At 48.1% G+C, this 144,179-nt stretch overlaps 1 protein-coding gene across 1 annotated transcript; it reads right to left on the minus strand.

Annotated features, from left to right (window-relative positions):
- Nucleotides 1-19,718: 19,718 nt before the first annotated feature.
- WNT11 (Wnt family member 11) lies at nt 19,719-99,059 on the minus strand. The gene is made up of 6 exons (XM_053313073.1): nt 98,498-99,059; nt 80,423-80,614; nt 53,407-53,642; nt 51,378-51,655; nt 44,863-45,155; nt 19,719-24,337 (listed from the first exon to the last, which is right to left on the minus strand). Exons 2-6 carry the CDS (start codon nt 80,497-80,499, stop codon nt 24,163-24,165), a joined length of 1,059 nt encoding a protein of 352 aa, XP_053169048.1. The 5' UTR covers nt 80,500-80,614; nt 98,498-99,059; the 3' UTR covers nt 19,719-24,162.
- Between the last annotated feature and the right edge of the window lie 45,120 nt (nt 99,060-144,179).

A 144,179-nucleotide genomic window follows, 5' to 3' on the forward strand; every position in this document is an offset into this window, starting at 1 on the left:
CGGACGAGGCGTAGTGACCTCTGCCCCCAGTGCCAGTGCCTTCAGCAGGAAGAAAGGGTTAAAAGAAAGGATCCAGGTTATGTTTACAGTTTTAAAATTAAGTACTTTAACCCCCAGAAGGAATCAGATTGTATCCCGCCTGGAAAGGAAACCTGCAACAGCAATGCAGGATTTCAAAGAAGTTGGATAATCCTATTTACCCCCAATACCATTTGCAGAGATATTGAGAGAAGTGAGAACTTGGTCTGTTATGAATATAGGAGAGACGGTGAGGCAGTTCAAATGATCAAAAACTGGATAAGACAAGCTTAGCATCCTACCCTGCTTCAGGAGCTGTATGGCCTCCCAACTTTCAATTGTGTGTGACCAAGCAACGAAGTGCAGAGAGTGACTGTCTATGAGAGAGGAGCTGGTAGGACAGCTTTACCCCCTGCCTTGTTAAAATGCTGGGCATAAGAGCTGAGTAGGACGGCACCACCCTACCCAGTGTTTTTGTTGCAGATGATTACTCTCCCCTCCTCCTACCTCATTGTTTGCTCACACATGAGCAAAATTCTGGGTGCATTTGCACGTAACGCAGAACCAGAGTTGAAGGGGCCGGAGGTTACCATACGATTATGACCAGATGCAGTCCTGGCCCCCAGAACCCCAGAGTTCTGGATCCGTTAGGAGAGCAGCCCAAGAGTCCGCTCTCCAAACTGTCATTTTTATACCTCCCAGAGACATAGGTTTTGGGCGGTATAAAAATATGTTAATAAAATAACATAAAATAAATTGTATCCTCAGGTTGTAGTGATGTTTTGCCACTCAGTCTGCATTACATGCACATCTCTGACAGCTTTTTAAAAGTATCTAATGATGCATTTATTCACCGAAGCTTTTAAATTAGAAGTGTGGTTTTAAATTGTTCTAAATGTCCCATTGCATGCAACACAAAACCGGAGTTGAAGGGGCCAGAGGTTGCCAAACTTGTACATCTGAATACTGAACATTCCACTGAAACTCCAGTTTCGCATGGAGAGCAGCCTGAGGTTTGGCTCTCCAAACTCCAGTATGAACCTTCGGGTTGTAGTGAGTTTTGCCACTCCAACCCGAGATTAGCCACAGCCTGCATTATGTGCGAATGCAGGCTTGGCTGTCTGGAAGCAGAGTTGAGGGAGGAAACTCCTCCCTCTCTCCAGCTATGATTGGCTGTGCGGGCTGTCCTTCATGCAAGAAGGACACCCACACTGCCAATTCCCACTCCTCTCTGCAGTCTCCCTGACTGCAGAGAGCCTGCTCTCTGTTATGTCCTAATTCAGACAAGAGAGCATTGGAGGGAGGGGGCAGAACCGATGGCCCATTGGACCTGTGGTTCCATTTTATGTGCAAATGTGGTCAATGTTTTAATTTATGTTTTAATTTGTTTTATGCTGTTGTAAACCACCCAGAGATACAAGTTTGGGGCGGTGTACAAATACAATCAATCAATCAATCAAAATAAATAAATAAACAAACAATAATAATAATATTTATTTATTTATTTATTTATTTATTTGATGTTTATACCGCCCTTCCAAAATGGCTCAGGTGGTTTACAATTAAAACAAACCACTAAAACAGTGAAGAGCTAAAACAAATTTAAAAACAATATAACAATTAACAATTTAAAAACATTTTAAAACAACAATTAAACAATTACAGTGATTAAAATCCCAAAATCGGGTTTTTAATTTTAAAATAAACCAGATATTAAAAACCCCCCAAATTTAGGAAGCTGAGAAAGCTTGGGTGAAAAGATGGGTTTTCAGGTGTTTTTTGAAAATTGCCAGAGATGGGGAGACCCAAGGTTGGGAATCTCTCGACTAGAGCCGACTTCATCACCTGTATCTACCAAATGTTCATACAAGCATATGAGATTGCACTTGAAAATAACCAAGCGTCTTGTGGCACCTTATTGCAGCATGAGCTTGGTGGTGGGGCTGTTGGTCCATCTGATGAGCCCCATTCTCATGTGGAGGATCATTGCATGGGAGCTTCTAGCTGCCAATGACACATCGCTGGAAAATCTCCACCTGTTGCTTTAGGGTGCCGTTCACCAGCAGCCTCTTCTGCAGTGGGTTCCAAAATAGGGTGTTCTAAGAAAACTGATCATAACATTAGAAATAAATAAATAGAGGTTTAACAGAACATGAAAGCCCATAACTGAGCTGCCTGTTCACAAAGAGCAAGTACAGATGTAAATTCATAATTCATGTGTCTACACTTGCTGTTTTTATTGCACCTCTCCCCCGCTTGTGCTCTAGGGTTAGGGCAGGAGGCGTTATCCTAGTCCAGGGTCGTACAATGCCCCAACTGTGGTTGGACTACAAATCCCACCATCCCCAACCACAGAGCCCAATAGTCAGGGCTGATGGTAACTGCGGTCCACCACCACCCTCAGGAGGGCCCTGTGAATCTAGTCCAGATTCTCAACGTTGGGTCCCCAGATGTTTTTGGACTTCAATTCCCATAATCCCCAACCAAAGGCCACTGGGGCTAGGGATTATGGGAATTGAAGTCCAGTAACATCTGAGGACCCAATGTTGAGAATCCCTGGTCTACACTGACTGCCAGCAGCTGGAATGCACTGGTGTCTTCCAGATGGCCATGGAATGCATTGAATTTTCAGATGTCCAATGGCCATTCGAATGGCCATTTGGAAGGTACCAGAGCATTTCTGTGGCCATTCCCTGTCATTCATTCTAGTATATTCTCTAAAGTCTCCATGATGCTGGACGTCTTCTAACAGAGCCCCCTCCCCCCTCCCAATATTGCATCTTTCTAAATAACGGAGGTGGCCACTGGGATGGGGGTGGTCATGGGGTATGGTTATTAGGGTAGGTGTGGCTATGGCAGCTGTCAGGGAGAGTGCCTGCACTTCTGAATGTGCGACTACATCACTGTGCAATGCTTCCTCAAGAGGATCAAGATGGCAAGAGATTGAGCAGCTTTGAGCATCTGCTCAGCGACGTGTCCTTCTTGAATGGTGCCTCTGTGTTTGTTGCACTAGTACAGCATTAGCCTGGATTTCAACCAGGGTTCCCAGAACTCTGCTGGAAGAACCAGCATAATTTACTACATTTTCCAATAGGCTTTCAGGGAACAGGAGGGGAGAGTTCTATATGCTGAGAGTGGCTATCACTTTCGTCTCTGCTGTTCCTATTCCGCCCATTTGATTTTCTAGATGAAACAAGAACAGTCAGAATTAAGCGGTCGAAAATGGTGGCTGGCATATTAGGGTTTTTTAAAAGGCCCATCAGGGGGTCTTGCGGGCCTTCCCAGCATGCTTTGTGCTGCCAATAGACTGGAAAACCTCGTTACATCAGCAACTGCCCTCTTTTTGGCCATGAAGGGGCAGGAGGCAGGCCCAGACTTGCTGAAGCAGCTGCAAGTACAGGACCATAGAGTGTGCTTTGCAGAGTGGTACATTCTTAGTTGTCAGCCCCTGTAGCCACAGCTCTCTATTATCTTCAGGCCTGCTGCTGATAGAAAAGGTGAGTGGACCCACACAACCAGAGAAGTAATGTGGGAGAGCTCTCTCCTCCTCTTGCCTTGGTTAAGAACAGGGTACAAAATCTGGGCCACCCTACTTTGAGCAACCCGGGTTGGAAGGATTTTCATGAGTTCACACAACCATGCAAACCTGAGTGCAATGCCTCCTACCCTGATGTGGATGGTTGTGTGAACAGGCCTATTGTGTGATGTCCCATCTGCCTTTTAATAAAACATGCATGGAGTTATATAAGAACATAAGAAGCTGCCTTATATGGAGTCAGACCATATGGAGTCAGACCATCTAGATCAATTACACTAATCAGTAACACAGACTGGCAGCAGTTTTTCAGGGTTTCAGCCAGGGTTGTTTCCCAGCCCGGCCTTGATATGCTGTCAGGGCTGAACCAAGACTTTCAGCATACAAAGCAGATGCTCTACCGCTGAGCTATGACCTTGCACCAGAGAGCTCTTGTATCAAACGCAAGAACTGTACAAACATAATTGTTCAATGGATGGCCATTGGAAATAATGGCCATCTATTGCACAACTGCATTTCTTTTCCTTGCGCAATTGCATGCACATTTCATTAAAAGGCAGATGGATGTCAGCTGGAGTTTGCACAGTAGAGGCCAATTTATATAGTGTGCATCACGTGCTGGCTTGCTTTGAAAAATCTAGGATGCTCTCACTTGAGGGAAGAGCCTCCTTTTTCATCCAACTTCCCCACAGGCAAGAGAGCTTTTCACCTCATTATCTTAGGCTCAGAGGTTATGAGCATTACAGCTCCAACATTTCACCTCACCTTCTCCCACCTGCGACCGTGGATCTATGGGGGTTGCGTACCTACAGCCAGACATAGGTTCGAGCTGATGAAGTGCAGATTCTTCCAGCTGATAGCTTCTTTAATGAGCAACCTCTTAACATAAACCAGTACACACACACACACCACACATGGCGTGCCTCTTTCAAAAGTCTGCAGAGGTTAAGGGGGGGTGATAAGTATTTGTCCAGACTGCTGGATTCTCAGGTGTGCATCCCTAGCCAGGAATGTGGCACAGCTGCTGCTTCCAGGATTTCATGACCAACATGTTGTCTGTCGACATCAAAACAGCTTCTGGAAACAGGTGATGGGCCACAATTGTGCATTGTTATGAGTACAGCTACAGATACAATCTTCCTCTGTCCCACCCCTGGGATATCCATACAACACCATTCATCTCTGAGCCAAAAAAACACGATCAGTGTGGCTCTGGTGAATGCATACAGAGCACATGGGGAGCAGAACGTATCAGACTCTGAGGCCTTTGGGGGACAGGGAACCATCTTTTTCTTAGTCTTTTCTTATGTAAACTGCTTTGAGAACCTTTCCGTTGAAAAGCAGTATTCATTATTTATTTTGTTTGTTTGTCATGTTTTTATACCGCCTGATATGTACATCTCTAGGCGGGGTACAAAGTTTAAAACAATATAAAAAGACACTGATTAAAATCCACAAAACACGATAAAAACAATCACATAAAACAATTATTAAAACTAATTCTAATTAAAAACCTGCGAGGAAAGGTGAGTTCTGAGGGTCGTCCAAATATATGAAAAGCAGAGGCTGCTCATGATAATCCAGACTGAGGAATGCTTCTGTTCCATTTTTGTCCTGTTTCCCAGTTCTAAGCGGCAAAGCAGCTCCCTTACCTGTCCCATATTGTTTAAGGCTTTAAAGACAAACATAAGCACTTTACAGTGAACCTAGAAGCAAAGGTAACCCCCCTTTTCATCCATGCCTAGTTCTTTTTTAAATCCCCCCAATAATAATGTCATCATTATTAGAAATTTTTATATATATATATATATATATATATATATATATATATATATATATATATATATATATATTCTGTTTTCTTTTGTCTCTTGTTTGTATTTCTGATGAAACAATAAAAATATAAATTTTTAAAAGAAATAATATACCAATCAATCTGCAAATCTTAGCAAAATTCCACATTCAGCAAGGAGAGTCGAATATTCACTAAACTTTTTTTTTAAAAGGAGTTTTGATCAGAGATATTTTGAATATCCCTAGTTTAAATTATGGCTCCACGTGGTATGTAAGCACATGCATTGCCCTCTGGCCTTCTTTTATTGACTCGTACATGTAATTTAAACTAGGGATGTACAAAATATATCTGCAAAATTTACAGGTCGCATCCAATGCCTGGCACGTCATCTCTTCCTTTGGCCCGGTGACCCTGCTGAATGCAATTCCCTGCACCACTCTCCCAATGAATGCACAAATCTCAGCCCCATCATTTCTGCTGTTTTGACTTGGTCATGAGCAATGTTACATCTTTTTCCAATATTTTTCCAAGCAAGGCCTTTGTTCCCAGAGCCAGCCCATAATATTGCAAACGTTCGTCTTCAGCGCTTGCCAGGTATGTCTTTATTAGTTTTGCTGTATGAGCGCCGGATCATGGTTTGGATTATTATCCAATCAATTCTTGGACAATAAGACATTTCCATACACTAGCAAGTGTTTCCATTTTTATTTTTATTTTATTTTTTTAACGTTGAAAATTCTTCGTTCCGATAATTAACAAAAAACCTGCTATTACTTTTTGGCTTGCAAATGTCATCTCCCTGGTGAAAGCATGCCCTTAGCATCTGGTTTCAGATCTTCCAAACCAAAATTCAATAACTTTTTGGTTACCTTTGACAATATTTTACTGCCGTTTCCTTCAACACCCGTCAATATTTGCATAATAAGGATGACCTTGTGCTGGATCCCAGACTTTGCCTCTTGGAACCAAGCCCCAGACTTGACGGGAAAACCTTCCTCAGCACCAACCGCAAGAACAAAGAATTCCCTAGTGCAAGGACTTTCCTTCTGGTAGCAGCTTGGTTGGATTGTGTCTTGACCGCCCCATTCTTTCATCAAAGTACTTAGGCTTTTGCTGAAGGTTAAGATTGTGTTGGACAACTGGAAGGAAGCCCTCAAGGGGGATAATGAAAAAGACTGCTGGATTTCTGATTAAGCGAAACCCCAGCTGTATGGACTTGGACAGGGCCAGGAGACGCAAAGCAGAAGAAAGTATGACACGTAGCTGAGAATCTCAGCTAGGCTTGCTAGATCCCATGAGGATCAGAACCAGAGATTTAGGGCTGGAGGCTGGGCATGAAAAGGTGGGGCTTCATAGGCCAGGGCAGAACCAGGTGGGATGGGGTGAGCCCTATTAAGAATCATGCCCTATTAAGTTTAAAGGGCTTAGGCAGGAAACTCTCTCGGCCCTACTTGGAGATGTCATGGAGTGAACCTGGGACCTTCTGCATGCAAAGCAGATGCTCTTCTTCTGAGCTAACTCAGCAGGGGTGATTGCAAGGTGGGTGGGGACAGGAGGAGGTTTCAGTGACCTTCCCTTCTGCTACGGTAGAAGTGCTCTGTGCCACACAGAAATATCTCCCTGAGGGTTGCACAGCCCTCAGGGACATATTTTTGAGTAGCACAGAGCACTTCCAGGTCACTGAATTCCCACCTCTGTGTGAACACTGGCGCTGCATAAATTAGGAACTCATCAGAAGCACTGTCTCTTTTAAAAAAACAATGGTGCTTCCTTAGTGCATGTTGGCCAACAACAGGAATTCAAAAACAGAAGCATGGTGGATTGTTAATACTTTGTTGCTACCCCAGAGACAAGATCAGGTAACTTGGAGTCACAGAATCCAAGAAAATTTGGATGGAGAGAATGTTGCAAGCCTCTCTACCCTGTATTCATGTGACTTCTTTTCTCAGTCTTTCCCTCAGTGATGATCAGATGTCATGCCTCCGAATGCAATGAGGTGATGGAGAGGTGCATAATGAACCCTTCAAGATGGTTTGGAGGCTTCAGATGGTCCAGAATGCTGCTGCAAGGATGCTCGTGGGTTCAAGTTGCTTCATCAGTGTTACACCCATCCTGCTGGAGCTTCACTGGTTACCATTCGGCTTCTGGGCTAGATTCAAAGTGCTGGTTTTGACCTTTAAAGTCCTATTCAGCTTCAGACCAGGGTATTTGTCGGACTGTGTTCACCTACATGAACCTGCCAGGGCTCTCTGTTCGGCATTTCAAGCCCTGCTCATGGCCTTGCTGCTAACAGAGATCTGGTTGGCGGGGACTGCTGACAGGGCCCTTTCAGCTGTGGCCCCTCAGTTTTGGAACACCCTCCTGGAAGAGCTTTGCCAGGCTCCCTCCCTCTGTTTTTTTTTTTTAATTAAAAAAAACAACAATTAAAAACAATCTTTTTAAAGAGGCTTTTTAATGTTTCATCCGCTGCATATATCTGGTCCGCTGCATATATCTGGTATGTTTTTTAGTTCTTAGTTTTTAGCTTTTTACCTGTAACTTTTAATTTGAAACTTTTAAAATGTGTAACTTTTAAAATTTAAATTTAAATTTTAAAATTAAAAATTAACAATAAACTTGTTTAATTTTATGATTTTTTTATTGTTTTAAATTGCATCTAATTTATTAATATTGTGAGCCATCCCGAGCAGTAGTGTACTGGAGGGGTGGGGTATAAATATTCTTCTAAAATAAAGTAAATGATTTCAGTGAGGCTCTGTCTGGCTGCAAAACTGGTTGGGTATGTGGAGCAACCATCGAAAACGGGGTAGGCCTGTCCTCAGCATCCTGGAGGTTGGTTTCCCAGCCATTAGGCCAACAGACGAACAAAGGCTTGCTAGGGATCTGTTTGCCATTGTTCAGTTCTGGCACTCAACAGCCTTCAGGTCATAAAACCTCTTCCTAGCCGCAGAGACAGCTGTTAAAAAAAAAAGTATGCCTGTTGAGATTGACTGTTGTGTCTGGTGGAGATGCCCGTGGCATCTTTGTGAATGTGCAGCAGATTCGGTCCTAAGGTGAATGGAAATGAAACCGTAAGCAAGAAATCACCGAAACTGGCTGCATGTTGGAAATGAAGGGGCAGGAATCCCCAAACCATGTGCCAGGAGAGGACCGCTAGCATGCGGTCAGAAGGAAATTAATGAAGGCATTAAAGGCTGCAGGCAGCTCAAGGCAGCGACCCACAGAGCAGGCTGCCTGCTAGGGGTGTGCTCAGACTTTTTTTCATGGTTCGGTCTGAATTCAGACCAAATTCAACCATACTGCGGGTTCGTGAACCTGTTTGGTTTGACCGTACCAGCTTGAACCGGTTTGGTGGTTCAGCGATGAGAGGGGAGAGAGGGGTGCTGGGGACGGTGAGAGGTATCTTTCGAAGTAAATGAGAAGGTCCTTGCTGGTACCTGGAAGCTGCCTGCTGCAGCCGTGCTCTCCCCCTCAGCCTGCGTGGTGGTGTGGCTCTGGCACTCACTGGCCTCCGCGCATGCGCAGAGGCTAGTGAGTGCCAGAGCCAAAGGCGCTCTTACCCCCGGAGTTTGGGGTACGTCCAGGGCCTCCACACCCCCTCCCCCGAATCCTCTTTAGTCTGTCCTGGGTGGTGAGATCACCTGGCTGAGAATGATGATGCTTAATTTGCGGGGGGGGGGAGGGTGGGGGTGGGTGGGCTCCAAAGGCCTTTAGGTCCGGGCTCCAAAATCACCTTAGTGAACCTCTGGCAGGAGCTGCACTGCTCCGCTGCTGTGCGTGCTGATGGAGATAGTGCCGCTGCTGCAGACAGATTCCAGGTAATGGTAAGGACCTTCTCATTTACTTTGAAAAGATGCCCCTCACCATCCCCCAGCACCGCCCTCACCCCTTTCACTCATTTGTTGCCAAATGACCGCATCAGTTCACTTAGGACCAGGTTCAGTTCGGTTCAATTGCAGATGGGGCCCCCTTCCTGAAGGGCAGTTCGGTTCAGGATCGAACCACTCGAACGAGCCTGATTCGCAGCAGACCAGTTTGCTGCTAACCGTCCATGCACACCCGTATTGCCTGCTGTGTTTCTGGGTGGTTTCCTTTTCTGTACTTGCCAAGGAGCCTCCAATAGGCTGGGGCGGCCCTTATATGAGGTGAGAGGTGGTGGTCTGTCGCCTCAGGTGGCAGATTATTGGGGTGCTAGGAGGGCAACTAGAGTCCCAACCACCATTGGATTCGGATGTTGCAGGGGAGCGATGGCAGGAGAGGGGGCATGCCTTCTTCTCCTGCTTGGTGGCTTCCTGGATTCATCTGGTGGGCCACTGTGGGAAACAGAGTACTGGACTAGCTAGGCCTCAGGCTTTATCCAACAGGGCTGTTCATATGTTCTTACAGATCAGCTTTTTAGGCCCCATATGACCTTTGCAAGCTTTGCAAGGAGCACTTCTCCTCACAAAGAGGAAAACTGGTCTTGTGGTAGCAAGCATGAATTGTCCCCTTTGCTAAGCAGGGTTCACCCTAGTTGCAATTGAATGGGAGACTCCTGGTGAGCACTGTAAGATATTCCCCTTGGGGATGGGGCCACTCTGGGAAGAGCACCTGCATGCTTGCATACAGAAGGTTCCACGTTCTGTCCCTAGGCATCTTCAAGATAAGGCTGGAAGAGAATCCTGCCTGAAACCTTGGAAAAGCCGCTGCTAATCTGTGTAGATAATCCTGAGCTAGATGGACCAATAGTCTGACTCAGTATAAGGCAGCTTCCTATCTTCCTATGTTGTCTCCTGAAGACATGCCTTCTCTCCTTAAGGCCACCTCCAGCCTCAGAGGCAAGATGCCTCTGAATACTAGTTGCAGGGGAGTAACAGCAGGAGAGAGGGATTGCCCTCAACTCCTGCCTGTAGGCTTCCAGCAGCATCTGGTGGGCCACTGTGCGAAACAGGATGCTGGACTAGATGGGCCTCCTTGGGCCTGATCCAGCAGGGCTGTTCTTACGTTCTCCTGCTGTTGCTCCCCTGCAACTGATATTTGGAGGCATCCTGCCTCTGAACCTGGAGGTAGCTTACAGCCATCCACACAAGTAGCCATTGAAAGACTTGTCCTTGCTGAACTTGTCTAATCCCCTTTTCAACCAATCTAAGATGCTTGCTATCATCACATTTCACTGGTGGTAGCGAATTCCATTGGTTCGTTCTGCACTGTGTGAAGATGTACTTCCTTCTCCATGTTCCAGATTTCTTGGCAACCATGTTCATGGGATGACCCCTGGTTCTAGAGTTCCAAGAGAGCGAGGAAAATCTCCTCTCTCTCTCTCTCTCTCTCTCTCTCTCTCTCTCTCTCTCTCTCTCCATTTTTAAAAAAACATTCTTTCAACAATTAACTGCCCTGACATCCGTGGCACTTCTCCGGTTCCTAACAAGAGAAGTCTTTCCTTTTGCATAAGGCCAAGCACTAAGTAAATCACTTGGGACAATAGCAGAGCGATAAGCAGAAATGGTGACATGAATTTATTGGGCTGAGTTTCTCTGGGTCCAAGGAGATAACATGGCTGAGCATCTCCCACTGAGCCTGACAGGACACCAGGTTCAAATCTGCAGTTACATTAAGCAGATGCAGCCCATTAAGGAGAGGAACCTGCCTATGTACTTACTCCTGTCAGGACAAATCCTACTCTAAAACGCCGGTCCTTTAAGCAAGAGCCGTGAGAAGATGTTTGCTCTTTAGCTCTATTACTCTAATCTATTCTCCTGTCAGTCCCAGCGACGCAGAGATGATAAATATGGGATCTCTCTGGCCCGATTGCTGGCGTGTTTCCTATCACAGGCCAGAGAGCTGAGTAGTCCTGCTCATAAAAGCCACCTGCTTCCAAATGTCATCACAAGTGGAGCTGTGCAATCAGCCGGAGCAGGCGGTGGGGCTCTTGATGGACCATACCACTTCAGGGGACAGCTGGGAAGATGCTCTCCATAAAAATACACCCTGCACGTAGAAAACTAGCATGTCATCGGGACATAGGAAGCTGCCTTATACTGAGTCAGACCTTTAGTCCATCTCGCTCAGTATTGTCTACACAGACTGGCAGCGGCTTCTCCAAGGCTGCAGGCAGGAATCCCTTTCAGCCCTATCTTGGACATGCTGCCAAGGAGGGAACCTGGAACCTACTGCATGCAAGCAGGCAGGTGCACTTCCCGGAGCAGCCCCACCCCCTAAGGGGAATATCTTACAGGGCTCACATATGTAGTCTGCCACTCAAATGCAAACCAGGACAGACCCTGCTTAGCAAAGGGGACAATTCATGCTTGCTACTACAAGACCAGCTCTCCAATGTTACAGGCAGGAGTCTCTCCCAGTCCTATCTGGAGATGCCAGGGATCGGGATGTGGAAACAGGTTTGATGTCGAACGTGTTTGACATCGAACTGAACACCCTCCCCACCCCGCCACCTCCAACAACTCCCCCAGATGGGGTAAGTAAAAAAATAAAACTAAAAATATCCCCCCCCCCAAATGGTCAGGGGGTGTTCAGTCAGGGGTTGGACCGTAAAAGACAGAATATCTGCCAAACAAACAAACAAAAACCACCTTCCCTGTGAAGCCTTGCACACACCCAAAGGAGATTCTAATACTCTATGTGCCATAGCCTGGCTGCGTGTTCAGACGGAGGAAAGACTGGTTTCTGGGGTGGACCTTTAAACCTGGGATCAGTCCAGCATTGTGCCAAATTTCATTCATTCATTCATTCATTCATCATATTTTTATACCGCCTGATATGTACATCTCTAGGTGGATTACAAAATTTAAAATATTTAAAAGTTACAAATTAAAATGCATGACGATAAAAACATTAGAATAAAATAGATATTAAAACAAGTTTTTAAGGTATTAAAATTAATTCTAATTAAAAGCCTGCAAAAATGGGAGAGTCTTGAGGTTCTCCCTGAAAACAAACAGAACAGGTGATGCTCTTATTTCAGTAGGGCACATATTCCAAAGCCCTGGGGATGCAAATGCAAATCTGTCAACCTGGGGAATCATGGGAGAGGGGAGCCTCGATTTCCAGCAACCCCAGGAGAATGTGCTCGCCATTTCAGAGCACAAGCAAGGGTGCACATGTCCACAAGGGCGGACAGGCTGGCAGGGGGCACACTTTGATAGCTACTTGACCCACAGTCGCCAAGACAGGGAGAGCAGTCACGGGACTGCCTGTGCTTTCCTCCATAGAGCAACTTGGCTCAATTTAGAGCTCCCAAGGCCTGTCACTCTCATGAGAGAGCGGTCCATGAGAGAAGGGGTTGTTTTATCGCCGCACATTATAGCGATGACTAATCTGCGTTCCTGCCTTGTTCCCCACAGATTGTTCTTATGGGTTGTGAGGGGCATCCCCATGGCCTGGCACTTTCTGGAGCAAGTGCAGTCTGGCCCATGTTGGCGGTCTGCCCCATGTTCTCAGTAGTGGTCACTCTCCTTTGCTTATGTTGCCACCTGGAGTGTTTGTGCTTGTGAACAGACATCAGTGTTGCTTCCTTCTCGGGGAGCAAAGCACTTAGTGCACGTCCAGTCATCCTGTCTGCTTTCCCTCCTGCTAGCCAGGTGCGGGGAGCAAGGGACAGAGTGGGAAGAGGGATTGCCCATGTGTGACTGTGCCGCTTGACAGGATGATAAGCTAGGGATGCAACACGGTGGTGTCCCTGTTGCCAGAAAACTCCATAGCCATGAAGGTGACAGGAAGGCGAGGCTGGTGCTTGGAGAGGCAGCCAGTGAGAAGTGGCACAGGTATGGATCGTGCACAATCCCAGGTGTGTCTGCACTGCTGCCACTATGATTACATTTAAAAATTGGCAAAAAATTATGGTTATGGCGGTGTCCAGGTTCGGACGTGACGCTTTTACAGTCAAACCGGTGGTCTCAGCAGCGAACCTTTGTGCAAACCAAAGGTTCAAATAGGAGTCTGGAGAAGCAAATCAGAGTTTGCTCTCAGCCCATAACCACGGTTTCACAAAATAGGGAGTACTGGAGTTCCAACCTCTGCCCCTTTTAATTCCAGTTTCACGTTACGTCCAAACCTGGCCAAAATGCATTCCATATTTTAGCAAGAATGTTAAACTAAATCAAGCAGGCTCAAAAGGATTCAAATGGTGTAAATACTGAAGAGGATGGATGACTTTAGAGATGACAAAGGGTGTGTGTCAAGAGATAAAGAAATGAGCAAGAGATTAATGCATTTTTTTTCTCTTGTTTTGGCTGTCAGGAAACTGAAGATCTGTCAGATTATCCCGTGGGAAGTGTTGGAGACTCCACTGCTTGACTATATTGGAGTCAAATCACATTGACTTGAGCCAGAGGTTCCCAACCTGATGTACCTTAAGTAGTCTTGTTTGACTACAAATCCCATCATCCACTGTCGCAATGGAAACTGCGTCACTGGGTGATGGGATTTGTAGTCCAATAAAATCTGGGGGTAGCTTGAGCAGTGAGGGAAATCTACGAGATGGAGAATCTCTACCGTGTCAGAACTGTGGTCCCTCCAGCTCAGGATATGCTTACTGGAAGCGGCTCTCCAAGGTTCCAGGCAGGAGTCTTTCACAGCCATACCTGGAGATGCTGCCAGGGATTAAACCTGGGTCCTTCTGCATGCAAAACAGTGACTCTTCCACTGAGCCATGGTCCCATCCCTTAAGGGGCATATCTTACAGCGCTCACATGTAGTCACATGTGCAGTTTTCCAGCCGAGTGATGTTGGAATGCTGACACTACAAAGACCCACAGTGTTGCGAGCAATTTATGAGGAGGGGTTGCTAGCACCGTGGGGGAGCACAAGCTTTGCCTGCAGAAGGGTCCAGGCTCTATGATTTATCATTCATTGCCTTCCAAGCAACTGTTTCAGGCCTGGCTCCTCCTCTATGTTTTGAAACATTCTTCATGTCTGCATATGGACCTAGAAGTACAAAGATCAGCATATGTAGGCCTAATCTGCGTAGCAAAGAAGATGTTTTTTCCAGCTGGCCCTCTCCAGCCCCAGCACAGCATCCCTCCAGTGTCTGTGGCTGGAGTCTATCTTATGTTTCTTTTTTGGATTGTGACTCCCTTTGGGGACAGGGAGCCATCTTTAGTTGTGTCCCCCCCACCCCCTGTGTAAACCGCTTTGAGAACTTTTGTTTAAATATTTGTAGTAGGAGGAGTAGGAGAAGGAGTAGTAATAGGGCTGGGTGAAGCTCTTGCCTGAAACCTTGGAGAGCTGCTGCCAGTCGGTGTAGACAATGCTGAGCTAGATGGACCAAGGGTCTGACTCAGTATACAGCTGCTTTCTTCTGAACTTCTGTTAGTGTCATGGGTTGCTGACTCTACTTTTTAAAAGAAAGCAAGGAAATGGTGGACGACCAGCAGCAAGGTGGATGGACTTGATTATAGCAGCAATGAAGGCACCACTGAGAGACCTCAAAAATCAAGTTGAAGACAGATTATCCTGGAGGGAATCTATCTATGGGGTCACTAAGAGTTGACACCGACTTGACGGCACTTAACCAAGCAAGCAAGGGCCACTTAACTGATCCTTTTAAAAGGAAATGTGGCACCTTTGCGGGGCAACAACAAGAGGGCTTGAAAGCAGCTGCTCTTGCTCCTGTTCCTGCTGCTGCTGCTACTACAAATATATACCGCTTTTCAACAAAAGTTTATTTATTCATAAATATCATTCATTCATAGATATTATTAATTAATTAAAACAATCCTGCTGCTAAGTAAAAATGGACCCTTGCAAAGAGACTAGAGAGCATCCTCAGCAACAAGGCTCCTCTCAGGTCATAGGAAGTGGCTCAATACTGAGTCAGACCGTTGGTCCATTTTTCTCAGTATCGGCTTCACTGACTGGCAGTGACTCTCCAAAGTTTCCCTCCCAGCCCTACCGGGAGAGGCAGCCAGGGACTGAACCAGGGCCCTTTGTAGGCAGAGCAGATGCTCTACGGCTGAGCAGTGGCCCCATCCCTTAAAGGTTAGGGACAGAGGGAACTGCCTTTTGCTGAGTCAGACCCCTGGTCCATCTGACTCAGAACTGTCTGCACTGACTGGCAGTGGCTCACCAAGGTTTCAGACCAGAGTCTTTCCCAGCGATTCTTGGGGATGTCGCAGATTGAACCTGGGATCTTCTGCATGTAAAACAGATGCTGTACCCAGTGCACCTGCACAGTTGGAATAGAGCATTGTCACCACCACCATGGGGGGAGGCTGGGGAGGCCTCCTTGTCCCACCCCCCACCCCTGGCAGCTAGAATTATTGAAAAAATTGGCAGTTTGGCCTCACGGCGGGGCAGCAGCGGCAGGTGTGGGGTGTCAGCAGGAGGGCCCCCCTGGGGCCGTTGGAGGACTCCCCCGGACCTTGGAAGCCATGGGCCTGGGCCCCAAGGTACTATGAGCGCCTCTGGCTGTACCACTGAGGTAGGGTCCTGTCCCCCACCTTGTCCTGTTGTCCACAACTCCTTGAAAACCTGCCGCCTCATCTACAACTATGCCTTATCTTGATTGCATTTTCTGTCCAGGGCGACCAAGCTCCAAACAGTCCTGAATGCAAGAGAGGAGAAGGCGGTTTCCTTCTCTTTCACAAATGAGCCACATCCATTCACACAGCAAGGTGCTTTTAGTGGGTCTGCCTTCAGGGGTCTGTTTTCTAACAGGAAACAAGGCCAATTCCCCAGGGGCCCGTTTATCACTTTCCTGACAAAGCCATTGTTAATTGCATTCAGATTGCCGTTTCCCCCTCTCCAGCCTTCCTTTCCTCCACCACCACCACCCGCTTCCCCATGCAGAGCTTCACATGAAACCCCATCCTTTCCCTTGTCTGCTGCAAGGCGATTAAAGCCCCTTCTTCCTTTGGCCAATGCAAAAAACCAGTGGGGCAGCTGGGAGTTTCCCCTGGCAAATGCCATGCTTGCGAGTGAGACAAGACCTCCAAATGACATGAGAAGCAGGCTTGGAGAGATGCCACAGCAGGACATGCGAGACGGAAGAGGGTACGAAGCAGAAGGTGATGGATTAAAGTCAGACGTGGGTTTGAGTCTTATGTGATCGATGTCTCTCAATGAAACTTCAGCGTGGTGGGGATCCATGCCACAGCAGGGACATTTGCACACAAGCACCACAGGCGGCCCTACCATTTCATGGGGCGAGGTGGGCCACCTTCCTCTAGGATTTCTCTAGATGCAGAACTCGGCTCCTTCAGTCTTTTGTGGTATGATTTGGTTCCAGACCACATCATTATTTGATCCGAGCTGCCCTCCAAAGGCTCTACCAGAGAGAAGGCCAACTGGCAGCCATCAGGCCAAATCCGACACCCAGAGCAATTCTATCTGGCCCTAGTGGCTCTATCAAATGGCGATGGAGTTGTGGTAGACATTTTGCCCACCGTTTTCATTTGGAAGTCAAAGAAAGTTGTTTTCAGAGCTTGCAAGCGACCGCCCGCTCTCCATGCCAGATTTAGGCACAAGATAAGTAAGCTACAGCTTAGGACCTCACATTCTGATGGTCCTCTGAATACCAAAAAATAACTGAATTTCAAGTTTTATATAATTAGTTAAAAAATAACAGAGAAAAGGGGAAAAAAGACTCTAGAACAGACATTATCATTCTGATAAGACAAAAATATACTTGTTTAGATACCACCCTGAGCCATTTTGGAAGGGCGGTGTACAAATAAAATAAAATAAATAAATAAACAGACACACAGTTCTTTATCATATTGAGTTTATATATCTGTGCAGATATAACTCTTATGTTATTTAGAAATTGTATTAGACCAAGGCCCAGTTTAGACCAACCCCGTTACCAGGGGCAGAGCCACCATTGCGCGAATGGGTTCAAAGAACCCGGGCCGCAGCCAATCATGGGCCGCGCCTCAGGGCCCCAACAAGCCCCCCGTATCTGACATCAGACGTGGGGGGCATTATTTCGCTCCCAAACTGGGCCATACAGCCCCATTTGAGAATGAAATTGGCCTGCGCTGCATTGGAGAGACTCTCGCTGCCTTCAAAGGCAGGGAGAGCCGCTCCTAGCCTCGTTGCCAATGCAGTGGGGCTGATCTCCCTCCCAAACGGAGCTGCATCCTTTAAAGGCAGGGAGAATTGCAGTGCAGTGCAGGCCAATCTGCCTTCCAAATGGAGCCGCACAGCCAGTTTGGGAGGGAGACCATGCCCTCGAGTCTGGCATCTGGCGTCCGGCGTGGGGGTGTGGTGAGCAGTGCCCCTCTGTCTGACATCAGATGTGGGGGGCGGGGCCAGGGTGCCCCAGCGGCCGAACACGGGCCGCCTCCAGCCTCGCTCCACACCTGCCCATTACAAGCAGCATTTGCCTCTTTCGACAAATGCTGCTCTAACCATGAGCATCACAATGAGGGGAGGGGAGTGACGCACCAAAGAAGAGGGTTGCCATATTCTGGCTTTCCAAATCCAGGTGCCTAATTTGCATATTATATAAACTGGCTTAAAAATAATTTTTGAGCAAAATAGTGACTGCACGTTTTGCTCCACAACTCTGCTTCTACGATGGATAGAGCTTAGCTTTCTTTTTCTTTTTTCTTTTTTTAAAAAAATGCAAATCTGGGCGAGTCTGGGTGAGATGCTTAAAATCCAGGAGAAACCCAGAATTTGGGGGGGCATGACAACTCTGCCAAAGAAGAACTTCCAATCTGTTTTGTGATGCTACGGGCCTTTGAAGATTGCCATAGCTTAGTTTATAATCCAGCCCTGCCCATTCTTAGTGATGTCTTCCTTGCTGTTTCTATATAAATCACTGCACCACACTTGCCAGTTTTGATTTTTGGGTAGCAACCAGAAATGCAGGTGAGGTATACTTTTTTTCACCTCCTGAGACAAGTATGTTTGAATCTTCATACTTTCCAGAATCTGTTCAGCGCTTTTGTTTACAGCTTATTCCACATTCCTTAGTAGGACTGCAACCTTTAATTAGTTAATCATTTAATCAGTTTAAAAATTAATCCACCCCCAAAGTACCCCCAATTAATCAGGCCACACACTATTTTTTAAAATGTTAATAGTTTTATAGCTCTTTCCCTCATAAACACAAAGTAATCCTAACTTGGTTTAACTAAGACTTTATTCAGAAACAACGCCATTTTTCTCCTTCCCTTTCCCCTCCCTTTTCCTATCTGGCCGCATCCCCAACAATCTCTACAGGATCCCCACTGGGACAAACTTCTCAACAACAAAACTTAAAAAACAGAATACAACATGGATGTCAGGCACCATCCTGCAAGAGGCTTTCCCTTCACTCACACCCAAGTGAGAATGCCTCTTCATGCGTACACACCATTTGAAAACAAAGTATATATATTCCCTTCAAAACTTCAGATGCAATTTTATACCCATTTAATCAATCAATCAATTGATTAAAATGCATCTGATTATCTGGTTTCTTTGATCAGGGGACAGAACTCCTTCCCAGGTTAGTCTCATGAATGATCCCATTGAAGCAAGGATTTCTCAGAGAATGGGACAATAGGGGTGTGCAGAACCGGTTCGAGCTCGAGCCAACATGGTCCCCAGAAACGGGGGTGGGGGGCCTGTCAGAGTTCAAACCAAACTGGGCCTGGTTCAACCGGTTTGAGTTCTCTGCTTGTAAAGGGGAATCCAGTAAGGATCCCCCTTTACAAGCAAGGGGGAGGGGATTCCCTATCTAAAAGGGGGTTTAGAGGCAGGCAAGAGGGCACATTTCCCTTTGTGGCAGCAGCAGTGGCAGCAGCAGCTCCTCTTGGACACACCGTGGGACTGCAGGCAGCCCAGTTCCAGCCTCCAGGCGTGCCCAGAGGTCATTTACGTCACCATGTAAATTGCAAACCGGTTCGCAGAAATGAACCAGTTCGTGGACCGACTGAATTCGAACCGAACTGTCTCTGCAAGTCCCGTGCATATCCCTATGGGACGATGTCACAATGCTACATAGCCAATCAGATTTAGTTTCCTGGTGACATCACTGAGTGTATCAGCATATAGTGTAATGATTCTGTGATTATCTCACCAAAAAATGCTGGAAAATCATGGAAAAAGAGAAAGCATTTGTTGGCTCTGCTGAAAATGCTTGTGAGAGACAGTGGATAGTTCCAGCTCAGCTTTAGTTTTGAATCTAAGTGGATTTGCTCCCTTACTTTATTTTTATGTCTGGTCATCCATAAAAGAATCACTTGGGCAGCAAAATGCCCCCGTGTCCCCCAGAAAATTCTCTGGGAAATTGAATAGTCCCCCACCCCAATTTCTACCCTGCAGTTTCATGGAAAACATCATCCTTTAGATACAATGGCATTTAGAAAGTGTAAGTTTGGGAGCCTGATCTTACCGAAAGAAAATGGAGGCACAGATGAACAACCATTTAAATAACGTTGGTTTGGATCCATGTGTAATTCTAGCCTTTATTTCATACCATCGTTAAGTTTGCTTATAATATAATATATATTTATATATTTATATAAAGTAGAATAGAGGGAAGGAAAAGCGTGATATATACTTTATAAATATTTATGTATGTTCCGCATACAAAACAAAATATGTACATCCACAACAGATAGTGGTTCTATGCTGGCATTCTAACGGGAGCATGCACCTCATTACAAACCTTCGGTACAATCTGCCTAAAACGGGCAATGTTCCGTGTTGTCTGGAATTCACACAATCCCCTCCATGGGTCCCTGGCTCTTTGGGCACAGAGAACCTATGGGCAGGTTCTCACAATCTGTGCAATACTAGTTTAACCAGAGATTCCCAAAGTGTGCATGTTCCCAGAAGCATGGCGCGAGAACCTGGAAATCACCAGGAAACTCATATTCACATTGCAGGAAACTGCAATGCAGCTAAGATCATCAAGCTAAGTTCAGATCTTGATTGATGATCTTAGATTCATTGTAATTTCCCGTGGTGCAAATCTACGTTTCCCCAAAATTTCCAGGTCCTAATGTCATGCTCTGTGGGAGCACACATGCCTCGGGAATTGCAGATTCCCATTAAATGGACATCATGTGGGTCATGAGAACCGGCACTGTCATGTATTTCTTGCCCACACCCCATATAGTGCTTCTGTGGATTTGAACAACTAGTTACTGAAATTTTCTAGATATTCCACATCCCATTTGGTATCTATGTTTGAGATCAAGCCGCCCCATAAAACTATAGACAAGTCGCTTTCTGACTCCACTGCAATGTGTAGTTTGATAGGGCCAGGACAGACACTCTTTTCTCTTGAGAAAATTTAGCAGTCATGGGATAAGGGGACAGGTTCACGGATTGGTAGCTAATTGAAGGACAGGAAATAGAGGGTAGGTATAAATGGACAGTTATCTAAATGGAGGGGAGTAAGAAGTGGGGTCCCCCAGGGATCTGTACTGAGACTGTGCTTTTTAATGTATTCATGAATGATCTAGAAGTTGGGGTAAGCAGCAAAGTAGCCAAATTTACAGATGACACCAAACTATTTTAGGTAGTGCAATCCACATCAGATTGCGAGGAGCTCCAAAAGGATCTCTCTAAACTGGGGGAGTGTGCGACAAAATGGCAAAAGGGGTTCAATGTTAGCAAGTGTAAAGTGATACACATTAGGGCAAAAAACTTCACATATATGCTGATGGGATCTGAGCTGTCAGTGACTGTCTAGGAGAGAGATCTTGGGCTCGTGGTGGACAATTCATTGAAAGTGTGCGACAGCTGTGAAAAAGGCCAATTCCATGCTTTTCTTGGAATCATTTGGAAAGGGATTGAAAAGAAAACTGGTATTATCATAATGCTCTTATACAATTCTATGGTTCAGCCACATTTGGATTACTGAGCACAGTTCTGGTCACCATGCCTCAAAAAGGACATTATATAACTGGAGAAGGTGCAGAATTGGGCAACCAAGATGATCAGGGGCTTAGAGCACCTTCCTTATGCGGTAAGGCGACAACACTTTTTAGTTAATTTAAAAATAAAAAAGACAACTGAGGGGAGACATGTTAGAAGTGTATAAAATTATGCATGGTGTGGAATGTGTTTAGAGAGATATTTTTCTCCCTCTCGCATAACACTAGAAGTAGGGCTCATCCCATGAAACTGAAGGCCAAAAAATTTAGGACCAACAAAAGGAAGTACTTTTTCATGCAACTCATAATTAACCTATGGAATTATCTGCCACAAGATGTGGTGACAGCCACCATCCTGGATGGCTTTAAGAAGGGCTTAAATAAATTAATGGAGGACAGTCTATCAGTGGCTACTAGTCTGAGGGAATAGGCCACCTCCAGCCTCAGAGGCAAGATGCCTCTGAATACCAGTTGCAGAGGAGCAACAGCAGGAGCGTGGGCATGCCCTCACTTCTTGCCTGTGGGCTTCCCAGAGGCATCTGGTGGGCCACTATGGGAAACAGGATGCTGGACTTGATGGTCCTTGGGCCTGATCCAGCTGGGCTCCTCTCATGTTCTTATTTATTTATTTATTACATTTATAAACCTCCACGTTCATGTCACAGGGAACAGATGCAGTTAAAGCTAGGCTTTGCAGGGAGTGGCTGAGCCTTAGGAGCATATGCTCTCCCCACTCATGCCCATGTGAGCGTTCACTTCTGTTCTAGCTTAAAACGAACCAAGATTAGTCATGACATCTGAACCAACTGATCCCAGAATCCTGGTGGTAGCTTACTTGCTTCAAATAAACTGAGATATGTACCCACAGATTTAAGTAAGTTACAAATCTTTATTTATTTGGAGAAAGTAGGCTAGAAGAAACTGAGAGTGGTTGGTTCAGATGTCACAACTAATCTTGGTTTATTTTAACCAAGATCAGAAGTGGATGCCGCCCACACAGGCACAGGAAGAAGGAACGTGTGTGACATCTGAATCAGCCCAAAGAGAGAGGGAGGAGCAATCCTTCCCGATCAAGACTCAGTGCAATACAGGAAATCTCTAATTTAAGGCAATTTCTTTGTGTTCTTGTGTGAGGCACCACATATGGGACCCATGGGGCTTTTTGGTTTCTCCTTTTCCACTTTGAACGGCTTGCTTCCTGGGAGGCGAATAGATCACCCTTTTCATGTTACGTTTTGGAGTGCTCTAAATGATGGGACCTTAAGTTCAGGATCATGATTGTGTGTGAGTCCTCATACTCCCGGGCCAGTGAGACCAGCCATTCCTTGAATTCTCTTTGTCAACTGGACAGGCCCACTGAAATGAATGCCCCCAAGACATGATGCTACAAGGGGATACCACACTGCAGCCTTTGCAGACTGGATTGCAAGAGAAGGCTGCATATTTTGAACACGGGAAGCGGCCTTATCCTGAATCGGACCCGGGGCCCATCTAACTCAGCGTTGTGAGCAGGGGGTCCCCGATGGCTTTCCCAGCCTTACCTGGAGAGAAGGGAAGGGCAGCATGAAAAGCAGGTCCTCTGGCACTGAGCTATGGACACTCCTGTTGCCCATCGGAAGCTGCCTTATGCGGAGTCAGTTACCCTTGGTCCATCTAGCTCAGGATTGTCTGCACTGACTCACAGCATCTCTCCGGGGTCTCTGCACTTCCTTATTGGATCAGTTTCGAACCCTTGCATGGGGCAGGCCCTGAGCTGCAACACAGCCCTCAGTACCAACCCCACGGCACAGATTACAGACGTTGGGAAAGGAGACGGGAGTCTCATTTGTCCCAGGGCTCTTCATTCTCCTGTCTTTAAAGCTGGAGAGAGACACACACAGGAATAGGGACCAGCAGCAGCTGGTGCTCTTTAGGCCAAACCCAGCTCCTGGTGTGGTGAGGCCTGGCCCCCCTCAACTGCCGAGCCAGAGGGGTGCGGAGGCAGCTGCAGCGAGGGGACTGGGCGGCAGGGCCATGTTGGGGAACTGGGATGGGGGCTCTGACCCTCCCCTCCCCACCCCACATGGCTTCACTAAATGTCCATCTGGCAAAAACAGCTGGCAGCCCAAGGCACTGGGATAAATCCTAGAGGAGCAGAAGGGCCCCATTGTTTTGTATGGTGCAAAGACTACGGGCATCTCCCTTCCTTTCTTGCCAGCTACACACAGAGCTGCACCGAGGCAATGGGGGAGCCTGGACCTAAAGCCCCTTGGAGGCCCCCCGCTGCCCTGCAAATGAAGCACCATCAGGCTTGGCTGGGCGGCCACACCACCCTGCACAGACTAAGGAGGATTTGGGGGCCCCTAGGGGCTGTGGAGGCCCTGGTCATTGCCCCCAAAGTCCAGGGCTAAGAACACCTCTGGCTACACATGCACCCATTTAAAAAATAAATGTTCTGTTCAGGTGGGAGTGGGGGACAGGGAGCAACAAGAATTGAAACCACTGATGAAAAAAACGGTTTCCTTTGTCAGGGACTGAACGTCCTTCTCTCTGGGAGGTTGTGTTCATCACATTACAAAACAGAGACCAATGCTTTCCTGTATGATTAGCCTGCTTCCCGACTCCCCCCACCGCAAAAGTGCCCCAATCCCTGGCACACCGAAGGCACTCAGTCGCCAGGGGTCGCCAAAACTGAATGCTGGCCAGCAACCCTAAGAACTGATGTCGTTTGGTTTCTGCAGCGGAGATCCCATCCAAGAGGAAGTGTGGGGTTGTTGTTTTTTAAAAAAAACCCTTGCTTTTTTCAAGACGTGGGGGAGCACCTTCCACTTGTTACCGGCAGATTTAAAAATGTCATCCTTGAAATGCGATTGTTGCTTTCTGCCTAGGTCGGCTTTGCAGGCAGATGTGGTCTGGTGGTCGGAGAGCTTTCCTCCAGTCCGAAGAGCGCTCGGGAGAAGGTGGCGGGGACTTCTCCGCTCACGGGCCCAGCGAGGAGGGGCGCCACGGGGAAGGGGCTCTCACTTGCACACGTATCTCTCGACAGTCCGCTCGCACTTTTTGCAGGTGACGTAGCAGCACCAGTGGTACTTGCAGTGGCACCTCTCCACCACTTTGTCCATGTAGGGGTTGTAGCCGCGGCCACAGCACATGAGGTCGCAGCTGTCGCTGCCGTTGGAGGTTTTGTTGCATTGTCTGGAAGAAAGGAAAACCTGCATGAGTGGTGGGTCTAGGACCGGGGGGCTGACTGCCAGGCGGTCTGTTCACACGTCACACGGCGTGGTTAAATCGTGTTAAATCCCTGCCCTTTGTACACACCGCCCGACGCTACTACCAATTGGATGGTTCAGCAGAGGCGTAACTATAGGGGGGGCAGGGGGGGCACATGCCCCGGGCGCCACCCTGGTTGGTCACATGGGGGCGCCAAAAAGTGCCCCCGCCGATCCCCTGGCTTTCCCATTTTGGGGTTTTTTTAAAGTGCAGCAGTCGAGTGAGCAGTCCAACCGCTCCGGTCCGCGTAGTGCCCCCTCCTCTGGTCCTGGCGCCACACCCCGCCCCCCCATTGCTCAGCTCTGGCGTGCGGGCGCCTAAAGTTTGTCGACTCAAACAATCTTCGTCATCACAGCATGAGCAGGAACAGCAAGTGCTCCGCACTGCCAGTCCCCGCCCCGCCACCAGTCGCGCATGTGTGGTGCTGGTGTCTGACTCCTCCTCCCAACTCGCCGCCTGAAGCACGTGCGTCGGCGACGAGGCAGGGAGTCGGACTCAGAGTCGGAGCAGCGATGGGAGTGTTTCTGCTGCTGAGGCCACTGAGCACAAGCACTAGGGGGAGTTAATGGCCGGCCGCTGCCGCATAACACAAGCAAAAGCACCAGGACAAGGTGTGTGTGATGACTGATGTGTGAATTTGGTCGGGCGGGGCGGGCTTGGCATTGCACCTGGCTGGCCCTTATACTTCTATTACTAGATGGCCAATTGATTTCCATGTTTTTTTACGGGGTGGTGGTGAGGGCATAGATGGCTCGGTGGTAGTAGGGCACCTGCTTTACATGCAGATCATGCCAGGTCCCAGGTCCACTTCCTCCTCCCCACCTGAAGCCCGAGGCTGGTGTGGACAACTACGGAGATAGATGGAGCAAACGGCTGCGCCTGACTGGGTATAAAGCGGCTCTCTAGGGTCCCTTTAAAACCGGAAGAGGAATTTGATGAGGCCGCTGGGCTGAACAGAGTGTTTTCACCTCCTCCCACCATCGAGGAGGGCGGTCTTAATACATTTCTGCCCGCCCTCATCACCCACCAAGTAGTGGCCCCCAGACTGCGCAGCACTAGACCGACCGAGAAGAAGTTCTCTCACACGGCCATGGCAGCAGCCCCGCGCTTCCTGCCTCTCTTGGGGCTAAGAAGCCTTTGCTGGCGCCCCGGTGGACTTGGAAGGGGGAGCGTGCCTAGAAAATTCAGTGCGGCGGCACCTCCCCGGCGGCTGGAGCTGCGGGGCATCTACCCACCCCTGGCCACTCCCTCCACCTCGCAAGGCGAAGTGGATTACATCCGGTTGGAAGAGAACATGAGCCTTTACGCCGGGCTTCCCTTCCGAGGTAGGGGCCGCAGCAGAAGGGACGCGGTGGCAGTGGGCTCCATCTAGGGTTCACATTCATCAGGCAGCTTGTCTCCCCTGACCTTTTGAGTTTTTCCCTGTCGCGGCGGTGGGGGGGGGGGGCGCGGTGGGGGGGCACAATTTCAGTGCTTGCCCCGGGCGCCGTTTTCCCTAGTTACGCCTCTGTGGTTCAGTGAGGTCCTCGGATCGGCCCCGCTGGGGTCGGACACGGCCCTGGCGGAGCACCGAGAAGACGGTTGAACTTGACTATCTAGAGCAGGCCTGCTCAATTTTGGCCCTCCTGCAGATGTTGGCCTACAACTCCCATAATCCCTGGCTATTGGCTACAGTGGCTGGGAATTATGGGAGTTGTAGTCCAAAAACAGCTGGGGGGGCCTAGGTTGAGCAGGCCTGATCTAGAGGAAGTAAAGGTCGTGGTTAAATCTTGGTTCTACCCAACGCCTTGGGGCCATTAAAAGGAGGAGCGCTGTTCTTGTGGCAGCAAGCCTGAATTGTCCCTGTGGCTAACCAGGGTCCACCCTGGTTTGCATTTGAATGGGGAACCACATTAATCTTTTGTTATTTAAAATATCTCTATACCGCCCAAAACTTGCGTCTCTGGGCTGTTTACAACTAAAATCATTTAAAACATTAAATCAATTAACAATTAAAATCTTTTAAGCTATGTAAGATATGCGCTGTAAGATAATTCCTCTCAGGGGGTGGGGATGCTCTGGGAAGAGCACCTGCATGCAGAGGTGGGTCCAGGGGGGTGCCAGGGTGCTCTGGCACCTGTGGTGAATTGACTGGAATAAGGGGGTTTGGCCCACACATCTCCTTTCTCCCGTCCCCCTGCCATGCCGCACAGCTCCTTCTGTTCGCCTCCCTCTCTAGGCATGCTGAAGTGCCACAGCTTATGGGCTTATAGGTTCCAAGTTCCCTCCCTGGCATCTCCAGATAGGGTTGAAAGAGACTCCTGTCAGCAACCTTGGGAGAAGCTGCTCCCAGTCTGTGCAGACCAGGGATTCTCAACATTGGGTCCCCGGTTGTTATTGGACTACAGCTCCCATAATCCCCAGCACCAGTCACGTTTGGTTGGGGATTATGGGAGTTGAAGTCCAATAACTTCTGGGGACCCAACGTTGAGAATCCCTGGTGTAGACAACACTGAGCTAGATGGACCAAGGGTCTGACTTGGTATATGGCAGCTTCCTATGTTGCTATATTCGCACACGGTAACCCCCACCCCAGTGTCATGGGTGGCCCTGGCATTTGCCATTTTTTCCAGTTATGCAGCCCCAACCAGCACTGGGAGGATTGTGGAGCCCCAGCTCCACAGTTGGGAGGGGCTGGCATGGGCCCTCCTTCTAGTCTCACTGTCGGGTCGGATCCGGTCAGTTCAGCACCCAAGGTTTTGGGCCGTGCACAGGCCTGGTTTTCAGACTGGTTGGGCAATACGGCTAATCTCCTCAAGATTTTTGGCTCACTTTTAACTTGTGCTGCTCTGAGCTGTTTTCATTTAAATTGTCATTTCATCCACCATTTCTAATGATTGTATTGTACCCTAACCCTTGAGAAGAAGTAAACATGGAAAAGTGGGATTTATACTCACTCAGTCACCTGATCAGAACCGTGGTGCACTCCAAGCTCAACCGCAGCCATCTGCTAGCCCTTCCCAACCCACGTGAGGCCACAGATTTCCCTCTAGGAACATAGGAGGCTGCCTTATACCAAGTCAGACCCTTGGCCCATCTTGCTTACTATTGTCTACACTGACTGGCAGCAGCTCTCCACGGTTTCAGGTGGGAGTCTCTCCAACAACAACAAATATTTATATACCACTTTTTCAACAAAAGTTTACATAGAAAAATAATAAATAAAAACAAGATGGATCCCTGTCCCTAAACGGTGCACCATCAGCAGCAACAGTCACTGGAGGTACTGTGCTAGGGGTGGTTAGGCTCCAACGCTACCTGGAGATGCCAGGAAGGACCTTCTCTGCATACAAAGCATTTGCTCTGCCACTAAGCTTTGGCCTCATCTCCTAAGCGGAATATTTTATAGCAAAGTTCACATGGAGTCACCCATCCAAATGCAAACCTAGGGGACCCTGCTTAGCAAAGGGGACTATTTTTCTTCTTCGCCATGAGCCCCACCAACTGCTAAGATCAACTGGAGAGGTTCGCCTGCGGCTGCCGCCAAATCATCTGGCGGCTACTCGGGAATGGGCCTCCTCTGTTGCAGCCCCTGGACTTTGGAATGCGCTCCCTGTTGAAATAAGAGCCTCCCCATCTCTGGCAACTTTTTAAAAGGTGCTGAAGACACATTTATTCACCCAGGCTTTTAATTCGATTTATAGTTTTAAATAATTTTAATACTGGGCTTTAAATCTTTTTAACCTTTTAAATGATTTTAGTTGTTAACTGATCTAATGTTTTCAGTGATTTTAATTGTAAAATGCCCAGAGACGCAGGTTTTGGGCAGCATATAAATATTTTAAATAAATAAAAATGAATGAATATTGATGCTCGTTACAGCAAGACCAGCTCTCCTCTTTTAGGCAGTGGTTCAGATAGCAGCCTGGGACTGCAGTGGAAGCCGGCAGACACCATCACAGGGTTCCTGCATTAGGTTCCGCGGTGCCGAGGATCATTTCTTTGAAGAACGGCTTGGATGATTCTTCCAAAAGTGCTTGGATGTTGATTGCTTTGGACATCACAATAATTTAAGAACAGATCATGTTGGGGGGGAGGGGGAGGGGGAGGAGGGAGGAGGAGGGAGGAGGGAGGGGGAGGAGGAGGGGGGAGGAGGGAGAAAGGGGGAGGAGGAAGGGGAGGGAGGAAGAGGGGGAGGAGGAGGGAGGGAAGGGGAGGAGGGGGGGGAGGAGGGAGGGGGAGGAGGGGCAGGAGCGCTGGACCCTACCATGGACCACTCCATTAGTGAATGGAAATGCATCCAAAAAGATTTATATGGAATGCCTCATGAGGTAATGCTTTATGAGAAGTTATGGGATTAATGAAGTGCTGAGATTGTGTTCCCGTTCTGTCCTTGTATTTATTTCTGACTCAGCTTGGCCTCCTGTTTGTTATTTCAGAGCTGAGTTCCTCCCCAGGTTCGACGGTTTCTTCTCCCCTCGCTCTTAAGCCTCGCCTCTCATCACCCACTTTTTCTTGTATGCATGTGTGGCGGGGAGCGGGGCCATGCGCGTAAATATTTACAGACCCCTGGAAGGCTCACTGAGGCATTCTTTGCGAAGGCACCATCGCCAGGAGCCAAAAGCCACGACTTGCGGCCACATGCTGTGTGTTTGTCTAGCGTTGGACCAAAGGCGTTGTTATATACACACCCTGGCAAGCCAGGATGGCCTGTAAGGAGGAAATCTCAGCGCAAGCCCTCCCACACGAATTAGTCAGGAAGATAAATCTCTGGAGCAAAGGTTCATAGGCCTAAATAGGTAGATGGAGCCGGGATGGGAAATGGGTGAAGAACCTTCCTAAGAAACTCCTTAGGAACCCATGTCTCTGTGGACGGCCCATCCTTGAGAGGAGAAAAGGCAGCTGCCTCAGGTGGCAGATTATTGGGGTGGCAAGATGCCCCCCACCGCCCGACCACCTCTGCCATCAGAAGCTGCTAATGCTAGAAAGAAATAACCTTGCCAGCCCGGCCCTTTCATGAGGCAAATTAAGGCAGTTGTCTCAGGTGGTAGGTTTTGGGGGGTGCCAGACGGGTGGCAGGATAAACCCTGCAATTGCCATTGGAGCAGCTCTTTGGGGCTGATCTGACCCTCAAAAACTTTGCAAGGAGTGCCTCTCCTCAGACTCCTTATGAACACAGGAAGCTGCCACATACTGAGGCAGGCCACTGGTCCATCTAGCTCAGTATTGTCTACCCAGAATGGCAGCAGCTTCCCCAAGGTTGCAGGCAGGAGTCTTTCTCAGCCCTGTCTTGGAAATGCTGCCAGGAGGGAACTTGGAACCTTCTGCATGCAGGTGCTCTTCCCAGAGCGGCCCCATCCCTATCCTACAGTGCTCACATATAGTCCCCCGTTCAAATATTCTGAGGCTTGTTTCCTACTACCCAATGGTGGGTGCAGCCCACCCCCAGCCATGAGCGCCCCCTTACTCCAGAATTTTCTAACAGAAAAGAAGGAAGACCTGTGGACGGGGAAATGAGAATGGACTTTCAAAAAGAGTCAGACAAGGAATATCACAAGGGAGGAAGGCAGTGTTCCCTCTAACAGGAATTCCCAGATGCTGTGGACTACAACTCCCATAATCACCAGCCAAAGGCCATTGCAGCTGGGGATGCTGGGAGTTGTAGTGGCCAACATCTGGGAATCCCTGTTAGAGGGAACACGGAAGGGAAAGGTGGCACCAGAAAAAAAGATAAAGATGTAGAGGTAGTAAGAAAAACAGAGCTGGTTTCCAAAGAACCTAAGATAGTCCCAGAAGGTTCGGATATACTTTTTACGTAAGCTTATGAGATTGAAAGGAATCAGTGGTTCACATCCTATGCAGTAAGCTGCTGGTCCAAGCGGCAGGCATGCTTGCTGCTTCCATGGTGCTTCAAACCCAGCTGCCAGGGCTTGAGAAGTTGAGGAGGCGCTGTGCCTGCTAAAGCTTTTGTCCTCACACTCCTGCTACGGCTCCCATTGGGAATAATGCCTTTGCAAGCCACATTGGCAGGGTTTGAAGTTCCGCAGAAGCTGTCAGCACTCCCGTGGCTTAGGCAGGTGGCTTGCGGCATGGCATGTCAGTCAGTAGGACAGCCAGTGTGGTGTAGTGGTTAGAGTGCTGAAGTAGAACTAGGGAGACCCGAGCAAGTCCCCGTTCAGCCATAAAACTCACTGGGTGACTCTGGGCCAGTCACTTACCTCTCAGCCTAACCTACCTCACAGGGTTGTTGTGAGGAGAAACATAACCATGGACACCACTCCGGGCTCCTTGGATGCAGAGTGGGGTATACATGTAAAAAAGATAAGTATTTATCTTTCTTTTGGGTTCCTTTTTTCTCCTCTATTTCTTTAGGAACAGCCTACTTCCTTAGAAAGCTCCATAGGTACCACTGCCCAAAAATGTTGTTTCCACAGCAGATTTTTTTTAAAAAAATTTTGCACTGCAAAGGAAGAGGAAGAGGAGGAGGAGGCAGCAGGGGAGAAGAGGTCCATTTTGTCCCAGGGCCCAATCCAATCTAGCTACACTCCTGCCTTCCCCACTTTCAGAAACTACATCCTTATCTGGTATCATTTACCCCATATTAGATAGCAATGGTGAGTTTTCCAGGAAGAAACTGCTGGGAACGACAGCACTGAACGTCCTTGTTCAAAAGATAATGTTAAATTGGTTTTTCCTTTCAAGGAAATTCCATCCCAGAAACTGAAAAGAAACCATTCCCCCCCTGGGTCAACAGGCGTTCATTATTGACAGTCATAAATCTACAAAGCTGTTTCATGAATCAATGCCTGTCAGGACTGAGTTTCCTCTCCAGATCGTTTTTCTCTAGCTTAACAAGACTGCGGCAGAGGGGAAACGTAAGATGGGAGACATCGATCGATTTGCTAGCACTGGCCCATCGCAAACGCAATTCTCAAGGTACAGGCGATCCATTCTGTGCAATGGAAACCACCAGCTTTCCTCTCGGCCTCGTACAATTTGGATATTCACAGATCTGGGAGGATTTCAGTAAGCCCCAAGAGGGCCGGGCCTTTTTGCATGGACTCCAGCCCCAGCGTTAGAATCTGAGTGCTCCCCAAAGCTTGGGTGTGTTTAGATTTCAGGACTTTATCTCAGGCCCTCTTCCAGTTCCAACATTTTTCATTTAAAAAAGAAAAGTTGAAAGAAAGCATAAATGAAGCTAGGTTCGCTTTCCAACATGCCCCCAGGATCACTGAGAATGAGTCCCCAGTTTCTCCCAAAATGTTTCCATCAGGCCCATGCCTGCATTGGGGGGGAAAGCTTTTGCAAAGCACTCTTTCAGTCACTTGATTTCCCAGGAATTCACACTTAAGGGCAGCAATGGAGGAGGAGGAGGAGGAGGAGGCTAATTGGAGAATTACGTTAGGCCAAAGTGGAGAAGGCCTCTGGGGTCAACCGATCCACCCACCTGCTAGTGCAAAATTGCTCCCTGCAGCCTATGAGGCAACTTTCCTTCCATCAGAGGCAATCCAACCCTCCCAGAATTCTCCTTTTTGTCCTTTTAAGTGACCAAATCTTTTCATCTGTTCACAGGATGCTGAGGGCTCGCTCTTCCACATTCACCTCTCTCCTGACTCCTCCCATGTCCATCTTCCTTCCTTCACCTCATTCCCACAGCCATCTTCTTTAGGACCCCTTTCCAAGCCTGGGAACCTAGCTGCGTTGCCCTAATGCATTCATTCATCAGACCTCTTGGCTTCCTAAGGCACATGAGTCGGCCTTATGCCGAGTCAGCCGTTGGCTCATTTAGCCCAGAACTGTCTGCTCTTGAGCAGTGGTCCCAATCCTTACGGTTTCCGGCAGAGGTCTCTCCCGCGTCCTGAGGCCTTTTACACGGAGAACTGAACCCGGGACATTCTGCGTACACAACATGGGCTCTAATGCCGAACTGCGGGACTTCCCTTCCTGTTATTTTGGGGGCCTTCAGAGGTGGCCTGAAGGCACCAAATTCCTTGCCCCGCGAACCTGGTGGGGACCAAATCCCTTTCCAAACTGATCTTTGGAGGCTCTGAAAGTGATGCAGGTGGCAGGGATGGTGTCAGAGTACCCTATGGAAAGGGCTCTGCTCCTTGCTGTCCCTAGTGCAGCACCTCTGGAGTTTCCAAGCCTTCTGCTGGCCCTGCCCAGTGAGGCCTGTTATTGGCTCCACTGGAGGCAGGAAGAAAATAAGGGGCTTCCTGACTGAAGCTCCCCCTGCCTCAGTATCAAGGTTCTCCTGATTTGGTGAAGTTGTCTTGGTAGCTCTCCTGTCTGATTGGTTTGACCCTTGGCTTGTTTTTGGACTCCCAATTGCCTGCCTGATCCTCTGGTTCCTGATTACCTACCTGGCTTGATCCTTGGCTTGTTCTTGACTCCTGGCTCCTGTCCAGCCCTCTTGCTACTGGTGACTCCTCGGCTTTGACCCTCAGCATATTCTGGCTCCTATCTGACCTTCTTATTCCTGGCGTCTTCTTGACTCCCACCCTTGGCATGTTCCTGACTCCTGGCTCCCACCTGCCCACCTGGTTTTACTCCTGGCAAGCTCCTGAATCTACAAGCCCCAAGTTTGACTTGTCTCCTTAGCTAAGCAGGGTCCACCCTGGTTGCCTATGAATGGGAGACTAGAAGTGTGAGCCCTGTAAGATATTCCCTTCAGGGGGTGGAGCTGCTCTGGGAAGAGCAGAAAGTTTCAAGTTCCCTCCCTGGCAGCATCTCCAAGATAGGGCTGAGAGAGATTCCTGCCTGCAACCTTGGAGAAGCCGCTGCCAGTCTGTGAAGACAATACTGAGCGAGATGGACCAATGGTCTGACTCAATATATGGCAACTTCCTATGTTCCTATGACCCAGTTGGATGTTCTCCTACACAAGCCCCATTAAAAGGAATAAAAGCTGTGAAATAGCACAGTCGTTCTCACCTGGACTTCTTGATAATATGCTATTATTATTTTTTATGTACAGGGAGGAGCTTTGGGGGAATATTCAAGTATGTGATCCTCCTCCTGCATTCTAAAATGGTGCTGTCTAGGAGGAATGAGCCTTGAGATTCTTCTGAATATGAAACTTCTCCATTAGATCATCACAGAGATCATTATAAATCCAAAATGGCAAATATTTCAACATGTTTCTCAATAGCCATCTCTGTATAAGCACTGCAAGGCCCCAGGGACAGCCCTTTCAGGAAGTGAGGTGATGCAGTTACCCAAGGTGGCAGATTATTGAGGCACCAGAAAGGTGGTGAGATGCCCCCTGCTGCTGCCCCCACCATTTCGAGACACTCCACAGGCCTGATCTGACCCTTGCAAACTCTGAAAGGAGCACCTCTCCTCTTTGTGAAGCTTTCAAGAATCACAAAGAGAGAAGTGCAGGCTGCCAGCAACCTCCCTCCCTATTATCAGGCAGCTGAGCCATGGGCAGCAGTCCCTAGGGGGCACAAATCCAAACTTGGAGGTGGCCTATAGCCCTCCAACTAGTAGCCGTTGATAGACCTCTCCTCCATGAAGTTATCCAAACCCCTCTTAAAGCTGTCCAGGTTTTAAGCTACCAGTGCTGCATTTTCACTGGTAAGTGGATGGTCATTCCAGAGGCCGTGGATACCCCTGGCCCCATTTCCACTCATGAGCAGGGAGAACTTTGGGTCTACTTGTAAATGTATTTGGCAGACAGATCATCAGTCCTTCCCATCTGTGTTACAAGCCTGAACCTCTCTTGACAATATGGCCCACATTAGGCATTGCTGACCAATCCATCCCTGTATCCTGAATATGTTTCCGAGGGATTCTGCTGAAAGCAAAATAAACTTTTTCAGATCAAAACTTCATTTTTTTTAAAAAAAGAAGACTTTCCCTAAAAGGTAGTGACAGCAAATCAGGAATGATGTACATTCTGAAGTTTCACAACTGTACAACATGTAATTGGATGCATGTGTATATGCTAGGGTTCGTCTTCTTCTCTCTGTCTAGAGTTTGCAGGCTACCAACATCCATCTTCCCAAGTATTTTCCCATTATGGAAGGAGACAGAAATGTACAGAGAGGAAGAGACCTGCTTCACACAGCGGGTTGTGAGCAGTTTTTAGGATGATAATGTTGGAAGGGTCTTTGGAGATCATCTAGTCCAACCCCCTGCACTCAGAGCAGGAATCTGCTACAGCATCCCTGACAGATCCCTGTCCAGCCTCTCTGAAAAGTCTAGAGAGCCAACCAGAGCACAAAGCAGATGGTTCCACTGTTGAACTGCTCTTACATTTAGGAAATTCTTCCTAATGGCCACATTAGCACATAACATGAAACCGCAGTTAAATAGGGCAGAGGTTGGAACTCAGTTTCGTCTGAATGTGTGCAACCATGGTTTCACAGCAAAAGCGACCTTCAGTTTGCCATGCCAAACTCCAATTTGAACCTTTGGTTTGTAGTGAGTTTTGCCACCTCAACTTGAGGTTTTTTTTGGTGGCAGCAATACGTCCAAACAGACACCACCGTAACCACGGTTTCGTGCTGTTTCTGGAACTGTAATCAAAGAGAGGGCGGTGCAGACCCACCCGGGGTCACACCTGCTCCATGCCTGTGGTGCTTCTTGCTGGCCACCTCTCCGAGAACCTGCCCCACCCACTGTCTGCGGTCTAAGAAAGCAGCTGCCCAGCTACAAGGAAGCCACCACATCCCAACCCAAGCCTGTGGAACAGGAAAGCCACATGGGGGCACACCCCACTCTGTCTCTTATTCCCCCCTCCTGGCAATCAGGAGCGAAAGGGAATGGAATGGCAAGATGGCCACTATGTCCTTTTCTTTCTGAAAATGAAGTGACAAAGAGGAATGATGAAGTGAAACAAGCATGTGCACTCAAGGTGACAACATAACCAGGGCAACCCCATTAGAGTGCAGGGACAGCAACATATTGCAGGACAGCCATACCCGGGGTGGGGTTTAAAGGGCAGTCCCAACCAGGAATTCTTGAATGGCTTTGCTCTTTCTTTTTTTCTTTCTTTTTCTTTTTGGCACAATGGTGGTGTGGAAGGGGGCCCCAGCCCCTTCGCCTTGGGGGAATATGTAAGGTTCCTAGGCTTATTTATGAGAAGGGCCAGGCAGCAGGCTCAGCATCCACCCCCCATGAAACGGGCAATTTGATATATGTGATGATGACAAATGCTGTTCCTGAGCGGATGCAAGTGTAAGGCCATGGGGATACCCCTTCAGAACTCATGAGAAGAACTGTCTGTGGGGACAGTGCTGTCAGGCTAAATCGCTAATAATGTGCGACAACATCCCTTTTTCCATGGACTGCTCTCTCATGAGAGTTTTAGGCCTTGGAGAAACACATACAGATGTCGCCCATCCATACAAGCAAGCCAAAGGGAGGGATACCCTGGAAACAGCTCTCCCTGTCTTGGTGACTGCCACAAAGAAGCTGTCAAAGTGTGCCCTAGGCCAACCCGTACACCCAATTGAACATGTCCATCTTTATTTTTACACAGAATGGCAACCAGGTCTGAACCGGGGAAATTTGAACGTAAGTAAAGATCTATCCCTGGTCCCAGTGTTTCCCTAGTATGCCCACCCGGCTATGCCCGGACACATGGAATGTCAAAATCTCCTTTGGGTGTGTGAAAGGCTTCCCTGGATAGGAGGGGGCCACTGTGCAAAAGTTCTATCATGAACCAGAGCAAACGGTGGCCCCACGCAAGCAAAGGCCCCCCTTTTTTGATAACTCAACTCATGAGCATGGAGTCTGATGGAAGACCAAAGCTTGACAAGCCTAAGGTCCTCTCCAGTGGACTGGCCCTCTCATGCTAGACCCCTGGCAGTAAGCTGCCTGGGGGAGGGGGAGTGTGGTTTGGTCTCCGTGGACTGCTTTGTTGGGGTGAGCCATCACAAGAGCATCCTTGGTCGCAGCAGGCCGGGCCCCAGGATTCTTTGCTTCCTTCATATATTTCATTTATTTATTTACAATATTTCTATACCGCCCAAAACTTGTGTATCCTAGGAGGGGATACACACACACACACACACACACACACACACACACACACACACACACACTCCTAGGAAGTCATTGTGCTCCCTTCCCTTTCCTGAGTAACAGCATAGCAGTGCCCCTTGGCATTTGCCCCCACCAGAAATTGTGCTTCTGCAAGATTGTTTTATTGCAGGGCTCTTACAAGGGTAGCGGTGCAATCACCGTCAGAAGAAGGGCTTGAATGGCATGACATTTCAAGGGATTTAAATGGCCTTTCCCTGCCGAGGGTGGGCAGACCTTTCCTAAAAGACACGATTGCACTCAGCATGCCCGCTTTAAGATAATGGCCAATGGCTGCCACCCTGGAGACACGCTGACGCCTTGCCCACCGTTGGTGACACAAGCACTACTTAGCTTGCTGGGATGAGACCTCGGCAGACCAGGAAGAGGGAGGGGCTTCCCTGCCCTGAAAATGGAGGTTGCCGGACTGTGGTTGGACCAATGTCTGTGATGCGACTCAAGGTTTGAAAAATTAACCACCGGTTCAGCAACCTCCGGTTTCACGTTATGTGCGAATGTGGCCACTCAATCAAAATTCAGAGTTGACAATGACCACAGATTTCATCAAAGTTACAGGTTAGAGCCAAACTGCACGGTACATTGGAGAAGCATGACTGTAACACCCTATGTTAATTGTCCTTATGACTATCCTCATATAAAAGCAGCCACAGGGGGCTTGAGTTGGTTCAGGGCTATGACACAACAGGGTGGGTCAGGTCCTTTGGCTGTGTGCTGATATCCTGACCCAAAATGGCCCTCCTCCAAAACTGTAGATAGCTGCAGAGGGGGGAATATTGTGCCCATGTCTTTCCCATTTGGTGATTGATAGGTAGGGGGGAGCTATTTGCACTGGGGCTGCAGTTTGGACCCCATGGGGGAGGTTGGACTCTCTCCCTCCCCATGCTGTGGCCTCGTTCCAGATATGGGGGGCTGCGGCCGCCTACTTTTACGAGAACAAAATGATGCTGGAGAATTCCAAAAACGTGTTGTTTGGCCTTTACACAGAGAAAGTTCAAGCAGCGGATGAGGTGAGAAACCTGGCTGGGCCACACCACCCTGGTTTGCACAAGGAGGCCCACATGGTCAAGCACTGCTTCTGGGAGGGCTTTTTTTTTTTTTTTTTTTTTGGCTAAACATTTTACTTAGGACTTTGTATAGGCCAAGCATGTGTCTGCTGCTGCTATCGACCCACCCAGCAAGGGATTCCTCAGGGCTCCACTTCCGTGTGGACGGCAAAGTGGAGGGGGCAGGGAAGAATGGAGGAGTAAACAGTATCTGATCCTGGACTGTGAAGTAGGCTGCACCCAAGAGCAGGTTCCTCAAAAAGAAATTGGGATAAACTTTGAGCGCGGTGTGGATGATTCATTCCAAATCAACGCAAGGCTATTTTAAGCCTGTGCCCAAGTCATAAATCCATAAATAACACCCGTTAATCCATTAATGGCCATAAAGGGGGGTGTTGAAAGTCGGAAGATGGAGGAGGAGGGGGATGGCTCATGTTCTGGATGAATCGCAGTTCTGATGCCGCTTATTTGCCGATCCCTGGAGAGCTGTTTGCAGACAGCTTGAAAGGAAAGACCTCTTTTGATTCTGCCAGCCAAAACTGAGCCTGAGTGGGAAAACATGGAGGCATCAGTGTGTGAGTGTGTGTCTGTGTGTCTGTGTGTGTGTGTAGGAAGCACACCCAGACACAACTTGGAATCGCCTCAAGAGCTTTGGGCCAAACAGGTCCATTTTAAAAGCAACGGCAAGCTCTTCTGAAAACGGGAGTTTAAATGGCATAACATATTAACGACACCTCAGGGGTTCATCATGCTATTTGGAAACTTTCCATATGAACATTACACTTTTTATGTGTGGGAAGTGTGAATGAGATTTTATATGCATTCCCACACATGCAAACACCATATATGTCTCCTCCTGTTCCTGGATAAAAGGGTAAAAAAAAAATTGCCTCTCATATGAAGCTGACAGTCAGGTCATTGGTTCAGTTAACCCAGAATGAGGCATTCCATGTGCTCCCTGCAAAAGCAGGTAAACAAGGTGGTTTACAGTAAGGCTGTAATTGGGAAGGTTGGAAATGGTCCAATTTGGGCCATTTATAGAAGGGCATCTGACATGAACTGAACTCAACCTAATTCCGTTCGGAGTTCTCCAACACCATTCGGGGAATTTTGAAGCATTTTAGAGATCCAAATGGTGGGGAAAGTCCACTCTTCTTTCCCCCCAATCACAGCTGTGGGGCGGGGTGGGGGCACCTGGCATCTATCTGCCTGCCTGCTCATGCATTTATTTCTTAAATTTAAAGAAGTTTTTAGACAGTTATTTTACTCACAATTAAAAAAAACAAAGCTGGAGATTCGTTGATGTTACTTCACTTCTCCTGAGATTCTCGGATGTGACACAATTCTTGGGGAGTACAATTTCAGGGTTACTTTAAACAATTCATTTTAAAACCATGGACATTCAGATTCATTTGTAATTAAATACAGAGTCCAGCCAACCTTATCGACTTCTGTGCCAACTGTCAGACCTCTCTTTCTAGCAGTTTTCTTTATGGTTATAGACTTTCCTGATATATTTCGATGGGGATCTTTGCCGATTAAAAAAAACCCAGACTCCAAACCCGATACCGACATTCTGAAGGGTCCAAAGGACCCAAAACCAACATCTGTGGTTTGGGATCGGATTGGACCTGACCTGAGCCAAAATGTGTGATTGTGCACAGCCCTAGATTACAGCAGGTTATTCATTCATTCATTCATTCATTCATTCGATTCCTATACCGCCCTTCCAAATATGGCTCAGGGCGGTTTACACAGAGAAATAATAAATAAATAAGATGGATCCCTGTCCCCAAAAGGCTCACAATCTAAAAAAAGCAATATCAGATAGACACCAGCAACAGTCACTGGAGGTAATATGCTGGAGGTGGATAGGGTCGGTTACTTTTGACAAGGATTTCTGATGCTTGGTTGTTCAATAGTTTTAGAGTTTTTGTCTGTATTTCAAATTGTTTTAATTGTGTTCATGTTTTAATTGTGGTTGTGTTTTTAGATTGTGAACTGCCCAGGGCCTTACATATCAGTTAGGATAAAAATGTGTTAAATAGATAAAATAAATAAATAAACCACCTAAAGGCTGTTTCTTTTTGAAATTAGGTTGCAGGTGCATGCAAGAAGAATGTTTCTGTTTTATTTATCCGCTCGCTCATCATTACAAACTTGCTTCATTTAGTTATTTATCCAGCAAAAATAATAGGCTAGTTCTCACAATAATATATTCCCCATCTTTGGGAGCTGTGTGTGCATGCCCTATTTTTGGCTGCTTATTCAGCAAAAACAGGAGGCAGCAAAAATCTGGCTGCTTATCAGCAGAAAACAGGCAGGAGGAGGGAGAAGTGATTGTATGGGAGGCAAGAGCAGGCTCCAATGGGGTTCCAAACCATTTCAAACCAATGGGGTTTCGAACCGTTTCAAACCGGTTTGAACCAGTTCGAACCTCCAAAAGTGGATGGGGTGGTAGCTGCTACCACCCCACCCACTTTTGGAGGTTCAAACTGGTTCAAACCAGTTTAAACCGGTTTGAATCAACTCCCTCCGCCCATTTGGTTCGAATTCAAACCTGCAGCTCAAACCTGATGGCTGGTTTGGTTCGAATTCGAACCAGACCGGTTCAAATTCGAACAGGTTCAAATTCAAACCAGTTTGCACATCCCTAATATACTGCACAGGATCGTGCCCTCTGAGCCTGCAACTCCTCCCCCCGCCTAGATTTTTGCTGACAGATGACCAAAAATCAGCAAAAAAAATTTTGCTGACAGATGACCAAAAATCAGCAAATTTTTGCTGACAGCTCCCAAAGCTGGGGCGGGAGAGGCTTCTCCAACCAGTTTACCAGCATGAGAACTGCCTTAGCATTTGCTGCAACATAAAATTGTTAGACTGTGAGCCCCTTGGCGACAGGGAGCCATTTTATGTATGTATTTATTTATATCAGTGTAAACCGCTTTGGGAACTTTTGCTGAAAAGCAGTATATAAATATCGATCATATTTGTACATAAATATTTGTCGTAAAAACAGTGGGCCAGGTGCATTTCAGGACCTGATTCATTACTGGAGCGGTGGCTGACACGTTGCGCAAGGCAATGCCAGCATTTCTGAGCTGTCAGGGCTTCCGAGCAGGGTAAAGCCAGCCCCAGCAGTTTTGCACATGAGTGCGCTTGCGCCACTACTTAAAGCAGCATGCAGACACTTACACAGTGAAAGCAGCAATGTGCATGTGTATGCACATGTTTTAAGTCATTGTGCAAGTGTCCTCTTGCGCCATCCCACTGGGGCCACCCCCTATGTGTGCAGAAGCTCTGTTGGGTTGGAGATGCTGGTGTTGCCTTGTGCAATGTGGCGGCCAATGGGTTTTCTTTATAGTACAGCAGGGTAGCAGGGGTGTTTCCCTCACTTTAAAAACTTTTTAGAATGGGAAGGGACAAGCAGAGCTTTTTTGGGTGGCAGCCATTTTCCCCCCCATAATGCCCTTGACAGTGGCTGACATGATCTGCAGTATTACACAGCCATCTTGCTGTGCACCGAGACTGCTGCAGACTCCTAAGGCAGCCTCAACACTGGTAAGAATGGGCAGGCAGTGCTTCCACAGTTTTCCCTATTTGTAACAATTTTCCCCATTTGCAACCTCCCATTCTAACCCATGTTGGGGCTGCCTTAAAAGAGTCCACAGCAGTCCGGGGTGCAGATTGCACTGCACATCATGTCACTCATTGTGTCTGTCTGGGAAACATTCTGGGGAAGAAATTGTCTGCTATCACAACATGGCAGACCCCACTGGTCGCAGCCAGGTTTTTTCCTCCACAATGCTCCAGACTGATGTAACATCTGGGGTACTGTGGGGAGGAAATTATTACTGCCAGAGGGGGCCACCAAAAGGTGCTCTGTGTCTTATCCAGGCAAGGCAAGGCAAGGCAAAGCAAGGCAAGGCAAGGCAAGGCAATGGGGCGGGTTTTCAGGACCCAGGAGAGCTCCCAGTGAGCAACTTGCTCCAACAAGGGTCAGAAGTGGAATGAGGTCTTAAGTACCTCCAGGCTCCGCCTATCCCTTCCAGGCTCTGTCCCCTGCCTGGAGAGAATTAAAGGGGCACTCCTCTGGCCTAGAGCCAGCACTTCTCTGTTCCACCGTCTGCCATTGCAGCTGAGGATGACTGGAATTGTACTCCAATAACATCTGGGACCCAAGTTTGAGAACTCCTGAATTAGGCAATTAGTGGATGAAAGCTCATATATTAATCACTCACCATTTCTTTGCACAAGTGGCAGCCCTACTTTCTCTGCCTTTCCTGCTTGGAACACCTCTCCCCCCGCCAAAACAAAAACAAAACCCACCACACATGAGGTTCATGCAGCATATTCTCTAAGAAGACTTCCAGAGATCTGAGGGCTGTATGTTAACATGAACTTTTCTCTTCTGCCTCTCCTCAGCTGAAGTGCAGTTTCTCATTTCTTTAAATTGCAAAGTACTATGAAGTCACAAACTACAACCTTATGAGATTCTCACAAAAATATAACAGTCGTGACTGAGAGTGATGGGAGTTGTAGTTCAACAATGTCTGAGGAATCAAGGTTGAAAACCCCACCCCTTCCTTAGAGCAGGGATCCTCAACGTTGGGCCCCCAGATGTTATTGGACTTCAACTCCCATAATCCCCAACCAAAGGCCACTGGGGCTTGCGATTATGGGAGTTGAAGTCCACTAACATCTGGGGGCCCAACGTTGAGGATCCCTGCCTTAGAGGAAAGGTGGGGTGCAAATGCAATAAACACATTCATTGTTGCTGTTGATGCACACACGCACACAAACGCACACACACACCATTTGTGATGCCTGGGGCATTTGTGACTGATGCAGCAAAACTAAAAACTGAGCTGGTCATCAGCACCCTCCCACAGTGTTGCCCCATGACTGCCAAGCCAAAAGAATAAATCCTTTCACGATCCTCTTCTAAAACAAAAAGAATCTGCCAAGCAAAGACATTTGGGATGCAAGCAGAGCAGCTGCTTAACTGAGCACAGCACTTTCGCCTGACAGGTCAAGGCAGCCATTCAAGACGACAAGAAGAAGGCAGGAAAGACGATGATGAATCAGAAATGTGGCTGTGTCCAACTGGACAATTCTGAGAGGCAGAAACCGAACCCTCCAAGTGGGAACTGAACCAGGATACGGCTTTTACAAAACAAACAAATGTGTGTCCAGGGATCCTGGATGACCTCGCTGTACAAATCCAAAACACTTTGGATGTAAGTGGTGTTGGGTCACCTCCAGGCCAGTTGGAGTGCAGCTATTTGGGTTCTCCAGTCCCCAGACACTAATCCCTTTGTCTTGCTGCAGACAGAGGTCAGTGCTCTGACAAAGATCCTTCTTGCAGATGGAAAGGAGGAGACCAAGAAAACACTGCTTGACTGAGGAATTCAGGCAACCATGTGGGGACGGAGAGAGATGTGGAGAAAAGGAAATGCCACAGCACTCGCTTTCAGTTCCTCTCCTCCTCTGGGTGAGAAGGCCATCGTTCTGTGGCAGTGCACCTGCTCTGCATGCAGAAAGCCCCAGGTCCGAGCCTCTGCATTTCCAGTTTCAAAACGCAGCAGGTGATGGGGAAGACCTTGGAAATTCATGGGGATCAAAACGAAGGATGAGAGAACCCGCACTCCAACCAGCTCGGTTCGAGTAGTTCGACCTCTAGCCGAACCTCTCGGGCTGGTTAGGGCCCAGTTTGAGGGCAGGTGGGGGTTCAATTTTTAGTTTTAAAAAAATGACTTACCACCCAGCGAGGGCAGTGGTGGCCGCAGGGGGGGCGGGTCCTCTGGTGTCTCCCCCTCCCCCCACTAGCCACCCCCAGTCTCTCACGGGCTGGGCCGGCCCATTTCAGGGTTGTTTGGGCCCTCTATGGGCACACGGTGGACATTTTTGAGGCCAACGTGCATGCGTGCTGCCTATTTGCATGACCACGAGCAAATAGGCTGTGCGCATGCACAGCAGCCTCAAAAATGGCCGTCACATATTCACAGAGGGCTGAAATGGTGGGAGAGACCAGCAGGGGGAGACACCAAAGCCCTCCTCGCTGCGGCCGCCACGGCACCCCCTGAAGGCTGGCACAGGGAAGCACAGCGGACATCAACAAATGTGTGAGCGCATGCACATATGTGCACACCTTAGAGCAGGGCTGCTCAACTTCGGCCCTCCTGCAGATGTTGGCCTACAATCCCCATAATCCCTGGCTATTGGCCACTGTGGCTGGGGATTATGGGAATTGTAGTTCATAAACAGCTGGGGGGCCTAAGTTGAGCAGGCCTGCCTTAGAGGGAACATGGGTCTCCACCTGCCTCCACCAGCCTGAGGCCCCCACCAGGGAGGGCCCGATTCACATCCTGATGGCCACACTAGCACCTGAGGCCTCTAGCCCTAGCTAACCAATGCACAAAGGTCATGTGTGGATTTCTTTCTGTGACTCTGACTCAGTTGAGTCCATAGTGTAGTGGTGGGAGTGTTGGGCTAGGACCGGGAAGACCTGAGTTCGAATCCCCATTCAACCATGAAATTCACTGGGCGACTCTGGACAAGTCATTTATCTCCCAGCCTAACCTACCTCAGAGGGCTGTTGTGAGGATAAAAATAAGCATGTTCACCACTCTGAGCACCTCGAAGGAAGAGCAGGATATAAGTGTAAAAATAAAAATAAAATAAAATGTAAAGCAAAATGGATCTGCAAAGCATAGGCCTATACATCATGGGCATGACTTATGCTTGATTTATGATTTGTACAAGGCGAAGCAGTTGCACACACACACACACCCCGCCACAGGACTGAGCCAGCCCCTTTGAATTCAATGGGGCTATGTGGGGATAGGATTGTAGCCTTTGCCCTTTCCTGGAAAAAGGCCTGCGGATGCCCATGCTCTAAATCCACCACCAGAAATTGGGGTTTTCTGCATTTGGGAAGAAACACTAATCTATCACAACTCCGGAAGAGAAAAAGTGATTGCAATAGGAACATAGGAAGCTGCCATATACTGAGCCAGACCATTGGTCCATCTAGCTCAGTATTGTCTACACAGACAGGCAGCAGCTTCGCCAAGGTTGCAGGCAGGAATCTCTCTTTGCCCTATCTTGGAGATGCAGCCAGGGAGGGAACTTGAAACCTTCTGCTCTTCCCAGAGCAGCTCTATCCCTTAAGAGGAATCTCTTCCAGTGCTCACACTTCTAGTCTCCCATTCATATGCAACCAGGGTGGACCCTGCTTAGCTAAGGAGCCAAGTCATGCTTACTACCACCAGACCAGCTCTCCTCCACCAACAATTCAAGTCTGTTGACGCTAACACCACACTGAGGTCATGCTAGGCCAAGGAGATGAAAGGCGCTCCGCCTGGAGGCGTTTACCTGTCTTGAGTCCCATGTGAGCCGACCTTCTCGTTCTTCATGCAGAAATCTGGCGAGCTTTGCAAGTACACCAGTTCCGTCTCTTTTACGGGGCGGATGTCAAGGTCCTTGGGGACTAGATGCTTGCGGGTCCCCATGGGGCGATGCACCACCTTCGTGGCCGAAAGGTATTTGTTTTTCAAGTCCTGGGCAACGTCCCGCAGCTCCTGCAGGCCCTTCCAGCAGGTCTTGATGGAGCAGGAGCCCGAGACGCCATGACACTTGCATTTCATCTCCAGAGATGCTTTCAGGGCCTGGAAAAGCAGCAACAGAGACGTGTTGGGAGTCCAGGCCATTCCTCCTTGCTCACAAGTCCCCCTCCCCCTCCCCTCCCCAGGAGCAACACTAAGAGGGGCACATTCCTCAGTGGATTACAATCAGGTGTGTGCACTGGGCACCAAGCTGTGAGTCAAACTGATTTGCATATCATTTGCATATTATTTGGGAAAGGCAGTTTGACAGTGCTCACACGCACCCCAGTTCTCTTGGCCTCTCCCGCCCCTCAGGTTCTTCCCAGTGCCATCTTGCCCTGCTATCAACACTGAGATTGTAAGCCTCTCAGGACAGAGACCTGCCTGTTTTGCAAATCTTATTCTATAACATGCCATGTACACGGAGATGATGATGATGATGATGAAGATCTCTGTATAAATTGTTCTGTTTTGCTAGTCATGGGGTTGAGGGCAGGGTCACTGAAATTCTTTCCCCTCCCTATTGTCCAGTTACCTTCTGCCTGGAGATTGCACTGGGCACTGCTAATCAGACCTGTCTCCAGCAAGGAGGACTAGAAACTTGCCCTTTTTCTTTAAAATTGTTTAGATGTTGCCCCCTCCCCCACACTGAGCCACTTCCCATTGAATTCAATGCGGCATACTCTCAGGGAAGGGTGGGTATTGTAATACCAACTGCCCCCCCACCCACCCCGGGAAAAGTCCTGCGGATACATGCCCATCCTGCCAAGGTCCACCCACATCACCAATGTCGGGGGCAGCGATGTGGGGACAGGGAGGGTGCTTTGCCCAAGGTCCCCTCAAACCAGGTCAGTGCAGTTACCGACACACGGAGTGCACACAGCCTGCGTCAGTAGGCAAACAACCGTCAAATCTCTCTGTGTCTTGCACTACCCCTGCTGTAGTAATGCTGCTTGGATTTGGGAAGGCCTTGATTAGCAAGCCAGAGGTTGCCGGTTCGAATCTCTGCTGGTATGTTTCCCAGATTATGGGAAACGCCGATATAGGGAAGAAGCGATATAGGGAGATGCCGAAAGGCATCATCTCATACTACGCGGGAGATGGCAATGGTCAACCCCTCCTGTATTCTACCAAAGACAACCACAGGGCTTTGTGGTCGCCAGGAGTCGACGTCGACTCGACAGCTCTGTGGTCGCCTGGAGTCGACACCAACTCGACAGCACACTTTACTTTCGTTGGAGGAAGCCATGGACAGGCTCAGAGAAAGCAAGGCTCCTGAGAGACAGCCAAGGTAACTCAAACAATGTGTGCTGAAGGTGCCTGAAATGTGTGCAAATCTTTGATTAATAAGTTAGGGAGGACAGGCAGGAGTAGAAAAGGTCTTCTTCCCTTCTGCACACACATCCTCTTTATGCCGGTCCCTGGCAGAATGGGGCCTCAGCACAGCCTACAAGTAGGAGGCAATTGGAAGAAGCCAGGGATTCTCAAACATGGACCCCCAGATAATGTTGGACTACAACTCCCATCATCCCCAGCTACAGTAGCCAAATGACACTGTGACTAGGGATGTGCGAACTGGTTCAGATCTGAACCGGGGCGGTTCGGTGGTTCGGCGGTTCGGATCCGAACCGAACCGGGGGCGGTTCGATTCGGACTGGTTCAGACCGGTTAGGACCAGTTCAGACACCCTAAAATTGGTAGGATGGTAGCTGGCACCCAGGGGTACCTGTCACCCAAACCCCAAAGCAATCGGACACTCGTACGATTTTTTAAATGAATTTTTGAAATATATATTTATTTTTTTCTCATAGGATATAATGGGACTCGAACCAGACCATTATTCTTTATTGTGCAGTACCCATGGGTGCCAACAACCATGCAAACCCTGAAGCAATCAGACACCCCTATGATTTTTTATGAATATTTGAAATATTTTAAATTATTTTTCTCATAGAGTATAATGGGACCCGAACCAGTCCATATCCCCTTTTGTGGAGCACCTAGGGGCACAAAAGCGGGGTGGGTGGTAGACAGACAGGGGTGCCTACCGCCCAAAAAATCCCAAGGCAATTGGACACTCCTCTGATTATTGGTGAATTGTTAAAGTATTTTTGAATTCCTCATAGAGAATAATTAGGATTGCAGCAAATGTATAGCTTCACGTCGGGGGGAAAGGGATGTCGTAGAGTGCAGTGTGGTGGCTGGTAGTTCCTAGGGTGGGCAAGGAAGCTACCTGAATTATTTGAAAGGAATTGGGCAAAGGGGTGATTTTTAAGTGATTTTTGAAGTTTACGCATGTTTAAGGTTTTTCTCCATAAAGAAGCATGGAGGTGTCAGCAAATGTATAGCTTCACGTCGGGGGCAAAGGGGTGGCCTAGAGCAGTGTGGGGTTGGCGGTAGTGCCAGGTAGGGGCAAGGAAGCTACCTGAATTTTTTCAAAGGATTTGGGCAGAGGCCTGATTTTTGGTGAATTGTTGAAGTTTACGCATCTTTAAGGTTTTTCCTCGTAATAAGTTATAATGGAGCTTTCAGCAGCCCCATAAGTGCACTTGGGGGGTGCTGGGGTGGCCCAGAGTGAGTGGTGGTGTAGTGCACATAGGGTGCCAACCACCCCCATGGGTTTCTAACCCATGGGGTACAGGGTTCTCTTGTTTCTGAGGTATTGAGTGTGGATTCTATGATAACAAATGAGATTTTCAATGAGACACCATGAATCCACTCTAATATGCGTATCAAAAATGAAGGGAAGGGTGGGGGTGGGGGAGAAGAGAAAATTTCTCAAAAATGGTAAAAAGGAAGCTGAATGGGAAAGTCAGGAGGGTCAAATCACTCCAGAAAGCATGGGACGTATTCAAAACCACAATAATAGAAGCTCAGTTGGAAGGTATACCAAGAAGGAGGAAAGGTACCACCAAGTTCAGGACGACGCCAACAAGTAGAGTCAGGGAAGCTACAAAAGGGAAGAAGACTTCCTTCAGAAAATGGAAATCCTGCCCAAATGAAGAGAACAGAATGGGGCATAAGCCCTGGCAAAAGAAATGCAAGGAGACAATAAGGGATGCAAAAAGAGAGTTTGAGGAGCGCGTAGCTAGAAGTGTCAAGAGGAATAACAAAAATGTCTTCAAACATATCAGAAAACCTGCCAGGGAGTTGGGTTCCATGATGAGGGCATGAGAGGGTTTATTTAGGAGGATAAAAAGATTGCAGAGAAGCTCAATGAGTTCTTTGCATTTGTCTTCACGGTGGAGGATACTGACCATATATCTGCTCCAGGGTTGGAAGCTAGAGAGCTAGGCCAATATGAGGTGATGAGAGAGGATGTTCTAAACTGTCTTGAAAAACTAAAATTAAAAAATTACCAGGGCCAGATGGCATCCACCCAAAAGTAACCTGTCCCTACAATCAGGCTCTGTACCAGAGGACTGGAAAGAAGCGAATGGAACTCAGATTTTCAAAAAGGGATCCGGGGGTTGCGGGGGGCAGTGTCCGGGAAATTACAGGCTGGTCAGCTTAACTTCTGTGCTGGAGAAATTGATGGGAAGCATACTTAAGGACAAAATTGTTGAGTATATAGAAGAACAGGTCTTGCTGAAGGAGAACTAGTATGGCTTCTGCAAGGGCAGGTCTTGCCTCACTAACCTTTTGGAGTTTATTGAGAGTGTCAACAGGCATGTGGATCAAGGGAATCTGGTTGACATAGTATACCTGGACTTCCAAAAAGCTTTTAGCAAAGTTCCCCACCAAAGGCTCTTGAGTAAAATTAGCAGTCATGGGATAAGGGGACAGGTTCAATTGTGGATCGGTAACTGGTTGAAGGACAGAGGGTAGGAATAAATGGACAGTTTTCATAATGAAGGGAAGTAAGAAGTAGGGTCCCCCAGGGATCTGTCCTGGGACCAGTGCTCTTTAACTTGTTCATAAATGGTCTAGAAATTAGAGTAAACAGTGAAGTGGCCAAATCTGCAGAAGACACTAAACTGTTTGGGGTAGTGAAATCCAAAAGAGGTTGTGAGGAGCTCCAAAAGGATTTCTCCAAGCTGGGGGAGTGGGCGACAAAACGGCAAATGCAGTGCAATGTAAGGAAGTGGGAAGTGATGCACATTGGGGCAGAAAACCCCAACTTCATATATACACTGATGGGATCTGAGCTGTCGGTGACTGACCAGGAGAGAGATCTTGGGGTTGTGGTGGACAACTCGTTGAAAGTGTCTGCCACGGGATGTGGTGATGGCCACTAGCTTGCATGGCTTTAAAGGGAGCTTGGAAAAATTCATGGAGGACAGGTCTATCAATGGCTATTAGTCTGGTGGCTATAAGCCAGCCTCAGAGGCAAGATGCCTCTAATATACCAGGGGAGCAACAGCAAGAGAGAGGGTTTGCCCTCAGCTCTGGCTTGTGGCCTTCTCAGAGGCATCTGGTGGGCCACTGTGTGAAACAGGATGCTGGACTAGAAAGGAGTTGGCCTGATCCAGCAGGGCTGCTCTTATGTTATGATGACCTCCTGGGAATCTGTTTGTGCTAGTGATGAGCACAACATTCTCACTGAACTATTTTCAGCCTGGAAATAGGGGCGGTTCCAAGGCAAACCCTGAGACTGTTTGGGGGCCAGCTTAATTCAGGTTAGTAACAGGTGGGTATGTTTTCCTTTATTACACACCCACCCCACCCCACCCCACCCCACCCCATTTGGTGGTGGTGGTGGCAGCAGCAGCACAGTAGCAATGTGGGACTCTTCTTAGCAGCTGCCTCCCACTGGGTGCCCCAGATCTCCACCCAGAGTGCCCCTCCAGGAGTGACACAAAACAACATAGTGTGAGTTTCAGAGGGGTTCTGGATGCACCGTGAAGATACTGATGGCAGGAAGGACTGGCCCTGAAGGAGAGGAGGCTTCTGGGGCATGAAGAGCTGCTAGTTATAAGACTCTGGCTCTGGAGGGGATGTGACATGTGTGCATATGACCCTTGGTGTTGCAGGTATGCCCATTCTGATGTGCCTATTTAGTGCCACGTGGTAGGAGCTGTCATTTTCCTTGTGAAGGGAATGTTCTCCATATGTGGTGGGGATGCCCATAAATTGGACATGGGTTCCCAACTTTGGGTCTCCAGCAGCGTTACTTGTAACAAGAATCCCCAGATGTTGTTGACTACAACTCCCAGCATCCTCAGCTGCAGTGGCCCCTGGCTGGGGATCATGGGAGTTGTAATCAACAACATCTGGAAACCCCTGATACAGGGAACACTGGTCCCCAGACGTTGTTGTATTACTATTCCCATCATCCCCACTGTGGTGTAGTGGTTGGAATATTGGACTAGAACTGGGGAGACCAGAATTCAAATCCCCATTCAGCTGTGAAACTCACTGGGTGACTCTGGGCCAGTCACTTATCTCTCTGCCTAACATAGCTCACAGAGTTGTGGGGATACACATAAGCATTTAGACCGCTCTGGGATCTTTGGAGGAAGAACTTGATATAAATGTTTTTTAAAAACCCCATCAAGGAACCCAGGACTGGGGACCCCTGGTATAGGAGAATGGTCCAAGACATTCTTGCGTCCAAGGTGGAGAACTGGAATGGTGTGCCAGTCTAGGGTGGTAGCCTCTATCGTTGTGCAAAAATCCAATTCCATTCAGCCCAAAAACAAATCCACATGCCTAATAGTCTCAAGGTGAATTTGGATGCAGGTGGACACTCAAGCAAATTATACAGGGACAGACACTCTGAGAACTCCATCTCTATCTGAGCACCATTGCTCAGAGGGAGGGGCCACCCAGCTTTATAGCATCAGGTGGACTTCTATTGGCCCCTGAGGGCAGCTGATCTGGTGGCTGCAGTACCATCTTATGGCCACAATGCAGTGGAGGTGCTGTAGTGCAGCAAATAAACAATTCCCTCCTCTAGCAAGCTACTATGATGGTCCAAAGAGGAAGGTGCTTGGTTCCTGCTGCGGGAGTCCTCTGGCTTGAGAATCCAATACCTTCAATAGGAAGTAATCCCTCAAATGCCTCTTTGAGATGATTGGTAACAAGGGGTGCACACAGGAGAGATCTTCCTGATGGGCCTGTGGTCCAATGTGTCTCCCACTCTGTTCCCCTTAATGGCACCCAGAATCTGTCACCTCTGTATGTCTCATGGCAGGACCACCTTTGACCAGAGCTACCATGGTGACTACCTTTGTACATAGGATTGCCCCACTGTGGACTCACACTGAGTTTCAATTCTGCCCTCCCTTGTTAACCCCGGATGATGATTTGCATAATGACAAATAACTCTCTTGGATTGGTTACCTGTCTCCCTACTTCACTGTTGTGTAGATGCATCAGCTTATTGGCTTGTGATCCTGATTTTTTCATCTTCATGGGAGCATCTGAAAATTTGGACCCCATGACAAGACCATAGTTGAGGTTGTCAGCACATCCTCCCCAGCGATACCCAGGTCCAGGTGTCTCACCTGGGATGGGACCACAGGAGCAGCCAGGGAGGTCCCCGGTGGTGCAGGCTCTAGCGATGGTGTGGCTGATGGCGGCGGCGGAGAGGGCGTACACAAAAGCAGACTCCCTGGTGCCTGCAAGACAGCGAGATAAACCATGCCAGCTATCAGTGGGTCCCTCGGGCTCAGAATCCGCTTTCACATTTGTCACAGAGTAGGGCTGCTGAAGTGGCCAAGCAGAGGGGAGCTACGGATGCACCGAGAGCTAGGGCTGGCCCAAGAGTTGCTGGTGTGGCGATGTGATTATAGCGGTGGCCCGAGGCACGGAGGAGAGCAAGGGGGCAGGCGGGTGGGCTGCCCCCGTTGCCCGCCCAGCTGCTGACTTGCTCTCCTCGCCACCTCTGGTTGCTGCTCCTGCCACAGGCCTGCTGCAGCACATGATTAACCACATCACTGCGCAATGCGGCGGCATGGTGATAATGCACAGGCTGGTTGCCCATAAGCAGCCGGCGGCAGCAGGAGCAGCAGGCGGAGGTGTGGAGGAGAGCAAGTGAGTGGCTGGGTGGATGACTGAAATGGGGAGTTCCCTCCTAGTCGCCTTCCTGCTCTTACCTGCAGGGCAACATGTGACCCAGGCCATTGGCACCCCTCCCCACTTGGCGCCCTAGGCGACCACCTAGTTCAGCCAGTGGATGGGCGGGCCCTGCTGAGGGTTGCCTGTCTCCTGGGAGCGCGATGCATTCTGGGATTCCTCCTTCAATCCTTGGAGGACCCAGCTCCCTTTTTCCATAATGGAGACCATGGCTGCAATGGTAGTTTGCAGACCCCAAAGAAGGGTCTGCTAGTCTGTGTGGATCAGGGTAGGAACTCTTCCTTCCCCCAAACCACCCCAAGATGATCATGTGAAAGACCTTACCAAATACTATTGTGTGTCTTCTGTCAGATATTAAGAACATAAGAAAAACCCTGCGGTCTCATATCAAATATCTATCCAGTCCAATATCCCGTCTCCCACAGTTGAGCAATCAGATGCCTCTAGGAGGCCCACAAGCAGAGCATCCAACTGAGCCCTCTCCAACTGCGGCTCCCAGCAACTAGTATACTGCCCCTCAGGTATACTACCTCTGAGCCTGGAGGCTCCACAGAGCTATCATGATTAATGCCTAAACTGATAAACCTCTCTGCTCCATGAATATGTCTAACCCTCTTCTATAACCAGCTAAGTAAGTGACCATCAACACATCTTAAATATCTTCATCCCATAAAATGAATTGTGTGGAGTATACAAAAGACTACAGCATGCAGTCATCATGCCAGTTTTGTTCTAAACCGCCCAGAGACTTTCATTTTGGGCAGTATATAAATATGCTAAATAAATAAATAAATATTGCTGTACATCCTATTTTGAACGCCTTTCAGAGTCCAACATGAAGTACTGAAATCAAGCATTGGACGTTGAATGCTGAATACAAAAATTTGGTGAAAGCTTGGCCAATACTTGAATATTAGGGGAATATCTACATTTGGTGGGGAGGGTAAATGCATTGTTTCAGTTCTGCTAAAACCTCACAATGAGACATATGACTCTAGCATGGCCAATGTGCATAATTAGGGTACTCCCCAGGGGGTACTGTATTTACCTGAATCCAAGCCTAGGGTTCCCACCCCCTCACCAACATTCTTTGATCTTAGAAATTGGGGGCCATCTTAAATTCAGAGCCCTGTTCCTTTCAGGTAAACACAGTTGTAGCCCGCATTTAGCCACTTCTTTTTTTTTTAAGGGAGTTGTTTTAAATTCAGAGTCGTCTTCTACATGGGTAAATATGGTCTGTGTCATGCAAATTTGACTGCCCAGGTTTCAGAGAGAACCCAACCCCTCCTGTTACCTCTCTCCAGATCCAGCAGGTAGTTGGGGGCCAACTCAATGGAGGAGCAATTCCACCGCATGTCGGAGAAGGCTTTGCGGCACGTCTTGATCACCTCCCGCGCGGCCTGGATGATGGTCTGCATTAACTCCAGGTTGCTGCGGCACAGCTGCGTCTGAGACACCACCAGCCCCTCCAGCTGCTTGCAGTGCTGCGTTTGATTCAAGGCCAAGACTGGGGGGGTCTTGAACAAAGCCCTGCGTGGAGAAGAGGGGAGCAGGGAGGGAGGGAGACAGACAGAACCCCCAGTGCTGTTAGTAATCCGGGCAATCTGCAAACATCCGGCCACTGATATGTTTGCGAGCAAAATACAAAGTGCTGGTTATGACCTATAAAGCCTGTGATGACTTGGGTCCAGGATATTTAAGGAAGTGCCCACTCTGCACTGAACCCCGTCGTCTATCAAGATCATTGGGTGGGTCCGGCTACAGTTGCCACCAGCTCGTTTGGTGGCAACCCGGGACCAGGCCTTTCGGGATTGAGACTGCTTTGGAATGCACTCCTGCCAAAACAAGGCTTGCTCCGTCTCTGGCTGCCTTTATAAAGACCCTGAAGATGCACCTGTTTCCTTAGGCTTCCAGTTAAACATATTTTAAAACGGTTCTCATTGTTTTTATTGTATTTTGGTTTTTCTATATTTTTAATAACAATGAACATCACCGAGAGGTGGATAGATTAGGCAATAGGCCTGTGCATGATCCGATCTGATCGGATCCTATACCATAAATACTGGATTGGGGTTTTTAGACTCCTTCAAAATATCGGGGTCAGAGTCAGATTTTTTGACTCTAAAGCCAACATTTAACAAGGTGGGCTTGGAGTCTCTATCTATGGTGGTCCAAGATGATCCTCAATTCCAGAAGTTTTTGTAAAGTTCTGTCTGGAAACGAGTCAGATTTCACAATTTTTAGACATTTTTAAAACCAGAAATTCATCAAAAATCAGTGGACTGACCAATTATCTTCAAATTCATGACAGGGAGTTCTGTCCCCCTTCCCCAAATGTGTGGCAAGTTTCAGGGCTCTCGGACCAACCAGTAATTTTTAATGATTTTGTTTTGTTCTCCCCATTCACCCCCATGGGGGAAAATCCTATTCCATTTTGCTAATCCCAAAATTCTGAAGTATTTCTGAAATTCATTTTTATATTTCAGAATTAATTCCAACTTTACCAATCTGATTTTAAAAAAACAACAACAACAACCCTAGAGATTCAGATTTTATTGATTTTGAGCCATTTTGGACAAAATCTGAATTTTTGAATCCAAATTTGCACAGGCTTAATAAATGCTATAATGATTATGGCTGGCATTCAGACTAACAGTGCACTAGTGCAAGGATGTTGCACTAGCTAGTTCTGCTAAATCACGAGTCATTCAGGAGTACATGCATCATGCTGTGAAACCTCTTCATATATGTCTCAGGGAATGATGCTATCCATGTTTCACAAGCAGCACACTGGTGCAAGTGGGCCAAGGGTGCAAGAAGCAGAGCAACTCTGAGCATCCACTCAGCTACACGACTTCCTTGCTCAGGTGTAAATTTGTGCATTGCACTAGTGCAGTGTTAGTCTGGATGTCGACCAACAAACTGAAAAAGTGAATGCAAATTATTGTATTTATTTACTTGCTTTATTTAATTGAATGCATCTATCCACCTAATGGCTCAGAGGGAAATGACTTGGCTAGCAAGCCAGAGATTGCCATTTCGAATTCCTGCTGGTATGTTTCCCAGACTTTGGGAAATACCTGTATCGGGCAGCAGTGATATAGGGAGATGCTGAAAGGCATCATCTCACACTGTGCAGGAGACAGCAATGGTAAACCCCTCCTGTATTCTACCAAAGAAAAACCACAGGGCTCTGTGGGCGCCAGGAGTGAACACCGACTCATCAACACACTTTATCACTATATACCGCCTTACATAAAATTTCAGGGCAGTTTACAGTTTATACAAACAGTAGCTAAAACCTTTTATTAAAAAAACATATAAAAGAGATTAAAATTGTCAGGGTTGCTAAAAAAAAAAAAAAGTGTATCCAGATTAGGGCATGATTAATGTAAAGTTTTAGTTCCTGCTCTTCTTTGTAGAAATCAAAGCAGTCAACAATAAAAAAATAGTAAGCACCCCAAAGCATCAAAAACAAAAAAAGGAGAAACATGAATTATATTTTAGGGGAGAAACCATAACTTAGTGGGGAAGCACCTGCCTTGCATGCAGAAGATGGCCAGGAGTACTTTCTATCAGCTTCGGCTGATTCAACAGCTGCGCCCATTCCTCGAAGAGGATGACCTCAAAACAGTGGTGCATCAGCTGGTAACCTGCCGGTTTGACTACTGCAATGCGCTCTACGTGGGGCTGCCTTTGTACGTAGTCCGGAAACTTCAGTTAGTTCAAAATGCGGCAGCCAGATGGGTCTCTGGGGAAACCCGGAGAAACCCTAACATGCCTGTTTTGAAACAGTTACACTGGCTGCCGATATGTTTCCGGGCAAAATACAAAGTGCTGGTTATTATCTTTAAAGCCCTGAACGGCTTAGGCCCGAGTTACCTTAGAGAGCACCTTCTTTTATATGATTCCCACCTCACGTTAAGGTCATCTGAGGAGGTCCGTCTCCAGTTACCACCATTTCTTTTGGTGGCAACTCAGAGGCAGGGCCTTCTCTGTAGCTGCTCCCGGGCAGTGGAATGCACTCCCAGCAGAAATTCTCAATCTTAATTCCTTACTGAACTTCAAGAGAGCCCTTAAAACCCATCTGTTTGGCCTGGTCTTTCAGGGTTTTTAGTTAGTTTTAATTGTTTTAATGTTAACCTGGTTTTCAGGGTTTTAATTGTTTTGATAGTTTAATCGTTTTTTAAGATGTTTTTAAACTGGTGTTTATATTTGTATTTCTGTTTTAATTGTTTTGAATGATTTCTGTTTTTTAATTGTAAACCGCCCTGAGCCAGCTTGGAAGGGTAGTATAAAAATCGAACAAACAAACAAACAAACAAACAAATAATAAGATCTCAGATTCAATCCCTGGATAGCCACTTAAAGCAGGGGCTACAGAGGAACATAGGAAGCTGCCTTTTACTGAGTCCGACCATTGCCCCATCTTGCTCAGTATTGTGTACACTGACTAGCAGCATCTTTCCAAGGTCCCTCCCAGCCCTACCTGGAGATGCTGCCAGGGACTGAACCTGGGACCATCTGCATGCAGAGCAATGGCTTTTCTACTGAGCTATGACCCTTTCCCCTAAGCAGGGAATATCTTACAGCACTCACATGTAGTCACCCATCCAAATGCAAACCAAGGCCAACCCTGCTTAGCAAAGGGGGCAATTCATGCTCACTACCCTGACCCGCTCTCCTCCCACCATCTTCTAGGTCAGGTGTCCCCAAACACAGGTCCCCAGATGGTGTTGGACTACAACTCCTTCAGCCACTGTGGCTGGGGATGATGGGAGTTGTAGTCCAACATCTAGGGACAAGGCTGGAAACCCCTGGCTTAGAAGTTGATGGGGGCGCCCACATACTGCAGTTGGCCATTTGTGAGGAAATGGAAAGGAAATGGGGCATTTCGGCAATGATACCACACACCTCATGGCAGGTTCATTTTGAAGCACAGCTTCACGAAAAGGAGGATTCTTTAGGAACATAGAAAGCTGCCTTCTACTGAGTCAGACCATAGGTCCCTGTCACTCAGTATTGTCTACACAGACTGGCAGCAGCTTCTCCAAGGTTGCAGGCAGGAGTCTCTCTCAGCCCTATCTTGGAGATGCTGCCAGGGAGGGGACTTATTTTATTTATTACACATATATCCCGCTCTTCGTCCGAGGAGCTCAGAGCAGTGTACGTGGTTATTTTTATCCTTACAACAACCCTGTGAGGTAGGTTAGGCTGAGAGATACAGGACTGGCCCAGAGTTACCCCGTGAGTTTCAGGGTTGGACGGGGATTCACACTTGGGTCTTCCCAGTCCACATCCAACACTCTAACCACTGCGCTATGCTGGCTCTTATTTCTTACATTTCTATACTGCCCCATACAAAGAAGTCTCTGGGCGGTTCTTGGAACCTTCTGCATGAAAACATACAGATGCTCTTCCCAGAGCGGCCCCATGTGAGGATAAACATAACCATGTACACTGCTCTGAGCTCCTCGGAGGAAAAGCAGGATATAAATGCTAAATACATACATACATAAATCTGGCAGTGCTCAGATGTGGTCTCCCATTCAAATGTAAACCAGGGCAGACCCTGCTTAGCAAAGGGAATATGTCCTGCTTGCTACCACAAGACCTGCCCTTCCAACACCCACTCCAGTTTGAAGCACAGAAGGCTACTTCCTTTGGACCTTTTAGCATTCAGAGAGCAAGTCATAAACCATCCTGCTTTTACTCTTAAAAAACCCAAAAAAACAACCTTTTGCCATTCTCACAGCTGGAAAATGACCCTCTCCACAGTTTGCCAATGCTCTTGGCTTCAAAGGAAAGGTCCCTTCTGAGCGGTGTTAAAACGCACACGCCACCACATCAACTTCACCACACCACCCCATGCACACACATGCAAAGTGTGCCATCTTAGGCTTTGAGGTGCATTTCCCCGGGCCATTAATGCACACGTTTTATGGATGTGATTTATTCCTTGCCATACGTAAATGGGTATCTCACGGCCTCCGTTAAAAACTCGGATTAGAGGCAGGATTAAACCAGACGCTTTGATCTGGGGAGCCCCTCATCCAGTGCCGTCTCTCAGGAATTTGAACCCAAGCTGCAAGAGACTCTTACCTCAACCCCGGGCTAAGCCATGGACCCACCCACCAATCTCTTCAAAGCATTATTTGGCTGCAGTTTTTGAAACTTTGATCTGGCAACAGGGTGGCTGCCAAGAAAGAAAGAAAGAAAATAAGCAGAGAGCAGTTTGGGACTAGAGTTTCTTCTACTCTGGGCCAAACATGGCCGGGGAAGGAAGGCTTTTGAGCAGTATTCCCTGTAACAGAGATTCCCAGGTGTTGTTGACTACAACTCCCATAAACCCCAGCTGCAATGGCCAAAGGCAACTGGTGATTATGAGAACTATAGTCAACAACATCTGGGATTCCATGTTATAGGGAACATGGCTTTTGAGGCCTGCTAGATCAGGGATTCTCAACGTTGGGTCCCCAGATATTATTAGACTTCAACTCCCATAATCCCCCACCAAAGGCCACTGGGGCTGGCGATTATGGGAGCTGAAGTCCAATAACATCTGGGGACCCAACACTGAGAATCCCTGTGCTAGACTGCTAAGCAGCATGGCACCATCAGCCCCGAGCCTTTTATCTCTATATTAAAACGCTTAGGTGAGCCGTGGCTAATCTTGGGTGGTACGTGGCACATCTTGCAAGAGTTCCAGTGAGAGAGAGAAGGCAGGGAGGAGGGCTCAGCAGAGGGGAAATGGTGAGCGGTGGGGGGGGGCGGGGGAAGGGAGCAAGCAACAAGTGGGCGGGAGGGGGAGAGGAAAGGGTGAGCAGTGGGCGGCATCAGGGAGAGGAAAGGCTGAGTGGCAGGGGGTGGCGGGGAGAGGAAAGAGCGAGTGGCGGGTGGAGGAGAGGAAAAGTCGAGTGGTGGGTAGAAGAAAGGGTGAGCAGCGAGCAGGTGGGGGGAGAGGAAAGGAAGAAAGGGTGAGCGGCGAGCGAGCGGGGGAGAGGAAAGGAGGAAAGGGAGGCTGAGGGAGGCTGAGTGAGCGGGGGCTTCCGTCACCTTTCCAATACTTGGGGGTGGGAGGCCAAGCGGCAAGTCTCTGGGGTGGGGAAGGCCGAGTGAGGGGGTGGGAAGGCCGAGTGCACTAGCACTAGCACACGGATGCTCTGTGTGGGTTCCGCTAGTTTTATTTCAATTCACAGTATTCATCAACTGCTTTTCAAAAATGATTTTCACAGCAGCTTACAGTATGCAAAAACGAAAGCTGGTTTGCGTGCATGCGGTGGGGCGAATCCAGAGGTTAAAACCTTTTCAGATCCTTCTTAGAAACATCCAGAGGAGAGGAGCCCCTGACTCTGCAGGGCACCAAACATGCAGGTACAGCCGCAGGGTCCCTGCCGGTAAGCCTTACTGCAGGCTGGGTTACACAGTCATCCTTCGGTTGCAGGATCAAGTAATGGCTTGCAGATGTGCATGAGCCATCACAGCTTAATCTCCACAGAGGGAATGTTCATATCATTGCATTTCAAGTCAACCATGCCACCCTTCAGAGCAGAGGGTTCATGTTTTGGCAGGAACATTCCCAAAGGTCTGTGCAGGTGACATATCTGGGGAGATGAACATGTGGAAGGGGAAGCTGGATCGTGCCTACTTAGCATTGCCAACAGTCCCGCATCATGCGGGACATCCCGCATTTTCGGGGGGGAAGTGCATGTCCTGTTCTGGATGAACGCTGTCCTGCTTTTTTACCACTTTAAAAAAAATTACTTTTAAAGCCAACGCTGAGCAACGGTGGCGGTGTGAGGCGGTGGCAAGAGCTCTCCCAGGCTGCCTTCCAAATGCTGAATGGCTGCAACTGAGGCAGGGGCTGGGCTGGGGCAGGCACGCTGAATCGCTGACTGAGGGACCAACAACTTACTGAAACCAACCACTCACCAGTGAATGAGTGAATGAGTGAGCGAGGACAGAGCTCAGGAGCTCAGATCACAGAAGCCGACCAAGGACCAAGGGAGGGAGGGAAGGAGTCTGTGGAGGAGAGAGGGCAGCCAGTGAAAGACTGCCTTCCTCTGGCCTTCCTTCCTCCAAATGAGGGAGATGGGCCGATTTTAGGCTTCTGCGCAGGCGCTTGTGAGCTTGCTCTGAGACACAGGCTATAATCTGCTACACCACCCCACCTAGCTACCTTGGTCTCTCACACCCCACACCTCGGCAGTGTTAACCCGAGGCATGTGGGCCAGTATTTGCGGGGTTGGGGATGAAATCCCCAACTAGGACAACCTGGAGTCATTAATGAGTACTTTTTGGGTACATTTGTTCGACCAGCTGTGAATCCACCTAACATCATTTTGGGTCCAAGTTGTACCAAGTTGTCAACATGTGGGAGATGTCAAATGCTTAAGTCTTTGATTGTGTAGCCATCCATATGGATTATCATTACCTTTTTTTGTTATTCATTGTTTAGTTGAAACAAAATGAAAGGAGAAAAATGATTTGCTGAAGTCAAGATGCATTATGTCCGCAGCATTCCCATGATCTACTAAACCAGTAACATTGTTGAAAAAGGAGATGACACTAGTCTGGCATGATTTGTTCTTCATATATCCATGTTGACCTCTATGAATCACCAGTCTCTTTTCTAAGTGCTCACAGACAGACCGCCTAATAATCTGTTCTAGGATCTTGCTAGGATCCTCACTGAGGCTGTTGGAAGTCATTCCCCAGGAAGCCTGTAGGAGCAATGCTACATTATCCCCTAGGACTGAGCCGAACTGCAACCCCCGCCTGCATTTAGGGGCATGGTCACAGTATCATTCCACCTCTGATAAGTTGCCAAACTGCCCTCACCAATGCAGCAGTGAAATGCGAGCAGACACTTCAGTTCAGCCTTACACATGAAAGAATCACATGGACACATCTATGATTAAAAAAAATGGGTCTCCATCTGGTGAAATGAAAACCATTTGTGAATAGAGAGAGAAAGGAGCTTGCTGTGAGTTTTCAAACTATTCATAAGTCTGCAAAAAGAGCTAATAAATTAGTAACCCATAAAGAAAGATTTCTTTTAAAACACCTGGATATTCTGGGCAACTTTTATGGGTGAAGCTGTGTGCTTTAATGTGACAGCGCATTCCGAGGAAGAAAAGGAGGATTTACAAGACGACAGAAAGAGAGACATCCTAAATGTGAAACCAAGTAGAGGAATTCAGTTAACTCTTGGGCATAGCTGTTTCTCATTGAGCCAGTCACGCTCTAAGGAGCTGGCCGTGACGGATAAATATAGTTTCTGATCGTCTTTCACATTTGAACTTCTTGCTTTAAAGCTTTGTAATTGGAAACATCTCCGAAAGCAAATAAGGAGAAAGAGATGCAGGAGTGCACACGCTCTGCGGTATGCCTAAGAGTACAAAGCACCCTTAGATGGAACTCAGATCAGGAATGAGACTAAAGCCCTATACACGCAAGATGTTCAATATACGTACCATTTATGTGCAGAGTCAACATGTACAGATCCATGTGCAGGTACAGTCATTCACATGTTATGTGTCCCTCACCTATCGCAGTTTTCCCAATCACGGATTTGAGTATCCGGAACTGCGAAACGGTGACCGCCCTCTCCACCCACAACCTGAGTATCCGCAGTTTGGCAATTGTTTTTTTTTTTTAATCAGGGTTTTGGGGGGTGATTTTGTGGGTCAGGGGGTCATTTATGGGGGTCAGGAGTGATTTTGGGGGGTCTGGGGTAGTTTGGGGTCATTTCTGGGGGTCAGGGGGGTGGGGTTCATTTTCAGGGGTCAGGAGGATTCTTTCAATTTTTTACCTTTTTCCGGTCGCTTTGCAACTGTGATTCCCCTAACGATTCCCCCTGTTTGCCATTGAAACCAATGGCTCTCCAACCACACATTCGCCAACCACAAAGGTTTCCAGGAACAGAACCCTCGTGGTTGGCAAGGGACAATTGCAGTACACTTCCTTTCAGTATCCTGCATTTGAGGGACCTGTAGCCAGGTTCATCCTGAAAATGAATTCATGTGATTGATTGATTGATTAAGTGCCATCAAATAGGCGTTGACTCTTAGTGACCACAGATAGATTCTCTCCAGGATGATCAGTCTTCAGCTTGAAGCATGTACCTGTGTAAAGACATCTATACTCATATACAATATACTGGCTAACATACAGAGCAATATTGAACTGGTGCAGCAAGAGAACCGTCTTACAACTAACTGCACCGGTTCAGCAGGGAAGCATGCCCTCCCCTTTCTCAGAAGCCCTCTATGTCACCCAAAATATGGCCCTGAGGGCTGCACAACCCTCAGGGACATATTTTCAGGTGGCACAGAGGGCTTCCTGGGGGAAAGGAGGGCATCAAACATTGTCACTGGTGCCAGTAGTTGGGAAGTTCTGCTGTGCTTTGCTTTTGCGGCACTTTCTTGCTCTGCATGTCAGTCACTCAGGTGCTTCACACAATCGGTGTGAAGCGCCTGAGGGGGTTCTGTGGGGAAAGCGGGCTTAGCCCACTCTCTTCACAGATGAGCAGCCGCCCGTAACTTCGGGCTTTGTCACAGAACTGACAGGGGCGGCGGGGATCGGGGGCTGTGCGGCCCCCGGAAGTTCCAGGATGCCCTGTGCAAGTGCTAAGGGCATCCTGGAGAGACCTCCGAACCTTGCAGCCTCCCGGCAGGTGTCTCCTCATGTGTCACCAAGGCGCGGAGCAGCACCGTGGCGGCACACGATCAGAAAACCCGGGTTAGCAGAGTCATCACTCTGCTAACCTGGGCTAAGGGGAGGGCTACTTTGGCGGGCTAGCCACCAGAAAATCACTGGGCTTGCCCACGAGCCTGCTGGTCCTCCCGATGGGGAAAAACCAGGCTGGCCTTCTTTAGTCCGGTTTCCCCCCATCATGAGAATAGCCTCACTGTCTACATAAGCCCTCTCTATGCATGCATTATGTGCAACACCAGTACAATCTGTGTATGGTGTACAGACCTGGGAACCCCCCTGTTCCCTGTCTTTGTGCAGACAAAACCCTCCTGGCTTTTAAGTCACTGAAAGGACAGAGACTGCAGAGTAAATGAATCCGGCATACAGAAGCCCCATTCACACATTGAGGCGATTCTCAGGACTGCAGGAAAGCGGGCTAAGGGAGCTGAGCCCACTTTCCCATGGGAGTGTGCTACTACGGGAGATGCGTGGCTCCCGGCAGCAAACCTCAGTAAGTACCCCCGTTTAAATGAGGTTAGTGGAGCGAGTGCCTCGCTCACCTTGTTTTGGAGATTGTGAGTCGCCACAATGCGGCGCCACACCGCAGCAACTCACGAGGAGACCCCAGACTGGGGGTCTCCCCGGGATGCCTCATGCACTCGTGCAGGGCATACTGGGACTTCCAGAGGATGGGCCGGCCCCGATCCCCACCACCCCACCGGCTCCATGATAAGCCAATAATTGCGTGGACCACCAATCCAGCCACCCAGGGACGGATCCTTGCTCATTTGCGGGGAGAGCGGACTTAGCCGCTCTTCCCACAGACGCCCTGCAGGCAGGGGTGTATCTAGGGTAGGGCAGGTAGGGCACGTGCCCCACTTGCAGGGGGGCGCCATTGTGTAAAATTAAAAAATTAAAAAAAATTGGCTCCCAAAAACAAAATGGCCACCGTGCATGCTCAAATGGCCTCTGGGAGGCCCTAGGTCATGCCAGGCCTTGCAGAAGCCATTTGAGCATGTGCTGTGGCCATTTTGTTTTCAGTGGCCTTTTTTTTAAAAAAAAGGATTGTTTTTTAAAATGGCCACTGCATATGCTCAAATGGTCCCTGCAAGGCCCTAGAGGCCAGCGGCGGGAAGGGGGACCTTTGCAGACCCCCCCCCCCAGTCTTTAGGAAGCCCCCCCAAAGGAGCTACAGGTTAAAAAAATTAAAACAATTAATATAATATAAGACACTGTACACATATTCAGATTGGCACTATGTACAGAGAACCAGGGCTTGTGAATACTGAGCTGAAGCTTATGAGCTAGGATTGTATTCATTTGCTCTTTGTTTCTTGTTATAAGTGAGTTAAATGTGATGTCTTAACAATATGGCTATTAATGGTGAGTTTGTCTTTGAATCAGTGTGAAATCCTTCATATTAAGGCCACGGGGAGTTTCTTGCTCTCTTTCTCTCATTTTAACTGTCTTTCTGAAAGACTAGAATATATTCCAAGCAGTGACACAGTTTACTCTGCATATCCTTTAATTATTTTCAGAGTATCTGGGAAAAACCAAATTCTCCATTTATTTTTAAAACTTACTGTATGTAATAGTGATGCTGCAATGCATAGTAGAGAATTAGACAGGCACTTCTGTTTAGTTTTCCAAGTCCACCTCCACATAGTATTTGGGTATTTCATGAGCCCCAGCATACTGAAATTTGTAGTTTTCCAGCATTTTTTGGTCTGGCTACGTCCACTGCTAAATAGTTTTTGAAATATTAAAAGATTAACGAGCCTGACTTGTATTTTTGAGCTGATATTATGGTAAAGTTATCTGAAAGATGGGTGTCAGATGCTTGGACAGGGGGCGCAATTTCAGTGTTTGCCCTAGGCACTATTTTCCCTCCTTCCAATGCAGGGGATACTTTTACTTTCTTTTGTTTTTCAACAAAAGTTCTCAAAGGCATTTACCTAGCAAAAGAAATGAAAAGATGCTTCCTATCCGAAAGAGGATCACAATCAGAAATGAAAACATAGGAAGCTGCCATATACTGAGTCAGACCATTGGTCCTTCTAGCTCAGTCTTGTCTTAACAGACTGGCAGCGGCTTCTCCAAGGTTGCAGGCAGGAATCTCTCTCAGCCCTCTCTTGGAGATGCTGCCAGTGAGGGAACTTGGAGCCTAGATGCTCCTCCCAGAGTGGCTTCATCCCCTGACGGGAATTTCTTGCAGTGCTCACACATCAAGTCTCCCATTCATATGCAACCAGGGCAGACCCTGCTTAGCTATGGGGACAAGTCATGCTTGCTACCACAAGACCAGCTCTCCTCTCAAGCAACAACCACTGGAAACTCAAGCAACAACCACTGGAAAGGACACTATGTTGGGCTTAAGGGGGATTGGTTGCTCCCCTGCCACTAAATATGAGACCTGCCCACTTTATACCCTCTTTGCCCAGTTGGCAGAGGCGATCCCCAAACTGTGTTCCACAAGAAGGTCTGGAGATGATTCTCTATCCCAAACAAACTCTCACATCTCAGAGAAAGACAAGCAAGACACCGGCAACAGCCACTGGAGGATGCGGTGTTGGGATTGGACAGGGCCAGTTGCTCTCTCCCTGCTAAATAGAAGAGAACCTCCACGCGAAAATGTGTTTCTTTGTAGAGCCAGTTAGTAGCTTCACAAGGAAATAGCATGAGAACATTGCATACATCCAACTTCACTCTGGCATTTTCCCATACCACTTAGGTAACATGAGGAAACGAGATGGTGTCTCTATTGACCTGATAATTGCCTTTTTCTGCTGCAGGGACACTGCATAACTACGCAAAGTAATGGGGATCTTCAGAACTGCACTCTTCTACCTGATTTTTTACCAAGATAGGGCAAAAAGAGGAGCCAGCCTACCTGGCCGCCATGTTTGTCATGGAGTGCTGCAGCTCAAGGGGCCAAGCAGAGGAGAGCTGCTGGTGCAATGAGGGCTGCCTGTCTACTGGGAGTGCAATGCATTCTGGGATACTTCCTTTGATTCTTGAAAGACCCAACTCCCTTTTTCTGTAATGGAGACCACAGCTGCAGTGATCGTCTGGGTGGTGGTAAGTTCACAACCCCAGACAGAGGGTCTGCTCATCTGTGGGGCTCAGGGTAGGAACTCTTCCCTCCCCCAAACCACCCCCAGATGATTTTATGAATGGCCTTGTTTTCTTTTTAAACACTCATGCACACAATGAAAATCAGTGAAAGAACATTTAAACCAGTGATTCTCAAACTTGGGTCCTCAGGTGTTATTGGACTTCAACTCCCATAATCCTCAAGCAAAGGCCACTGAGGCTGGGGATTATGGGAGTTGAAGTCCAATAACACCTGAGGACCCAAGTTTGAGAATCCCTGATTTAAACGAATGCAATTTGAATGACGAATGAGTAATAAAAACAGGTTTGGAATAATGAGACCAAAAAAAGTATCATTCACACCCCAATAAGGAAGACCAGGATCAAAATAAATCATCATCACCATCACATCAGGGAGGACATCATTATAGAACTCTGTAGCCACATCTTATGCAGCTTTGTTTGGGTTCGACTGAGTTCAGTGGGGCTTACTCCCAAAGAAACAAGCTTAGGATTGCAACCTCCATGCCAGCAAGTTTCGCCTGCCCGCCAGCCTAAATTTCCTGCGCTATAGTTCTCTTTCCCTGAGTCCATGAAGAGGGCTGGTTTTTATTCTCATCTCTGAAAAAACAAAATCGCTACTCTTCAGCCTTTGCCCTGATAATATAAACAAGCATCAAATCCGATCTCTATAACAGACACAGCAAGGCTTTCAAATAATGCCGGGCGCCGTCAGGAGAGTGTAAACCTGATTGCAAAGGACGTCCAGTCCTGGCATATATCTGTGGGATTTGTTGGGCTCACTTAATTACCGTGGGCAGGTTGGATTAATTTGCTTGGAAATCGGAATGAGCTGCAGCATGGCAGGTTTCGGAAAGGGCGAGTCTCATTCAGAGGAACTGCTGGCTCCGGAGGCATGAATCAGAACTGGACAGTCACATGGCCTTGGGACACGACCACTTCAGAGGGTGGCACCAGCGGGAGCAACACCTGGCATCCTTAAAAGTGAGTAGAGCAGGTTCTTACCTGCTGTGGTGTCCCCAACAGTCTGCGCATGGTGGCGGCACACACATGGTGTGTGTGTGTGTGTGTGTGTGTGTGTGTGTGTGTGTGGTGATAGTAGTGGGAATCGAGATTGCATACTCTAACCTTATGCTGCGCTTAGGAAACTGCTTTATACCAAGCCAGACCCTTGGTCCATCTAGCTCAGGGATTCTCAACATTGGGTCCCCAGATGTTGTTGGACTTCAACTCCCATAATCCCCAGTCCCAGTGGCCTTTGGTTGGGGATTATGGGAGTTGAAGTCCAAAAACATCTGGGACCCAACGCTGAGAATCCCTGATCTAGCTCATTATTGTCTGCAACAACAACAAATATTTATATACCGCTTTTCAGCAAAAAGTTTCCAAAGCGGTTTACAGAGAGAGAGAGAGAGAGAGATTAAATTAAATTAAATTAAATTAAATTAAATTAGATGCTCCCTGTCCCCAAAGGGCTCACAATCTAAAAAGAAACATAAGGTAGACACCAGCAACAGTCACTGGAGGAATGCTGTGCTGGGAGTGGATCAGGCTAGTTACTCTCCCCCTGCTCAATAAAGAGAATCACCACATTTGCCCATTTTGCAGCTTCCGGCTGCTATGGCGCTCCGCCCACCAACAATCCATGCAGTGGTGGTGGTGGTGGTGGTGGTGGTGGTGTGTGTGTGTGTGTGGTGATAGTAGGGGGAATCAAAATTGCATACTCTAACCTTTTGCTGGGCTTAGGAAACTGCTTTATACCGAGCCAGACCCTTCGTCCAGCTAGCTCGTTATTGTCTACACCAGTGTTTCCCAACCTGGGAGTCTCCACATGTTGCTGCACTACAACTCCCATCAGCCTCAGTGACAACTTATTGTGGCTGGGGATGATGGGAGTTGTAGTTCAGCTACATTTAGAGCCTCCCCGGCTGGGTACCGCTGGCCTACCCGGACTGGCAGCAGCTTCTCCCAGGCTGCAGGCAGGAGTCTCTCCCAGCCCTATCTTGGAGATGCTGCCAGGGAGGGAACCTGGAGCCTTCGGCGGGCAGAGCAGATGTTCTGCTGCTGAGCCACAGCCGCCAGTGCGTGGGAAGCAGAGGCTGCCCTTCCCAGACCGTCCCGCGTTCAGGGTGTGGGAGATGCAGCCCAAACCCAAATGTGCAAACAAGCTCCAAGGAAGCCAAACACACACCCCCGGTCTTACTCCCCTTGGCACGCAGCTCCAGCTTTATGCAGCCGGAAAATATTACCAAGGCAGCCGGTCTTTAACAAACAACGGCAATGTTTGTCCACTGGACAAGGAAGAAAGGAGACGAGCTGGACACCCGCCCCCCCCCCGCCATCAACACACCAGGGGGATACACAGAGCAAGGCGACTGTCTTTGTTCAAGGAGCCAACCCTGCAAGCTTCTCAGCCCATTACTCCAAAGAAGGCTCATTGAAGGCTGCCTAGCGATTCTGGTCTAGCGTGCACCAGCCCGAGGACTGCGGGCGAAGCGAGCCAAATGTAAAATATTAAGTGCCATTTAGTGACTTTGAGCCAAGTCCTCGCTGGGCATTGGCAGGCAGGCACCACTTTGTTGGATTCACATAGAAATCCCTCCTTGAAGTTCATGCCAGCGGTGAGAGTCTGGCTCTGCTTGCACAGAGTGAGGCCAACATGTCCATGGATATTTGTCAGCTTTTGTTCAGCGTGGCCAAACCGAGGGCTGTGTGATCATATGAAGCTGCTGTCTACTGAGTCTGACCATTGGTCCATCTTCTGTCTACACTGACTGGCAGCAGCTGTTCCGGTTCTCAAGCAAACTATTTTATTTTGTTTTATTTTTACATTTATATCCTACTCTTCCCCAGAATCACCCAGTGAGCTTCATGGCTGAATGGGGATTTGAACTCAGGTCTCCCCGGTCCAAGACCAACACTCTAAACACTATGCCACACTGGTGTTTTTATTCTTTAGTTTTTTAAAACTTGTTCTTGCTGCTGGTTTTATTCTTTAATTTTAATTACAGTGTTTACAGTACTTGTTGATGTCATAGTTATCTGGTGGGTTGAGTTCAGGATCTCTTTTATACTTTTATGAATTTGTATGTGATTTTTTATATAAAGGAGAAGGGGCAAGAGTTTCTGTTTTGCATGCAGAAGGTTCCAGATTCTGTTGCCGGCATCTCTATTTAAAAGACCAAGCAGCAAGTAGTGGGAAAGAGAAAAACCACACTTCTTCTGAAGCCTCTGGAGAGCTGCTGCCAGCCAGGGTAGACAGTACTGGCCCAGTTAAACCAATGGTCGGACTCAGAAGGAAGTAGCTTCACAGGGTTGAATGAAACTGCCTTTCAGGGACATTTTGTCTGTTCATTGAGGGACACCTGGTAAGCTTCCAAAGAACCCCCAAGTTTGACTGGAACACACTGAAAACCCTGCCCTACAAGTGCTGAAATGTACTCTTGAATGTATTATGTTTACAGCACCATCCATATGTGTGGCTTTTTACAAAGGAGGAGAGGTCCCTGCCCCAAGGGGATTACAACCTAGATATGTATACAAGAGAGAGTTACAAAAATAAGACCCCGGCAGTGTTCCCTCTAAGGTGTGCGTACATCACGAGTCTTCTGATGTCCACTCAGTTAATTTTAGTTCCCGCTCAAGTTGAATCAGGAAGGCCCCATTCTGAATGCATGTGCGCACACACTGCCTTGATACTTCTGCTCAGAACCAAAGAAAAGAAAAAACCTAGAGAGAACCCTGGACCAAAGAGGCATAACAAGAGGAGATGTCTGCTTTCATATGGCTCCAGCTGTCCCAGGGTCACAAGGCCACTCTCTAGTGTCTGGTACCTATCCTTAGTAGCTCTCTCTCTCTCTCTCTCTGCTGTTTCGGATGCCTTCTTGAAAGGGTACTAGTCTAGGTGGCTACAGTGCTCCAGCTTCAGGGTTTGGCTTTCTCTCTAGAAGTTGACTCTCTCTCTCCCTCTCTCCTAAGAACAGCCCTGCTGGATTAGGCCCAAGGAGGCCCATCTAGTCCAGCATCCTGTTCCACACAGTATGCCTCTGGGGAGCCCACAGGCAAGACGTGAGGGCATGCCCTCTCTCCTGCTGTGGCTCCCCTGCAACTGGTATCGAGAGGCATCGTGCCTCTGAGGCTGGAGGTGGCCCACAACCACCGGACTAGTAGCCATTGATAGACCTGCCCTCCATGAATCCGTCTAAGCCCCTTTCTCCCCCCCCCCGCCCGCCGCATGTGTGCATGAACCTTGTCTTTAATGTATCTAAATAAACACTCGGCTTCCTTCGAACTGCTGTTGATACGTTGCAGAACAGAACCCTTTTCACCTTCTAAAATGCGTACTGGCTCCCTGCCTGTCTCTGGGCCCAATTCCAAATGCTGGTTTTAACCTTTAAAGTCTTTAACAGCTTGGGACCATAGGAATATAGGAAGCTGCAACATACTGAGTCAGGCCATTGGTCCATCTAGCTCAGTATTGTCTACACAGACTGGCAGCAACTTCTCCAAGGTTGAAGGCAGGAGTCTCTCTCAGCCCTCTCTTGGAGATGCTGCCAGGCAGGCAACTTGGACCCTTCTGATGCTCTTCCCAGAGCGGCTCCATCCCCTGAGGGGAATATCTTACAGCGCTCACACCTCTAGTCTCCCTTTTGTATGCAACCAGGGTGGATCCTGCTTAGCTTAAGGGGACAAGTCATGCTTACTACCACAAGACCAGCTCTCCTCCCAAGGTACCTGTGAGAGCACCTTGCCCCATATGTCCCGATCTGGACCCTGAGATCTTCTTCAGAGGCCTTACTCTGAGCACCCATGTCAAATGAGGTGAGGCAGGGGATTACTAGAGAGAGGTCCTTCTTGGTGGTGGCACCCTGGCTATGGAATAGCCTCCCCAACGGGGCTCATCTGACTCCATCATTGTGTTCTTTTAGACAGCGGTATTTTTGTTCACACAGGCTTTTGAAAAACATGTTTCTGTTCTGTTTTTAGTTAATTGTATGTTTTACTATATATTTTTTATTCACCTTGTGAGCTGCCCAGGAAACAGTTTGTTATGGGGCATCTATACAAATAAACTTGTTTATTTTCTGCGTACTATGCATAATACTATCCCTTGCTAACTGAGCAAAGAGGGACCTTTCCAAGTAGTGATCCTCTTTATAGGGGAGGAGAGCTGGTCTTGCAGTAGCAAGCCTGAATTGTCTCCTTTGCTAAGCAGGGTCTGCCCTAATTTGCATTTGAATGGGAGACTACATGTAAGCACCATAAGATAATTCCCCTTAGGGGATGGGGCCGCTCTGGGAAGAGCCTCTGACTGCTTGCATGCAAAAGGTTCCAAGTTCCCTCCCTGGCAGCATCTCCAAGACAGGGCTCAGAGAGACCCATGCCTGCATGCTTGGAGAAGCCGCTGCCAGTACTGAGCTAGATAGACCAATGGTCTGACTCGGTAGAAGGTAGCCTCCTATATTCCTGTGTTAGAGGAGAGATAGCCAACCCCAGCTTAGCATTTTTCCAGTGGCTGTTGCTGGTGTCTACCTTATTTCCTTTTAGATTGTGAAACCTCTTGGGCCAAGGAACCAACTTGTTTGTTTATTTATCAAAACCACTTTGAGAACTTTGGTTGAAAAGTGGTATATAAATACATTATTTGTTGTTGTAGGAGTAGTGATTGATTGATTGAGTGAGTGAGTGCCGTCAGGTCGGTGTTGACTCTTAGCGACCACATAGATAGACTCTCTAGTTGTACACTATTTCCAGATAAATTGCCCTGTTCCATCTGCTATATTCTAAAATTGCCTTTTCTGCATCCATTGGGAGGCTGGAAAGGTATCCGTCCTACAGCATAGCATCAGGAACTCAAAGTAAGCCCTCAGATTGGGCAGAGAGCCTTGGTGTCAGAATAGCTACAATCGTGGCCCTCCCTGTGAAATACTATGAGATACCAAAGTTCTCACTGCTGTTGTCAGAAATTCGCTTCCATGGAACAACTAACATAAAAGACATCTCATTTGCCATTTGTGCTGTTACAGAGAGCTCCCTCTAGTGGCCTTATCTAGGCATGATTAACATAAGTTAATAGCGGCTTGTAATATTTTGCCTGCCCAGTACACTTTCTCATAGGCAGTAAGAAAATTGAAATCAACAGCCTCGATCTGTGCATGCTCCCTTCTGAATCCTGCTCATTTCAGTGGGACTACCTCCCAAATAAGAGAGCAGAGGATTGAAGCCCAGCAGCTGAAGCAACTCACAGTGTATGTACAGATCAGCACACACGTACATTTATCCACACATTCTGTTTAATGCACATACATTACTACATGGCCTATTTTTACCCTGCATTTCAGGGGGCGTATATTCAAGTTCATTCTCAATAATATGAACACATATACAGTCATGCACACAAAAACATGTAAATGTGAATGGGGAGGAGAGCTGGTCTTGTGGCAGTGAGCATGAATTGTCTCCTTTGCTAAGTAGGGTCCACCTGGGCTTGCATTTGGATGGGTGACTACCTAAAAGAACTAAAAGATATTCCCATAGCTCAGTGTAAAAACATCTGCATGCTTGCCTGCAGAAGGTCCCAGGTTCAAGTCCCTGGCATCTCCAGGTAGGGCTGGGAGAGGCTCCTACCTGAAACCTTGGAGAGCTGCTGCCAGTCAGAGTAGACAAAACTGAGCTGGTTGGACCAATGGTCAGACTCAGTACAAGGCAGCTTCCTATGCTCCTAATTAGAAACCAGTATGCAAATACAATGTAATGTCTGAATAGGGCTAAAGACACTGGGAAATCTGATCATGGGTCATAAAAAGAAGGAGAGACCTGCCAGGTCAGACCAAAGATTCATCTAGCCCAACATACTGCTTCCCATAGTAGCCAATGAGATGCCTACAGGACATTCACAAGCAGGACATCAAAACAACAGCATTCCCTTTCTGTCACTTCCTAGCAGAGGTAGACTGCTCCTGAGTATGGAGGTGCCATTAAGTAAGGATGTGCAAATCGATTCAGGTACAAATCAATTTGTACCCGAATCTAGCTGATTCGGGTGATTTGGAGACAGAACAAATCGCCCCTGTGGTCCATTGGCTAGATCCGGGTCCAAATCAAATCATGACAGATTCGATTCGAATCTATTCAAGATTCAGAATCCTCCTATGAATTCCCCCAGATTCCCAGCTTTCATTTTTTAACAAAGCTAAACTCTAGCCCTTGCAGAAGTGGAGTTATGGAGCAAAATGTGTGGTCACTATTTTTCAAGTGTTTGGCTTCTTTGGTGTATAATAATTTCCCCTCAATGAATCCCTATGAGGATTCATTACACACCTTCATTTCTTCTATTCATTTTGACTGTCTTTTCACCAGTGCCAACTGTCAACTGCCATGTGCCAACTACACCCTACTCCCACCCACAAGGCAGTGGGGTACTACTCAGTTTATGTTCTAGGAATTTTTTTCAAGTGTTTAGACTCTTGGTGTCTAATTACCTTTCCACATAATGAATCTCTGTGAGGATTCATTACACACCAAAGAGTCTAAACACCTCAAAAATTCCTAAAATATAAACTGAGCACCCAGTGGCTTGTGGGGTGGGGGGTAACTAACTAGTACATGGGATGCCACTAATTCCCCACCCCCACCCGCAAAGCTGTGGGGTCAAAATGAGCAGAAGAAATGAAGGTGCGTAATGAAGATACCAAAGAATCTAAACACTTCAAAAATTCCTAAAAAATAAACTGAGAACCCGTGTGTGTGTGTGTGTGTGTGTGTGTGTGTGTGTGTGTGTGTGTGTTTGACACATGGCAGTTGACAGTGGGCACTGTCCAATGACAGTCAAAATGAAAAGAAAAAATGAAGGCGTATAATGAATCCTCATAGGGATTTATAATGAGGAAAGGTTATTAGACACCAAAGAATCTAAATATTTCAATATTCCTTAAAAAATAAACTGAGTACCCCACTGCCTTGCAGGTAGGGGTGTGTGTGTGTGTGTGGGGTGTAGTTGGCACATGGCAGTCAACAGCTGGCACCGTCCAAAGACAGTCAGGATGAACAGAAGAAATGAAGGTGTGCAATGAAGCCTCATAGGGATTCATTATGAGGAAATGATATTATACACCAAAAACACTTGAAAAATAGTGACCACACATTTTGCTTCATAACTCCACTTCTAAAAGGGCTAGAGCTTAACATTAAAAAAAAAAATTAAAGCTGAGGATCCATGTTAGGGTTAGGATAGGGCGACTTCAAATCCCCATTATTTCCTATGGTGGAAATATCCAAAATCAGTAAAAACAAAAACAAAATCATTAATACTCAACCAAGTGCCTCAATGCCTTGAAATGTGGGTGATAGGTGGCACCCATGGAGATTTACCCACCACCCAAATTTGGTGCCCCTAGGACCTTTATCAAATTGAATCAAATCCAAACTGAATCTGGGGTGATTTGGGGGAACAGATTTAGACACAAAACAAATCAGAGGTGATTCGATTTGGGCACAAAATGAATCAAAATAATCATTTCGTCCACATGCCTACCATTACGCCACCATGGCCAAGAGCTGTCAAAAGGCCTGTCTTCCACGAATCGTGCATATTGGCCTTGGGATGGAAACAGAGACAGAACTTTCCTTTCGCCTAAAAGAATCTCAAAACTGAGTGCACAATAATCAAGCGTTAATCAAAAGTGTTGTCTGCCTATGTGTGAACCAGGCCCCAGCTGCCTGCCTTCCTAGCAGCAGGCTGAACTTCTCGTGCAAACATTACAGTCCCATTTGTGCTCTCAGGTTTCTCGCTCAAATGTCACTCACAGGAGAGTCGCTGACGTATCACTCTCCTTCTCCAGCCCTCCAGCCCTGAGAACAAGTGCTTAACCGTTAAGCACATAATCTCAATGATAAAGCTTCACGTTAAAAACAGGTTGAAGAGAGGATCAAGTCAGGCATGCCGGAGAGATCATAAGGAGGAACGGGCTTGCTCAGAAGGACGAAAAGGCCATTCAAAAAAATTTTTAAACTTGGGTCGGGAACTGCCAGGGACCTGAGATTCTTCCCCACACTCCAACATAACCCTAATTATATTAACATTAACAATCACGGTAGTGGTTAGAGGGCTGGACTCGGACCGGGGAGACCCGAGTTCAAATCCCCATTGAGCCATAAAAAAACTAGCTGGGTGGCTCTGGGCCAGTCACTTCTCTCTCAGCCTAGCCTACTTCACAGGGTTGTTGTGAGGAGAAACTTAAGTATGGAGTACACCGCTCTGGGCTCCTTGGAGGAAGAGTGGGATGTAAATGTAAATAAATAAAATAATATAATATAATATTAATATTAATATATATTAATATTGACCGGCAGGGTAGAAGTGTCCAGCCTTCTGTGTTTACATCCAAAGGCCAAAGATGTACGATTCATGGATAAGGGTGTGCACGAACTGAGGTTCGAGCACCGGTGTTCAGCACCGCGGGGAAAACAGCACCTGCTCTCCGCTATTGCCTGCAGGGGCCTGCTCTCCACCGCCCCATCCAGCTTCCTGCTGGGGTGGCATGGGTCCTAAGTACCTGTGGGGCGGTAGAGAACAGGCCCATGCAGCCATAAGCGGAGAGCAGGCCCATCCATCCTGCAGAGCAGGCTCTATGGACCGGCTCTCCTCCTTCTTAAAGCTCCCACTCGCTTTTCCCTCCCCGCGTGCCGAACCGATGCACGAACCGAGGTCCGGGCACATCCTCATTCATGGAAGACAGGACTTTCAACAGCTCTTGGCCATGATGGCCATTAAGGTAGGAGGCAGGGAGAATGATTGTGTGGAAGGCAGCAGCTGGGTAGGATGAATACACCCTACCCAGATTCCATCCCCAACTTCTTACCGAGCTGGAGGAAAAGTCATCCTACCCAGCTGCCGCCTCACATACAATTATTCTCTACCTTAATGTTTGCCAGCACATGGCTGAATAAGGCTGGGCACTTCTCCTACCCTGCCAAGCCTATGTGAACAAGCCTATAGAATGTGAGGGTTGGAAGGGGCCTTGGAGGCCTTCTGATCTAGCCCCCTGCTCAGTCTGCTTCAGTTTGCATGGCAGATGGCTGTCCATCCCCTCTCTGAAGACCTCCAGAGAAGGAACGCCACACTGCATGAGGCGGACTGTTCCACTGTCCAAAAGCTCTTCCAATTTAGGAATCCCTCCTCATGTCTAGCCTAAATCTGCTTCCTTGCCATTTCAACCATTGGTTCTAATCCTGTCCTCGGGAGCAAAACAGAACAAGTCCCCTCCTCCTGGTAACTGTGGCCCTCTCCACCCCCAGCACAGCCTCCCTCCAGTGACTGTTGCTGGTGTCTATCTGAGGTTTCTTTTAGATTGTGAGCCCTTTGGGGACGGGGATCCAGCTTACTTATTTATTATTTCTCTGTGTAAACTGCCCTGAGCCATTTTTGGTAGGGAGGGATAGAAATCGAATAGATAAACAATAAATAAATAAATAATGACAATAATAACTGGGCAAAGAGGCACCTTTTAAAAGTGGCGATTCTCTTTCTTGTGCAGTGGGAGAGCAGCTGACCCTATCCAGCCCCAGCACAGCATCCCTCCAGAGGCTGTTGCTGGTATCTCATGTTTCTTTTTAGATTGTGAGCCCTTTGGGGACAGAGAGCCATTTTATTTATTTATGCATTCATGTCTATGTAAACCTCTTGGGGAACTTTTATTAAAAAGCAGTATATAAATATCCATAGTAGTTGTGGTTCCATGGGACAGCTCTCTAGAGCTTTGAAGACTGCTGTTGCATAAAAGTGTAATTGATCCTACGTCATGTTAAGAAGCCAATTTTATTGGAAAAGTCAGAGGCTGACGGTCTTGTACCCAGCTGGGCCGATAACCAGAGAACTTTCTCAGAGTGGAAAAATAAAAAGTACAGTTTAAATTTATTTCTCTCCCTCCACCCCAGGACCTTTCCAGTGAGTTATAAACAAGAATTAATTATTAGAAGTCTGTTGTGTGATCGCCTGTTGTGTGATCCTGTTCCCTCATTTACTGCAAGCTGTCCAGAGACACGGGTTTGGGGCAGGCTTTAAATATGCTCAATAAATAAATAAATTTCCAGCAGCAGCAACCATCCCTCACAGATGCCAGATTCGAGAGGACATACTCACCGGCAACTCTGGCCACACACGGTGGTCATCCAGAACAAGCCCACATGGCCTGAACACAGTCCCAAGACAGAGCATTTAAACAGGCGATCTGCAGATGGCAAAACCACCTGGTTGGCTTGACTTGTTGCACAGGAATCAACTTATCTTGTGTTCACAACTTTTCCAGTTGTTCAAAACGGAACTCCCCAGTCCAGGTTCTCATGGCACACCCTGAACGCTTCGTCAAGTGTTATTTACTTTAAATCTTTAACCGCAAATGTCCACTCAAAATGCATAATTACCCTATGGAACTCCCTGCCACAAGATGTGGTGACAGCCACCAGCCTGGACGGCTTTAAGAAGGGCTTAGATAAATTCATGGGAGGACAAGTCTATCAGTGGCTACTAGTGGTGTGCACAGAACCAGTGCCTGCCGGTTCGAAGGCGGGGAGATAACTTTAAGAACTGGGGAGGGTGCACTTACCCCCCGGAAGTGACTGGAAGTACCTGGCGTGCGTGGCTACTAATCTGAGCGCTGTAGGCCAGCCTCAGAGGCAAGATGCCTCTGAATACCAATTGCAGGGGAGAAACGGCAGGAGAGAAGGCACGCCCTCAACTCCTGCCTATGGCTTCCAGCAGCATCTGGTGGGCCACTGTGTGAATCAGGATGCTGGACCAGATGGGCCTCCTTGGGCCTGATCCAGCAGGGCTGTTCTTAAGTTCTTATGCATTGCAGCCACCTATTCCCTCTGGCCACGGCCACGGACTCCATCCAGGGACAGCCCACCGCTTAGCACGGGGATCTGCACTATTTTGTAAGCAGAGGCCACTTGGGCAAGACTGACACCCTCAATGGGACACCCTCAGAAATTGACACCCTCAATTTCTGCTGACCTCGGCACAGCCCTGGGTTTTTCTCAGTGCTGGAAGGGCTCTTTAACAGAGACGGAGTCCTCTCCAAAGCAAGAGGAGGAAAGTGCTGAGAAGGGCGACGCTTCTCAGCACTCTGCGCATGCCTCCCGAGAGGGAGCAGGGCCTGAGGAGGACTCCGTTTCCCTGAAAGGAGCCCTTTCCCCAGCACAGAACAAAGCGCAGCACGGCATGGTGAGAGTGGTAATCTCGACATGGTGGCAGTAATGCCTCTTGCAGAGTATCCAGCTTTGGCTGAAGCTTCACCCAAGCCCAATACGAAATTAGTCGGGGGGCACACTTTGGGTTGATGGGGGCCTCCCCTGACCCCCTGGACCTTACCATGAAAAACGTTTGCTTAGTGGTCAAGCACAGACTGTGCAAAGGGGCAGCCCTTTCATGAGGCAAAGTGAGGCAATTGCCTCATGCGGCAGATATTTATATATTATTTGTTTTTACACGTATATCCCACTCTTCCTCCAAGGAGCCCAGAGCCCGTGCACATGGTCATGTTTCTCCTCACAACAACCCTGTGAGGTAGGTGAGGCAGAGAGAGAAGTGACTGGCCCAGAGTCAGCCAGCTAGTCTCATGGCTGAGTGGGGATTCGAACTCGGGTCTCCCCGGTCCTACTCCAGCCATGGCATCACACTGGCTCTCTCAGATGACTGAAGCAGCATTAGGGCAGCAGGATGCCTTCGGCTGTTGGCATAGGAGCAGCTCTTTGAGACTGAGCAGATATTTGGCAGGTTTGCAGGAAGCACAAGGAGAGAGAGGAGAGGGCTGCTGGCACCCTTGCCTACCCCCTAGCACTTTTCCAGCTGGCCTTGTGGTAGCAAGCATGACGTGTCCCCATAGCTAAGCAGGGTCTGCCCTGGTTGCAGATGAAGGGGAGACTTGGTGTGTGAGCACTGCAAGATATTCCCCTCAGGGGATGGAGCCGCTCTGGGAAGAGCAGAAGGTTCCAAGTTCCCTCCCTGGCAGCATCTCCAGGATCGGGCTGAGAGAGATTCCTGCCTGCCACCTTGGAGAAGCCGCTGCCAGTCTGGGTAGACGGTACTGAGCTTGATAGAGGGTCTGACTCGCTCTATGGCAGCTTCCTATGTTCGGAAGAGTTGGTTTTGAAAGGGGCGTGGCCCACACCAAAAAGGATTTGGCACTTTGCCTCAGGCCCTGTCGCCCCTGAGTTGTCGCTAAGAACTGCCCTGTGAACCACCCTGAGCCAATTTTGGAAGGGTGGTATAGAAACTGAATAAAGCAAGGATTCTCAACATGTGGGTCCCCAGATGTAATTGGACTTCAACTCCCATAATTCCCAACCAAAGGTCATTGGGGCTGGGGATTATGGGAGTTGAAGTCCAATTACATCTGGGGACCCACACGTTGAGAAACCCTGGAATAAAGAAAGAAAATAATAAATAAATAAGCAGTCCCATATTCAGTCCCCAGGGACATAGGAAGCCGCCTTAAACTGAGTTAGATCCTTGGGTCATCTAATTCGGTATTGTCTGTATTGACTTGCAACAAGCTCCCCAGGGTTTCAGACAGGGATCATTCAGCCTGGATCTGCTTCCTCGCGATTCCCACCCACCATTGGTTCTAGACCTGCCCCCAGAAGCCACAGAGAGCAAGCCCACACTTCCTTCTCTGGGGCAGCCCTTCCAATATTCGAAGATGGCAATTCTATCTCCCCTGGGTCTCCTCGTCTCCACGCTCAACATGCCCAGTCTCTGTCACCATTGATTCCACAAGGGACTTGGCTTCCCAGCTCCTCGCCATCTCTGTTGCTCTACACTTCTAGTTTATCCATGTCCTTCTTAAAAGGTTGGGCCCAGAACCGGACACAATGCGTCCTTCGTACGTTATCTGGGAACTACGGTTTGCAATAACACAGATTCATTTTTGAGTCTTTGACAGCCTTTAAAAAGTCTTTAAAGACGCATCTGTTCACCCAGGCTTTTAATTAATATTGTTTTAATTAATATTGTTTTAATGGTTTTAATGCTGTTTTAAAATATTGTTTTAAAGTTTTTGAATTTCCGTAGTGTTCTAAACTTTTCATTTTTATTTTCACGAATGTTTTACTTTGCTTTTATTCTGTTGTAAACCGCCCAGAGACGTAAGTTTGGGGCTGTATAAAAATACGTAAGTAAGTAAGTAAGTAAATAAATAAATTATTGGGGGGATTCTGCAAATGCAAAATTGTAGCTACCAAGCTGCCCAGAAGAACACGGCCACTCTTGTTAGGAGGACCTCCATTTTGCTCCCACATTTCAGGCCCCTACAAAAGAAGGTCAAAATAGCCTTCTAAGGTCACCACCTGTGACTGGGCTGGTGAAACTGAATTGGGGCTGGTTTGATTTGCTCTTGATATTCTGTAAACTGCTCTGAAGATCGCCAGGTAACTATTGAATACATAAATGAACAAAATAAAATGTGACTAGAAAAGGGAAAAGCGGGAAAAAGACTTACAACCATTTGATGCCATTGCAGGTCCCATTCTGCAAGATGAATGTCAGGAAAAAGGCGACCAAAAATTGGCGCTTCATCTTCTGTCTTTTCCTCTGTAGCCAAGAGCTCTCTTTTAAATTAGAAAAGCAATTTTCCCCCTTAATGACCTTCGTTTTCTGAAAATGGGGTTTCCTCCAGGAGCCGCCCAACAACCTGAAATGGAGGGAGAAAAACACAGGAGGAGGTTAACCCTGAAGTATCTCACGTCCATGCAAAGGAGAAATTTAATCTCCCCAATTGCAAAGAAATGGTTGATGAATCATGAACCAGATCCCGATTCTTCCTCCCCTCTCTCCAACAATCCCTCTGTTCTCGATAGAATCTTTATAGTCAAAGCGACAGACAAGATGTATGGCTTGAATTACTGCAAAACTCTCAAGTCCAATTGTATGTTTCTGGTTAGCTCTGCATATGGCGAGATTGCATTCTTCATCCTGGCTTTATTCCGCCCACCCCCCCTCCCCTGAAAAAATATATACATTTGGTTGAGAAGGCGGATGAAAAAGTATGGGCATCAAATCCCAGCACTCCCTAGAGGTTTTAATCCTTATCCTTTTCATTTACAAATATATTAAAAGTGGAGTGGAGGGAAAGAGTCCTCTCCAAAGGGGACAAATCACAGGAATGAACAGATGTTGGTTAAAGGGGTGGCCCTCTCTGCAGATGCTGAAGCCTCCCCAGACGGCAAGGCCTCTCTCTCTCTCTTCTCTCTCTTGGGTTCCTGATTGCTCTCTCACTTCATTAGCTCAGTTTCACACTTCCCCCACAAACTCAGACACCTGGACCCTAAGGAACAGCTCGAGCTGGGAATAAATGGACGGCTGCAAGCAGAGCCCCCACAGACCAGCCAGCAGGAGACAAGAAATGGAAGGGGGGAAATTCAGGACCATCCTTTGTTGTTACAAATAAAGAACCCAGCAGGCTTGTTGTTAGTAGGGAGTCAACGTATTAAATGTCTGGATTCACTTTCGGTTCACCTCTGGGTCACCAGCCCTCCAGGACTGGGCTGGATTCTGCAGGAATCAGTGTCAATCTCCAGGTGACTCCTGGAAGCAATCCTGGAGATTTTAACGGCTTGATACTGGGAAAATATATCAGGGGAGGGGGAATCCCCTCCTCCTCCTCCAGATGAGCTCTCCAGGAGAACTGGTCCTGTGGTAGCTATACTAAATTGTCCCCTTTGATAAGCAGGGTCCACCCTGGTTTGCATTTGAATGGGAGACGACATGTGTGAGTGCTGTAAGATATTCCCCTTAGTGGATGGGGCTGCTTTGGGAAGAGCACCTGCATGCTTACATGCAGAAGGTTCCAAGTTCCCTCCCTGGCGGCATCTCCAAGATAGAGCTGAGAGAGACTGCTGCCTGCAACCCTGGAGAAGCCACTGCCAGTCTGTGTAGACAATACTGAGCTAGATGGACCAATGGTCTGACTCGGTAGAAGGCAGCTTTCTATGTTCCTATGCTCCTAACCTCCAGGAATTGCTTGAGATGGCAAACCTAGTTGAGACTTACTGGCTGACATCCAGGCTAATCTACTCAGCCATGAAGGCTGTTCTCATGATTCTAATTAGGGTAGGAGAAGGCTCCTAACCAAATTCAGGAGCTGTGTGTGTTCCCCTTTCCCAATTGTAAAAAGCAAGGGTATGTGTGTGGGGGTGGGAGGGATTTTCACCCTACCTCGTTACAGAGCTAGATACAGCTGCTGCATAGGATGGAGCCCCCCCCCTCGGAAAACGGGAGTGGGCACAGCTGCTGAACTCGCTTAGGAGGCATCCCCTACCCTAATTAGAATCGTGTGGACCAGCTTAACCGGCATTTAACTCTCTGGTTCCGTTACAGTTCGGTTCTCATTCAGACGCTAACTTTTAAAAAGGGGTTCAGTAACTGGTTCAGACGCTTTGAACTGCTTTGGGACCAGTTTAGGCGCGTTTCACGCAGAATAATGCAGGACCTCCTTCGCTTGCAGTAGAACCTTGTAGAACGAATAGAATGGTGACTATTTCTCCCGAGAGACAATGATTGTTTTTAAACAAGTTTAGATTTTAAAAGCAGAATGCAGGGAAGTCCCTTGGGATTGCAGGGTGCTGGTAAGGAGAATCCTCATAAGAGCCATGTAATCAGTCATGGAGCCCAGTATTATTCTACAAGTGCATCCGGATGACTGATGTGGTGGGGGGTGGGGAAAAGGCTGTGCATGCAAAACATACCTCCCCCCCCTCCGCCCCAGATGAGCATCCCATGTTGGTGGGAAGCGTGGACTGCTGCACTCCCACACGATCCACGCTTCTGCCCACAGCACAGATCTCCAGAGGCCAAATCATGTCATCTTGGCCTCCACATATCCCACAATGCACTGCACGATGGGCACGGTGCATTGGGGATACCGCCGTTAGACGTGTGCTCTAGGCACCCATCTCTGTGTACGCTTAGGCTGGGTCAAGGGCACACTCACACCCTTAATCCTGGCTAGAAGCAGGGCTTCAAAGTTAGGCGGGGCAGGAGAGCTGAGATCTACACGGATCCTGGCGCTTCACACACACAAAGCCTAACCCAGGCTAGTCTGCATGTGGGAACACCCTCTATAATTGGAAAATAATATTCTCCAGTTCAATCCCCCCACCCACTGCCCCAATTATCCTTTACCTAGAGGGGATGAGAATAATTCAGAAAATTATTCTGAAGGTTAAATGAGGGGGGGGATTCAAATTGGAGAATATTATTTTCCAAATCTAAGAGAACTAAAATAATTCTCTTTCCAGAAATTTATACCCTGCTTTTAAATTTAGAAACATAGGAAGCTGCCTTGTGCTGGGCAACATTCAGATTAGAAATCACTGACTAAGCACTATTGGAATCATGACTAAGCACTATTGAAACCAATCAGACAAGTCAGGTATGGCTGACTTGGTCTGGATGTTGTCCACTGAGTCAGGCAGTCCACCTAGCTCAGTATTGTCTACACTGACTGGCAGCAGCTCTCTGAAGCTTCAGGAAGAGGTCTTCCCCAGTCCTACCTGGCAATGTAAGGAATTTCACCTGCGATCTCTTGCATGACTCCTGCATAAGCTGGTCTTGTGGTAGCAAGCATGACTTGTCCCCTTAGCTATGCAGGGTCTGCCCTGGTTGCATATGAATGGGAGACTAGAAGTGTGAGCACTGCAAGATATTCCCCTCAGGGGATGGAGCTGCTCTGGGAAGAGCATCAGAAAGTTCCAGGTTCCCTCCCTGGCAGCATCTCCAAGATAGGGCTGAGAGAGATTCCTGCCTGCAACCTTGGAGAAGCCACTGCCAGTCTATGAAGACAATACTGAGCTAGATAGACCAATGGTCTGACTCAGTATATGGCAGCTTCCTATGTTCCTACGGGATGCTGTTCCAATGAGCTATGGCCCCATCCCCTAAGGGGAATATCTTACAGTGCTCACTGTAAGTGTTCACATATTTAGTCTCCCATCCAAATGCAAACCAAGGCAGACCCTGCTTAGCAAAAGGGACCATGCATGATTGCTACCACAAGACCATGGTAGCAGCACCACTGGGCAGACAAAATAAAAGCATCAGATTAAAAAAAATAAGCATGTGTATGTCACGCCGAGTGACTATTATTTGTAGCAGGCCACTGTGGCTGGGGATGGTGGGAGTTGTAGTCCAATAATATCTGGGGGCCCAAGTTGGAGAACCCCTGGTCTATAGCCACCTAAAGAGTTCACAGTAGAAGCAAGCTGTGGATCAGAGACTTCTTGGCTTGGAGCTTGGTCTCTTGGCCACTGCACTACCCTACATTTATTATGAGGCATGCACAAGAAAACAAACCACAACAAATGCTCTTAAAACCCATGGTTGTTTAGCAATTTAGTCTTTGTGATGAAACAGGGGTTACTTTAGGCTTTCCTGGGATCTACCCTCAGTTACAGTCCACAGCAGGCCTTTGGACCTTGCACACCTGCACACAAAAACACACAGAGGCTGAAACGGAACGCCTATGGGGCCTTTTCTTTCTTTTTGAGGTGCCCCATTTGGGTCAGAATTTCCCCCATTCCTGCACATCAGAAGCCCTCTTCACATGTTCTGTTAAACACTCAGATGGTTTGAGTGGACACAGGTACAGTTATTCACACATTTTGCTGAATGCAGGTACAGCAGCAGCACACTAGTGGTGTGCATGAACCGTTTGCCGCCGAACCGGTTTAGTGGCTCGATCGCGAACCAAACCGGGGGTGCTTCGAGCGAACCAGTTTGAGAAAGACGGGGCAGGCAGGGGCAGCAAGACAGGTAGAAAGGCCCTTAAGTGGCCAGCCCCAGCCCCAGGTGTGCGTGAGGCTTTGTTTAGTAAGGATCTTACTACCTCCCTCATCAGCCCCACCCGGCCGACCCTTACTATTGCCAAGGTCCCCTGCCCCTATATTTGTAAAGGGGGATGCTCATTGGATTTCCCCTTTATAAGTAGCCACCTGAACTGCCAAACCGGTTCAGCAAAATGGATCAGACCAGGTCGGCCAAACCAGTTCGGTAGCATGCAGTTCAGCTCAAATTTTATTTGAATTTGAGCCGAACCATGATTTTGGGTTTGTTCACACCCCTGCAGCACACTTCCTATCTGCACCTGTATCCTGCATTTCAAGGGCCCTGAGCCCAGCTTCACTTTCAAAACGAACACACATACAGCCATCCACACAAAAATGTCCATGTCCACAGAGAACTGAATGCAGGTACAATGTAATGTCTGAACTGGGCGGTATAGAAATGTATTAAATAAATAATAAATAAATAAACAAAGAAACTCTTCTCTTCCTCCCAGTGGCTCTCTAGGTCCCACCCACCTGGTGTGCTGATTGGCTGAGCTCTGGAGTTCACCAGACTGTCAGTCAGGACAGGGTTCACTTCCAGTTAACTCTTTAGGGTAGGGGTGTCTGATCACTACATGGGCAGATGGATGGGTGGTGATGGCAGCAGGGGCGATGGGCGGGCAGCAACAGAGCGGCCAGCTGGATGGGGGGGCAAGATGGCCCTCAGGGTGGGGTGGAGCAGCTCATGTTCCAAGGACACCTTGGAACACCGATAGCTTCTGGTTTTGTTATTTTTCCTCTGTTCATTATTGATGCAACACACTTGTCTAGTCCAAACTCCATTGCTATATCGCTACTGAATATACAGACAGTGTTTAGCAGTGATTCGATTTCTGACCCTAGACAATGACTACTACTCCGAATATTTATATACCGCTTTTCAACAAAAGTCCCCAAAGCGGTTTACACAGAGAAATAAAAATAAGTAAATAAAATGGCTCCCTGTCCTCAAGTGGCCCACAATCTAACCAAACAAACATAAGACAGACACCCACAACAGCTACTAGAGGGATCCTGTGCTGGGACTGGATAGGGCCAGTTGCTCTCCCCTGGCTCAATATAAGAGAACTGCCACTCTTTGCTCAGTTAGCAGGGGAGCAGGCTACTACAGAGTAGTACTACTATTACTACTAGTAGTAGTACTACTAGTAGTAGTAGTACTACTACATCCCGCTTGTAACGGTGCTCTCTATGGGAATGATGGTGTTTTGTAACGGCTTCTCTTGTAAACACAAAACAACCTTATGTGGATTTAACGAAGACTTTATGCCAGAAACGACTCCATTTTCTCCTTCTCCCTTTTCTTTCTGACTCTACCTCCCACACTCTCTACAAAATCCCCACTGGGACAAACTTCCAAACAACAGAACACAAAAGATTACTAGACAGAATACAACTGATGGGAGTGTTGCCACACATTCAACGACATGCTCCTTAGTAGCTTCAGAGCTTCCCTGCCCTTGCAAGCTTCAATTGGCAGCTCGCTGAATGGTATGAAAGCCACTGGACTTACTCAGAAGTAACCATACGCTCTGCCTAAGAAAGGCTTAGGACTGTGATCTGGACTGTAACTGCAAGTACATTCTTACTAGACAGTCACTCCCTTTGAATGAAGTGGGCCGACTTCTGAGTAAACATGCGCAGGATTGCACAGCCAGTCTGCAATCCGATGCATGTGTACCGTATTTACCCGAATCGAAGATGACTCTGAATTTAAGACGACCCCCTTTAAAAGCAGAGATTAAATATGGGTTATACTTGAATTTACTCAAAAGCAACAGGACTCTGAGTTTAAGACGATCTCCTGGTTGCTAATATTAAAAAAAAAAACTTGGAATAAACTTAGATTCAGTTAAATACTGTACTTTGAAGTGAGTCTCAGAAACCAGCAGGGCTTCACTGCTGAGTAAACGTGAGTTAGGATCAGACTGTAGCCCTCTGGAATGAAGATGAGCCCCTGCTGTTCCTGAGATGGACGGCATCCCATTTTTCCAACAGGAAGACGATCAGGCTCTTTATACACTGGATGATGGCAAATGGATTGTCACCCCCCCACCCATCCCACCACCCACTACACACACCCTGGGTTTTTATGGGCATGTTTGAAGTACTCCAGCGAGTTGGGAAAGTGGAAGGGATCGTTCCACGACAATGCCTTGGAGGGGAAATTTACACTTGGAAAAGGTTCGATGGACGACTTTTCCTCGGTGGTGTATTTGCTGTACTCTGGTGTGCACATTAAAGTTTTCATCCAGAGGGTCCCAGTGGCCTAAGAATCCAGCCTCTGAAACACCATTCCTGGCAGGAAGCCATCATAAAGAACAGCCTTGTCTTGGCAGCCTTCCTTGCCTAACTTCCCCCCCCCCTCTCTCTCTCAAAACCCAATCAGTACAAGCAAAGATAACTTCAGCCATGGAGGGCCTTTTTTAGCCCATCCTCTGCTCCGCAGCTGGTGTACTTCAGGGCCTTTTATCGTTGCCCTAAGAAGGCCACTTGAAAACTTCACTCCTTAATCCTTAGCATTCATTGCGCTGCTTAAGATGGGCTATTTCAGAGTCCCTTCTTATCTCTCCCTTGGATTTTGGCTTAACAACACAGACTACTGTTTTCTAATATGTGTTACATGTCAGAAGGGAAAGTCTGAAGGCTAATTGGCAGTACTCAAATCCTTTCCCCCAAACAGCCACAAGACAAGACAGAAAGGGGAGAAGGAGAAGAGAAACACGTGGGTCATTCACACAACCAAAAACTGTGTCCTACCCAGGTTTGGGAGCTGTGTATACTCCCAATTTTCGATTGTGTGGGTTTAAACAACTAGGAAGGAGGAGGGAGAAGTGACTGTGTGGAATCAAGGTAGGAGGGAAAGCTGGGTTGGACAGTGCTGTCCTACACAGTCTTCATAACTTGATTTCTCATTTAAGAACATAAGAACAGCCCTGCTGGATCAGGCCCAAGGTGCATCTAGTCCAGCTTCCTGTTTGACACAGATGCCTCTGAGAAGCCCACAGGCAAGAGGCAGTTGAGGGCATGCCCTCTCTCTTGCTGTTGCTTCCCGGCTGCAACTGGTATTCAGAGGGTGCCTCTGAGGCTGGAGGTGGCCTATAGCCACCAGACTAGTAGCCATTGATAGTCCCAGGGGCGGAGCCACCATTGCATGAACAGGTTCAAAGAACCTGGGCTGGGCCCCTCAAGGGCCGCGCCTCGCACCCCGGTCCTGCCCCCTGCTCTGACATCTGACGCAGGGGGCGAGGTTTTGCTCAGAAACAGGGTGTGCCCCCCCCCCATTTCCAAGCAAATTATCAGCCAGCGCCACATTCACAGAGCAGCTGGTAACAGCTCTCCCCGCTTTAAAAGGCAGGGAGACGCGTTCCTGGCCAGGCTGGGGCTCTAGTGCTGAGCTAAGTGGCTCAAAACCAGAGCCATGTGGCTCTGAATCTCCATTTTGAGCCGCTTAGCCAAGCACCCGCTTCCCAGCCCGGCTGGCAACCCTGCCTTTTAAAGCAGAGAGAGCCGCTCCCATCCACGTTCGCAAAACCCCGTTTGCAAAACCCTAAGAAAAACCCTGCCCCCTTCCTCTGACATCAGACACAGGGGGTGGGGCCGGGAAATCTGCGGCAGCGTGCGAACACAGGCCGCTGATGGCCTCTCTAGGGGCCTGGATAGACCTGTCCTCCATGAATTTGCCTAAGCCCCTTTTGGTATTGGCACCATCCAAGATGGTGGCCATCACCACATTCCGTGGAAGAGAATTCCATAGATTAATTATGCGCTATGTGAAAAAGTACTTCCTTTTGTCGGCCATGTTTCATGGGATGACCCCTGGTTCTAGTGTTGTGAGAGAGGGAGAAAAATGTATCTCTGTCCACTCTCTCTACTGCATGCATAATTTTTTACACCACTATCATGTATCAACGTAGTTGTCTCTTTTCCAAACTAAAAAGCCCCAGTTACTGTAGCCTTGACTCATAAGGAAGGTCCTCCAGGCCCTTGATCATCTTGGTTGCCCTCTTCTGCACCTTTTCCAGTTCTACAATGTCCTTCTTAAGATACTTTAACCAGGACTCTATGCAGTACTTCAAATGTGGCCACACCACAGATTTGTATACGGACATTATAATATTAGCATTTTTATTTTCATTCCTCTTCGTAATGATCCCTAAGATGAAATCAGCCTTTTTCACAGCTGCTGCACATAAGTCAACATTTTCAACAAGCTGTCCACCATGACCCCAAGATCTATCTCCTAGTCAGTCACCAACAGTTCATACCCCATCGGTGTATATGTGAAGTTGGGGTATTTTTGCCCCCAAATGCATCACTTTACACTTGCTAACACGGAAACACATTTTCCATTTTGTCACCCACTCCCCCAGTTTGGAGAGATCCTTTTGGAGCTCCTCACAATCTGTTTTGGATTTCACTACCCTGAATGGTTTCGTGTCATCAGCAAATTTGGCCACTTTGTTGGTCACCACAACTTCTAGATCATTTGTGAACAAGTTAAAGAGCACTGGTCCCAGTACAAATCAGCTGGGGGGGGGACCCCACTTCTTACTTCCCTCCATTTAGAGAACTGTCCAGCGATATATAAATATTTGTGATATTTATACCTACCCTCTGTTTCCTGTCCTTCAACCAGTTACCAATCCACACATGAACCTCTCCCCTTATCCCACGACTGCTACATTTGTTCAAGAGCCTTTGGTGGGGAACTTTGTCAAACATATGTTGCAGGGAATGATGAGAAGCTCTCTGCTATCCTCATGCAAGTGGAACATAGGGACATAGGGACATAGGAAGCTGCCATATACTGAGTCAGACCATAGGTCCTTCTCGCTCAGTATTGTCTACACAGACTGGCAGCGGCTTCTCCAAGGTTGCAGGCAGGAATCTCTTTCAGCCCTATCTTGGAGATGCCACCAGGGAGGGAACTTGGAGCCTAGATGCTCTTCCCAGAGCGGCTCCATCCTCTGAGGGGAATATCTTACAGTGTTCATACTTCTAGTCTCCCATTCATATGCAACCAGGGCGGATCCTGCTTAGCTTAAGGGGACAAGTCATGCTTGTTACCACAAGACCAGCTCTCTTCCCAAACTGAAGCAATGCTTCAGTATGGGAAGTGCATTCAGTGCAATGCTTGCAGGAGCAGACGGAGACTGCAAGAGTTGGTGCAACTTGAACCTCCACTCAACAACATGACCTTCTTGTGTGGGTGCCTCTTTCTTCATTGCACTAACACAGCATTAATCTGGATGTCAGCCACAACCGTTGGATCAGTCAATAACAGTTATTGACTGTTATTGACTGGTTTGTTTTATCCAGACATCGAGTCCTTCCCAAGGACCTGGGATGGCTGAATTTTATTGTCAATGTTGTTGCTGCTGTTATAGATATCGTCGCAGAATATAGGCTGTTCCCAGTAAAGCTGCTTTTTGTAATTGGCTGATGGTGATTTCTGTGGCCCCTATGGTGTTGAGGTGCTCTTCAAGGGCTTTTGGGACTGCACCCAGGGCGCCAATGAGAAACGCCCAAGGAGCCGACCAGGCTCCTCAAGAATCCTGTCCCTAATCAAGGATACCCCTTTCACCTCCCTCTGCCAAAGATCCTTCCTGCAGGTGTCACTGCTTCTCCCTACAGCAGCGCTGTAGCACAACTCTGGCCCTCCAGCTGTTTGGGGACCGCAACTCCTAGCCATGGTGGCCGATAGTGAAGATAGCTTTGAGATCTCCATCCCTTCCATTTGAAGAGGGGTAACTCTGGGGCATCTCAAATCTCTTACAATAGTCTGGGATGATGGAAGTTGTAGTCCAGCATCTGCAGGGGGGCCGGAGATCTGCAGCCCTGCCCTACAGAATCTTCAGCAATGGAAGTAACAGCTCTTCTGCAACAGTGCTGTCAGACTCACAGCTCTGAGGATTGTATGGATGCTTCTAAATTATTTATTATTATTATTATTATTATTACATTTATATCCCGCTCTTCCTCCAAGGAGCCCAGAGCGGTGTACTACATACTTACGTTTCTCCTCACAACAACCCTGTGAAGTAGGCTAGGCTGAGAGAGAAGTGGCTGGCCCAGAGTCACCCAGCTAGTTTCATGGCTGAATGGGGATTTGAACTCGGGTCTCCCCGGTCCTAGTCCAGCACTCTAACCACTACACCACCATGCTGGCTGTGTCATTGGGATGGGAGCATGCGTGCACAGGTGTGTGTTGTAGCAGTACACACTATACATGTGGATTACATTCAGGTAGCACCGTGTAGTTCTGAATTTTCCTTTTAAGAAGTCCCCTGGGGGACTTTCCTTTTGGCCAGTGGAAAGAAAGAGGAGCGGTTACAGCACAAGACTATTCTTCCTCCTTCCATCCCCATCACCCAATGGAGGTGGGAAATGACAGGTGATTCTCTCCCTCCAAGGTCAGGCAAGGGAGAAGCTGCTGTGACTGCAAATTCCCCCGAACAAGGGTCAGGGTTGGGGGCTGGGGGAACCAGATCAAACCACGCACCAGTAAGCTGGGGAGAGATTGGGGGTCCCAAGCAGGGCTTTGCAGGACCCCTTCAACCCGATGCAGCCACTAGCACTGCTCTTTTCAAAGGGCTCGCACATTTTTCAAGCGCTTTGCACACCGAGGGATCATGAGGGGTTAAATGTATGGGTTTCCGAGGGAAATTCCCAAGGGAGAGAGAAAGGGGGGGGGGAGGCGGAGGCCAAATCCTCAAGCCATCAGATGGGTTGTTTACAAAGGTGAAGAGTCAGGTCAGAGGTCAGGCCAGGAACAAGTGGCTTGTTATCTCCTACTATTAATTGGGGGCCCGGTTGGCCTTCTGCTGGTTTTTACACATCTGTGCCAGCGGAGGGAGGCGAGATCCCTTCATTCTTTGGCTCCTGCTGGCTTCCGATGGCTTTAAAAGGGCAACAGACAAATGAATGGAGAGGAGGTCCAATGGCAGCAACTACCCATGCTAGCCCAATGGAGCCGCCATGTCCAGAGCCCAGAATACCAGTGGACACGAGTGGCTGGGGGGGCGAGACAGCAGGAGAGGACCACTGGCCTTCCTGCCCTGAGGGTGAGCTTCCCAGGGGCATTTCGTTGGCCAAGGTGGGAAACAGAACGCTGGGCTCCGCTGACCCTCAGTCAGAACCTGAAGTCTGTGGGCTTCTTTCGTCGAGTGATCAGGACAGGGGATGGGGCCGTAGGTCAGAGCATCTCCTTTGCATGCAGCGGTGCACCCAGGTCATTTGGGAACCCAGACCTGAATGGCTTTGGAGCCCCAACACACACACACCCCGTCATGATGGTGGTGGGGGAGAGGAGAACGTCCTCCCCCTTTTGCACAGTTTTTTTTTTAAATACACCACTGCATGGCAGCTGCACTAGCTGTGGGGTGGGTGGGGAGGAGAAGGGGAGAGCCAGCATGGTGTAGTGGTTAGAGTGCTGGACTAGGACCAGGGAGACCCGAGTTCAAATCCCCATTCAGCCATGATACTAGCTGGGTGACTCTGGGCCAGTCACTTCACTCTCAGCCTAACCTACTTCACAGGGTTGTTGTGAGGAGAAACCTAAGTATGTAGTACACCGCTCTGGGCTCCTTGGAGGAAGAGCGGGATATAAATGTAGTAGTAGTAGTAGTAATAATAATAATAATAATAGTAGTAGTAGTAGTAGTAGTAGTAGTAGTAGTTCCCCTTTAAGGAGGAGATGTCTACCCGGGGGGGAGGGGGCACTGCAGTGGTGGTGGCAGGGAGGGTGGGGCTGCGAGGAGGGGAAAGTTCCCCCTGTGACCCTCCATCTACGTCTGGGATGTGTCCAGCTCCGCAACCTCCTCCCAGGTGACGGCCTCTCACCTCTCTGCTGAGCGGCCTTCCTCCACGTGGAGGAAGCAGAGAGGCGAGAGGCCATCACTTGGGAGCGGAGCTGGATGGAGCTCACTGCCTCCAAAGGGTAACAGGAGGAACTCTCCCCTCCTCAACCCCCCCTCGCCGCAATTAGTGCCGCCGCGGTGCAGTGGCAGTGTTTTGTGCGCGGGCAGGTGTGGGGACAGCGGTGTGGCAGCACAACGAGTGGCTGTAAGAGCCCCCCAACCATTGCAGGGCCCCCCCAGGATCTAGGATGCTACAGGCCAGATCCCCAAGGTCCGGGGGTCAGAGCGCCTCTGTTTGCATGCAGAAAGTCCCAGGTTCCGTTGCTGGCAGCATCTCCAGTCCAGGTAGGGCTGGGGAAGACTCTTATCTGGAACTGTGGATAGTCACTCCCCATCACTCCAGGCCATACGGAGCTAGATGGATCAACGGTAACAACAACAACAACAACGATAAACCACTTTATTTGTTAGCCGTAGCTTAACAAATTGTTCTCACAAAACATTTTAAAAACATACAATAAAAACACCTAAAACACAACAAAACAAATCGCAACACAAAACAAGAAGTTGCAAAACACAGTACAAAAACATTTTTTAAATGCAATGCATAACATTTTTTTAAAAATCAATTTTTATAAGCCTGAGTGAACAGAAAGGTCTTTCCTTCATGGTCTGACACACTCCCTATTATCCAAATATCTTCTCTCTGTGTAGAACACGGATTCTCAACCTTCTGTCCCCAGATGTTCTTGGACTACAACTCCCATCATCCCCAGCCACTCCTGCCTTACAACAAGCCTTATGTGAACCACTATTCACCATGTGGCATCCAGGGTTCTGTGACAGGGAGGAAGCTCTTGCAAGGGAACTTTCCACCCCCCCTTCCCACAGTAGCATCCTGTGTACCCCAACAATGCCTCTTCAGAAGGTCAGGGGGTGAGATGGGACAGGCTGCCAAAGGAGGGGGAAATTGCGGCATGTTGGAAGGAGGAACCTTCCACGACCTGCATTTTTAGCCACATAAATTTAGAGCCCAGGTCAGAATCAGGTGGTAAGTCTGTTCCCAGATTGTGCCATTTCAGGGTTGTGTGTGTTTGTGCGTTGTGTATTTATTTGTTTGTTTTTGTTTATTTATGGAAAGGTTGTTGCTTCCCCAGAACTCTCTGCATGCAGAAAGCCAGCCTGTCTGGGAAAAGACTCGCCTGAACCTTTCTCCTTGGAATCCTAGTTTTCTGTGGGCAGGGAGTTTTTAAAGTGCAACTCCGCATCTGATATGACACAGTGGTTTCCCAGTCCCCACTCTATCTCATCAGCTGCTCTTCTATGGGATGAGAGCTGGTCTTGTGGTAGCAAGCAAAAAATTGTCCTCTTTGCTAAGCAGAGTCTGCCTTGGTTTGCATTTGAATGGGAGATTACATACATAAGCACTCTAATATATTCCCCTTAGGGGATGGGGTCACTCTGGGAACAACATCTGGGAACAACATCTAGTGTAAACCACCCTGAGCCACTTTAGGAAGGGTGGAATAGAAATTAAACAAACAAACAAACACCTGCTTGTTTGCATGCAGAAGGTTCCAAGTCCCCTCCCTGGCAGCATCTCTAAGATAGGGCTGAGAGAGACTCCTGCCTGCAACCTTGGAAAAACCGCTGCCAGTCTGAGTAGACAATACTGAGCTAGGTGGATCAATGGTCTGACTCAGCATATGGAAGCTTCCTATGTTCCTAGAAGTGGGGGATCACAGTGTGAGATGGTAGTAGTATCGATGATAGGAAAGACCCCTGACTGAAACCCTGCTGCCAGTCAGAGGAGACATACAGATGGATCAAGGGCCAGGCTCCATCGAAGGCAGCTCCATTCATTCATGTCTTCACCGTGGCCCCTGAGAAGAATCTCCAGGCCAAGTGCCAGAAGCCTATTTTGCCAGACCATCGGAACTTTTCTGAAAGCCATCAGGGTCAGTCAAGAAATGTGATGAAGGCACCGGACGTGCATTTAGTGCCGGAGTGCAGGTCCGGTGCTGGAATCTCTCCGGGTGTTGAGGCTGGCCTCCTGCGAGCCAGATGTGAGCCATTTGGAATTGTTCAGAAGACAGCCAAAGTTTGTGTAATAAATGTAATAAAGATGGTGTGTAGTTATCAGCAGGGCACTATACGCCAAACTCAAAAAGACACTGCGGCCTGAGCCGTTTGGAATCTCTGTGGCTGGCTGCTTGTTTTAAACAACTTTTGGACACATAACGCCCCCCGCCGCTTACAAGTGAAACCAGAAGGACAGTAGAGCCCTGGTGGATCAGACAGAGGATTCATCTATCCCAGCATCCTGTTTCCAGCGGAGTCTGGCCAAATACCACTAGGAAGCCCCAAGGAGAGCATGAAAGCAGCAGCTCTTGCCCATCACCCACCCATCCCGGCCAGCTACTGGTATCAAAGCCAAATAGCTTTGCCACAATTTGATTTCCAGCTCTGGCATAAGTGTCAGAAAAACTCATTTCATGGGTCAGATCCGATCCACAGGTCTCCAGTTCGTCCTCCCTATACATAATAGTCATCGGATCCCAGCTGCTTAAATTGGGGATTATAAGAATACTGGAAATATAGGAAGCTGGCTTTCAAGGAGTCAGACCCTTGGTCCATCTGGCTCAGTATTGTCTACCCAGATTGGCAGCGGCTTCTCCAAGGTTGCAGGCAGGAGTCTCTCTGGACCCTATCTTGGAGATGCTGCCAGGGAGGGAACTTGGAACCTTCTGCATGCAAAGCAAATGCTTTCCCACTGAGTTACAGCCCCATCGAGTTCTCAGAGTTGGGTCCCCAGATTATGTTGGACTACAACTCCTATCATCTCATGCTGCAGTGACCTTCAGCCATTGGGGTAGGGGATGCTGTGCACTGTGATCCAACAACACTCTGGGGACCTCCGAGTTAAGTAAACTCTTCCACACCCAGCCCTTAAGAGGGATTAATTTAAAATGTTTTTTCCCTCCCTAAACCTCTCACTTAAATTGAGGGAAGAACCTGAAAGTTATTCTCTGACTAATCCCAGCCACCATTTTGATTAAAAATTGCGGGCATGCATTATGAATCGCCTATCTGGAGAGCGAGAGGGAGAAAGATCAGCATTCTCAACACAAAGAACTCCACATCCATAATGGGTTTTTTGGTTTGTTTTTAGTACATTGATTGTGTTAGTCTGGAATGTAGAGAAATGCATTTTATTCACACCTGCCGGGATGCAAAAGCCCACCCTTTGATATGCTTCTGCCTCCGTTTTCTATGCATGCTTTCCTTAATTATCACTGAATTCCTCTTCCTTTTAGAAGAATCCACAGTCAGTCTCCAGACACACTTTCTATGTTAACCTAAACCATGTCTGTAAGTCTTTTTCAAGATGCATGGATTCACAAAGACAGCCATTCTGCTTTTAGATAAATATCAAACCAGATCGACAGCTTGATCCTGAGCCTATTTTAGCATGAAGTAAGTCCAACCAAGTTTCGCAGTGCTTAGTTATTCCCAAGTAAAGGTACATCAGTTTACAGTCCTGGTAGCAATATAACGAACAGCCCAATCCCAGAGATCCTAAAAAATTGCTTTCGGAAATCCATACCTCAGAAATCTCAGTTTCCAACTTAATTTGTTTTTGGGTTGTTTTTTTGGGGGGGGGGCGTTATAAATAGATGCAAGCCAGAAATTCAAATATTGGATGTTTAAGGGCCAGATAGGATAGGCGTTGGGAGATCTGGAAACAAGATCTCCTGCTTTTAAAAAAGAAATTAAATGTAACTGCACTTCCCTCCCACACCCATTCAAATCTGGATCACAGCACTGCAGCAGAGGTTTACCCCTTTCCGAATACAAATACAAGTCTGAAATACTTCCAAATACAAATACAAATATTTGTGGACCACTTTTCAACAAAAGTCCCCAAAGCGGTTTGCATAGATAGAAATAAATGAATAGAATAGCTTTACCTCCACAGTGTTTTCGTAATTAAAATGTTCTCCCTGGATAATTGTATTTGTCCTGTGGGGCAAAACATCCCCGCACCCTATGGCAGCAGTGCCCAGTCTATGGGTCCCCAGACATTGTTGGACTACAACTCCCATCATCCCCAACTGGGATGACATAACACATAATTGAGACACTTGTTTTGGTGATATGTGAATGCATTAAATGAGAGAGAGAGAGAGAGAGAGAGAGAGAGAATGAGAATCTGGGGACCCAGTTAGGAACTGGTGCTGCCATGGATGTTTAATGAGAAGCAAACCTCGCAAAGTTCAATGGGATGTATTCCCCAGTAGGTGCATTGAGGATTAAAGGTTTAGGCTGCAATCCTAAACACACTACCTAGAAAGCCCCTGCGAAATGCCATGGGATTACTTCTGAGTAAATATGTGCAGAACGGGGTTGAACGTGCTATTTGTCTAGCTGTATCCCTTCTCCAAATTCCCAGAATTTCATCCTGGAAACTTAATGCCATAGAAACTAAGTTTGCTGCTGCCAGGTTTCACAAGCCTTTCACCAGTCCTACAGTCAACCCGGAGAATACAAGGAGAGAACAAAAGAATCCCAAAAATGTAACCCATGTATGTTTCCGACATGCTGAAGATGTGTCACCTGTATGCACTGGGAATGTCTCCCATACCGGCCACACAGAGATGGGCAGACTCTGGGTCATCGCAATGGGGCTTGTGAAGCAGGCATTCCTGATGGATTATGCCCTAAGTTTCTAGACCTCAAGGTATCACAAACAAAAACAAAACACTATCAAGTTCTGTCTACCTCTTCCATAGGGTTCAAGCACAGGGGAGCCCCTATTTTGTTCTGAGGGGTCTATAATCTGGAATAAGAAACAGTCCTTCAGAGTGTGTGGCACTTTTGCACGTGTGTATGGACACAAGTGAAGGCTGCAGCCAAGCAGCTCTCCCTCTTGTCTCGAAGTATATATGCACACACACCTACCATGAACAGAGAAAAGGTCCCAAGTTCCCTCCCTGGCAGCATCTCCAGGACAGGCCTGAGAGAGATTCCTGCCTGCAACCTTGGAGAAGCCGCTACCAATCTGTGCAGACAATACTGAGTTAGATGGGCCAAGGGTCTGACTCGGTATATGGCAGCCAGCTTCCTAGGTTCCTATGAGAGAGTGTTCCGGTGTGTGGAACGATTCCACCCACCCAACTAGCCTTCACGACGCTTCTTCCTTCCTCGCTCCGCATTTTCTCGCTTCAACAAACCCCGGTTTAACGAACTCTTCCCCAACTCCTGCAGCCCGGCGCCTCCGTGGGGCATTTCACAGCAATCCACACACGTCGCTCTTTTCTTCTCCCCCCCCCCACTCCCCTCCACACCCATTACAGTTCCGAAATCTGCAATAAGGGCACAGAAGAGCAAATCCTCTGCCCCGCTTGCTTACCTTTTCTGACACCTCTCTGTCCCCCAAATAAAAAAGGCGCATGCATGCACACGAGATTGTGTGTGTGTGTGGTGTGTGTGTGTGGGGGGGGGGTCCTGTTTTTCACACTCACACACGTACCCACACACACAACACACTTCTGATTCCCCAAAGGCAGTCTTTCTCCCTCCCACCCGCCGTCGTTTCTTGCGGCTCTGCCGAGGATCGAGCCCAGCGGGCTGCAGCCTCGCGTCCCACCCCGCGACTCTGCACGAGGCTTTTTTTTTTCCGCCCTCCTCGGGCTTTCGGAAGAGCCCCAACTCTCTCCGCCACCCTGCCGGGATGGTTGGGGCTCGATCGCGGCAGTCTCGTCGTCGCACCCCCGTGGGGAACCGCGGCCGGCCCCGCTCCCGCTCCATCGCCGCCGCTGCGCTTACCTTCTCGCCCGCGCGCCGTCCCCTTGCCCGCTGGCCCCGGCGCGACCGCCGCCCTTGGCTTCCAGGTGTGGCGACGACCTGGCGCTTCTCCTTCGCCGCCGGCGGCTCCTCTGCTCGCGCGCGGAGGACGCCCGCAGAAGAGGTCGGCGGAGTTGCCCCGGAGGCCGGAGGAGGTCAGCCCGCGGGCGGCGGGGCGCTCAGTCAAGCGGCCAGCCACCGCGAGGGACGGCGGGCGAGGGCTCCGGCCCGAGGCAGCTCAGCCTCAGCAGCAGCAGCAGCAGAGCGCCAACCGAGTCGGCAAGGGCGGCAGCCGCTCGCGGGGGTCCCGGCCGCTGGCTCGACGCCGCCCGCCCCTCCGTGCCTGCCCGGCGCGCGAGCCTGGCTCCAGCTGCGCGGCTCGCTGCTGCCTGCAACTCGCCACGGGCCCCGCTCTGTCGCTCGCTCGCCCTGCCGGCCCTGCTGCTGCTGCCGCCGCCGCCCGAGGTGGAACCTGCTTATATGCTCTCCTCGGGGCTTTGATGTGCCTGGTGATGTCAGCCGGCATTAGCATAACAAAACGAGCCGGCTGGGCTGCTGCGTTGCGGCCGGACAAATAACCTGTTTGATCCATTCGGGCCGGCGGGGAGGGGGGGGGGAGCGTGGAGGACTTGCCAAGGATACACACACACACACACACACACACACACACCAAGGATCCCGCCCCGCCCCCCACATGCCAAGGACGCACACACTCCAAGGATGCACACACACACACACAGACACCTGACAAGGATACACACACACACCAAGGGTCCCCCACACACACATGCCAAGCACACACACACACACACCTATCTGCCAAGGACACACACACACACACACACATACAAACACACACTTGCCAAGGATACACACATGCTAAGGACACACACACCTGCCAAGGATACACACACACACACACACCAAGGATCCCCCCTCGCCACATGCCAAGGACACACACACTCCAAGGATACACACACACACCTGCCAAGGACACCCCCCCCCCAAGGATCCCGCCTCCCTCACATGCCAAGGACACACACCTGCCAAGGATACACACACACCAAGGGTCCCCCCACCACATGCCAAGCATGCACACACTAAGGACACACACACACACACACACATACACACACACACTTGCCAAGGATACACACACACACACACACACCCCCCCCCAAGGATCCTGCCCCCTGACACACCAAGGACACACAACAAGATACACACACACAACTGCCAAGGATACACACACACACACATCAATGATCCCGCTTCCCGCACACACCAAGGACACATGCATGCACACACACACTTGCCAAAGATACGCACACACCAGCCAAGGATACACATACACACACCAAAGATCCTGCCTCCCACACACACCCGGGATACACACACACACATCACATTAATGCCAGAGGGCAGGTGGTCTGGTGTGGAAACACCGCATCTGCTCCCTGCAGGTTTGTTGGATCCTGGGCAGGCTTACTCAGAAGGAAGTCAGTCCAGTTTGAGACACTTCAGTGGCTCCCCAGGCAGTGTGACGGGTCTGGGGGTGTCTCTCCCACACAGCCCCCTCACCCCACCTTCCATAAAGATCACGCCAGAGGGCAGGACTGCTGAGTGTGCAGCCGGCTTTCTCCACCTAGTCTTCTGTAGTCCCTTGAGTGCTTCCTCAGAATGTGATCAACAGGGTTGACTCCTAAATAAGTGTGTTCGGGGTTGCAAGTTCTGCAGGCTACCGATAAATCAGTTCCTTGGGGCCGTCACCTATTCCAGGGATTCCCAACCTTTGGCCCCCCAATATGGCTGGACAACATGTCCCAAGAACCTTTGGCCATTGCGACTGGGACGTGGGCACTTGTAGTCCTACAGTATCTGGTGGGACTCATAGATGGAAACCCCTGCTATAAAGCAGCATACAAAGGCAATTACTTTTAATTACTTACTATTAATAAGCATACAGGACAGTCTGTCAGCAAAAGAAATTCTCAATAGGGCTGACAATCCATAAACCTGTAAGAAAGGTTGCTGCTGCGCCCAGACCACTAAATTCAATTTCAACATGATGCTACCTTTCCCCATTATGTAGGAATGCTTGTGGACTCCTGCTCTCAGGAATGGCTTCAGATCTGCATGAATTGTCAAGCAGGTTCTGCCCTGCTTTACATGTGAGCCCTGTAAGGTATTCCCTTTAGGGGATGGGGCTGCTCTGGGAAGAACACCTGCCTGCTTGCAAGCAGAAGGTTCCAAGTTCCCTCCCTGGCAGCATCTCCCGATAGGAAAAGAATTTTTTTATATATAGGACAAGATTTTTTATTGAACCAACAAACTACCAAAGCATACAGTACGTTGCCAAAGCACAATTATATACAAAGTGGTTGTTTGTACAAGATATATCTACAAAGATTTACACACAAGGATTTGGAAACCCACAAGGTTATGAAGTATATGCAGGTAGTACTGTAACTCGGGGGGTGGGGGATTTCAAGGCACATCAGGTAATCGGTGGGGGGGTTTACGTCCGACGTCCATTTCCACAATTTGTCCCATTGCTGTCTTGTCCCTTTGCACATAACCATACAAACTTTTCCAGAAGAGATTTAATGTCTCATCTGCGTGAAACTCTTGGTCATGTCTTCCCTCCCTATTCCTATGCAGGAGCATTGCATAAATGACATACAGGTTTACTAACCTGATTACAAGAAGGGGAACGTTCCAATTCTGTAGTATGAGGGCACCCGTACCGTTCCGTTTCCTTGAAGGTTTCTTTCTGGGACCTCAAAAGGAGGTTCTATTGCTCAAACCCAAGGCTAGTTCTTCCCAAGTCTGTTTTTCCAAATCAGGCCACTCTAACAGCTTGCTTACTCCCTGCTGAGAGACACTCCTGCCTGCGACCTTGGAAAAGCCGCTGCCAATCTCTGCAGAGAGTACTGAGCTAGATGGACCAAGGGTTTGATTGGCAAAGGTTCTTAGGCAGAATTCCTTTCCCCAACCCCTACTACCACGGATACCAGCCCACCATCCTCTGCCACTGCCCTTCTTTGCCCTGTGGGGTCATGCTCTTTCTCCATCCTTGCCCCCATTGGGACAGAGCTCTTCTTCTCCCCCACCCAACTTGAGCTAGAAATGCCAGCTACTGCTGTCTGGCTTGGGGGCACCATTGTCTGAGACTGCTTGCACGTCACCGCCATTGACCTGAGGATGCTGAGCACCCAGCCGTGGATGGAGGGGTGTCATACTGCCGTTTGCCTCAGGTAGTCGCAAGCTTCGGGCTGCCCTGGGAAAGGCAGCAGCAGTACAAGGCTCTCAGCTGACTCATGTAAGGAGGAGTTTCGGAGTTGGCTGTGCCAGAGTTGGTTTTTGCCAAACAAAACGTTTGTGACTGAACCACTGCTCTCTGAAAAGAACATTGCTGCCCATTGCAGGTTCAACAAAGATCCTCTGGGTGACCCGCAAGGCTTCTGGAATAATGTCCTCTGGACAGATGAATCAAAAATTGAGCTTTTCAGACACAAGCACAAGCGTTTTGCTTGGCAAAAAACCAAACACTGCCTTCCAAAGTAAGAACCTCATCCCGACTGCCAAGCATGGTACATAGGAACATAGGAACATAGAAAGCTGCCATATACCAAGTCAGACCATTGGTCTATCTAGCTCAGTATTGTCTTCACAGACTGGCAGCGGCTTCTCCAAGGTTGCAGGCAGGAATCTCTCTCAGCCCTATCTTGGAGATGCTGCCAGGCAGGGAACTTGGAACCTTCTGCTCTTCCCAGAGCGGCTTCATCTCCTGAGGGGAATATCTTGCAGTGCTCACACATCAAGTCTCCCATTGATATGCAACCAGGGCAGACCCTGCTTAGCTATGGGGACAAGTAATGCTTGCTACCACAAGACCAGCTCTCCTCTTCTCCTCTTTGGTCATGGAGGCATCAGTGGTTCAGAATTGTTTTGCTGCCTCAGGACCTGGCCGGCTTGCCATCATTGATGGAACCATGAATTCTGCCTAAAGGTTCTAGAGGACAATGTCAGGCCATCTGTCCATGAGCGGAATCTGAGCCGAAAGTGGGTCATGTAGCAAGACGACAACCCTAAACATTGAGGTCAGTCTACCACAGCAGGGATGTGCATGGAACCACTCCAGGCAGTTCAGTTCAAATTGAAACTTAATTTGAACCGAACCGCCTGTTTGTGAACCGGTTGGTTAGAACCGGACAGTGGATCGGTTCATGCACTGAGTCGAACCGGTTCGACCTGGTGTGATCCAGTTCGGGATGCTTGTAATGGGGATGCTTTACAAGCATCGGGGAACCCTAGAAAGGGAAAGGGAGTTGAAAAGGGCGGTCGGGGGAGGTCACCTTACCAATTATTATTATTATTATTATTACATTTATATCCCACTCTTCCTCCAAGGAGCCCAGAGCGGTGTACTACATACTTGAGTTTCTCTTTCACAACAACCCTGTGAAGTAGGTTAGGCTGAGAGAGAAGTGACTGGCCCAGAGACACCCAGCTAGTTTCATGGCTGAATGGGGATTTGAACTCGGGTCTCCCCGGTCCTAGTCCAGCACTCTAACCACTACACCACGCTGGCAAGGAGCCAATGGCGGTGGCTCCTTGGTGGCAGTGGTCCGGTGGGCAGCAGTGGGCAGCAGCTCCCCTAGGCCCTACCGGCGCTCCCTTTCATCAGCATGGGCTGGCTGGGGCCCAGTTCTGTACATGTGCAGAGGCCATCTGTGTCATTAAAACACAAATTAAGTTATTGCTGCTCAAGGGGGTGTCATCAGTTACTAAATGAAGGATTCACATACTTTTTCAGGCAGGGATGCTTCTTCTTGAATCTTTCTTTCGGGTGAATATTCATGACATACCCTTTTTGCCTGAGTCACGTATTCATTGGGTTAGCCTTTCTCTCTTTCTTATCAGGGTTTTTTTTTTTTAGCTTGGGATTGAATCATGTTTCGAATAAGAACTGTGTTAACATACAGCTCTTCCTAGAGGGTTCACAAACCTTTTCTCAGCTCTGGAGGAGCAACATAACCATGTACAGCACTCTAGACTCCTTGGAGGAAGAGCAGGATACAAATCTAGCAAATAAATAAATAACCCCCAGATTTGCTGCCCCTCCTCTGTTTGATTAAATTATGGCTGAGGACAGCCAAACCTCAACAGGAATGTTTATGACGGAGAAGCTGCTACTACCTCCTCATAGGAGTTGTAGTTCAGCAACATCTGTGGGCCCAAGTTTGAGAACCCTCAGTGCTGTTGGTACCACAAGGATGCTATTAACTTGCACCCCTCACTGATTCCTGGAGACAGGGACAATTTATAAATTAAGAGTTCGGTATACACAGCGGGGAAATACTTGACTAACAAGCAGAAGGCTGCAGGTTCGAATCCCCGCTGCTACTATTTTGGGCAGCAGTGACAGAAGATGCTGAAAGGCATCATCTCATACTGCACGGGAGGAGGCAATGGTAAACCTCTCCTGTATTCTACCAAAAGAAAACCACAGGGCTCTGTGGGCGCCTGGAGTCAAAATTGACTTGATGGCACACTTTACCTTTTTACATTTGTAGCCGGGAGCAGGTGGGGGGGGGTACAAAAATGAAACCCCTGCAAGGATTTAAGAGGCATAATCTTTTAACTAGACTGCTTTCTTTCCAAATAGTTTGGGCATACATATTTGCTACTCTATAGGAACACCTTCATGGCAGAATTGTGCTTTGCATTATTCTTGGGGATAGTTAATGATTACCAAGAAAAAGAAGCTGTTAATATTTCAGCCGGAAATCTTTCATGTTATTTTCCAAAGGCCAACGGGTATTGACTGATTTCATGAGTTGATTTTGCACACCAACTGTACTTAAATAATAATAATAATAATAATACTGATAAAAGAATATTTCATACACCATTTGCTGGGTTTTCCCTCCATCTGATTAAGAGGCTGTGCAGCAGGGGTCAAGTGGCCAAGGATATGTGCCACTGGGAGGCATGAAACACCTGTAATATGGCTAAACTATCTCTCTATATAATTCTCTAAGATGTACCCATCGCTAATCCCATGTGTGGCAGCTCTCGTGGGAGTTTGCAAGCAAGCTGCTGGGAGAGGCAGAGGAAAGTGGCGTCGGACAGGCGTGCGGGGTGGAGTGGGGGAGAAAACAGCGATGGTGCGGGGAAGAAAATGGTGGCAGCCAGTGGGGAAAGAAAACGGCAGCTGCAGGGGGAGAAAATGGCGCGGGGGGGAGGAAATGATGGCGGCGGTGGTGATGGGAAACTGGTGGCGGTGGGAGGGAGAAAGCAGTGGCAGTGGGAGAGAAAGCCGTGGTGGCCAGGATCGCTGAGAATGGGGGAAGAGTTGAGAGGGACCAGGGAAGGAGGTGGGAGAAGTAGAGGTACAGATGATCTGTGCCTGGGCCAACTAGTTATAGAGTATTTTCCAAATGTCTTATAGAAGAAGGATCTCTATGAATTTCAAAATGTAAACATAGGAAGCTGCCTTATACTGAATTAGACCATTGGTCTGTCCCAACTCAGTATTATCTACACTGACTGACAGTGGATCTCCAGATTCTAGGCAGGAGCCTTTCCCAGCCCTACCTGGAGATGTTGCCAGGGACTGAACCTGGGACCTCCGGCATGCAAAGCAGATGCTCCGCCACGGAGCTATAGCTCCATCCCCAAACTGGAGGCACCCTTGAGTCTTGTATCCTGCAAAAAAAGTTTATTTGCAGAAAATGTAAGGGTAATTATTCCCCAGTCTCAGAGGAGCTTTTCACCTCTGGGTCTGCATGAGCCATTGATGTGTCCGTGCCTTCTGAGTGAAAGGGTGCCAGCCCAGAGCAGCAATTCAGGTAGAGATGCACCAGGCAGCATCCTTTGAAGGCAGATGATTCTGCACTGCTGCCAATTAGGAAGTGAAGGGAACATCCCATCACATCAAATACAGAGACACCCATCCTCATCCCGGACTTTCTCTCATCCTCCATTGGAAAACACTACACTGCTGGCATCTAACACCTTCAGTATTATCTCGGTTCTCTCAACAAAACTCTATACAATGTTGGAGGGGGTGACGGACCAGGAGAGGGATCTTGGAGTCATGGTGGACAGCTCGTTGAAAGTGTCGACTCAATGTGCGGCAGCTGTAAAAAAGGCCAATTCCATGCTAGGGATCATTAGGAAGGGGATTGAAAATAAAATGACTAATATGATAATGCCCTTATACAAAACTATGGTGCGACCACACTTGGAGTACTGCGTACAATTCTGGTCACCACATCTGAAAAAGGACATTGTTGAACTGGAGAAGGTACAGAAGAGGGCAACCAAGATGATCAGGGGCCTAGAGCACCTTTCTTATGAGGTAAGACTACAACACCTGGGGCTTTTTAGTTTAGAAAAAAGACGTCTGCGGGGAGACATGATAGAGGTCTATAAAATCATGCATGGCATGGAGAAAGTGGGGGGAGAGAGATTCCTTTTCCTCTCACACAACACTAGAACCAGGGGTCACTCCATGAAATTGATTGCCAGGAGGTCTAGGACCAACAAATGGAAGCATTTTTTCACACAACGCGTGATCCACTGGTGGAACTCTCTGCCACAGGATGTGGTGACGGCCAACAACCTGGATGGCTTTAAGAGGGGTTTGGATGACTTCATGGAGGAGAGGTCTATCAATGGTTACTAGTCAGAGGGCTGTGGGCCACCTCCAGCCTCAAGGGCAGGGTGCCTCTGAGTACCAGTTGCAGGGAAGTAACAACAGGAGAGAGGGCAATTCCTCAACTCCTGTCTGTGGCTTCCAGTGGCATCTGGTGGGCCACTGTGTGAAACAGGATGCTGGACTAGATGGGCCTTGGGCCTGATCCAGCAGGGCTGTTCTTATGTTCTTATGTTCTTATGGTCCCTAGCCACCTAATGGAGCAGCAGGGAAGCAACTTGCTTAGCACGTAAGAGGTTGCTGGTTCGAATCCCCGCTGCTATGTTTCCAAGACTATGGGAAGCACCTATATCAGGCAGCTGCGATATAGGAAGGTGCTGAAAGGCATCATCTCATACCGCGCAGGAGGAAGCTATGGTCAACCCCTCCTGTATTCTACCAAAGACAACCACAGGGCTCTGTGGGCACCAAGCACATCTTAACCTTTACTTTAATAAGGGTATATAGAAAGGAAACATTGATTAATAAGCAACACAATATTAACGATTGTAGCTAATAAGACTAATAAAACCAATAATACTAAATTGAAGCTTGCGATGAGGCATCTTAGCTTGAGATCTGAATTACAATCCAGATGGGCCAGAGAAATGGGCCTTTAGAAACAGCTTTAGCCTTTAAAGAGAGCAAGGAGGGAGCAAAAGAGTTTGAAACAGAGGTTGGTTAGTATACCTGGATCCTCTCTGATGATGTGTCAGACACTTGTTGCTCAGCCGGTGGGTGCTGAGGGACCTCTCTCTCCAAGCAGGAGAGGAGCCACCATTGGGCGAACGGGTTCCAAGAAGCCGGGCCGCCGCCCCTCAGGGGCCGCGCCTCGCAACCCCGGATGTGGAGGGTGATTTCGCTCCCAAACGGGGCCATTCGGTGCCAGGTGAAGCACAATCCACCCATGCTGCGTTGGCAGTGCAGCCAGAGTGACTCCCCCTGCCTTTTAAAGGCTGGGAGAGTTGATCCTGGCCATGCTGCCAAAGGAGCACGGGCAGATTTCACTCCCAAATGGGGCCGCACAGCCTCGTCCGGGCGTTAGGTCAGCTTGCGTTGCGTTGAAAGAGTGGCTAGAGTGGCTCTCCCTGCCTTTCAAAGGCAGGGAGAGTTGTTCCAGCCCGTGCTGCCAGCGTAGCGTGGGCTGGTCTTACTCCCAAATGGGGTCATGGGGCCCCGTTTGGGAGCTAAACTATGCCCCCGCATCTGACATCCGACATGGGGGGCATGGCTAAACACTCCCTACATCTGATGTTAGACAAGGTGTGGGGCTGGGGGGTCACGGCAGTGACTGAATCCAGGCCACTGCTGGCCTCCCTCTGCCCCCTGTGTCTGACATCAGACACAGGGAGTGTTTAGCCATGCCCCCACATCGGACGTCAGATGGAAGAGCCTATATTTTGCGACGATATCTATAATAATAACAATATAGGTAATAAAATCCAGGCATCCCAAGTCCTTGGGAAGGACTCGATGTCTGGATCAAACAAACCAGTCAATAACGCCTGTCTGACTGTGTAAACAAGAAATAATAATACTTATTCTTGGGAGTTAGCCTCTGCAGGCAAATGGTGAGCCCACAATCCCAAATGAAAACTACAGACCTGTGGTTCCAGATCACATGTAGGAGTGCTGCTGGGAGCCCCCAAACAGGCGTATCTCTTAGCAGCACCAGGAGTGACTGAATGATCCAATCACCCCCGATGCAAAACCCTGGAAGGCAGTAAGGGCAGAACAGTGAATTTTCTGCCACCAGTTCACTCCATTGTATCTCTGCACTGAGAATGACTGAATGATCCAATCACACCTGACAGAGAGAATTACCTACCTATAAGTTGCTCAGCGTTTCGAACTGAGGAGTCAAAACACAGGACAGTCTGTGCCCAGAAGCACTCTTATGCCTGGACTTCGGGGCGGAAGTCCAGGGCCTCCACAGCCCCGGGGGTGTGTGTGTGTCCCCAAATCCTCTTTAGTCTGCCCCGGGTGGTGTAGTCGCCCAGCAGAGCATGATGATGCTTAATTGGGGGGGGGGGGCTCCAAAGGCCTTTAGATCCAGGCTCCAAAATTACCTAGGTGCCCCTCTGTCTGTGCCCCTGATTCATAGGGGAAAGGGTGGCTGAACTGAGCCTTCCTGCTCCACAGCGCCTCCCTCCCATCAGTGGCAGGAAGGACAATTGCAACCAGCCAACCCAGGATGAATCAGTAGACCTGGGGAACCAAGAGGGCCCCCCCCCCGTGGCCTTATATACAAGCTCCCCTGGGCTTGTCTCTCCAGTCTGAGCACTTTGTCTGTGAAAAAAGCTGCTGCACAGTCTTGCCTTGACTCACCTTCTCTGGAATCTGACAGCCAGGCCCCTGCTCCTTGACCATGTCGTCTGCCTTTGGTCCCTGGATCCCTGGAACCTGGACGAGCACCAAGTTGCCTTCAGCGCCACCATCTGTCTCTGGCCCTTGAGAATATTGTCTGCTTGCTCTGGAACCTGAGCACTAGCCTGTTGGACCAAATCATTCCCCTCGGACTTCTCTGGGCCCTGACACTGCCTGCCCCTGCCCAGGGAAGTCTGCTGAAAGCTGGGAAGGACCGGGCAGTGAATCACACAGATATGCAGCAGGCACTCTCCTTTGCCTGCTGATACTCTGGGCTCGCAGGGACCTTTAACTATTTAATCCAGGGCTTCCCTTCCCAGCATTGGGTCCCCAGATGTCGTTGGATTACAACTCCCATCATCCCCAGCCACAAAAGCCATTGTGGCAGGGGGTGATGGAAGCATTAGTCCAGGAACATCTGGGGACCCAAGACTGGGAAACCCTGATTTTATTCATTTATTTCACCTAGTGGGTCTCTCTAACTGAGTTAGAGCACAGTGGCTTAAGAAAGACATAGGCATGTTTCAGTTTGCCTGTCCAACGGAAAAATCCTGCCTCCTCCCTGCTTTGACAGAAAGGTGCATATGTATCTTCTTAGTTGGGTAATCCCGATGTTTACAGGGAGAGAACATAATCTATTTAGAATCCTTTGCAAGTAAACAGAAGCACTCAGTCAAGCATTCCAATTGCATTCAGATTGTGCCAGGCCTAACCCCTTGCCTTTCTGGAAGGCAGGGGAGGAGGAGTGAGCTCCAGAAAGCTCACAGCTCCTTCACACATGTTTGCAAGCTTCTTCAGACAAGATGTAGACATCTGCATATCTCCCCCCACCCTTATTTTCCTTTTCTAGTTATTTTGATTAAAAAAAATTTTTTAAGTTCTATGTACCAAAGACTGGCTGCTGACTGCAGTAAAGATAGAGGTTAAAGCAAGGTCTGTGCATCAATTGCCACATACAATCAGGGCCGGTGCTACCAATAGGCCAACTGGGCAGCCGCCTATGGCGCAGACCTCAGAGGGGCGCTGAGTGTAGATGTGCTAAGAGTGTGAGAAATCAGAATAATGAGTAGAAATATGAGGGGGGGGGAACCAGTTCATTGTTTTCAACACTAACAATCCTGTTAAACTCAATTTATAGATTATAATTAAATAGATTATAAAGAAAAAATCTACTGAAGATTTACTTAAGGCCTGCAAGAATTTGGAAAAACATTGATGTATAATGGAAACAAAGATATTGATGCTGAAGATCTGTGTTGTGAACTTATAGCAATAGCTCGAAGACTTCCAGAGACTATGCCGCCACAAGGAGTACTTCTATTCATACTACAACAAAAGCTTCTGAATAATGTGCCAAATGTTTTCATTGCTCTAAGGATCCTTCTCACACTTCCAGTATCAGTGTCAGGCAAGTGGTGAATGTAGTTTCTCAAAGTTCAAACTTATAAAAACTTACATACGCTCAGCAATGTTACAAAATTGGCTTGGCAACAAAATGATTTTCTTTTTCAAAATGATTTTTTCAAAATGAAAAATTTGAAAAACTTTTTCAAAAATGACTTTCTTTTTCTAGTTCAAAATATTTTCTTTTGTATTTGAGAAAGATAATCAGAAACTGATGCATTACCTATTCTTGCAATTTAAAATAAATTTAGCACTTTCAAGTTTTGTGCTTTTCATGTTTTCTACAAAACATCTGTTTTTGACAATCGAAGTTGAAATTTTGAGGGGCGGGGGTGCAAGGACTAGCTTTGCCTAGGGTGCAAAGTTCTCTGGCACCGGCCCTGCATACAATGAGTGCAGTTTGCCACATCAACATGCAGCGCACATGTAACAAAATGCACTCAGAACTGTTCTATACTGAGTTAGACCGTTGGTCCCTCTAGTTCAGTATTGTCTTCACCGGCTTGCAAAAGCCCTCCGTGGTTTCAGACAGGGAGTCTTTCCAGGAATAGAACCAGGAGGTTTCCCAGGCTGGGGGGGTTTACTGTGGGTGGGAGGAAGTAAGTGGTGTAAGTTAGGAGGAGAGTGTATAAAGCCTGTCTAAGTGCATACACATGTAAATAAGCACGAATGGAGTAATCAGGCCATTCATATTGCTGCTTCTTATTGTGGCTGATTATGTTTCATTACAGTTCCTCAAATATTGGTTTGTGACACAGCCAGCTCCACCCTGATCCATTCCATCCCAGCCATTTCTGACCAAGAGGGTTGTAGAGGAGGCCCCGCCTCCTGCTTCTGATTAGCACATTCACCTGTGCCCAGGTAGTAAAAGGATGGAGAGGGTACATGTGTGTGCACATCTGTGGTGCCTGCAATTGATTTACAATCAATTGTAAATTGATTGATTGATTGGTTTTCCTGGTCTTCTTGTGCAACAGTAACTGCAGGCTAGAGATCAACCGGAAGCTTCAGCTACTGTAATATGAACACTAACTCCAAACCAGGTTTTGAGGGCTCCCTGCGGGTGGGGCCAATGGGTGGCGGTGGGAAGCTTCCCTCTGGAATGGAAGAGCTTGGGTGGTCTAGAATGGATGCCAGACAGAACCTTGGGTCTTCTGCATGCAAAACATGCTCAACTACTGAGCTACAATTGTATAATTGTGTGTGTTTGTGTGTGTGATACTGCACCATACCCACCAAATGATTATGACATCAAAGAGCACTTGATTGATTGATTGATTGATTGATTAAGTGCTGTCAAGTCATTGTCGACTCTTAGCGACCACATAGATAGATCCTCCCCCAGGATGATCTGTCTTCAACTTGGCCTTTAAGGTCTCTCAGTGGTGTATTCATTGCTGTCGTCATTGAGTCCATCCACCTTGCTGCTGGTCATTCTCTTCTCTTTCCTTCAACTTTCCCCAGCATTATGGACTTCTCAAGGGAGCTGGATCTTCGCATAATGTGTCCGAAATATGATAGTTTGAGCCTGGTCATCTGTGCCTCTAGTGAAAATTCTGGATTGATTTGTTCTATGATCCATTGGTTTGTTTTCCTGGCTGTCCATGGTATCCTCAAAAGTCTTCTCCAGCACCAAAGTTCAGAAGCGTCAATGCTTTTTCTATCTTGCTTCTTCAAAGACCAGCTTTTGCATCCATAGAGTGTCACAGGAAAAACCATTGTCTGAACGATTCTAATCTTTGTAGGTGTAGACATGTCATGGCATCTAAATATCCTTTCCAAGGCCTTCATTGCAACCCTACCAAGTGCTAGTCTTTCATGACTGCTGGATCACTTAAGAGCACTTAATAAACTGTAATTGAAAATTGGATAATAAAAGCAGCAGCAATAAGACACAAAATACCTCCACATGCTGAAGTAAAAGTAAAAGAAAATGAAAACATTTTGACCGAACACTGAGAGGACACAAGGGTTGGCAACAGGTCACATAGGACGCCACCTTGTATCGAGTCAAGTCGTTGGTCCAAATGGCTCAGTATTGCCTACTCTGACCAGCAGCAGCTCTCCAAGGTTTCAGGCGGGAGTCTTTCCCAGCCCTACTTAGAGATGCTGCCACGGACAGAACCAGGGGCTTTCTTCTGATGCTCTACCATTGAGCCAGGAGCCCATGATATGGTCCAAATCCACCCTGCCCCCACAGAGGTGTTATTAGCCACAGAGGGGGAAACATAAGGGCACAAAAAGCCCCCACCATGGCTAATGGTAGTTGGGGAGGGGCAGATTGGCCTAGATCAGGGGTTCCCAAGCTGTGGCCCTCCAGATGTTGCTGAACTACAATTCCCATCATCCCCAGACACAAAATTGTCCCTGGGGATGATGGGAGTTGTAGTTCAGCTACGTCTGGAGGACCACAGCATGGGGATCCTGACCTAGATCCAAATTGGGCCTCATCCAAATTGGGCCCCCCTGTAGCTTCTTATATAAGATGGGAATTACGCTGGGAGTTCCACTCACAAAGCTTTTGGCCTTCCAAAGTAGCCTTGTTCAGACATATATCTTGTACTTGTGTTCAGATGTCTACACACAGGTACACATGTTTGTCTAAATGGTTGTACCTGCATTCATTTTGAAAGTGAACCTGTCTATTGAAAGACCGGAGAAAAGTGTGGGTCGCATGGAGAAGATGTTGGTAAGCAAACCAAAGGTTGCTGTTATTAATGTTTACATTTTATCCTCCTTTCCTCTGAGGAGCTTGGGGTCAGGGGCGTAGCTATAATTGAATGAAAGTGTTCAAAGAACACGGGCCCCCAGCTCCTGAGGGCTCTCCAGATCCATCGCTCCCTATTTTCTTCATTGTCTCCCTCACTCGGGGGGGGCCGCCCGAGAGAGGGATGAACACAGGCCCCCTCTCCCCTAGCTACGCCCCTGCTTGGGGTGGCATATGTTTCTCCCCACTATAGCCGCACAACAACCCTGTGAGGTAGATTGAGCTGAGAGATAATCGGCTAGTTCACACCATCTCCAAGAGGGTAGGACAAGGGTTGTGATCATGGGCGACTCCCATTTTGTGAATAAAAAGCAAGATAGGAGTGCGGAGGAAGTGACCATGGACAAGGCTTGCGCAGAGTCAGAGGGCTTTCCCTCCTACCTCATTCAACAGCTGGGTACATCTGCTGGGCAGGACGATGGAGCTCTCCTACCCAGCAGGACACTCACAGATGATCACTTCCCCTCGTTCCCTGCTCCCTTACTTTTTACTTGTGTACAATCACAAAACAGTACACCCAGGTCCTGAACCTGCATAGGACACGTGTCCCACCCTCTTGGAGATGGACGGTGTGAACTAACCTAATCTGAGGCTGTAAAATTCACTTCCACTTTACTGTATTTACCTGCATCCAAGACTAGGGTTTCCCCAAGTTCTTTCATGTTAGAAATCAGGGGCTCATCTTAAATTCAGAGTCTTCCTCCTTTGGGGTAAATACAGAGAATAACCTCTATTCAACCTCTTTTTAAAAAGGGACTCGGCTTAAATTCAGAGTCATCTTGTATTTGGGTAAATATGGCAATTGACCCTTCCCATGTTTCTCGAGGCATGTGTGAATTTGTAAATGCCTTCACTGAATTGTCCCTTAAACCGGAGGTTCTCCATGCTAGGATTCTCCCCACAGAGCCATCTGAAGATCAGCCTTAACGTTATATACAGAGTCTTGACATTACTAAGCCATCCTACTATTTTTCAAGGCAACACCCTTGTTTTCGCCCTTCACAGTGTTTGTTTTACCAGCTTTCATGTGATCTTATTCTCCCAGGTATGGAAATATGTAATTGTTCTCTCTCTCACTCACTCACTTTCTCTCGCTCTTCTCTCTTGGAGGCACCTGGGAGGGGAAGGGGGGTGTTGATCCAAATCATTGTCTGAGCGAAAGAATTCATTGGAGGCAGACGCGGGAGTGAGTGACAAGCCAGACATTCTCAAAGCACATGTGGGAGAAAGTAGATTTAAGGAAGGGGAGAGAATCAAACAATTCTTTTCATCACCCCCAGCCAAAAACACAGATCTGCCAAAGAGCAATGTGAGAAAACGCGTCTGAAGATTTGGAAGGAGGCTGCGGCAGCATCTTGCGACAAGGCCAAGAAGACATTTGGCCGTAAATGATGCATGAGGATCCATTTTGCAAAGAAGGAGGAGGAGGAGGAGGAGGAGGAGAAGAAGAAGAAGAAGAAGAAGAAGAAGAAGAAGAAGAAGAAGAAGAAGAAGAAAGCATCCACTAAGAGATATTCAGATAGTGAGATGCTGAACCCTAGAGAGAAATTTGGCAGCTCCAGAAAAGGCCATGTTTGTGGGCCCCTAACTGCCTCCCAACAGACCCATTGTCAGGGGCCTGGAAATTACTTTCAGCCCGATGGAAACAAGAGATGTTCTAGTTTTTTCCAGCCTACTATTTATTTGGAGTTTCAGTATACGGTGAAAGGGCTGCTGGTCTTGTGGTAATGAGCATGAATTGTCTCCTTTGCTAAGCAGGGTCCACCCTGGTTTTCATTTGGATGGGATACCACATGTAAGCACGGTAAGATGCTCCCCTTAGGGCAGGGATTCCCAGCGAGGGGTACTAGTATCCAGAGGGGTACTTGAAGGGCTGCCAGGGGGTACTTTTCTTTTGGAAGCTGGAGAAAGCAAATCAGAGAAGCATCAAAGAGAGACAGAACTAAAATAAGGGGAGATTTCAATTATCCTCACATAAACTGGGCAAATTCACGTTCAGGTAATGACAGAGGCCGAATTTCTAGACATGCTAAATTACTGTTCCTTAGAACAGTTGGTCACGGAACCAAGCAGAGAGAAGACGACCTTGGACTTAATCCCGAGTGGTACCCAGGACCTGGTGTGCAATGTCAGAGTTATAGAACCGTTGGCGAACAGTGACCATAATGTGATCCAATTCAGCTTATATGTGAATGAGTGGAGCATGGCTAAGGATGTCCAGTACAGATGTGTTGGACTTCAGAAGAGGAGACTTCTCAAAAATGAGGAGACTGGTAAAAAGAATGCTGAAAGGGAAAGTCAGAAGGGCCAAATCACTCCAGAAATGCATGGAACTTATTTAAAACCACAATACTAGAAGCTCAGTTGGAATGTATACCAAGAAGGAGGGAAGGTACCACCAAGTCCAGGAGGACGCCAGCGTGGCCAACAAGTAGAGTCAGGGAAACTATAAAAGGGTAGAAGACTTCCTTCAGAAAATGGAAGTCCTGCCCAAATGAAGAGAACAGGAAGGAACATAAACTCCAGCAGAAGAAATGCAAGGAGACAATAAGGGATGCAGGGGCGTAGCTAGGGGAGAGGGGGCCCGTGTTCATCCCTCTCTCTGGCGGCCCCCCAGAGTGAGGAAGATATTGAAGAAAATAGGGAGGGGTGGATCCAGAGGGCCCTTAGGAGCTGGGGGCCCGTGTTCTTTGAACCCTTTCGCTCAATTATAGCTATGCCCCTGAAGGGATGCAAAGAGAGAGTTTGAAGAGCATATAGCTAGAAGTGTCAAGGGGAATTAAAAAAACTTCTTTAAATATATCAGAAGTAGAAAACCTGCCAGGGAGGCGGTTGGCCCCTTAGATGATGAGGGTGTGAAAGGGATTATTAAGGAGGCTTATTAAGGAGATTGCAGAGAAACTGAATAAGTTCTTTGCATCTGTCTTTATGCCAGAGGATACTGACCATATACCCTTTCCAGAATTGAGCTTTTCAGGTTTAGCAGCTGAAGAACTGGGTCAATTTGAGGTGACAAGGGAAGATGTTCTAAACTGTCAGACATCAGAAGCATGCAGTGGTTGTGGCAGTGGGCCATCAGTGGGAGGGATAAGGCCGCTGGCTGCTTCCTCCGCCAGTGATAGGTTAATTATGCATTGTGAGAAAAAGTACTTCCTTTTGTCCATCTGGTGTTATGCAAGAGGGAGAAATCTCTCTCTCTCTCTCTCTCTCTCTCTCTCTCTCTCTCTCTCTCTCTCTCTCTCTCTCCACACCATGCACTCACATCAGCTCCAGGTAGGGCTGAGAATAAAGACCCCAGTCTTAAATCTCGGAAAGTCAGTGCGTAGAAGATAGAGCTGGAGGAAGGAATGATCTGGTTATGCAGAAGGCAGATTCATACTTGGTTCAGTTGCAGCCTTGAGTCTTGTCCTTCTAGCCTGCCTTGGATCTCTCAGAGTTAAGCAACTACAGGACTGTTTCCAACCTCCCATGGCTGGGCAAGGTGATTGAGAAGGTGGTGGCCTCCCAGGTCCAGACAGTCTTGGAGGAAACTGATTTTCTAGAGACCCATTTCTAGACCCCTAGAGCACCTTTCTTATGAGGCAAGGCTACAACACCTGGGGCTATTTAGTTTAGAAAAAAGACGACTGCGGGGAGACATGATAGAGGTCTATGAAATCATGCATGGCGTGGAGAAAGTGGAGAGAGAGACATTCTTCTCTCTCTCACATAACACTAGAACCAGGGATCATCCCATGAAACTGATTGCCAATAAATTTAGGTCCATCAAACGGAAGTATTTTTTCACACAACACATAATCCACTTGTGGAATTCTCTGCCACAAGATGTGGTGACAGCCAACAACCTGGATGGCTTTGCTGCCTGATATAGTAGCAGCGGGGATTCGAACCGGCAGCCTTCTGCTTGTCAGTCAAGCATTTCCCCACTGCACCACTTAAGGTGGCCAGAAACTGAGTACCCAGTTTCAATCCCTAGCATCTCCCAGTAGGCCTGAGAAAAATCCCTGCCTAGAAACCTGGAGAGCTGCTGCCGGTCAGAGTAAACAATACTGAACAAGTAGATGGATCAAGGATCTGACTCAGCAGACAGCAGCTTCCTATGTTCCTGCTATACCTGCGTTCAACACAACATGCATACAGATCTGTGCCTGTGTACTCTGTACACAGATTGTATGCAAGGGCTGAACATACCATCTGCAAAGAGAAAGAGAGAGCACAACACGTAACTTCAACGAACGCTCAGTTCTTCCTCGGGATGGGACAGAACTCTGCTCAAAACTGCTGTTCCTCCACACACACCTTACATCAGCTGGGGCGGTGTTTGTTTGTGCTTCCCCCCTTTCCCAAGCCCTGATGGCTCCCATTCCAAACACTCAGAGCCATTACTAAGTGTTCCCCAACCATTAGCCCCCGTTGAGAAAGTCTCCAAGAACCATCCGGGGCCATTGGCAGCAAAATCTGCCTGACAAAGGGATGGCCACAGGCCAGCAGCTGCAGCAATGCCATATGTAGAGAGAGCTGCATCTCTCTGCAAACAAGCCCCCTCTGCCTAGGGCCCATCTGAAAGAGATGCAGATTGCTGTCTAGCTAATGGCTGAATTAATCCCCTCGATGAAGGCATGCTGGGAAGGAATGATTGGTTCCATTATATTTGCACACTCCCTTGCCTGGCATTTGCACTTTCCTAGGACCTGGCTAGTATTATACTTCTCCCAAGGGCTGCTGCAAAGGTTAGCACTTCCTTCTCATAGGGATATTATATTAGCGGAGAGAGGGTGCTTAGATGGAGAGTACTTCTATGTGGTGATTTATTGCATCTTCATGGCCAATTTCCACGGGCAATTTTTTTAATTATTATTTCAAATGAGGCACTGCAACTTAAATGAAGAATCTAACAATTATTGATTTAATAAATGAATAAATTAATAATCGATTTAATTTAATAATTAATAATTTTATATTATTGATAGATTAATAATCTAATCTGAAATAACAGAAAAAGCAAAAAGAAAAAGAAAAACCCATCATAACTGACATGATATGGAAGGTAAAGAGGGCCGTCGAGTAGGTTTCGACTCCTGGCGTCCACAGAGTTCTGTGGTTGTCTTTGGTAGAATACAGGAGGGGTTGACCATGGCCTCCTCCCACGCGGTATGAGATGATGCCTTTCAGCATCTTCCTATATCGCTGCTGCCCGATATAGGTGTTGCCTATATTCTGGGAAACATACCAGTGGGGATTCGAACCGGCAACCTCTCAATCCTTAGGCAGGTTACTTCCCCGCTGCACCATTAGGGGGCTACAGTTGGAGCAGTACAGAACCGGCAACCTCTGGCATGATAATCAAGTCATTTCCCCGCTGCACCATTAGATAGCTGCAACATGATGTACAATAATATTTACTTTAAACCTAATTTTGCGGCAGTGTTCTTCATTGTAAGGCCCAGTGGCTGGTGGCATCCCCTATCAACCCTAAATGCAGCTCCCTGGCAAAGTGTTTATTGGGCCTGTGGGAAGCCGCTTGCCTAGGGAGCAAGAGGCTGTGAGTTCGAATCCCCGCCGGTGCTTCCCAGACCGTGCCTAGTAAATATATATATTTGTAGTCACCTATATCGGGCAGCAGCAATATAGGAAGGTGCTGGAGGCAGATGCTCATTTCAGTGACAACGGCAAAAGGCATCATCTCATACTGTGGGAGAGAAAGGCAATGGTAAACCACTCCTGTATTCTACCCAGAAAACCACAGGGCTCTGTGGTCGCCAGTAAGCGACACCGACTCGATGGCACGATCTTTTTCCTTTATGAAGCTTCAACTAAAGCTGAATACTCTGCACAGTCCCCATGGCACCATGCAAAGACAGCCATTCTCACCACGCTCTGCTGTGCTTTGGCTAGCTTGGACGGGGTCTTCTTTAAGGGAAACAGAGCCCTATGGGGCCCCTGCACCATTTTAGAAGGTGTACAGAGAGTAGGGATGTGCATGGACCATTAGGAGTGGTACAGTCTGAATTTGGTTTGAATTCGGATGGAGCCACAGGTGTGCGAACCAGTTCGGTCAAACCTATCAGCTGGGCTCATTGATTCAACGAACCGATTTGAACTGGTTTGAAGGTGTTTGCAATCAAACCGTTCAAACTGGCCCGGTTTGCAGCAATCCGGTTCATTATCGAACTGGTTCTGCACATCCCCAGCACTGAGTGGGTTCTGTCTCTCTCTGAAAGGGCCCTCCCAACACTGAGAAAAGGGCAGTCCTGTATGGATTTCAGCACAGTGGGAAATTAATCTTATATTGAAGAGTGGTTTTTTGTTGCTGTTGGGTTTTTTGCCAAAGTGGCCCCACACTTGAAAAATAGCGAACATCACTCTTTGAAGGACAGTACAAACAACTCATTAAAGTTGGAACAAATCTTTAATAATGGCTGTTCTTTACCATTCCATTAAAGTTCAAACGTTGACCAGGAACACAGATCAGTTATCTACAGTTGCAGGAAGAAATTTGTCTTTCCAGTGCTGTATAATCATCCTTCTGGTGACGCCCCATGCTCAGAAAATCCATAATTCTTGAGGTAAAGATAAAGTCCATACACTGGGGATATAGCCCAAGAGAATATGAACCCCTTTAACAAACAATGATCAATGTAAAGTGATATTAACAATCTTACAGATTTCAGTCCAAAATAGAACAATAACAGAAAACCTGCCCAAACCATGTGCATCCAAATTGTACTCCTACACTTCTGGGCATGGTTGCTGGCTATCCAGATGACGTAACCGCCTTGCAGATTTTATAATTATTTATTGGGTATAAAGGAATGAGGCCTGAACTTCCTCAATTTGAATGTGAGATTTCTGTATTGCAATTGCTTTACTTGTTACTCCCTATGTTAAAAAGCTGTGTAGGGCTCAAAAGTTCACAGCTGCTGTTCTAGAATTTGGTTTTGGAGGGAGAAGAATTGCACTGGTTTGATTGTGGAGAGAAGAGATGTTTGACTGGATTGGATATGTTTTAAAGTAATTGAGGGAACCTGAGTTGTTTTTATTGGTTTCTTTGAAAAAAAGGGGGGGAATAGAGAATATAAGGAGGCTGCCTTCAGCAGAGTTTTAGTGAAAGTTGGAGAGCTGAAGAGAGTTCAAGTGAAGGAGTTCAAGGTATTGCAAGTTAAGTTGGAAGCAGAATCAGAGAGAATCAGAGCTGGTGTTGGAAAGAGAGCTGAGAAATCACTAGGAGACAGTAGTGGAGCCAGGCCAGAGGCGATCCATGTCTGGATGCCACAGCGGCCCCTCCCACCCCGCCCCCTACTTCTGAGGTCAGATGCGGGGGTTAGTCACACCCCTGCATCTGACTGAGATGGGCGGGGGCGCTTGGTCTGGCTCCCAAATGGGGCTGCGTGACCCCGTTTGGGAGTTAGATCCAGGCCAGCGCGGCATTTGCTTTACGGCCAGGAGCAGCTCTCCCTGCCTTAAAGGGAGGGAGAGCCTCTCTTGGCTGCACTGTGAACACAGTGCTGGCCATCTAACTCCCGAATGGTGCCGTGTGGCCCCGTTCAGGAGATAGATCAAGGCCAGTGCTGCGAATGCAGCGCTGGCCATTTAACTCCCGAACGGGGCTGCACAGCCCTGCTCGGGAGCTAAACCAGCCCCGCGCCCATGTCTGATGTCAGATGTGGGGGCGTGCTGAGGCTGTGAGGTGCGGCCCCTGAGGGGCGGTGGCCCGGGTTCTTTGAACCCATTCACCCAACGGTGTCTACGCCCCTGCTGGGAGAATTGTGACTCTGAAGGACTCAATCATTCCCAAAGCAGTGGAAGGAACAGCCTGGGATAGAACCCCCAGAACAGAGAAGGAAGAACAGGACCGGAGGCTGAGCATGTGGACAAGCCAGGCTTGCTGCAGAAGCTGATTAGGGGTGATTCCAAGAGGACTCTTAGTAAGGACTTAGGGTTAGGACTTAGAGTTAGGGCCCAGTATTCATGCAGAATAGATTGGGCGCGCTGTGCTCATATTTTATTCCTTCTGCTCATATGGTTGCTGTTTGGTACTACATTTTCCAAAAGAACAATTGTTTTGAATTGAACTATTTTAAATGAAGTGTTCTTGTTTTGAAGTAAAAAAATTGTAGCGGCTGTCTGTTTCCCCAGCCCATGCTTAGAAGCCTCTCCACCCTACTTTATTTTGAATAAGACAGAGGTTTGTTTTAGAAGACCCAGCCAGAAAGGAAAAAATACAAAAGTCTACTTGGTGGCAGCGGTGAAGCTTAGGATCATGGGGCTGGTTGAGACTGGCAGCGTGGTGGGATCCGTGAAACTGAGTTAGCCTTCCAGTCTGCCAGAAATCCAGTACTGCTTGGGCAAAAGCTGCTGACAGAAGTTTAAAAACAACAACAACAACAAAAACTCGCCCACTTGCTTCTTCTCCCCAACACATACAATTGCAGCACTTTCCATCTCTTTGCATCAACAGTCTCCATCAACAGGGGGTTATAAAAAGGGGTCATAAACAGGCAAAACAAGAGCACAGCAGCCAACCACGTTCATATACACTGATGGGGTCTGAGCTATTTGGTGACTGATCAGGAGAGGGATCTTGGGGTTGCGGTGAACAGCTCACTGAAAGCGTCAACTTGGTGCACGGCAGCTGTGAAAAAGGCCAATTCCGTGCTAGGGATCATGAGGAAAGGGATTGAAAATAAAAATGCTAAGGTTGTAATGCCATTGTGCAATTCTATGGTGCAACCACATTTGAAGAACTACCTCCAAAAGGGATATTATAGAACTGGAAAAGGTGGAGAGGAGGGTGTGGCACAGGAGAGGAGGCATGCCCTCAGCTTTTGCCTGTGGGCTTCTCAGAGGCATCTGGTGGGCCATTGTGGGAAACAAGACTGGAGGGGCCTTGGGCCTGATCCAGTAGGGCTGTTCTTATGTTCTTATGTAATCCTCTCTCTCTCTCTCTCTCTCACTCTCTCTCTCTCTCTCTCTCTCTCTCTCTCTCATATGTTATGGGCTCCCCAGAGCATGCTAAGCTTGAAGAATCTTGCTCCAAAAACGAGTGCTGTCAGGAGAACAGCTTTGGATTGAATGTGCTTGGCGGATACACACATTCTTAACTTTTCTGAAAGGCAACCAGAACTGATTCCAAGTCTGTCGACATATTACTTTCATCAAGGTCCCCCAGTTCCAGCCATTAAAAAAGGGCTGGCGCCCGGCCAGCCCTTGCCATCATCTCTCTCCTTGCTAAAGCGTATTCTGCTAAAATCATGACGATCATTTTATTGACCGATTGGATTTTAGATCAATGTCTAATCGCTCTGCCCCATGGGCTCAATGAAGATAACATTGCCTCCTTGTTTCCCAGAAGCGTTTTAATGCTTAAACAGGAAAAAGTACCTTGCTCTCAGCAATGGCCCAGAGATCTTGCACACTCCCAGAACACACAGGGGGGGAAAGGCAAAGCTGTTCCCTCAGGCCAGACACAGGTTGATTACACAAGGAAGTTTGCACTCTCCCTCCCTCCCTCCCTCTCTCTCTCTCTCCCACACACACACAGAAGGGACACTTCTGTATTCATTTGCCACATTTATATACCTCCTTTCTGCAATAATAATAAAAAAAGGCACACCATCCAAGACAGGGATTACTGTCCCAACCTTAGGTCTCCAGATATTGTTGACTCCAACTCCCATCATCTCCCGCCACAATGGCCAGAGGGTCCAACAGCATCTAGGGACCCCCAAGGTTAAGAACCCCTGATCTAAGTGATCTGGCACAAGAGGAAAGGGGCTTCATGTGTCCATAACGATGTGATATAACAGGGATGGCCAAACCGAGGCTCTCAGGCTGCTGCTAGACTACAACTCCCATCATCCCCCACTGTGATGCTGCAGAGGTGATGGGGATTGTAGTCCGACAATAGCTGGAGAGCCTTAGGTCTGCCACAATTCTTATATAATGACCAAGCGGGATGACTGCTACTGATATCTGTTTTGAAAGAGATGAAGCATATATTGCCACAACCTTGCCATGACGTCTTTGTTTGGGTAACTTCATGGAGGAGAGGTCTATCATTGAAGGTGGTGGCCTCCCAGCTCCAGGTGGTCTTGGAGGAAACTGATTATCTAGACGCATTTCTAGACCCCTAGAGCACCTTTTTTATGAGGCTAGGCTACAATACTTGGGGCTATTGTTTTGAAAAAAGACAACTGCAGGGAGACATGATAGAGGTTTATAAAATCATGCATGGTGTGGAGAAAGCAGATAGAGAGAAATTCATCTCCCTCTCACATAATGCTAGAACCAGGAATCATCCCATGAAACTGCCAATAAATTTAGGTCCCACAAATGGAAGTATTTTTTCATACAACGCATAATCAACTTGTAGAATTCTCTGCCACAAGATGTGGTGACAGCCAACAACCTGGAAGGCTTTAAAAGGGGTTTGAATAACTTCATGGAGGAGAGGTCTATCAATGGCTACTAGTCGGAGGGCTATAGGCCACCTTCAGCCTCAAAGGCAGGATGCCTCTGAGTACCAGTTGCAGGGGAGTAACAGCAGGAGAGAGGGCATGCCCTCAACTCCTGCCTGTGGGCTTCCAGCGGCATCTGGTGGGCCACTGTGTGAAACAGGATGCTGGACTAGATGGGCCTTCTTTGGCCTGATCCAGCAGGGCTGTTCATATGTTCTTTGAGGAAAGTGGTCACCATCAATAATCAGGCCATGTTCTCCTTGGTACTGTTTGGCTGTGATGATGGCTAATCATCCAGTGATACGACAAAGGATGCTTGCCCAAGAGGAGAGATTCTAGCGTGGGAGCTACACAAACCCCTCACACAAAGCTGCCTTATACTAGCCTGATCAGACATTATGCCCGATTCAGACATCCTGTATGTATGTATTGGTTTATTTCGGCCCAAGGCCAGCATGATTCAGACATCCTGTACACTTGTACATGTGTTTGTGTGAATGACTGTATGTGTGTTCATGTTAAAAGTCAATCTGGGTACAGGCCCTTCAAATGCATGGTACAGATAGGAAGTGTACTGCTGTACCTGGGTTCAGCACAACATGTGAACGACTGTACCTGTGTACGCTGTACATGCGTCGCACAAGTGTGGAACATAACATGTGAAGGGGCCTAGTGAGACAGACCGTTGGACTATCTAGCTCAATACTGTGTACTCTGGCTGGCAGAGGATTCAGGCAAATTTCTGAACCCTTCCAGCCCCACTCCCTAATATTCTTTTAAGAGAAGATGTGGCGAACAGAAACTGGGAGGGAAATCCTATATGCAAAGCATGGACCAGTGAGGGACAGCTTCAAAGTACAAGTGCTGAATGGAACAGAAGGTAGACATGATAGAGGTCTATAAAATCATGCATGGTGTGGAGAAAGTGGAGAGAAAGAGAAATTCTTTTCCCTCTCACACAACACTAGAACCAGGGGTCACTCCATGAAATTGATTGCCAGGAGGTCTAGGACCAACAAACGGAAGTACTTTTTCACACAACGCATAATCAACTTGTGGAATTCTCTGCCACAGGATGTGGTGACAGCCAACCACCTGGATGGCTTTAAGAGGGGTTTGGATAACTTCATGGAAGAGAGGTCTATCAACGGCTACTAGTCGGAGCCGGAGGGCTATGGGCCGCCACCTCCAGCCTCAAAGGCAGGATGCCTCTGAGTACCAGTTGCGAGGGAGTAACAGCAGGAGGGAGGGCATGCATGCCCTCAACTCCTGCCTCTGGCTTCCAGCGGCATCTGGTGGGCCACTGTGCGAAACGGGATGCTGGACTAGATGGGCCTTCTTGGGCCTGATCCAGCAGGGCTGTTCTTATGTTCTTAAGGTGAAAATTAGGGCCCAGACAGTGAGGATTTTAAGCAGGGAAAGATATGAGCAGTGATTTATCTGTCTGGTGGAATCATACTGGCTGGACAAGAAAGTTATAGGGCCTTGTCAATTGCATGCTCATTTCAAACAATTTGGAAGAAATTTGATGACATTCAGAAAAGAGGCCCAGAGTAAAAGCTTCATAGCATTGCCCACATGTGCTTTTCAGATCAACTAGCTTTCCTCTGGTCTGTGGAGCACTCACTGCACACAGTAGTGCAACATGGGAAGGGAGCTGGTCTCATGGTAGCAAGCATGACTTGTCCCCTTTGCTAAGTAGGGCCTGCCTTGCCTTGCATTTGAATGGGAGACCACATGCATGAGCACAGTAAGATATTCCCCTTTGGGGATGGGGCCACTCTGGGAAGAGCATCTTTCATGCTGAAGGTTCCAAGTACCTTCCCTGGCAGCCTCTCCAGATAGGGCTGAGAGAGACTCCTGCCTGCGATTTGGGAGAAGCCGCTGCCAGTCTGTGTAGACCATACTGAGCTAGATAGACCAGTGGTCTGACTCAGTATATGGCAGCTTCCTATGTCCCTATGTCCCACCAGTCCAAAAGTCAATCTGGATGCTTGCAGGACCTCAGCCAATATGACATCCAATTCAGAAAGCATCTGCATGTTCCAGACTGTTCAGATTTGTACTGTGAGCTTGATGGTTTTGGAGTTCAGCACCATCACAAAAATAGAATGCGGATAGCTCTGGGGCCAGCAACCTATGGCACAGGTGCCGCAGGTGCCACAGAAAATGATTTTGAGCATCGCTCATTCTTCTGGGAAGACCGGCCATGATGGAGCCCACCTACCAACAGCCAGGAGAACAAGGAGCAAATTGCCAGCTCCAGGGCCATTGGAAAAAGGTGAAAAATGGTGAGCTGGCAGGGGTGGGGTGTAAGCAGGATTGAGGACACTTCTTGCCCCAAGCCCCCATTTCTATGCTGAAACATTTAAGAACATAAGAACAGCCCTGCTGGATCAGGCCCAAGGCCCATCTAGTCCAGCATCCTGTTTTGCACAGTGGCCCACCAGATGCCACTAGAAGCCACAAGCAGGAGTTGAGGGCATGCCCTCTCTCCTGCTGTTACTCCCCTGCAACTGGTACTCAGAAGCATCCTGCCTTTGAGGCTGGAGGTGGCCTATAGCCCTCGGACTAGTAGCCATTGATAGACCACTCCTCCATGAAGTTATCCAAACCCCTCTTAAAGCCATCCAGGTGGTTGGCTGTCACAACATCTTGTGGCAGAGAATCCCACAAGTGGATTATGCGTTGTGTGAAAAAGTACCTCCATTTGCTGGTCCTAAATTTCCCGGCAATCAATTTCATGGGATGACCCCTGGATCTAGTGTTATGTGAGAGGGAGAAGAATTTCCCTTTCTCTACTTTCTCCACACCATGCATGATTTTATAGACCTCTCTCATGTCTCCCCGCAGTCGTCTTTTTTCTAAACTAAATAGCCCCAGGTGGTGTAGCTTTGCCTCATAAGGAAGGTGCTCTAGGCCCTTGATCATCTTGGTTGCCCTCTTCTGCACCTTTTCCAGTTCTACAATGTCCTTTTTTAGATGTGGTGACCAGAATAGTACGCAGTACTCCAGGTGTGGCCACACCATAGTTTTGTATAAGGGCATTATAAAATTAGCTGTTTTGTTTTCTACCCCCTTCCTAATTATCCCTAGCATGGAAGTGGCTTTTTTCACAGCTGCCGCACATTGAGTCGACACTTTCAACGAGCTGTCCACCATGACCCCAAGATCTCTCTCCTGGTCAGTCACCGACAGCTCAGATCCCATCAGCATATACGTGAAGTTGGGATTTTTCGTCCCGATGTGCATCACTTGACACTTGCCAACACTGAACCACATTTGCCACTTTGTCACCCACTCACCCAGTTTGGAGAGATCCCTTTGGAGCTCCTCACAATCCGTTTTGGATTTCACTACCCGGAAGAGTTTGGTATCATCTGCAAATTTGGCCACATCGCTGCTTACCCCTGCTTCTAGATCATTTATGAATAAATTAGAAAGCACCAGTCCCAGTACAGATCCCTGGGGAACCCCACTTCTTACTTCCCTCCATTTTGAAAACTCTCCATTTATACCTACCCTCTGTTTCCTGTCCTTCAACCAGTTAGCAATCCACACATATACTTGTCCCCTTATCCCATGACCGCTAAGTTTCCTCAGGAGTCTTTGATGAGGAACTTTGTCAAAAGCTTTTTGGAAGTCCAGGTAGACTATGTCAACTGGGTCACCTTGATCCACACACTTGTTGACACTCTCAAAGACTCCAAAAGGTTGGTCAGGCAAGATTTACCTTTGCGGAACCCATGCTGGTTCACTCCCAGCAGGGCCTGTTCTTCTATATGCTTTACAATTTTATCCTTGAGGATGCTTTCCATAAATTTGCCTGGAACGAATGTTAGGCTAACTGGCCTGTAATTTCCCGGATCACCCCTCGATCCCTTTTTGAAAATCGGTGTTACATTTGCTAATCTCCAGTCCTCTGGTACAGAGCCTGATTTCAGGGATAAGTTATATATTTTAGCAAGGAGCTTGGCAATTTCACATTTGAATTCTTTGAGGACTCTTGGATGGATGCCATCCGGCCCTGGTGATTTGTTAGTTTTCAGTTTTTACAGAGAGTTTAGAACATCATCTCTTCTCACTTCTATCTGACTCAGTTCTTTAGCCTCCATCCCTAAAAAGCCTGGTTCAGGATCAAGTATATGCTCAGGATCCTCTGCCGTGGAGACAGATGCAAAGAACCCATTGAGCTTCTCTGCAACCTCCAAATCCTCCTTAATAATCCCTTTCACTTCCTCATTGTCTAATGGTCCAACTGGCCTCCCTGGCAGGTTTCCTGCTTCTGATGTATTTAAAGAAGTTTTTGTTATTCCCCTTGATACTATTGGCTAAATGTTCCTCAAACTCTCTTTTTGCCTCCTTTAGTGTCGCCTTGCATTTCTTTTGCCAGAGTTTGTGTTCCTGTTCTCTTCATTTGGACAGGCCTTCCAATTTCGGAAGGAAGTCTTCTTCCCTTTTATGGCTTCCTTGATGGTACCTGTTAGCCATGCTGGCATCCTCCTGGACTTAGTGGAACCTTTCCTCCTTTTGGGTATACAGTCTAACTGGGCTTCTAGTATTGTGGTCTAGCAGTATTTCTGAGAAGAATGTTTGCTTGGCTCAGGTCTGAGGTGACTTTGGGTGAAATAAATGTGGTGTTTTATTTGGGATGTCCCCATTCACACATCTCTTGAGACCCATTCACACCTCATGTTCAACACTCATACAATTCTGTATTTTGTGTTTGTATTTATTCGATTTCTATACCGCCCTTCCAAAAATGGCTCAGGGCGGTTTACACAGAGAAATAACAAATAAATAAGATGGATCTCTGTCCCCAAAGGGCTCACAATCTAAAAAGATGTGTGTACAGTGTACACAGGAACAAATCTGTACACAGGTACAGCCATCCACATGTTATGCTGAATGCAGGTACAGAAGTCCATTTCTTCACTGTATCATGCATTTGGAGGGCCTGGATCCAGGTTGACTTTCAACATGAACTCAGGTACAGTCATTCACACAAACACATGTACGAGTGTACAGACATCTGTACACCCTTCACAGTGTAATGTCTGAATCCGGCTTTGCTGTGGCAGACATCAGGGGATGCACATGCATGTGTGAACCTGGTCTATGTCGGGATTCAGTCCGCACACTATCCCTGTTCAGACGTGATAAAAATAAGAAAGTAATTCACCTGATTTCAGCACTGGCCAGAGGTCCAGCTCCAGTGCATCTCTCATCCACTGCACCTTGTCCGCTCACAGTTAAGGTGTTTGTGTGAAAAGGAAAGTGCTGGCCTGTAACTCTGATGGCTGCTGCTTCCGTGATCGGCAGCCTCAGGCTAGTGCAAGCAGATCGCATCACTGTGCTGAATAACTGGGATTTGCAGAATTGTGCTCTTGTGCCAAGGCTCTTGTGTACACAGATGGGGCATGCCACCGCTGGTGCAACAGCTGTGCAAGCTCAAGCATGCTGCCACAATCTCCTTCCACACATACTTGGTTAGTCAGGATGTCAGCCACTCAGTTTGTTCATGCAACAAGATGTGTAGGAGACCAGCCCACCCATGGTCACCTTAAGTGGCGCAGTGGGAAAATGCTTGACTAGCAAGCAGAAGGTTGCCGGTTTGAATCCCCGCTGCCACTATATCGGGCAGCAGCGAAATAGGAAGATGCTGGAAGGCATCATCTCAGACTGCGCGGGAGGAGGAGGCAATGGTCAACCCCTTCCCTATTCTACCAAAGACAACCACAGGGCACTGTGGGCGGCAGGAGTCGGAATTGACTTGACAGCACACTTTACCTTACCTTTAGGAGCCCAGCCTACCTGTGCGGAATGCACAAACATCACTTCAGCTTGGCTCTTTATTGCCACACTGCTCGCTGCTGTGGTGATAGTGTGGGAGTGTGGCACAGTGACTGGAGCTGCGGCGGCGGTCACATGGGAGGAGGTGGGACTGGTCCTGCCCCCCCCCCCCAGCCCTCCCTGGCCATGGGAAATAAAGTTGTGTGAATGACTTCTTCATGTGTGCGTACTGTCAGAGATTCCCTTTAGGGGAGGGGCTCACTCTGGGAAGAGCACCTGTCTGCGTGCATGCAGAAGGTTCCACGTTCCCTCCCTGGCAGCAGCATCTCCAAGAGAGGGCTGAGAGAGACTCCTGCCTGCAACCTTGGAGAAGCCACTGCCAGTCTGGGTAGACCATACTGAGCTAGTCCGACTCGGTACAAGGCAGCTTTCAATATTATGTAAAGTCAAGGTAAAGTGTGCCGTCAAGTTGGTGTCGACTCCTGGCGCCCACAGAGCCCCGTGTGGTTTTCTTTGGTAGAATACAGGAGGTGTTTTCCATTGCCATCTCCCGCACAGTGTGAGATGATGCCTTTCAGCATCTTCCTATAAAGCTGCTGCCCGATATAGGTGTTTCCCATAGTCTGGGAAACATACCAGCAGGGATTCGAACTGGCAACCTCTGACTCCCTAGGCAAGTTACTTCCCCGTTGTGCCATTAGGTGGCTGATTGAATGTTATGTAATCTGATTTTAATGTCTGTGTGAACCAGCCTACTGATTCAGAAGAAATGTGTTATTTTTTTTGTATTTCCCCACAGCGGGGCTTTTTATTAGGTTTTTGCTGCTTATTTTGCATGTAGTAAGCTGCCTCCGTTGGCAATTGCAAGAAAAGTGGGATTGTTTTCCTATAAATAAATAAACATCAGATGTAGGGCCAGGCACGGCCCGTTCCTTCCTCCGAGATCTGTAAAGCAGGAACAGTGGAGGAGTCAGATTTGCAGACAACGTGCAGGCAATAACAAAGCCAGCTCTTCCATGCTGAACCATCCCCTCTCCACAAAGGGTATCCTGGGATGGGGTTTATGTGCTCCAGTGACATCATTGCAACCGTTGCTCAGTTTACAAATAAAAAGCAGTGGGAATTCACACACACGGACATGCCTGCCAGCACTGGAAACAAAAGCAGGGATTGGAGAGTCCATCTGGGCTCGGTCTGCATTTGCACATCCTCTCCAGTTCTGGACCTTGTAAGTTGTTTCCCACCCGCAACTCTGTCTGGAGTGTGTGGGCGGGGGGAAGGGAAAATGCTTTTTTGGAGAAGTGACATCCCGAATATGTGGCATCAAATCATGATGGGGAAAATGAACCAGAAGCCACATTACTTGGTTGAGATTGTTAGGAAGAATGCAACTGCCACTTCTCCTGCATTGCCTCAGCTTGCAAGAAGATCTAACAGGGAGCTAACATGCAAAAGTGGTTTGGAAAAATCCCCTCCCCTCCTCCTTTTAATGCTGTAGACAGATGTGAATTAAGAACAGGGTCATATCTATACATCCCTCTGAATGTTTTTTCTTTCTTTCATGCAAGGCTTCTCAAACTTGGGTCTCCAGGTGCTGACTACAACTCCCATCATCCATTCTTTTGCTCACTGTGCAGAAGAGGGCAACCAAGATGATCAGGGGCCTAGAGCACCTTTCTTATGATGCAAGACTACAACACCTGAGGCTTTTTAGTTTAGAAAAAAGACGACTGCGGGGAGACTTGATAGAGGTCTATAAAATCATGCATGGTTTGGAGAAATTGGAGAGAGAGAAATTCTTCTCCCTTTCCCATAACACTAGAACCAAGTGTCATCCCATGAAATTGATTGCCGGGAAATCTAGCACCAACAAATGGAAGTATTTTTTCACACAACACATAATCCACTTCTGGAATTCTCTGCCATGAGATGTGGTGACAGCCAACAACCTGGATGGTTTTAAGAGGGGTTTGGATGACTTCATGGAGGAGAGGTCTATTGACGGCTACTAGTTGGAGGGCTACAGGCCACCTCCAGCCTCAGGGGCAGGGTGCCTCTGGGTACCAGTTGCAGAGGAGCAACAGCAGCAGGAGAGAGGGCACGCCCTCAACTCCTGCCTGTGGCTTCCAGCGGCATCTGGTGGGCCACTGTGCGAAACAGGATGCTGGACTAGATGGGCCTTGGGCCTGATCCAGCAGGGCTGTTCTTATGTTCCTATGTACTGTGGCTGGGAATGATGGGAGTTGTAGTCCAGCAGCATCTGGGGACCCAAATCTGAGAACTCCTGTGTGAATGTAAGATGCTGCAACAACAACAACAACAACAACAACAACAACACACCTTACTAGCTGGGTCAGACTAAGGGGGTGGGGAAGACTCCTGCCTGGAACTTTGGAGAGCCGCTGCCTGTCAGAGTGGACTAGGGGTGGGCAATCTCAGCCCTCCAGCTGTTGTGAACTGCAGCTCCCATCATCCCCAGCTTGTGGCTGGGGTGATGAGAGTTGTAGTTCAACAACAGCTGGAGGGTTGAGATGGCCCACCCTGGCATAGACAATGCTGAGTTAGGAGGACCAAGGGTCCGACTTAGTATAAGGCTCCTCCCTATGTCCCTAAAGGTCCATCATTCCGCATCCAGAAAGATGCTTGTGGAAGCTTGCCAGCAGGGCAGGGATGCCATGGCCATCCTTGACTCTTTGTGGTAGACTAGCCCTTTCATCAAGTCAGTCGTTGTTGGCAGAGGGAAGTTCCCCAAAGTAGCAGAGCAGCATCTTTGCATGCAGAAGGTCCCAGGTTCAATCCTTGGCAGCATCTTCAGGGAAAGGAAAGGAAAGATTGTGCCTTCGAGTCGGTGTTGATTCCTGGTGCCCACAGAGCCATGTGATTTTCTTGGGAGAATACAGGAGGGGTTTACCATTGCCTTCTCCCGCGCAGTATGAGGTGATGCCTTTTAGCATCTTCCTATATCGCTACTTCCCAGTATAGGTGTTTCTGGGAAACATACCAGCGGGGATTCGAATCGGCAACCTCTGGCTTGCTAGTCAAGTCATTTCCCTGCTGTGCCATTAGGTGTACCAAACCCGGTGCCAAATCATGGAAGGAAACCTCTTCTTCAAGGCTCACACCCAAGAACCATCAGTTCCTAACCATCCTTTAACTCAGGAGTTCTCAAACCTGTGCCTCCAGTATTGTTGGACCACAACTCCCATCATCTCCAGCCACAATGGCCAAAGGCTCATTGGTCAAGTGGTATGATTCATTCTTAGGGTGTGAGAGGTCCCAGGTCCAAATCCTGGTCAAGACCTTTTTGAGGATAGGGCCATAGCTCAGTGGTGGAGTCTCTGCTTTGCATCCATGAAGTCCAATTTTCAAACCCTGGCACTGCCAGGTCGGGTTGGGAAAGACCCCTTCCTGAAATCCTGGAAAGCTGCTGCCAGTCAGAGCGGACAATACTGAGCAGATGCAGAGCCTGACCAACAGCGGCCCGTGTCCAGCTGCGGCGGCGGCACCGCTTACCGTGCCCCCCACATCTGACATCAGACGGGGTGTGTGTGTGTGATCTGGCTCCCAAACATTCACAGCACCAGCCATTTAACTCCAGAAGGGGCCGCACATCCCCTTCAGGAGCTAGACTGGGGCACAGCCTGGAGCGACTCTTCCCTGCCTTTAAGGAAGGGAAGAGCCGCTTTTGGCCACACCGCAAACTCAGTGCTGGCCATTTAACTCCCGAAGGGGCCACGTGGCCCCTTCAGGAGCTAGACAGGGGCTGGCGCTGCGTTCGCAGCACAGGCAGCAAATGCAGTGGCCATTTAACTCCCAAACGGGGGCCGTGTAGCCCCTGCTTTGGAGCTAAACCAGCACCCCAACATCTGACGTCAGACGCAGGGGGCATGTCGGGGCCATGAAGCACGGCCCCTGATTGGCGGTGGCCCAGGTTCTTTGAACCCGTTTGCCCAACGGTAGCTACGCCCCTGATACTCAGCCAGATGGACCAAGGGTCTGACTCAGTATATGGCAGCTTCCTATCTGGGAACATGAGTCTGAGAAGCCGTGCTTTAATTTGTAGGGTCACTGAAACATAGAGCAGACCTGAATCGGCCCCCAAGACCCACAGAAGCACACCAGTTCGGAAGCCAGATGAAAGCAAAAGCAAATATTTGCATAGAAGAGAAATAAAACCTTAAGACAAACAGATCAAGGGTGAATGAAATCCAGAGTCGGTGCAGCTACTGAGTAAAGACAGAAGCTACAGATAGGCAGCCAGAAAATCCCCAACCCTTTAAAATTACTGGTGATTACAGTGTGGGTTCCTCCCAACAGCTCTCCTCCGGATTTCTCCTGCTTCCTGGTCAGCTTGCAGGAGCTGCTCGCACGGAGGCCGACTGGTTAGAGCTTGGCAACGGCAGAGACGCAACGACTCACCATTCCTGGCAAATGTTTTCTCAGGCGTTTTACTTGGAAGACTTTAAAAAAGAACGGTGAAATTAAGAACTGCCGTGCCGGATCAGCTCCGAGAGCCCTCTGGAGTGGAGGAGGCGGACAGTTGTACATGAGCTGTGAGCATCTAATGATTTTGAGCGTCTCACTGGCCCTGTGGAAGTGCTGCTGGGCGCTGGCTGATGTTTGGAAGGGGTGATGAGCCGTGCTCCTTATGACAGAGATGCCCAGATGTTGTTGGCTACCACTCCCATCATCCCTAGCTGCAATGGCCATTGGGGATGATAGGAGCTGTAGTCAACGACATCTGTGCATCCCCGTTACAGGGATCACTGGTGAGAAGGATTCAGTAGGCTGGGTTCACACACGGCGCGGAACCTACTTGTAATCTTGGTTACCCAGTTATCCGTGATTGTGTGAACCCACCCTGTGGCAGGAACCATGTGTTCCCTCCATGCTGGAAACCTAGATGCATAACCTGGAATTGGAGTTGGCTAGTCACTCCAGTAATGCTCCCTCTTAGGTTCGCACGATGTCTCAAACGATTGAGCAGGCCTGGGCCTCCAGCTGCTGTTGAACAACAACTCCTATCAATAAATTGTGGCTGGGGGTGATGGGAGTTGTAGTTCAACAGCAGCTGGGGGGCCAGGTTCGCCCACCCCTGCTCCAAACCTATGCTCTTCGTGAAGCCCTGGTTGGTTCCAGGTGAGCCAGACCCCTGTGGTGCCATGGGGCAGTTGGGTCTGGTCTGTAGACTCTTTGATCAGTTAGGACCCCAGCAGGGGCAGAGGCTGCTAGGGAGGGGGGAAGCTCATAGCACCTGGTTCCCTATCTCCGCCAGACTCTATGACTCCCCTTTACATTCTCTCTCAGGCGCAGAGCCTGACCACCAGTGGCCCGTGCACGGCTGCGGCGGCAACCCCGCTCACCCTGGCCCCTGCGTCTGACGTCAGACGCAGGGGGCGTGGTCTGGCTCCCAAACGGAGCTGCGCAGCTCCATTCGGGAGTTGAAGTTGGACCGGTGCTGCATTCGCAGCGCCAGCCATTTAACTCCCGAAGGGGCTGCACGACCCCTTCGGGAGCTAGACTTGGGCAGGCGCTGCCTTAAAGGCAGGGCAGAGCCGCTCCTGGTTGCGCCGCAAACACAGCGGCCATTTAACTCCCGAACGGGGGCTGTAAGGCCCCTGCTTGGGAGCTAAACCAGCACCCCCACGTTTGATGTCAGACGCGGGGAAGGGTGTCGGGGCCGCGAGGTGCGGCCCCTGATTGGGCGCGGCCCGGGTTCTTTGAACCCGTTTGCCCAATGGTGGTTCTGTCCCTGCTCTCCCTCTCTCTCTCTCTCTCGGTTCCCACTGGGACGCCTTCTCCAGCCGCTGTCTCCGTGTGGGTCTCATCATGGGCTGAGCCTTTGCATACGTCCTAACCAGCTCCGTAGATCTCACAAGAGGACGGTCTCTCGCTGGGCGAGCTGGCAGACCTTTGCAAGCTATCAGCCCTGCAATGCTGGGGCTTAGCTCGTTCCCGGCAGCCCCCAGACCCTCAGGACTGGTAAGCCTTGCCCTCTGGGAGCCGGGACACCTATCTCTTAGACCGCGGCTGTAGGACGGCGGCGGGACTGGCAGGTTGGTCTGACAACCGTTTCCCTTCATCAGATGGCTGAGAAGCAGATGATGTATGGGGAAGGCTTGCCATTGGAAGGATAGCACAAGGCAGGCTGGGATAACAGCAGCGGCCTCACTGGAAGGAGGCCTGGCCAAGGGACGCACCTCTGGCCCAGCTAGGGTTGCCAACATTTCATTGTCAGAATGACGGACACACATTTGTGGGGGCTGGCTGGCGGGGTGTATGCCGTGGTAATCAAGTGCCTGAGTACCATTGACGTATATGTAATTGAATTATATGCTAGTGGATAAATGAGGGACAAATGCTGTCCCTATAGGGACCAACGTTTTATCCCTGAAATGAGGGACATCCTGCGTCATGCGGGACTGTTGGCAACCCTAGGCTCAGCTCAGCTCCTTCCAACAAACCTAGATATGTGGCCGACTGTAGCGCCAGCTTCAAGTTCCCTCCACATCTCGGACTGGGGGGGAATGCAGATTCCTCGCTATGCATGAGCACACCAGCAAAGGTCTATCACGGGCTACTGGTCTGAGAGCTATAGGCCACCTCCAGCCTCATAGGCAGGATGACTCTAAATGTCACTTGCAGGGGAGTAAGAGCAGGAGAGAGGGCATGCCCTCAACTCCCACCTGTAGGCTTCCAGGGGCATCTGGTCTGGTGGGCCACTGTGCGAAACAGGATGCTGGAGTAGATGGGCCCTTTTGAGCTTGATCCAGCAGGGCTGTTCTTATGTTCTAATGCAGGGTTTCTTAACCTTGGGCCCCAGGTGTTGCTGGACTACAACTCCCATCACCCCCAAACATGGCCCTTGTAGCTGAGGATGATGGGAGTTGTTATTATTTTACATTTTATATCCTGCTCTTCCTCCAAGGAGCCCAGAGAGCGGTGTACTACATACTTAAGTTTCTCCTCACAACAACCCTGTGACGTAGGTTAGGCTGAGAGAGAAATGACTGGCCCAGAGTCACCCAGCTAGTATCATGGCTGAATGGGGATTTGAACTTGGGCCTCCCCGGTCCTAGTCCAGCACTCTAACCACTACACCACACTGGCTCAATTTAATCCACAGTTGGAGTTGAAGTCCAACAACATCTGGGGGCCCAAGGTTAAGAAACCCTGTTCTAATGTTGTTGCCTTTGAGATGACACACACCTCCAAGACCATTCTTATAATGCTTTGAACTGCATGCCTGAGGAGGAAAGAGAATTTTTTGGTGTGGCAGGTACACACCAGGCCACCAGCTGGCTACGGGCCTGCCTGAGAAGATCAGCTGCAGTTGATTCCGAACCAATATGGTTTATTCTGCTCACACAACATTGCAGAATCTGGTTTCTAGGTTGCGGAATGCAAAACTTCTTTGGGCATGTAATAAGCCAACAGCATCAGGTTCCTGGCCCGCAGGGTCCTATGCTGGCTGCTGAAAATCTGATGAATGAGAGGCACTCTTCAATTGACTCTTGCCTTCCTGATACCATCTTGTTTGCCTTTAGCGCAGAGCGCTTTTGCTTCCACACACACACACCCCTCCCCAGGCCACTCTTGAATGTGCTTTGAATTCACTCCACTGATGCCCCTGAGCTCAGCGGACAGGAATGCCGGGCTATAAAGAAATGGTTGGAATTCAGGTTTCCAATACCCTATCTTTCATCCTGTCACATCTGCAATTGTCTGCCACCTGATGCAGAGCCTTTGCCAGAACATGAGCATTTGTTTCTTTTTTTAAACAAGAGAACAAGAAATAATTCAATTTCCAGGGCCAGGAGGCTAAGGGAGGGATGACATTTCATAGGTAACATGTAACCTCTTCTTATCTTCTGGCCGAAACCTGTGCTGGGGGATTAGGCGTGTATGATTAAGTCGGGGAATGGTGCCCAGTCTTCTCTGAAAAGCTTTCAGATCCCCCCCCCCGCCCCACTTTGTTTGATTTAAGCAGATTGCTGGCACACTGATCCGCCTTTATTCCTACCTGATCCCACTCCATCATTTCAGGAGCTTTAAGAACAGTGGGATATTGCAAAACGGAGCAGTTCTGGAATTGAAGCCTTCCTTGGTTGCTAACCAGGAAGCTCTACCATTAATCCCAGTTGGGTTCAGTTGGGGTGTGGTTACTTAGTGGTCAGGTACTCTTCATTGTCTCCAGGTGCAGAAGAAGATGGGCATTGCCAACATCCCCTCTTTATAAGCCTACTAGAAAACAGGGGCAAGTGTCTGATACCCAGAGATAGGAACGTAGGAAGCTGCCATCTACTGAGTCAGACCCTTGGTCCATCTAGCTCACTCTTGTCTTCACAGACTGGCAGCGGCTTCTCCAAGGTTGCAGGCAGCAAGAATCTCTCTCAGCCCTATCTTGGTTAGTAAACCTGTATGTCATTTATGCAATGCTCCTGCATAGGAATAGGGAGGGAAGACGCGACCAAGAGGTTCACGCAGATGAGACAGTAAATCTCTTCTGGAAAAGTTGGTATGGTTATGTGCAAAAAGACAAGAGTATCTCTTCTAAACAGCAATGGGACAAATTGTGGAAATGGATGTCGGACGTAACCCCCCCGATTACCTGATGTGCCTTGAAATCCCCCACCCCCGAGTTACAGTACTACCTAATAACCTTGTGGGTTTCCAAATCATGGTGTGTAAATCTTTGTAGATATATCATGTACAGTGGTCCCTCGACATACAAACTACTCGACATAAGTATTTTTCAAGTTACAAACGGCAGTTTTAGATCCGGTTTTAGATGCGGTTTTTTCGACTTACAAATTTTTAGATGGGGTTTCCTCGACTTACGAATTTTACATGCGGTTTCCTTGACTTGCCTGCCTGTTTACTGCCTGTTTATTCTTGAAAAGAAATGTTCCTGTGCAGTTTGCAAGCCTTACTGGGGGTCTGGGTCTTTTTTCTAGGCTCCGGAACGCATTAATCCGTTCCCAATGCATTCCTATGGGAAACCGCTTTTCGACTTACGAACTTTTCGACTTACAAATGTGCATTCGGAACGGATTAATTTCGTAAGTAGAGGGACCACTGTACAAACAACCACTTTGTATAAAATTGTGCTTTGGCAACGTACTGTATGCTTTGGTAGTTTGTTGGTTCAATAAAAAAATCTTGTCCTATCTTGGAGAAGACAGAGAGGGAACTTGGAACCTTCTGCTCTTCCCAGAGCGGCTCCATCCCCTGAGGGGAATATCTTCCAGTGCTCATACATTAAGTCTCCCATTCAAATGCAAACCAGGGCCAGACTCTGCTGAGCTAAGGGGACAAGTCATGCTTGTTACCACAAAACCAGCTTTTCTCTCTGTCCCGTGGATCTGTCCCGTGCCTTTAAATTCCCTGATGCAGCAGGAGATGAAGCACCTGTAGGTCCTCCTGCCTGATCTTTCTGTCTCCCCGCTTTCCCACATATACTATGAGTGCACCTAGAGTCCAGCTCCTTATATCTGGAAGAGAAGCAGATTGGGTGCCAGGACTGGGGGAGGGACACAGGCAGCTGCGTCATCTCACACTGCTTCAGGGATCTCTGAGCTACGATCTGGCAACCCTGCAAGCAAGGCAGCTGGTAGGCTGCCCTTAAAAACAGTGTGTGCTTTGGCCTGATGATCCAGCAAGGCCATTCTGATTACTTCATACATTCCAAAACGCAAGTTTCGGGATTGAAAACAGATTCTGGAGGGAGGGCCTAGCTCCAATTTAGACTAGCTAACAAATTGGGTCAAACAAACTCTTGTTTGCTTGGCCTAGGCTTCTCCTGTATGCATGTTCCACAGGAAGTCCCACTTCTTGCTTTCTTCCAAAGGAAGTCCACCTTCATGGCCCCCCTCTTGCTCAGGTCTCGCTCTCTGTGGAGCAGCAACATGATTTGGGGTTATCCTCCTGCCATGGTGACAAAACAGACATCACTTCTGCATTTTGAGAAATGGGGAGAAGAAGGCCTTTACTGCTATTGTTTTGGATCTAGAATTGCTGCAAACAACCCCTCAGATCTGTAAAGGAATGGCCTAGAAACCCAGAGACTGGACATGGTGGTGTGAGCGTCCTAGCATGAAGTCAGAGTGGTGTCTGACCTCTGCGTCAGAGAGCTGCTGCCAAGCACGGTAGACATTACTGGGCTAAATAAACCAATGCTCTCTGAGTCGGTACAAGAAAGTCTCATACGTCATGCCCAGGATGACTGTCTGCACAGAGTCAGGGTGGGAGCAAAAATGTACACTGAGATTCCAAGACCTGTGCTTTGCACTTCAGAGTTTTAGGGCTGTGGCCCAATTAAAGACTTCTTAGCCAATTTTAATCATATCTGTTTCGGGAGATCGATCAATGAAATAGGTGGACGTGCTTCTGAAGAAGAACACTTGCTTCTTTGGCTTATTTTTGCCTGATGCACGGATCTGTTGCAGCAGGCACTGGCCGTATTTGCATGTAACACGAAACCAGAGGTCCGGTCATCACTTCTGGTTTCGGAAACTCTACATCTGAATGCAGGCAACTTCAGTTTTGTTGAGAAATGGACAAGGGATGTGCATGAACCTGTTTGGTTCATGATCTGCATGATGTGCATGAACCTGTTTGCACTTTCCCTCCCCGAATTCTAATTTGTATCTTCAGACTGAAGTAAGGTCTGCTGGCTGGACCTCTAGTTCCACTGTGCCAGTGTTATGACAGAATGCTGGCAGTTTCACCCTCCTGCAACTGCGATGGAGGGAGGAAGCGCCTCCCTCACTCTGGATGCTATTGGCTGCCGGGTCTGTACTTCAGTAAAGAAGGCAGCCCTGGCAACCAATTTTCCCCTCCTTTCTGCAGTCAGCAAATCTGCAGAGAGGGAGCATTTTATTCAGAGGGGGCACAGAACCGTGGGTTCGTTGGGCTTGCGGTTCCATGTTACGTCCAGAGGTGGACACCCTTCTAGAACATCAATTCTTCCTTCTCTCACACACAGGAGGGGGTTCTCTTTGATGTAATTTCCCCCCTAAAGTTAGTTAGTTGAGGCTGGTGGGTATGGTCAAGGAATAGCTCACTCTACCATGGGTAGAGAAAGAGACCAGAGGGAGAGCATGGAAGGATGTCTGTCTTAGGCAGGGCTGCTCAGCTTTGACCCTCCTGCAAATGTTGGCCTACAACTCCCATAATCCCTGGCTATTGGCCACTGTGGCTGGGGCTTATGGGAATTGTAGTCCAAAAACAACAACAACAACAAAAACCAGCTGGTGGGGCCAAAGTTGAGCAAGCCTGGTCTTAGGGATGGGACAGAGGTTGAACAAGCCTTGACTAGGGCACTAAGTTAGGCCTTAGTAAAAAGCTACGATTGTTTGAAGAAACAGAGGAGTTGGATTAACTCTGCACTCTGCAGAGCTGAAGACAAGAGTTTCATGGTGGAGCACCTCCTTTCTGTGATACCCTTTTCTTCATTCCAAAGCGGCTTGGATCACTTAAAATTGAACACTTAAAAAAGGGATGTGGGGCGATAAATGTGTGGGAGTGTGTTGGGTTAAGTGTTGTATACATGTTTCTGCAAGTATATGTCTGCATACATACACTTAATAAATACATACATACACTGCATAAATAAATAAATAACTACACAATAAAATACATACATACATAAATACATAAGTACACTGCATAAACCCCTGCTAACTTGGCAAAGAAGCACCTTTTAACATGGTGATGCTCTTTATTTAGCAGGTGGAGAGTAACTGGCCCTATCCACCCCCAGCACAGTACCTCCAGTGGCTGTTGCTGGTGTCTATCTTATGTTTCTTTTAGATTGTGAACCCTTTGGGGACAGGGATCCATCTTATTTATTTATTTATTATTTCTCTGTGTAAACCACCCTGAGCCATTTTTGGAAGGGCGGTATAGAAATATAATAATAATAATAATAATAATAATAATAATAATAATAATAATAAGAAGAAGAAGAAGTAGTCCTTGGGAAGGACTCGATGTCTGGATAAAACAAACCAGTCAATAACACCTGTCTGACTGTGTAAACAAGAAATAATAACAACAACAACATTACACTGGAACATCTGCAAAAAATACAAGCTACCTGTAGCCAAAAATTGGTGGGACCATAAAATTGAAAAAGTTGAAGAAAATGAAGATGCAAAAATATTATGGGACTTCTGACTACAAACAGACAAACATCTGCCACACAGTACACCAGATATCACTGTAGTCGAGAAGAAAGAAAAGCCAGTCAACATAATCGACATAGCAATACCAGAGGACAGCAAAATAGAAGAAAATGAAATAGAAAAAAATCACCAAATACAAAGATCTACAAATTGAAATTGAAAGGCTGTGGCAGAAGAAGACCAATATAATCCTAGTAGTAATTGGCACCCTAGGTGCAGTTCCAAAAGACCTTGAAGAGCACCTCAACACCATAGGGGCCACAGAAATCACCATCAGCCAATTATAAAAAGCAACTTTACTGGGAACAGCCTATATTCTGCAACAATATCTATAATAATAACAGCAACAACACTGATAATAAAATTCAGCCATCCCAGGTCTTTGGGAAGGATTCGATGTCTGGATAAAACAAACCAGTCAATAAAACCTGTCTGACTGTGTAAACAACAATAATAAATAATACAAATACATAACCAAAGCTTGCAGAACCATCTGACGAGGGAATTTCTGCCCTTCCCCTTAGGGGATGGAGCTGCTCTGGGAAGAGCAGAAGGTTCCACGTTCCCTCCCTGGCAGCATCTCCAAGAGAGGGCTGGGAGAGATTCCTGCCTGCAACCTTGGAGAAGCCGCTGCCAGTCTGTGAAGACAATACTGAGCTAGATAGACCAGTGGTCTGACTCAGTATATGGCAGTTTCCTATGTTCCTATTTCCCCCTCCCCACCACATGGTCTCCCCCAGCCCAGTTCCTGGCCAGAGAGGAAGTGAAGGGGTTGACCTGGCTCCTGGGAGGCTGGAGGAGTCTCCTCCCTAGCTGGCAGCCCTGACTTCTGCTGCTTGTTCTGGGATAAACGAGTCAGTGTGACTGAGACTTCTTTAAACAACGGAGACCTTTTAAAATAATTAAGTCAAATGATATGACTTTAATATGCTATGGTTGTATTGTCTGGCACTTTGCTCCAGTTTAACTTTGTTCCAGTTTGGTGGAAGGAAAGGGGGAGCAGGAAATATTTTGTGGGGGAGTGCTCAGTACCCCTTGCTATGCCAGGATTCATCCTTGCCAAGAACAAATTGTCCCAGTCTCTCTGATAAAACATGTCAGAGCTAAATATTTATTCTAAAACACTGTCCCTATTAATTCTGCCCATTTGAAGGAAGGGGATAATGAGCATGTCTTTAAAAATGCTTTTAGAATTATGTGATGGCTTATGTTATAAGCTGGGTAGCTTTTCCTTCTACCTGGCTTCCACACAGTCCCTTCTCCCTCCTCCTACCTAGTTGTTTGCACTCACAGCACTGAAAATTGGGAGCACGCACAGCTCCCAAACCTGGGTAGGACACAATGTTGGGTTGTGTGAATGACCTCATTGTATTACTGCCACTTTAAGGAAATAGACTCTTGGGCAGCTGTTGGGAAGAATGCTACATTAGAACCCTTCTTCTCCCTGACATGCTAGTTTTCCATGTGCAGAGAATTCTTTTGCGTGGAGGAAAAGTTCTTTCACCTGCAATGTGAAGTAGTACAGACAAAGAATTTCCACCTCAGTGACAACGAGGCTCTGTGAGGGCTAAACCAGGGCTAAACCTTCAGCCATTGTGACTGGGGATGATGGGAATGGTAGTCCCAAGAACATCCGGGGACCTAGGAACATAGGAAACTGCCATATACTGAGTCAGACCATTGGTCTCTCTAGCTCAGTATTGTCTTCACAGACTGGCAGCGGCTTCTCCAAGGTTGCAGGCAGGAATCTCTCTCAGCCCTATCTTGGAGATGCTGCCAGGGAGGGAAGTTGGAACCTAGATGCTCTTCCCAGAGTGGCTCCATCCCCTGAGGGGAATATCTTGCAGTGCTCACACATCAAGTCTCCCATTCATATGCAACCAGGGCAGACCCTGCTTAGCTATGGGGACATGCTACCACAAGACCAGCTCCCCTCTCCTAAGGAGTTGACTCCCATTAACTCCTGCCCTAAATGGAGAACCAGCTGAAAGGACTCTTTTCCCTAACTGAGGTGACCAGAGAGACCTCCAAAGATGACCTCTTTGTGCAGGCAAGTGTGCATAAATGAGGCCATCATTTGGTGTGCATGATGTGCATGGATGAGGCCAACCCAGGACCAAAAGGTTCTTTCCAGGTTAAAAACAGTAGAAACTGACCAGAAACCAGTAAAGCTGGATTTAGAACTGGTAATATCCATTCCTATCCAGGCAGCCCTGCTCAACAATCAATCAGTCAATCTTTATTTTGGTCTTTGACCAGCGTAAGACAAAACATAAAAACAGTGGCATTACTATGACGACAAATATTTATATCAACTTTCAACAAAAGTTCCCAGAGATAATAAGATCTATGTATCTTATTACATAAATATAAATAAAATGACTCCCTGTCCCCAAAGGGCTCACAATCTAAAAAAGGAACCCAACACAGACACGAGCAACAGCCACTGGAGGGATGCTGTGCTGGGGACGGATAGGGCCAGTTGCTCTCCCCCTGCTCAGTAAAGAGAACCACCACTTTAAAAAGTTGCCTCTTCCTTCAGTTAGCAGGGGACAGACTGTTCCTGACGAAAACGGCAACTGTAAAGAGTGAACGAAGAGCTCTAGAATGTTATAAAATTAATTAAAATATGACAAAATAACTACCAAAAGACGAAGAAGTTTAAAAACTATGAGCATAAAACGAAAATCTATGGGGAACTTTTTTTTAAGTTAGGATTTGAATTAGGATTAGATGAGAATAGGATAAAACAAAAAGATGTGTAACTGAGTAGGAGAGGCGGCAGTGCAGGAGTGAACTACGTCGGGCCTAATTGGTTCTCGCTGGTGGTCAGATCCTGGCAAATCTGGCACGCTGGCACGCAGAACTTGGCAACATTGTGTGTTGTAATAGGGCTGCAGCCGGAGAGCAGTCGGGAGACGTCGAACCGGCTTGCATGGCCGGGCTACCTTGTAGGTAGTGGGAGAATTGCAGGGATTGCGGA

This window comes from Hemicordylus capensis, chromosome 3, assembly GCF_027244095.1.
Source record: "Hemicordylus capensis ecotype Gifberg chromosome 3, rHemCap1.1.pri, whole genome shotgun sequence".
Classification (NCBI taxonomy): Eukaryota; Metazoa; Chordata; class Lepidosauria; order Squamata; family Cordylidae; genus Hemicordylus; species Hemicordylus capensis.

Bases quoted from the DNA above. Each gene is read 5' to 3' on its own strand.
- WNT11 (XM_053313073.1), bottom strand. From the start codon at position 80,499: ATGAAGCGCCAATTTTTGGTCGCCTTTTTCCTGACATTCATCTTGCAG. The intron at 51,656-53,406 runs GTAACAGGAGGG...GCTGTCTTGCAG, and splicing joins CCTGCTGGATCTGGAGAGAG to GCACCAGGGAGTCTGCTTTT. The intron at 24,338-44,862 runs GTAAACGCCTCC...CCTTTCTTCCAG, and splicing joins TCACATGGGACTCAAGACAG to ACAATGCAACAAAACCTCCA.